Below are 144,179 nucleotides of genomic sequence, written 5' to 3' on the forward strand. Positions count from 1 at the left end.
AGTATTTTTCTCGGCATTTGAGGCACAAATCTACCGCAATGTGAACGTTCTAAACCAGCGCGTTCCACAGGGACCCACTGGAAAGCTGATTTAAATGGGCATTTATTTACAGCAATTAAACACTAAATTCCTTCCATTTGGCCTATAAATTAATGTAAATGAGATTTAAAAATCATGTTTTATTGTGAATTATTTGTGAATATTATTTGGACATTTAGGCTATTTAAAAATGTTAATCATTTATTAAGAAATGGATAGATGTTTAGATCTAGTAATTGAAGTCTGAAATTAGCTACAATTAGGTAACTAACTAATTATATGCTTTAATTTCAGGTCATCCAAGTAAGATTATTTTATATTTGTTTCAGAATGCTTCAATCTATGATAACTGAAAATTTCATTCAGTTCTCTTAATTTTTAAGAAAGTTATGGGCTTTTGACTGTTCACGATCACAGCTTTTTTGTTATGTCCATAGAAAATCAATAGGGAACAAGATGCTCATTTCCCAGTATGAAAATGGCCATAACTTTTTAAATACTTGAGATATGAAAGTGAATTAGGTGTCAAATTAAACTTATTTTTATGCTTTATCTGATGGGATAAATTACAGACTTGATTTTTAAAATCTCAAAATTTTGTAACATTGCTACAATGTGACGAATAAAACCGTATTGTATTGTATTGTATTGTATTGAGTGCTAGGGATGAGGGGAAATGAGCTGAGCCTGTGCAGTTGGAGGCTATGGGTGAGTGGTGGAATAGCACTAATTCTTAACATTAACTTTTAATTTCAAAGACAGTTTAAAAAAAATAAATTTGCTGTCTTCATTGACAGCTTAGATCGTACCCGCTGTGTGTGTGTGGGGGGGGGGGGGGGGGGGGGGGGGGGGGGGGGGGGGGGGGGGGGGGGGGGGGGGGGGGGTCCCTCCTGAATGTCCATAGAGGCTGCCGACCGCTTTCATGCATGAGATTGCGGACGCTTCATTTCACAGAACCATTCTGAGCACGTTGATGCCTGGTTGCATTTCGCATCTCTCTGTCTTCCCCCCAGCCGGCACCGCAAGCCCCATCTCTCCGCGCCCCCCCAGTCCCCAACCCCTTCACCCACCCACCCTACAACCTAAACCACCCTTCCCCTCCCCTCCACCCCTCCCCTACCCCCTTCCCGCCACCCCATCCCTTCCCCACCCTCCCTCCCCCTCCCTCCCCTCCTCTCCCCTTCCCCTCTCTCTCTCCTCCCATCTCTCTCACTCCTCCCCCCCCACCCTTCCCCCTTACCCACCCTCCCTCTCCTCTTCCCCTCCACCCCCTCTCCCTCTGTCTCTTGCCCTTTCTCTCTGTCTCTCCCCATTCTCCCTCTGCCCCCACTCTCTACCCCCCCCCCTCACCTGCGAGTTGGGGGCTATGCGTCAGTGAATAGGGCGGTTATGGGGTAAAAGGAGCACATTAATAATATTAATATATCAAGGGGGGTAGTTAGCGTGTGTGCGGGAGGTAGTTAGTGTGTGACGCCGCATGCCTCTCTCTCTCTCTCTCTCTCTCTCTCTCTCTCTGGGAAGGGATGGGGATAGGTTGGAGGAAGTGAGCGGGAGGGTGTGGAGGGATGGGGCTAGAGGGAAGGAGGTAGGGGAGGGGTAGAGGGGTGGGTGTGGAGGGGAGGGGGTTTAGGGGAGGGGGAAGGGGGTTTAGGGGAGGGAGGGTGGGGGAGGACATGTGATGATTCCAGAAATGGTTCTTTATTTAAAGTTTGTGTTCACACATTTACCAATCTATTTCAGGGCAACTGAATTCTGCTACCACTGTACTATTTTTGTCACTTGCCTTTGGAAAATGCCAAGAGCCAACACTCTTTGGTTTTCTTTATACTGTTTGGAACTCTAAATAAACAATCTCCCAGTATCGTAACAGCTTCCTGTTGCCAAATAGTCTCAGTCTAAAACTATCCGGGTAAATCTTTTCTTTGAAGAATTGTTGGACACCTTCAACCTTTTCTTCTCCATCAGTTCTGAATATTTGATGACCAGGAATCTTAAGAACACATTCTCTGATGTTGCTCTGTTTCTCTGATCTCGTTTCATCTTTCAGTCATAGTCATAGTGTGGAAATAAGCTCTTCGGCCCAGCTTGCCCGCTACACCAGCTACACCTGCCTGCGCTTGTCACACCTGCCTGCATTTGGTCCATATCCCTCCAAACCTGTCCTATCCATGTGGCTGTCTAACAGTTTCTTAAATGTTGGGATAGTCCCAGCCTCAACTACTTCCTCTGGCAGCTTGTTCCATATATCCACTACCCTTTGTGTGAAATAGTTTCCCCTCAGATTCCTAGGTAATCTTTTCCCTTCTATCTTAAACCTATATCCTCTAGCCCTCGATTCAGCTACTCTGGGAAAGGGACTCAGTGCATCTACCCAATCTATTCCTCTCATGATTTTGTACACTACTTCTGACTGGTTAGCACGCAACAAAAAGCTTTTCACTGTACCTCGGTACATGTGACAATAAACTAAACTGAACTCTATAAGATCACCCCTTATCCTCCTGCGTTCCAACAACTATAATCACAGTTTACTCAAGCACTCCCTGTAGCTCAGACCCTCTAGACCTGGCAACATCCTTGTAAATCTCTGTAACCTTTCCAGCTTGACAGCATCTTTCCTATAACATGGTGCCCAGAACAGAACACAATACGCTAAATGCGGTCTCACCAACATTTTATACAACTGCAACATGACCTCCCAACTTCTCTACTCAATAATTTGACTGATGAAGGCCAATGTGACAGAAGCCTTTTTGACCATCTTATCTCCCTGTGACTCAACCTTCAATGCACCTGTACTCCTTGATCCCTCTGCTCTACAACACACCCCAGAGCTCGACCATTCACTGTGTAGGTCCTGCCCATGTTAGACTTCCCAAAATGCAACACCTCTGTATTAAATTCCCACAACCATTCCTCAGCCCACCTGGTCATCGATCAAGATCCTGCTGCAATTTTTCGCAAGCATCTTCACTTATCTGCAAATCCACCCACTTTTGTATCATCAGCAAACTTGCTCATCTTGCCATGTATATTCTCATCCAAATCATTGATATAGATGACAAACAGTAACGGGCCCAGCACCAAACCCAAAACCAAAGCACATCACTTGTCATAGGCCTCCAGTCCGAGAAGTAGCCATCCACCATCACAATCTGCTTCCTTAAATTAAGCCAATTTTCTATCCATTCAGCTATCTCTCCTTGGATCCCATGCGATCTAACTTTTCAGAGCAGCCTACCATGAGGAACTTTGTCGAATGCCTTACTGAAATCCATGTATACTTCATCTGCAGCTGTGCCCTCATCGACCTTTATGGTCACATCTTCAAAAAACGGAATCGGATTTGTGAGACGTGACCTCCCTTGTTCAAAACCAAGCTGACTAACCCTAATCAGCCCTTGCCCATCCAAATGCCCGTATATCCCATCCCTCAGAATACTCTCCAGTAAGTTTCTCACCCTGCCATATCAGTTTAAAAGCTCTTCAACAGCACCATTTCACAGTCTACTGCTGTATATCAGGGATGTTATGAAGTCCACCCATACCAGGAAGAACAACTGCATGAATTTCCTTTTTAGCGTAGGCACACCAAGGTAAGAAAGTATCCTGCTTTTTCTGCATTGTAGGCATCCAAGTTGCCGCACACTGCACTCACATTGCCATATGTGCTCCCCGTTACTATCCTGGCATCTTTTCCTGTAGAAATTAATTCCATTTCCTGCACAAACAGATTGTTTGTAACCTTAGGCATTGCATCATGCAGAGTTGTACCTGGTATTCTGAGATTCTGACATGATTCACTCATCCTGTGCCAGTCATCTGCCTTAGTTCCAATCTGGCTGCTAGATCTAACAAGGCTTTCCTTGATGGCTCTTTACTCCAGCCAAGATCTGAGGCAAAAAAAAGGCATAGAACTGGGCCACGATTACATCAGAAATATAATTGGTATAGGTATTGTTTTTTTTATTATTTATTACTGAGATAATGAGAAAAACGTTTGCATGCTATCCCAGCAGATCATACCATATATGAGTATATTAGGTAGTGCAAGACTATCTACTGACCATCCTGCGGTCCAGGTTTAAGCTCAGGGGCGACCGTGCTTTTCCGGTTGCAGCACCTAGACTGTGGAACAGCATCCCTCTTCTCATCAGAACTGCCCCCTCCATCGACTCCTTTAAGTCTAGACCTATTTCTACTCACAAGCGTTTCTTGAGGTCCTCTGAGGGAGCGCTGTATGTATGTATTTATGTATGTATTGTTAGATCTATGTACCACTGTATGTAGCAAGTTAGTACCTGCACTGGTGTAAAGCACTTTGGCAACGAGAGCTGTTTTTATATGTGTTATAGAAATAAAATTGACTTGACATGACTTCACAAGAGAGAAAACAAAACAGAATTCAGAAAATAATGTTACAACTAAAAAGAAAATGCACATAACAATATGCAAGAGTCACGACACGGTAGCTTGGAAGATCAGGAACAAATTCTGATTACAGCAGGAAAGAAACTGTTCTTGAATCTGGTGGTATGTGCTTTTAAACTATTGCATCTTCTGCCTGATGGGAGAGGGGAGAAGAGAGAATGACCGGAGTGTGAAAGGTCTTTAATTATGTTGACTGCTTTCCTGAGACAGTGTGAGGTATAGAAGGAGTTGATGGGGCCATGCTAATGTATTAGATGGACTGAGCTGAGTTTGCAACTCTCTGCAATTTCTTTGGTGTTGGTTCATACATTCACAAGTCATAGGAGTAGAAGTAGGCTATTCGGCCCATCGAGTCTATTCTGCCATTCCCTCCCAACCCCATTCTCCTGCTTTCTTCCCATAACCCTTGATGTCCTTACTAATCAAGAATCTGTCAGATTTGTAGATTAATTTACTTCTGTAAAATTATAAACTGTCCCTAGTGTGTAGGATAGTGTTGGTGTACAGGGTGATCGTTGGTCGGAGTGGACTCGGTGGATCAAAGGGCCTGTTTCCGTGCTGTATTTCCAAAGTCTAAAGTCTAAAGAAAGTAATTGTTCGAATTCTAAATTGTATGTTCCCCTGGCATTTATATATAGTAAGTAGCTGCAACACTGTGACAATTAATTTATTAATTAAAATTATTGTACATTAATTTGATAATCCCTAGATCTGAATTCCCTTCCCACCAAGGCAACCTGGACATTTAAATCCCATGATATTCTTTGAAAGGACTGGAGAACAATGCTCTCATCCATAATTATCCCCCAAACAGTAATAATAAATCAACATATCTGGCTGGAATGACTTAGCTGTTTTGGGATATTTCTGCACACAAGGTTGGCTGCTTCATTTTCTCCATTAAAACTTTTGAGAATATTTTGTTGTACATAAGGTGGTTTAGAATTTCCTAAGGTCATGTTCGGGTAACTTTCTATTTTATATATAAGGTGTGAACGATAAGGCAGCGACAACTTGAGAAATCCATTTTATAGCTGCAAGCTTACAATGGAATAGAAAGAACTTCTTTAAGCCAACAATGTTTGCTTGTTTATTCAACGAAGAGAGGACTGCAAAGTCTTATTTTCCAGGCTCAAGCAAGATGCTGGAATCTTACACAAAAGGAAAAGTGCTGGGGAGCTCAGTGGGCCAAGCAGCATCTCTGGAGGACATGGATCGGTGACATTTCAGGCCGGGTTTCTTCTTAGCCTATCCATGTCCTCCAGAGATCCTGCCTGACCTGCTGAGTTCATCTGGCACAAGGTGATTTTTGCTCAAGGTGTGTTTTCTATGTGATTTGTGATCCAGGAGACATGTTGGTAAAAGGGATGAGTCTGAATGAAGTTAAGGCAGTCTTTGTCCCAGGCCACTCCATCCTCATAGCCCACACAGTCTGCAGCAACGCATGCCTCTTATGCATGGAGATATTGTACATCCAATTCTCACTGACTAATGCTGTTTCTGAGGAAATCAAACACCAACATTATATTGGTTGGAAGGAGCTGTTTGTTCTCGACTTAATGTCACCAGTGAATTAGTTTTGTTTATTTGAATGATTAATCGTGCAGTAATACCCTTAAGGGATTTTAAATCTGCAGATCTAGTATCAGTGAATATAGAGATATATTATTTGGCACGACTTAAATCAAAACAGGACCATGAAAAATTCAACAGATGAATGTTAAAACAAGATCCGCTATTAAGACTTTGCTAAAAGAAAACTTATTTGAGACTCATTAAAAAAGATACATTTACACTTGTGGCATCAGGATGTGAAAAAAACGAAGCTAATGGGGATGGTACTGTAGTTGGGTCTTCCATTAGATTATAAAACATCGTGCCGTGTTTATAAACTGTGGACTGCGCTGTAGGAGCTTTTTATTCTCGCATTGATGAATAATTCAGGTGTCAAGCATCACCTGTCATGATAAAAGCATACATTTAGAAGGGGTGCAAGATATGCACAAAATGGTGTTCAGTTCAGTTCAGTTCAGTTTAGTTTATTGTCATGTGTACCGAGCTACAGTGAAAAGCTTTTTGTTGCAGCAGAAAGTCAATACATGATTACAATCGATCCATTTACAGTGTGTGAAAGGTCTTTAATTATGTTGACTGCTTTCCTTTGGCAGGTCCATGCTCCCCCTTCAGCCGGTCAACGCTGCAGGGGCTGACATTGAGGTGGTGCAGACATATAAATACCTTGGAGTGCACCTTGACAACAAACTGGACTGGTCTGTCAACTCTGACTCCCTCTACAAAAAAGGCCAGAGCAGACTCTTTTTCCTCAGAAGGCTCAAATCCTTCAATGTGTGTAATGATATGCTGCACATGTTTTACAACACTGTGGTTGCAAGCGTTATTTTCTATGCTGTTGTCTGCTGGGGCAACAGCATTAGTGCAAAAAACAACAAGAAGCTGGTCAAACTGGTTAAACGAGCTAGCTCAGTGCTGGAGGGGAGAGTAGACTCTGGGATGGATGTGCTTGAGAGGCGTATGAGGCACAAGGTGCAGGCCATCCTGAAAAGCCCCGGGCATCTTCTCCATGTAATTCTGGAGAGTCAAAAGAGCACTCGGAACAACAACCGGCTCCTCTCCCTGCCCTGTAGAACGGAGCGGTTCAGGAGATCCTTCACCCCTGCAGCCATTAGATTTTATAATTCGGACCGCTAGGCTGTAGGGGGATGCATTCTGCAATTTTTAATTTTTAACTGTTAATTATTAGTCTTTTTAAGTATTTATTGCTCTCAGTAAGTAAGTAAGTAAGTAAACTTTATTTATATAGCACATTTTAAGTCATCTAGCATTGACCCCAAAGTGCTTCACATAATTTAAATAATAAGTTCCATTGCAAACCATAGAAAAAGGTTTTTAAATTTTTTTAAAAAAGAATAAAAATGGACACACACCATATTACAGAGTTCAACACAAACATCCCCCCACAGCAGAATCAAAACATTTCCACTGTGGGGAAAGGCACCAGAAAGTTAAGTCCTCTTCCTCTGTGAAACACCCGAGGTCAGGGCCCATTTGTGGCCGTGCAGCCAGTCCGATGATTTTCAGGGCCCTCTTGCCGTAAAGATAAAACATCGGCATCGGGTGAAACATTCCTCAGCGGCTTGGAAAAGTTTGGAGCGGCTGTCCCCTCCCCGGAGACCGGAGACCGCGGCACTCGTAGTCCTCCGGCCGCGCCGGATGGAGCTCCGACCCCAGCGAATTCGACGCCCGCAGCCACAGCTCCGCGATGTTGGAAGTCGGCGACCAAAGCGCTCCGGAGCTTACCGCACGGCGACCCGGTAGGCATCGCCCGCTCTGTGTTGGTATCCCTGCGCTGCGCCACCGCCGCCGAAGCTGTAGTCCCAGCCGGTCCCGACAGGAAAATGCCGCTCCACTTTCGGTGGTAGGCCGCGAGGACGGAGCGAAGAAACAGCACGGAGGGATGCTGCCTCTCCGACCAGGAAGGGGACTAAGAATAAAGTTTCCACCTTCCCCACCCCCACCCCCCACATAGAAGACCTCCACTAACATAAACATCTCAGGTAGTGTCCACATTGTATTCTATGTATTTTCTGTCTGCGTTCGTTTTGAATCTGTGGGTTTGTTGGTTGGGGGCTTCTGGACATCTGAATTTCCCTGAGGGGATCAATAAAGTATTTATTATTATTATTATTATTATTATTATTATTATTAGATACATGATAAGGGAATAGCGTTTAGTGCAAGGTAAAGCACAATGAGGTCTGCCACAATGAGATCACTATAGCTTTCATAGAGTCAGTAAGTCAGGGAGTCATACAGCATGGAAACAGGCCTTTTGGCCCAAAAGTAATCCTCTTTTTGAGTTGGGAGGTGAACAGATTTGGCCATGACAACCAAGATGCCCCATTTAAAAGTCCCACCTGCCCACGTTAGGCCCATAACCTTCTAAACCTTTATATTCATGTACCTGTCCAAATGGCTTTTAAACGTCACCTATTCCTTTTCACCAGAAAGGCTGCCTGACCCACTGAGTTATTCCAGTATTTGTATCTATCTTCCATATGTCTTTTAAATATTGTTATAATACCAGCCTCAACAACCTTCTCTAGCAGCTCAATCCATCTGCACACCAACCTCTGAGTGAGAAAATTGTGCCTGAGGTTTCTATTAAATCTTTACCCTCTCATTTTAAACCTATGTCTGGTTCTTGATTCCCCTACTCTGGGTAAAATGCTCTGTGTATTCTCCCTATCTATTCCCCTGGTAATCTTATGCACCTGTATAATATCTACACAACTTTCTGTGCCCCAAAGAATAAAGTTCCAGCCTGTCCAGCCTCTCCCTATGGCTCAGGCTTTCAAGTCCTGGCAGCATCCTCGTAATTCTTCTCTGCACTCTTTCCAGCTTTAGAATACACTTCCTAAAGTAGGATGACCAAAACTGCACACAATACTCTAAGTGCGGCCTCACCGATGCCTTGTACAACTGTAACAGTACATCCCCACTTCTATGCTCAATATCCTGGCTGATGAAGGCAGATGTACCACCCTATCTACATGTGTAGCAATTTTCAGGATATTATGTACCTGCACTCCTAGATCCCTCTGCTCTACAACACTCTCTGGGGCCTTGCCATTTACTGGGAAGGTTCTGCCCTGGTTTGACTTCCTAAAATGCAACTCCTCACATTATCTGTATTAAACTCCATCAACAATTCCTCTGCCCACTTGCCCAGCTGATTAAGATTCTGCTGAATTTTATAATAATCATCTTTGTCGTCTACAATAACACCCACTTTAGTGTAGTCTGGAAACTTACTAATCAACCTCCTTTCACTGAAGGAAGTCCTATTGGGAGTTCCGTGGAATTGGTGGAGTTTTGCCTACCAATGCACAGCGAAACCATCAATGAAGAAGCCAGAAAGTAGCAGGTCAGCTGTTCAATTTCAATACTGGCAAAATGAAACTGGGAAAAAGCTTGAAAATGGTGATAAGAACCTTAGCGAAGTCCTATTGTTTAAGTCCTATAGCGAGGTCCGAGAACACTAACGCAATTATCAAAAAAGTTCATCAGCGCCTCTACTTCCTGAGAAGATTACGAAGAGTCGGATTGTCAAGGAAGACTCTCTCTAACTTCTACAGGTGCACAGTCGAGAGCATGCTGACCGGTTGCATCGTGGCTTGGTTCGGCAATTTGAGCGCCCTGGAGAGGAAAAGACTACAAAAAGTAGTAAACACGGCCCAGTCCATCATCGGCTCTGACCTTCCTTCCATCGAGGGGATTTATCGCAGTCGCTGCCTCAAAAAGGCTGGCAGTATCATCAAAGACCCACACCATCCTGGCCACACACTCATCTCCCTGCTACCTTCAGGTAGAAGGTACAGGAGCCTGAAGACTGCAACAACCAGGTTCAGGAATAGCTACTTCCCCTCAGCCATCAGGCTATTAAACCTGGCTCGGACAAAACTCTGATTATTAGCAACCACTTTCTGTTATTTGCACTACCAGTTTATTTATTCATGTGTGTATATATTTATATCATGGTATATGGACACATTTATCTGTTTTGTAGTAAATGCCTACTATTTTCTGTGTGCTTAAGCAAAGCAAGAATTTCATTGTCCTATACAGGGACACATGACAATAAACTCACTTGAACTTGAACTTGAACTATTGCATACCTTTGATGAATGAGTCTAAACACGATGAAATAAATCATTTGCTTGTACCACTTGGGTTGTTCTTGGAACATTTCAATGGTTTCAGTATTTTATGCAAACATCAAAGGGAGGCAATCCACCCTTGTGAATCGTGCATGTTGGGTGTGATTTATAACACAGCTCAATATTCATTGGCGGGAATAACTGATGGATTTTCCCAGAACATGCATAATTATCCTCAAAATTGCAATTGATGCATTGCGTAAATTTATTGAAATAGTTGATTAAGATACAGCAACAGAAAAAATACAGAATTTGGACTGTGGGCTGAAAGGCCAATTTCATCACTGACTGTGAAAAACAAGGGCAGTGACATGAGCTTTCGGTTGGTGCATCTGAGAGTGTATATTAAAGGGTTAATTTCAAAGCAACATACCAGTCTTCATCGCTCGGGAATGTTTGGAGATAAGCTGGTCTCTTGCACGATTTTCAATGTCATGGTTGAGGGACTTAGTTTTTGTTTTAAATATATAATGTAAAAATATTGTAATTAGAAAATCATATATTTTACAAAGTAATGCACTCCTTGTTTTGTTTGATCTGTAAAATATAATTCGGTCGGGTTTGTGCGATAAAATTTATGAAAGGATTTACGGATCGAGATACAGATACAGTCTTAAGGGAAAACACCACACGCGCCAGTAGATAGAGTGGGAAATAGGATATGGCTGAATGGCTGGGGATCAGGGCCAGGATGACAGCTTGAGAGGATTGATATAAAATGCACCTGGGAAAATAAGAAAGCCAAGTGAAAGTAATTAAAATATACAGCATTAGGAAGACTTATGGCCGGTTCTCACGGTGCGACCTGACGCAAGATGTCACCAGAGTGAAGTGGTCGTGGTCCAGCACGAGTTCCGCACGATATAACGGGGGGTAGATAAAGAGTTCCCACGGTACTCGGCAATTCTGTCATTTGTGCGAGTGACTTGTCCGTCTCCCGATCTTTCCCGTTAATCGTGAATGAACATCGTGGACTGTAGTGTAGTTAATCACGTGGCACAAATGATGTCACTTTTTTTCACACACTATATAAATATCCTCCGTTCGTAGAATTGGCTCATTTGCAGACATGCCTATACAAAGTTGGTTCGAGTACAGGCTGGCTGTTATTTTCATTGACGCGCTGTATGCATTAGCGCAACATGTGCATCGAAAACGCTTGCGTGAAGGCAGAAGGGTGAGATTAATTAAAAAGAGAATTAAGAGGAAGTCTCACTGGGTTAAGCCCATGTTTCAACGGAGACCTCAATTTGGACAATATGAGCAACTGCTTAATGTGCTGTGCGAAGAGGATAAAAGTGCATTCAAAAACTTTGTCAGAATTTCACCCGAGCTCTTTAATGAGTTAAAGAATAATTTGGGACCTCTGCTGAAGAAGACTGACACTGTAATGAGAAAGGCACTGGAACCAGGGTTGCGCATAGCAATCACCCTCCGCTACTTGGCCTCAGGCGATTCTTATAAAAGTCTATCTTACAACTTTCTTGTCGCCACCAACACCATCTGTGGTATTGTCCGAGAAACCTGTGAGGCGATCATCCAATTTTATTCAGCTGAAGTGATGGAATGCCCCAGTACACCAGATGCGTGGAAGAGAGTTGCACTGGGGTTTGAAAACAGGTGGAACTTTGCTCACACATGTGGGACTTTGGATGGCAAGCATGTGGCAATTCGTAAACCACCCGGAGGTGGCTCAAATTATTTCAATTACAAGAAATTCCACTCAATTGTACTCATGGCGGTGGTTGATTATAACTACAACTTCCTGTATGTGGATGTGGGCACACCTGGAAGTGTTGGTGATGGCCGGATTTGGAAAGAAACCTGGCTTGGAAAGAAAATGGAAGGTGGAACAGCAGGCATGCCTGATCCAGAACCTCTGTCAGGAGAAGACAGCCCGGACATCCCATATGCGATGGTTGCTGATGAAGCCTTTGCACTACGGCCCTGGATTATGAAGCCATATCCACAGAGTAGGTATGTTGCAAAGCCTACCTGAAGCGTCGCTGAAAATCTGTCGCTGCGGGTGTGCGCGATTTTGGCGCCGTTTAGAGGGGGGCGGGTTTAAAACGCGATTTTCTCTAGGCTGTTCTAATCGAAGATGTTCAGCCTAGTTATTTATTAACGAAAAATCGCTGAAAGACCCCGTCGCAAAAGCTATTATTAGTTTTAAAGGCCTCGTATAATAGTTATAGTAGTTTAAAAATCAATCTCTAAACCCGCGACCGCCAGCAACCGCAGGGTCTCATAAAGCAAATAACTGAAGGTAGGTTGTATATTTTTACATTAAAAAGGGCTTCTAAAGATCCCTTTATACAAAGTTTAATATTGCGAGGAGCTCATTTTGGCCCCATTATATCCCGCAGTATTTTTCTCGGCATTTGGGGGACAAATCTACCGCAATGTGAACGTTCTAAACCAGCGCGTTCACAGGATCCCACTAGAAAGCTGATTTAAATGGGCATTTATTTACAGCAATTGAACACTAAATTCCTTCCATTTGGTCTATAAATTAATGTAAATGAGATTTAAAAATCATGTTTTATTGTGAATTATTTGTGAATATTATTTGGACATTTAGGCTATTTAAAAATGTTAATCATTTATTAAGAAATGGATAGATGTTTAGATCTAGTAATTGAAGTCTGAAATTAGCTACAATTAGGTAACTAACTAATTATATGCTTTAATTTCAGGTCATCCAAGTAAGATTATTTTATATTTGTTTCAGAATGCTTCAATCTATGATAACTGAAAATTTCATTCAGTTCTCTTAATTTTTAAGAAAGTTATGGGCTTTTGACTGTTCACGATCACAGCTTTTTTGTTATGTCCATAGAAAATCAATAGGGAACAAGATGCTCATTTCCGAGTATGAAAATGGCCATAACTTTTTTAATACTTGAGATATGAAAGTGAATTAGGTGTCAAATTAAACTTATTTTTATGCTTTATCTGATGGGATAAATTGCAGACTTGATTTTTAAAATCTCAAAATTTTGTAACATTGCTACACAGAGGAATCTAACTAGGGAACAGAGGATCTTCAATTACAGGCTGTCAAGGGCCAGGAGGGTAGTAGAAAATTATTTTGGCATCTTGGCAAACAGATTTAGATGCTTGCTCAAGACAATGGAGCAGAGGCCCAAGAATGTGGAGAGTATAGTATATGCAGCATGTGTTCTGCACAACCTGATCCGAATGAGAGGTGCAGCTGCTGGATCAGCAACATCCATCCAGGACGGTGACATAGTGGACAGTGACACAGGGGAAGTAACACTAGGTGCTTGGAGAAGTGGTGCGAACAAGTTGAAAATGGTCTCACTGCAGCGTTTGAAAGGTAACTCGGGCACATACAGTGTGAAAGAGCAAAGAGACCATCTCTGCGCTTACTACAATTCACAATTGGGGAGTGTGCCGTGGCAGGACAGCTATATTGATGGGTAGCCAACCACAGGAACACTACTGCATGTTATAAGCTGACTTCCTAGTGTTGTCCTCTGAAAAGTGCTTCCTATAAGATGTTCGTCCGCAAAACCTGCCGTTTAGAACATTGCATTGTCCCTTTAAATGCCTGAGTTCACGCTTGTAGCGGAGGTTGATGGATATAATGTGTTTTAAATAATCTCGCGTGCCTCATTTGTTGTATTTCGTGTTTGCGAGGCCCTTTTACAGACAAATGTTTTGTGTGATGCATCTCCTCTCAATATGTGACAGAATTCGTCTTCTTATATTGTCAAATAGGAATAAAGACTTTGTATCACATTTACCGTGCTGATTGTCTTATTTCATTTTCTACCAAGAGGTGAAGAACACGTTTAAATAGCTGAACATTTCAGGGTCCTGCACACTCAAAAATGTAAATGAGTGAAAATGTGATTATATCACCTCCATTAAGGTATTTTGTGTTTCAGCATGAGAGGGATTATAACATTAGAGACATTCATCTTGTAGTGATGTATTAATGACGATTTGCAGACATCAAGCTGATAGTAAAAAATAAATTTATTTAGCAGTGAGGTAAACAAGCAATGACAATCAAAATGCTGAGGTAAAAGCTTTATCACACTTCAGGATATAATAAAATGTGGAGCCACCAACAGAGAAAAAAAATGCACAAGAGTAAAGGACACATAAATTAACATACAGACATTTACAAAGGACTATAGATGTCACACCAAATGGTGAATGGCCAAGAAATAAAATAAACTAAATCTCAAACTGTTATTTGAAACACCACAAAAAATATTCTCAGCTTCCGAGGGTTAACTGGGGTAGTTGACGTCAGCGCAACCTTCTGCCCTTTCTTGAAAAGGACTTTGTGCACGGACCTCTCCGTAAACAACAGGCAAAGGTGGATTTCGAGCAGGCTGCAGCTCTGCAAACATCAGAGGCGATGGTGAGTGTCTCTAGAAGGAAATTAAGAAGTACATGTGAAAAATTTCTCACGGACCTTACAATTGCGTGACCTTTCATTAGTTCCCTTTGAAGATCAGAGTTCTTCTCTTGAATCTCATTAACACAACTCATGAATAAGTTGTTGTCCATATGCGGATGCTAATTTTTATTTTTTAATTTATATCGCACTAAACACAATAGTTTACCTGTTCAGCACGGAATGGTGGATGTCCCCCCATTGCACGTGGCAATCCATAGGGCCTGTCTGTGTACTTTAGAATCACAGGGTTATGTATTAGTCAATGTATAAAAAAAACACAGATTATGAATCAAGTTAGGGAAGCGCACATATATTTGTTAATACCTGGTCATAGAAGTGAGGCGGGCGAGGCTGAGGAACCAGTGGACGCTGCGCCTCAGGTGCACGTGCTTCCATTAACTGCACAGACAACACCACACATTAAAACTATGTTGCTTTATGATGTGAGAAATAAAGAGTTTTAACAGAGACGCTGAATGAAGGGAAGAATTTTAAGAATAGATCTGTACCTTGTTATTTCTATAAGTGATCGCCCCATTTATCATGTGCCATGCAAAATCCCATTGACCATCACTTATTTCATCTTCCATCATTGAGTGACAGAAGTCGAATGTCCTGTGCGTGAAGCCCATTGGTGTCACGTGTCCTTCCTCCAACAATCTTTCGCAGTCTCGAATAGTTTTATGGAGCTGAAAATTCAGAGCGTAAATATAAAAATCAGCAAAATGCTGGGTGGGTGCATTGTCCAATAAGCATCAAGTTTATATACTCACACTACTAATGCTGTCTACATCTGTCCCTTCTTCAGCACCTCCGGGTGTGGTGAGGTCGATGCTTGCACTGTGCCTACTGCGGTGCTGTTGGCTGGTGGATGGGCTCGGTGTGGAAGTCCCTTCCAGAGGATCATCCAACGCCTGTTCAATGATGTGTTTTTCCTGTAGGAATTACATGAAGTCATTTACACATAGTGTCCAGAGCCTCAAGACCTCAAAAATTTGTTGTAATAAAAGTACCTTGGGTGCGCTAGTCCTGGTGACTGCACGCACAATATGCCCTGATAGGAAACGCCACCTCTCCTCTATCCACCTATTCCTCTCTGTCTGTCTGTTTCCAGCTGACCCTGATCTGGTCCCAAGTTCGGTGATTTTTCCGTAAATGGTCCTCTGGTTAGCGAACCATTGCAAAAGTTGGTCATCTGCATTAAAGTAGAGTGCTGGAATTAAATAGAACTTCAAACATTGGATCTATTCCGTTAAATTAAAGTTTTGGTCAGTAAAGAGAGGCCTGTTTAAGAGCATGCCCTCCGCATTTAATGTGCTATTTATTGTTCTTCTTGGATAACAGAGCACAAGTTGGTAAATACAGGCGGCCTTTTTGAAGACTAGAATTACAAGTGAAAATTGCCTGCCCTCATGCATAATTTATTTTATGGCTCTTAGAGATATGATTCCTACTTCAAACAAAGAGGGTGTAAAAGCTGTCCGCCACTACTTTAACATTGCAGCTGCAGGGAACAGACAGATTTATAAGATAAATTAAAGGTAACTGCAAAAACAGCACTTCTACATCTGTAGCATTGTATGTTTTTAAATCATGGATAACATTAAATTGTTCTCCTGTACATAAACTAATATATTGTTATAGATAACATGAGCACCCGGGATACTCCACAGCCTTCGTCTCCAGCAGGTTGCACTTTCTCTCCCTATTTCTATAATCCTCTCTGGATTTGTCATAGAGAATCTCATTGCATTAGTACCACTCCACCAGTTCCCCCTCTTGTTCCCTGTTGAAGTTATATGGCCTTACCTTCTGCCATCTTCCCTTTATGTTATCGTCTGCTGAGGCTATTGGGGAGGCAACAGCTACTGGGGAGGCAATCTCAAATCCACCTTGATCATCCTCTCCCTGCTCCAAGGAGCCCACAGGCAATGGTATCTCTGGCATCTCCTCTTGTCTCTCCACCTGTCTCTCTTGCTGAGTCTCCTCCTCATTTACCTGCATGGCTAAAAACTTTCTGACTTTCTTTGACCCCTTTCTTTGCGCTTTTCTGAGAGGCATCTCTGCAAGTCTTACTGTGAAAAAGATTCTCAAACAATGACAATTAGGTGGGACGTCCTCGATGGACACATGGTCCATTGGCGATATTGAGACCACCTTTTTTACTCACCTTATGTCCCCTCTGTCAAGCTTCTGGGTTTATCGTTCGCAGGAGTTCCCACGGTACCCGCAAGAGTCATTACGGATATCGCACGGATATCGCACTGGCATCTGCGTTCATACAATGTTGCAACGCTCACCAAAAAGTGCTCAAGTCACTCTTGGAGAAATTCAAAAATGTTTGAATTTTCTCCCGACCTTACAAAGTTACACGACTACCTGCCGTTAGCGCCACGGAGGTCCTCGGTGGTCCACGAATGCCGTACTGTTATCGCAGGAGGTTCCCACGATGTTAAACTCTTGTTAAGTCTTGCGTCAGGTCGCACCGTGAGAAAGCCCTTTTACTAACATGGTTTCAGAGTTGTTGGAAAAGCAACAGAGAGCATCGGCGGCTTTTAAGGAGGAGATGGTTGACAACTTTTCAACAGACATGGGAAAAAATTAATGATGTGATTCGATGCCCAGTTTCACCAAGGTTAGGGGTGTTAAAATGATACTTGACCAGATGGTCACATCAAAGGGCACCCTTCACTCTCTGCAACACTACGCTTTGCAACAATAATGAAGGACACAAATTACTTAGAAAAACAAAGAGGGTGGCAGGTAATATTTAAAACAGTGAGCAAGAAAATTCTCACTGGTTTTAACTCTTGCTGTATATGATATTGGCTTACGCTTTCTGCTTTAAAGCATGCAGTTCTACAAAGTTTATTTTTGCTGAGGGGACTACTGCCTGCTGTTGTGGAGTTCCACATGGAGTGTGGGCTTCTGTAGATGTTACCATCACTGGATACCTGAGCCTGCACTGCTTAGTCTTGGTGCATTCAATTTACATTTACCTTTACACTTGTTTTGATTTAATTGAATTAATTCAATTGCATTGATTGCATTTTTAGCACTTTTACATGCTTTAGAGTGTTTCTATTCTTACTGTTTTAGTAATGTTTCATTAAAATAAAATCATTTTTGCAAGCCTTTGACTGTGAGTGAATGACTGAGAATGTCAAGCACTCTATTTGTATGGCCAATAAACGTGGTCAGTGAAGAAGTTCACAGCAAGGGATTTGCTGCAGATGTGAGGAAGTTTTGCAAGCAGCGAACCAATAAATTGAAGTGGCTCATCACGCAGTCGAAGATCCAGGCCAGTTTAATTCTTTGTGCATTATTCACTGATCCAGATAAGTGGCTGTGTTATGCTATCATGTAGTAGGCCAAGTTTGAGATACCTCTGCACTTTGAGGGATAATCTCAAGGTTTTCAAGATAAGTGAAATATGCGAATGTACATTTTGTAGGCATTTCAGTGGAATAGATCCCTGGAATCCAGATCCAACGATTTGTGTCACTCTTCTGGTCGCTGGCCGTTGAGAGATATTTTTATCTGGACATCCAATTGAGAAACGATTATGACCATTTCTGTGACATTTCATTTTTCTTAGTGATACAGCGTGGCCACAGGTCCTTCAGCCCACTGAGTCTGGACAAACCAACAATCCCCGCACATTAACAAAACCCTACACACACTAGGGACAATTTTACATTTATATCAAGCCAATTAACCTACAAACCTGTACGTCTTTGGAGATTGGGAGGAAACCGAATATCCCAGAGAAAACCTATGCAGGTTCTCACGGGAAGAACATCTAAACCCCGTACAAACAAGCACCCATGGTCAGGATTGAACTTGGGTCTCTGGCGCTGCAAGGCAATAGCTCTACCGCTGCACCACCACGCCACCCATGCCGTTCCATGCCACAGGAAAAAAATAACAAGGCATTTGTTTTCATCAACCTCTTGAAATCTTGATGTGATTTCCATGTATCCAGGCCCCCGCTCTCACTCCCCATCTCTTGGATTGCTGTGACCTCTACAGTATAATTCAGAACACATGAGAAGCTACAGCCATTTTCCTGTAGAAGTTACATTATCTTCATTGGATGATGTGGCGAGCCTATGTCTCTGATATGAAACATGAGCCCAGTTTCTCGTTCCAGAGATGCTACTTGATCCACTGAGTGTTTCTCTCCCAATGTTTGTTTTTATTTCAGATTTTCAGCATCTGCAGTTTTTTTTTGATTTTCAAGAATTAAGTGAGGTTGGTTATGCTGAGGAAATCTTATAACTGAGCTTCTCAGTCCAAAAATGAGTTAATGTACAAGGCAGACAAAATATAGAATAGTAGAACATTCTCATGGTGACCGAGTGTTCTAATACTCCTGCACAGAAAACACAAGATTTGCTATAAGGTCAGTCAAGGTTAATCTCGATGAGGCTTAGGTTGAGTTTCTCGTAACTACTGTGGTATAAGATCTGTATTTTAATGTTTTATTTCTATCTCCCTGGTGTCTGGTTGTAGCTGTAAATGATAAACTACCAGAGAACCCAGACATTGCGGTGGGGGGAGAGGTCAGTGTTTGATGGTGTTTGATCGAAGCTTGTGAAGTCAGGAACAAAGGATTCCACTTTCCATCTCCCGCATCAGTGCTGTGAAAACATTTAACTTCTCTCCAAAGTTGAATTCACTTTACTTCAGTTGTCAGGAGCTATCACTTGCAAAAATTTGTAAAGCAAGTTAGATCAGAGTCTTCTGAACTGATTATCATCCTTAACACACCTATCCATCTCCTTCGGCTGTCAGTCACGCACTTTCATAAAATTCAGAAGTTTCTAGATTGGAGCTGACCCCTTGGTACACCTGATATTTTTCCAATTTAGCTTACTTCTACACCTAATCTCAGCTATGTCAAATATCCCACAAAATACTTTATACTTGGCTTCCTTTGAGTACCCAAGAGACAGCCTCAAGCTATAGTTACCGAACTTAGCCCACAAGTTCTTAACTGTGCATTACTTTTATTCTTCAGCTGTACCATCGGCTTGGCTCATGTCCCTCACTCTGTGAACATTAGATCCTGTATCATTATATCATTGGGCCAGGGGTGTATGATCAATCCACAACATTCTTTCATCCTTACCTATCATGGGATAATGACATTGGAGACAGCACATATTCTCCAATGAACAAATCCAACTGCACAAGTCACAAAGTGGGAGAAAGCTTTTGGCTGGGTTTGGACATGCTTCAGAAAGTTGCTACATAGCTTCTTCAGGAAGATGCATGTTATAGATTGTGGGACCCATTGAGTCCCTGTTACACGGGAGACCTGGTCCCCCAATGCAACCCGTTCCCCAATACAATATTCCACCACTCACGCCTATCCTCCTCCCATCAAATCCACCACTCCATGTCCCCCTCGCCCTTTACTCCCCCCTCTATCACACCTTGCCCATCACCCCCGACCCCATCTACCCCCCTCCCTACTTCCCTGCACTCCACCACCCCTCTACCCCACTCCCTCCCTCGCTTTCCTCCCTGCCTCTCTCTTCCCCCTCCCTCCCTCATCCCTCTCTTCCCTCTCCCCCCTCCCTCCCTCATCCCTCTCTTCCCTCTCCCCCCTCCCTCCTTATCTCTCCCCTCATCTTTCTCTCCCCTCTCCCTCTCTTCCCTCTCCCCCCTCCCTCCCTCATCCCTCTCTTCCCTCTCCCCCCTCCCTCCCTATCTCTCCCCTCATCTTTTTCTCCCCTCTCCCTCCCTCTCCCCTCTCCCTCCCCCCTCTCTCCCCCCTCCCTCCCTCATCCCTCTCACCCCCCTCCCTCCATCTTCCCTCCCCCCCCCCCGTGCTGTGGGCCGGACTGCGGCGCCCCCTCTCTCCCTGTAATGCTGCGGTGCGTCAGGGCCGTTCCCGGTGCCCGCACCTGCGGGCAGGAGCCGCTAGAGAGCCGCCTGTCCTGGGACCCTCACCAGTGGGTAGACATCAGGGCTCGGGTCTCGGCGCTGCCCCCCCCCCCCAACTCCCTCTACCACCCCATCTCCCTCCTCCCCATTTCCCTCATTCTCCTCCCCTCACCCCCATTCGCAGCCCCAGCACCTACCAAGGCGTAGAGCAGCGCCAGGACCTGGAACACATCCTGGTTCTCGTACTCGACCCGGCCCTGTCTGTGGGCAGCCGAAGCACTCGGGGACCTGGGCCACGATGGAGCCGGGCTCGCTGTGCCGGGGGCGGGGTGAGGGTGGCGGGCCAGAACTGACGGTAGAGCTGATGGTAGAGCAGGAAGTGCTGCAGGATGGCAGCGGCCGGGCGGCCCCCGAGGCGCAGGTGCACCTTGACCAGGCCCCGGCCTTGGGCAGTACTCCAACCCTCAGCTTCAACGCCGCCTGGGCTCCAGTCCAGGCCCCGACTTCATCTCCTGTTACTCGTCCTTGGTCGCCATCCTGGTGCCCCCCCCCTCCCGAGTGACAGGAGAGGAGACCAATCAGCGTGGCGGCGACTGACAGCAATCTGCGCATGCGTGTTTTTTATGATTTTAAACCTCGATAACTTTTACAATTTACCATCAATCGGAACAAACCTTGTTGCACTCGCAGCGCAGGAGAATGATGAGTAAGGGGACAAAATATCGCAGTGCTATCTCGTACCGTTTTTGTGCAAATAGAAAAACCCCACAAACCAGCACAAGATCAGAGAGGGACAGACAGACAGACAGACAGACAGACAGACAGACAGACAGACAGACAGACAGACAGACAGACAGACAGACAGACAGACAGACAGACAGACAGACAGACAGATAGCTAGCTAGTCAGACAGATTATTTATTACAACCATTCTCACCACTTCTTGTAGCTTCCATCACTGCTATTTACCTTTTAGGTTTACTTTTGGCTTTGTGAGAGATTTCAGTGGACAGGCTATAACTCTTGAAATCTAACCTTGGAGATGGAAATTGAGAAGATCGGGTAAAGAGCACTTGGAGTGCTCTTTCCACGCTTCCTATCTGATAATTATCATCAGACAACATTCTTGATATTGAAATTATTATTATATCATTCTTGAATCTCTAGTGAATACATAATTCACCAATCTCTGTGATTTTATAGATTCATGCAACTCCTTGAGTGGATCTGATAAATATGCATTCTTTATTTATATTCGATGTTAAGAATTTATTTTAACTGATTAAGTTTAGGTTTATTATTGTCACATGTATCAAGGTACAGTGAAAAGCTTTGGTTTGCGTGCCATCTAAATCAAATCCGATAATATCCTTACATAAATACAATCAAGCTAAATCAGAGCAAAGAGAGAGAGATACAGAATGCAGAATATAATTCTCAGTATTGTACAATAACAGTTCCATTGTCCTCAACAAGGTAAATTGGAGAATCAGGATTGTACCCTAGCTTATCGACGGACTGTCTGGCTAACAAAGGGGTAAAAGCTGCTCCTGAGTCTGATGGTGCGCACTTTTAAGCCGTATCTTCTGCCCAATGGGAGTGGGGAGAAGGAATGGCCTGGGTGGAAAAAGTCTTTGAGTATGTTGGATGCTATCCCAAGGCCATGAGAAATATAGATGGAGACAGTGGTGAGGAGTCTGGTCTGTGTAATTTGCTTTTCTCCACGGCTATAACAGTTCTGACATATTGCAAGATTAGAAAATGAGAAATCTAAATACAGGTGCACAACCTTTTATCCGAAAGCCTTGGGACCAGATACTTTTCGTAATTCAGAATTTGTCGGTCTTCGGAATGGAAATTTTTTAGCGTAGATTTTAATGGCTGGCTCAGTGGTAGAGTGCTCGGCTCATATCCGCAAGGTCGCGAGTTTGCGCCTTGATCCCGGCAGTAAACTCGGTCGCGAGTTTGAGTCTTCAATGTAGTTTTTTCTTGCAGAATAAATGTTTGTATGAAATGCAGTGTAGGAGAGGTGTACTGACTGTGTGGGCAGAACTTTGGAAGTGATTGCCCACCAGTCTAAAAAGCCGCTGTGTCTCCCTGTCCCTGGGATAGCAGGGGGCGATCAAACAGCACAATACCCCCCTCCCCCTCCAACTCCAGAGGAATCCGCTCCCCAATGGGCCGCTACGGCGACAAGTGGCAGTTTGCCCACAGCCCGAGCTGCGCCCCCTCAAGAACAAGACGTACCTTGCACACCATCAGCTTCTGCCCCTACGTGTTCCTCTGGAGTTGGAGCGGGGCTGGGCTGGAGTTGCTGCTGGCTGTGCGTCTCTGGGATCTCCGTGCTTGCAGTGGGCCTGGGGGTCGGTGTCCCGTTGGTCCTGACGTCTCCGGCCACCCCCCTGGACTGGAAACTGTACCGCCCTTGCCCCCTCCCTCTGCAACTGCAAACAACCCCACTCTCCTGCAAGGGCGGTACAGTTCCCGGAGGATGGCAGGTGGCCGGAGACGTCAAGACCAACAGGAACCCGCTCCCCGATGGGCCCCTACGACGCCCCGAGCTGCGCCCCGTCATCCGCAACCCAGGTTCCTCTGTAGTTGGAGCGGGGCTGGGCTGGGCTGCTGTTGGTTGTGGGTCTCTGGGATCTCCGTGCTTGCAGTGGGCCTGGGGGTCGGTGTCCCGATGAGGGGGCGCAGCTCGGGGAACGGCTTCTGGTGGTCCTGACGTCTCCGGCCAGTTTGCAGTTTTCCTCTGGAGTTGGAGCAGGGCTGGGCTGGGCTGCTGCTGGCTGTGGGTCTCTGGGATCTCCGTGCTTGCGGTGGGCCTGGGGGTCGGTGTCCCGTTGGTCCTGACGTCTCCGGTGACAGTGCAAAGCCCCCGCGCCGGTGCAATGGGCGGGGAGCTGGAGTGGGGAGGGAAGAGGTCACACACATGGCCGGGAAGCAGAGGGGTGTAGGTGGGGTGAAACTGAAGCGTGCGACAATCTGCTGCTGCCTGCCCCGCTGAGTTAAAAAGTTCCCACGCAAGACTCACGAAACACTGTGTATCGTGAGTCTACCGTGGGAACGTTTTAACTCAGCGGGCAGGCAGCAGCATATTGTCAATTATTAACCCTCCCGCGCAATATACCCTCACCTTCTCTTTTATGAATGGGGATTTAGTTCCCCTTTCTTCGAGGACCGACCGGAGGTTCCGCTGTCACCTCTGCGGGCCGCCCTCGGTGAACGTTTTCAAGGACCTTTCTTCAAGGACCGAAAAAATGGCCGCTATTCGGAGGTTTTCGTTATTTGGATCTTCGGATAAAAGGTTGTGCACCTGTACTTGATTTGCAGTTGTACAAGATATTGGTGAGGCCTCACTGTGATTATGGTGTTTTGGTCACCCTATAGGAAAGATGCCATTAAGCTGAAAAGTGTGCAGAGAAGATTTTGAAGCCTGAGTCTTACATAAGGTTGAGCAGACGAGGACTTTATTTTTTGGACTGCAGGAACCCGAGGGGCGATCTAACAGAGGGGTATAAAATCATGAGGTAAATAGATAGGGTTAATTTACAGTGTTTTTCAAAGAGTAGGGTAATCAAGAACTGACGCGTGTGAACACGAGGAAAGCTGTAGGCCCAGATGGTATATCTGGGCGAGTACTAAAGTCTTGTGCTACTCAGCTTGCTCCAGCGTTCACCACAATATTCAACCTCTCCCTGGCCAAGTCCGTGGTCCCTACCTGCTTCAAACAATCCACCATTGTACCAGTGCCAAAAAATGCCTCTCCAGCTTGCTTGAATGACTACCGACCGATGGCCCTCATCTCAGTGGTCATGAAATGCTTCGAGAGGCTGATCAAGAACCACATCTGCGCCTTCCTCCCTCGCAACATGGACCCGCTGCAGTTCGCATACCGTCCGAACAGATCCACGGACGATGAGGTCTCCCAGGTTCTGCACACCGCTCTCTCTCACCTTGACAGCCAGAAGTGGGGCTATGTGAGGATGCTGTTCATTGACTTCAGCTCAGCTTTCAACACCATAGTCACCACCAGACTTACTGAGAAGCTGCTGGAACTGGGGCTGAACACTCCCCTGTGCGCCTGGGTCCTGGACTTTCTCACCGCCAGGCACCAGGTGGTCAAGATGGGGAGACATACCTCCAACCCCCTCACCCTGAACACAGGATCCCCAGGGTTGCGTCCTTCCCCCTACTGTACTCCCTGTACACACATGACTGTGTGGCCAGGTTCAGCTCCAACTCCATCATCAAGTTTGCTAATGACACTGTGGTGGTGGGCCTGATCTCCGATAACGATGAGAAGGCCTACTGGGAGGACGTAGCTGATCTGGCACTCTGGTGTAAGGACAACAGCCTCCTCTTGAATGTCACAAAAACTAAGGAGCTGATTATGGACTTTAGAAGGGCTCAAAATCCGAGGACGTACACACCACTGGAGATAAGTGGGGCTAATGTGGAAAGGGTGAGCAGCTTTCAATACCCGGGAGTCCACATCACAGAGGTTTGACATGGACAACACACGCTGCCGCACTGGCGAGTAAGGCAAGGCAGCGCCTTTACCACCTCAGGCAGCTGAGGAAATTCAGAGTCTCTCTGAGGATCCTTCAGTGCTTCTACTCTGGCTGTAGAAAGCATCTTGTCCGGGAACATCTCTATCTGGTTTGGCTCTGCCCAGGACAGGAAGGCCTACAGAGAGTAGTGCCTTCGGCCGAATGCACTATGGGAACTACACTCACTCCCCTGCAGGACCTATACACCAGGAGGTGCAGATCCAGAGCCAGCAAGATAATGAACGACCCCTACTACCCCAGCAACAGACTGTTCCAGCTGCTACGGTCAGGCAAGCGCCTCCACTGTCACGCTGTGAAAACAGAGAGGATGAGACGGAGTTTCTTCCCACAGGCCATCTGGACTGTAAATTCTTAACTCACCAGGGACTTTTTGTGTTGTGTCTTTTAAAAAAAAAAATTCTAAAATGTAAATGCTCGTTCTGTTCTATTCTGTTCTGCCCTGTTCTGTTGTTTTTGCACAATCCGCAGGCATTGCCACTTTCATTTCACTGCACATCTTGTATGTGTATATGACAAATAAAGTTGACGACTTGACTTGACTTGAGGGCATATGTTTAAGGTGAGGGGGGAAAGATTTAATAGGATCCCTAGGGTCAACTTTTTCAGTGTGGTGGGCATATGGAATGAGCTGCCAGACTAAATACATGAGGCAGGTACAAATAACAGCATGTAAAAGACATTTGGATAGGTACATGGATAGGTTTAGAGGGATATGGGTTAAACACTGGTAAATGGGACAAGCTTAGATGGGGCATCTTGTTCTGCATAAACGGGTTGGGCCAAAGGGTCTATTTCCATGCTGAATTACTATATAACTTATTGTTGTCGTACAAAGTATTGTTGACAATCACCTACAAAACAAGATTTGTGTTAACGTGGATTTGCAGTTCCATTCCAGCAGCTACAGGGCTTCTCTGAGCAGGATTATAATCCAGTGGGACATGTGGACCAAGGAAGTGAGAGACTAGGCTTTGCTACATGGAGAATAGGTGAACACACTGGTAGGTGCCAGCCAGGGGTTGCTGCTTCATCACCAGTAAACATCGGAACCGTTTCTTCCCGAAGGCAAAGGAGCTGCTTTCTGAATGGCAGTATGATTGCCAGAGTATGGTGATTTTTAGCACACAACAACTCCGGGAGAAGTGCAGAGAGCAGCACCAGCCTTAATTCGTGGCCTTCCCTGACCTCACTGATGAGCGGGAAGGTTTGCGGTATTCCCTCCTCAAATTCAACTGTCCACAGGAATTCATCTCTCTTCCACATTTGCTTCAGGTATGCAAACTGTGATACTGACAACTGGTCTACAACACGGAGGATGACAGCTGCGTATTGCATCTAATCTCCTGCAGGAGTGGGGCTAATGCTAACTATGCCCCAGGATCAGGGTTACTCGAGCCTCAGTTGCTGATGATAGTTGCATTTGTGCACACTCAGAGACCCAGCTCCAAGCCACCAACAACACATCACTGAACCATACAGGAGGATGTGCCTTACGTTCAGCTTTTCAAGACAAAGGTCCTCTACCAAACTGTCTCCACCCCATCTCCAGTCCTTGTGTAATACAGGTTCCTGGGAGAGAAGGTAGACACAAAAAGCTGGAGTATCTCTGGAGAAAATGAATAGGTGACATTTCGGGTCGAGACCCTTTTTCAGACTCTCAACCTGAAACGTCACCTATTCCTTTTCTCCAGGGATGCTGCCTGACCCACTAAGTTACTCTAGCTTTTTGTGTCTATCCGGCTTAAACCTGCATCTGTAGTTCCTTCCTACACTTACCTGTGAGAGAGTGGGAACCATGACCCACTTCCAAGAGTCACCACTTGCCAAAGGCAGACAATCACTGTGAAATTCATCATCCTCCAATACATTTTCACAGCCTTTGGTCAGTTGAGAAAAAGGGAGCTAGTCAGTAAAGCATCAGATCTGGCACAAATCCATGTTCCACTGAACAGCAGAGATCCCTGTTCTCTAATAGTTCAGCAAATTGAACTCCCTACAATGGCCATCTGAAGGGATTGGAAAGATTCCATTTCCAATGTCTCTGCAAATTTTACTGTCAATTCCCTGTCCTAAACCACTATCCCCAGTACTAAAGCCCTAGTCATACACAGTAGTCTACACTGAGCGAGGTTTATTGTTTGCATACCTGACACTAGATTCCTCAATTCTGAGCTCTTGCAGGAGGAGATGAACAGATGGACAAAGGAAAAGGTTCAAGGATGTTCTCAACATTTCCCTGAACATATGCAACATCCCTGCAGACTTCTTGGAATCTCTGGCCTGGGACCGCTCAAAGTGATGGAGAAGTAGCATTTGTCTTGAGAACCTCCAGTGCAGAAGCACACAGAAGTCCAGCATGTGCGAAAGGAAAGCACCACCTCAAAAACTCCTCATTGTCTGTCCACCGTCCATTGGTGCAAGAATTTGTGGTTCACTATGGATCTCATTACCCATCATAGAACCCAGAATATGATCAATCCCAAGTGACTGCCAAGAAGATAACCAAACATAATAGGGTCCAATAACAACATAATCCATTGAAATTTAGGATTTTGGTTTTATATTTCACATCGGTTCTATTGCAAGAAGATCAACATATGGGTCTTTGCATTACTGCTTTTGCAACTAATTGCATTGCAATTACTGCTTTTTCTGCTCACACTTCATATTTCAATATTTGTATTTTAGTCTCCAGATGAACCATTAACACATGCACACATTGAAACCTCAGAATATAATTAAAATTAACAGTATTAAAATGCCATCTAACTTTCAGTGAAGTTAATGGGGAGATTATGATGACAGCTACAGACAGTGGTAATAATGTGAATTAATGTGAGCTGCAAGGATTTGAGATGAAGATTTATTTTAGATGCTTGCGGGGTTTTTTGATCACTTCTTTTACAGCTCCTTTATTTTCTCCTTGACATTTTATTAGACTCATTCTACATATGGATAATAAATCTGTTGTACGTTGCATGTGTTTTTTCTCCCGATGACATTATTGTAATAATGGTCATGTTTTGTGAGTAGGTGAAGAATTTTAGAAATATTTGCAGAGTACTGGGTCTTTTGCATTCTTCAGTGCAAGGAAATGTTTTAGCCGCCAGGGCTTGTCTGCTCCCCCTGCTTCACGTATGGTTAGCAATGGGGTGGGAAATAAACATGGTCTGTCAATGCCAGAGACTGCAGGCTCATCCATTATCAGTTTATGAATTGGGTAAGTGCCCAGAATCCCAATATATTCCCCAGAGCGTGAAACTCTGATAAAAGATAAGCACTTGCTTCTTCAGGTGAGACGATGAAAGGTTTGTGTGGTGTGCAGAGGATTTATAGCATTAGAGAGAAAGGCATATTAGTGAAGTAGATGACGACAATATAGACAGAGTGGTTGACGTAGCAATCACATGGGAAAGCTAAGTAGTTTCTGCACATTAATGTACTCAGTGGTTCCCCCAGTCATCGTTGGTTTCTCCTGGGTTCACAAAAATGCTGGAGAAACTCAGCGGGTGCAGCAGCATCTATGGAGCGAAGGAAATAGGCGACGTTTCGGGCCGAAACCCTTCTTCAGACTCCTGCCTTGCTGAGGGTGCCTCAGTACATTGAACCTGCTTCCTATAGACTCCTTTTTTTCTTGCAGGGTATTGTATGCATCAAACGAGGAAAATAAATCTTTAGTCAGAGGGTGGCAAATCTGTGGAATTCTTTGCCACAGAAGGTTGTGGAGGCCAAGTCAGTTCATATTTTTAAGGCAGAGATAGATAGATTCTTGATTAGCACGGGTGTCAGAGGTTATGGGGAGAATGGGGTTGGGAGGGAGAGATAGGTCAACCATGATTGAATGGCGGAGTAGACTTGATGAGCCGAATTACCTAATTCTACTCCTACCACATGACTTATGATCTTAAGCAGCGAGCTACAGTATTATAATCTTTAAAGGTGTACTTGCAGGGCATTGCCATTCTATCCTGAGTCTGCTGTTGTCCAACAGACCAGTGTTATCCCGTACATTTATTTTGAATTATGCCTTTGTCATATCGGTTTAATTGATGTTGGGTGGCATGCACTTGTCATTGCACATGGTTGCAGATGATAGTATGAATTACCCTGTTGTCGGTCAAAATTTGATGGGATCTTGACCACTACATAAGAAGCAATTACCCTTAATGACCATCTGATCTTGATGGTTGTGAGTGTGTTGGGGATCAAGTAAGATTTTTTCCAGTTTCCAGCCATCAATATACAGAATGGTTGCAGTAACAGGAACTGTTGAATTATCCTGTAAAATCTGTTGGGAGGGTAAGGATTCCAGCAAATATGATTGAATGGAGGAAGGTTTAAAAACCCAGCCAGATTCAATGAGGTCACATAGTTAACGAGCTGAGTAGTATATGAAGGACCTGCAGATGCTGGTTTAAACTGAAGGTAGACACAAAATGCTGGAGTAACTCAGCAAGACAGGCAGCATCTCTGGAGAGAAGGAGTGGGTGCTGTTTCAGGTCGAGACCCTTCTTCAGACTGATGTCAGGGGAGAGGGAGATACGTAGATAAGGAAGTGTAAAGTGTGAAACCAGGACAAAGGGGATGCAGTTCAAGGACAATGTAGAATAGATCATTGTTAGCTGGGAGAGGGTAACAGCAAAGTAGAGATAGAATGTTGTCAGAGACAATCAGACTGGTCAGAGAACTGGGAAGGGGCAGGGATGGAGAGAGAGGGAAAGCAAGGGTTACTTGAAGTTAGAAAAATCAATGTTCATACCACTGGGGTGTAAGTTGCCCAAGCGAAATATGAGGTGCTGTAAACAAGCCGTGGAGTTTCAGTTGCACAAGCTGAAAGAGGTGAGCACCCAGGAGTGACGGTGCCTAGAGGGAGTATACAAGAGGAGTGGTCATGTTGGAAGTGGCAGTGTGGCGAGTTCTCACGGTGCGACCTGAAGCAAGATGTCACCCGAGTGAAGTGGTCGTGGTCCAGCACGAGTTCCGCACGATAAAGTGTTCCCACGATAAAGAGTTCCCACGGTACTCGGCAATTCTGTCATTTGTGCGACTGACTTGTCCGTCTCCCGATCTTTCCCGTTAATCGTGAATGAACATCGTGGACTGTAGTGTAGTTAATCACGTGGCACAAATGATGTCACTTTTTTTTCACACGCTATATAAATATCCTCCGTTCGTAGAATTGTCTCATTTGCAGACATGCCTATACAAAGTTGGTTCGAGTACAGGCTGGTTGTTATTTTCATTGACGTGCTGTATGCATTAGCGCAACATGAGCATCGAAAACGCTTGCGTGAAGGCAGAAGGGTGAGATTAATTAAAAAGATAATTAAGAGGAAGTCTCACTGGGTTAAGCCCATGTTTCAACGGAGACCTCAATTAGGACAATATGAGCAACTGCTTAATGTGCTGTGCGAAGAGGATAAAAGTGCATTCAAAAACTTTGTCAGAATTTCACCCGAGCTCTTTAATGAGTTAAAGAATAATTTGGGACCTCTGCTGAAGAAGACTGACACTGTAATGAGAAAGGCACTGGAACCAGGGTTGCGCATAGCAATCACCCTCCGCTACTTGGCCTCAGGCGATTCTTATAAAAGTCTGTCTTACAACTTTCTTGTCGCCACCAACAGCATCTGTGGTATTGTCAGAGAAACCTGTGAGGCGATCATCCAATTTTATTCAGCTGAAGTGATGGAATGCCCCAGTACACCAGATGCGTGGAAGAAAGTTGCACTGGGGTTTGAAAACAGGTGGAACTTTGCTCACACATGTGGGGCTTTGGATGGCAAGCATGTGGCAATTCGTAAACCACCCGGAGGTGGCTCAAATTATTTCAATTACAAGAAATTCCACTCAATTGTACTCATGGCGGTGGTTGATTATAACTACAACTTCCTGTATGTGGATGTGGGCACACCTGGAAGTGTTGGTGATGGCCGGATTTGGAAAGAAACCTGGCTTGGAAATAAAATGGAAGGTGGAACAGCAGGCATGCCTGATCCAGAACCACTGTCAGGAGAAGACAGCCCGGACATCCCATATGCGATGGTTGCTGACGAAGCCTTTGCATTACGGCCCTGGATTATGAAGCCATATCCACAGAGGAATCTAACTAGGGAACAGAGGATCTTCAATTACAGGCTGTCAAGGGCCAGGAGGGTAGTAGAAAATTCTTTTGGCATCTTGGCAAACAGATTTAGATGCTTGCTCAAGACAATGGAGCAGAAGCCCAAGAATGTGGAGAGTATAGTATATGCAGCATGTGTTCTGCACAACCTGATCCGAATGAGAGGTGCAGCTGCTGGATCAGCAACATCCATCCAGGACGGTGACCTAGTGGACAGTGACACAGGGGAAGTAACACTAGGTGCTTGGAGAAGTGGTGCGAACAAGTTGAAAATGGTCTCACTGCAGCGTTTGAAAGGTAACTCGGGCATATCCTGTGTGAAAGAGCAAAGAAACCATCTCTGCGCTTACTACAATTCACAATTGGGGAGTGTGCCGTGGCAGGACAGCATTATTGATGGGTAGCCGACCATGGGAACACTACTGCATGTTATAAGCTGACTTCCTAGTGTTGTCCTCTGAAAAGTGCTTCCTCTAAGATGTCCGTCCGCAAAACCTGCCGTTTAGAACATTGCATTGTCCCTTTAAATGCCTGAGTTGACGCTTGTTGCGGAGGTTGATGGATATAATGTGTTTTAAATAATCTGGCGTGCCTCATTTGTTGTATTTCGTGTTTGCGAGGCCCTTTTACAGACAAATGTTTTGTGTGATGCATCTCCTCTCAATATGTGACAGAAGTCGTCTTCTTATATTTTCAAATAGGAATAAAGACTTTGTATCACATTTACCGTGCTGATTGTCTTATTTTATTTTCTACCAAGAGGTGAAGAACACGTTTAAAAAGCTGGACATTTCAGTGTCCTGCACACTCAGAAATGTTAATGAGTCAAAATGTGAGAATATCACCTCCATTAAGGTCTTTTGTGTTTCAGCATGAGAGGGATTATAACATTAGAGACATTCGGCTTGTAGTGATGTATTAATGACGATTTGCAGACATCAAGCTGATAGTAAAAGATAAGTTTATTTTAAACAAGCAATGGCAATGACAATCAAAATGCAGAGGTAAAAGCTTTATCACACCTCAGGATATAATAAAATGTGTAGCCACCAACAAAAAGAAAATGCACAAGAGTAAAGGGCACATATATTAACATACAGACATTTACAAAGGACTACAGATGTAACACCAAATGGTGAGTGGCCAACAAATTAAATAAACGAAAACTCAAACTGTCATTTGAAACACCACAAAAAAAATCTACACACACAGATTTTTCACAGCTTCCGAGGGTTAACTGGGGTAGTTGACGTCAGCGCAGCCTGCTGCACTTTCTTGAAAAGGACTTTTTGCACGGACCTCTCCGTAAACAACAGGCAAAGGTGTATTTCGAGCAGGCTGCAGCTCTGCAAACATCAGAGGTGATGTTGAGTGTCTCTAGAAGGAAATTAAGAGGTTACATGTCAAAAATTTCTCACGGACCTTACAATTGCGGGACCTTTCATTAAAGTACCCTTTGAAGATCAGAGTTCTTATTTTGAATCTCATTAACACAACTCATGAATAAGTTGTTGTCCATATGCGCATGGTGTAAGTTATTTGGGCAAATCCTCCAAAATTATGGAAGAAATTGAATAAGCACATGGATATCTTAAAAGACAAATTTGCTGGCTGCAACGAAAAAAACCCCCTCCAATACACATCAAGAATCAAACCCGTCTGGCCTGTGGACTTGGACATCACACAACGGTGTGAACAGGGAAGGCTGAGACGGAGATAACGAGATTCTCTTGGATACACAAAGGGAGGAACCAAGCTTCAGCAGACGGTGGTAAACAGGCCAGCACAAGCACAATCACCATCGGGGATGATAACGATCAGGCTGAGGGATCATGACATCAGCAAACCCCTTATCATCGGAAGCCTATTGTTCATGCCAGATCGAAACTGGGAAACATCAAAAGAACCCCTTCTATCCAGAGGACCACCTGGGGGTTTCAAAGGAAGCTCAGGTATAAAAGTCGAAGTCAAGCCAGAACTCTTTCTCTCTTCCTGCTCTTCCTGCTCTGCTGGACAGCTCGTGGGCCTGCATCGACTTCGCTGTGAGTATCCTGGTGACCTGGTGAATTTCCCGAAATAGGAGGTTGAGGGGAGAAAGGTCAAGGGGGAGTATGCTTGCAAGTAACTTGTGTTAAAGTAAGTTTTACGACGTGCCCGATAGTTTTCGTCCATAGTTTTAGTTTAAAGCATAAGTTTAGCCACTGATTATGTAGTGTTGGTGAGATTCGATTTCTCATTGTTTAATAAAGCCTGTAAATTTTAGACTTGCTTTGAGTCCATCTTGGTTTCTGTTTTCTCTCATCGGCACACTCTGGTCAATTCAACCTTTTATCATATCCCACCATAATTCCGAGGTCTAGAACCTAGGGGAATCCTTTTGTGGAGTAAAGGGAAAAACAAAACCCCTACAGAATGGCGACCATGGCAGGACCTCGGTGGTTTGGGATATGTGATTTGTCAGAGGGGGTGAGAGAACGTAGCAAGATGGAGGAGAGAATCTCCTCTTATCTGTTTAAAAAGATCAATCTCACCAAACAATGGGTGATAGCACTGTTGAGAGCTGAGCAGCCCGCAGAAGCTGCAGCTCAATGGACGGAAAGCAAACTGTATAATAAAGGGCAGGAAAAGGCAGTTTGGCTAGCGTGCCTATCACAGCAGGTAGCCAATATGCAGAGACAGATAGATAGACTGGAAGAGCAACAGAGAGAAGCTAGGGCCAGCGCTGAAGAAAGCGCTAGAGAAGGGGAAGGGCTATCTGAGGAATGCAGTAAAGCCAGGCAGTGTATCTTGCAGGCGAGGGAGTCCCACAGAAATGCCCAGGAATTCCTCCAATGCCAGGTGGTAGAGGCAAAGGAGAGGGAAAGGAACGCCCAGGAACTCCTGGCTCAGAGTACACAGAAGTGCAGGGAGCTGGAGGGAAAGTTCCAGGATATACAAGCAGCATACAGGGTGGCCCGTAGCGAGCTAGGCAATAGTGATCACGGGCCTTGCCAGGCGAGGATAGCGCAGCTGGAGGAGACTCTGTCCAAGACTAGGGGACGGGTTCACCTGGTAGGACCAGGGGGGTCCCCCGGGGGCAGAGGGCTTCCCTCAGCAGATGATTCCCCAGTGGCAAAGGGGAATAGACCGCCTCCTGAGGCGCCGGGGATAGGTCCGGGTCGGCAGGTGGGGTTCGGGTTGTCCGGGGAGGGACAGGCCCAAGGAGGGGCGGGAGAGCACCCTCAGTTAACGGCTTCCGCGCCATGTGTAGCACACCACGAGGTGGTGGGGTTACCGATCATGGTGGGAGAGCCAGGGGTAAAGGGGCAACAGCCCAGAGTAGGGCAGATGTGCCCGGCACGGCAAAGGAAATATGGTCCCCCGGTAGGGCAGGCAGATAGGGGGCCCATAGAGAGTGATATCATCATTCCCCATGGGGCACATGTGCTGAGGGGGATGGTGGCTCAGGTTCCCAAGTTAACCAGGGCAGGAGACCCGTCATTGCATTTTATGGAGGTGCAGCAGGCAGCCGAAATAAACGATTGCGATGAGGTAGAACGGGTAAAGCTGCTACTGATGACCCTGGATTCATACCTATGCAAGGCGGTGACCTCCAGGGAAGGGGGAAGACCTGAAACATGGGTAGCGGCACAGACAGCGGTTCTGGAGGCCATGGGGTTGAATCAGGGTAGTCCTTTCACCAGGGTGGGGGAGACGGAGCAGCAGGTAGCTGAGTCCCCGGACATGTTCGCAGACAGGCTGTGGGCAGTGTATGAGGGAGCGTGTGGGATGCCTTTAGATAGGCAGAATTTAGATGGGAGAACAGCTCACTGGCTGAAGACTCTGGTGGCGAATTGCCTCCCGCGAGTTAGGGCAAGGGCCGAGCACTGGTTCGACCCAGCTGACCCAAACCTTAACGAGGCGGAGGTGATCAGGAAGCTCACCCTTGCGTATCGCAATGGGGTGAGAAGTGAGGAGGAGCCCTTTAAGGGCAAGGTGCACGAAATAGTACCGGCACCCCCCAAAAGGAGGCAGTGGAAACAGGAAGGCAGCCAGACCTCTTCCGAGATGAGGCTGGTGTGCTACGGGTGTGGGAAGCCCGGGCACTACAAGAGGGAGTGCAGAAACCTAAGTAGAGCAGTGGGGGGTAGGACCCCGGTAACAGCCGACCCAGCCCCGGAGGTAACAATAGATTTAAGTGATCTATTGACCTATTTGCAGTCAAAGGCGGGAGGGTCTGGACAGGTAGCCATGGCAACTGGCCAGGGTGCGCCCGTATCCGCACCCCCGGCACCTTTATGACTGCCAGCGAAACAGCCCACATTCCTATGCCCGTTAGAGTGTAGCCCATGTGGGAGACCCTGGGTCAAGATGGAGGTCCAGGATGTGGTCGGGAGTTGTCTGCTGGACATTGGTGCTTCCAGTAGCATTGTCCACATGGAAAACCCCCGTACATCCCCTCTATCTAGTAGGGCACCCTATAGTCCACAAGGAAAGGGAAATCAGAGGGCGGATGGCTTGGCCAGGGAAGGAGCCAGGAGTGGGAAAGCATGGGACCCCTATGAGGAAGGACAGGTAGCTGCAGCCAGGGAGCAGCCTCGAGAAAAGGAGAGTGCGGGAGTGGTTTTGGCTCCGGACCTGACCATGGTCCAGGCACAAGACCCCATTTTAAAGGCTGCCTCAGCAGCCATTTGCAGGCAGGAGAAGATAGAGGGACCGTATGGGGGTAAAGATCAAGAACAGACCCGGGTTGATGTGGAAACCGTAGGGGAGCCAGGTGAGTCCACAGGTAGTCAGCCTGAAGTAGCCGGCTGTGTTCCAGGGCGAGGACTGGAAGCAGCGGAGAAGGAGGCTGACTCCAGCCCTCCGCAGGCAGGTACCGTAGACTGCCTAAGAGAGGCAGAACTAGCAGAAGCAGAGGAGATGGAGGTATCACCTCTGGTGTGGGAACCCCCGGTCAGACGTAGGAGTGACAGGGTCCCTAAACCCCCAGTAAGGTGGTCCCCATCCCTAATTAAACCTAGGGCTGGGGCCGGCCACAGGAGGGCCGGGAAGGAGAGTGGCCGAAACAGGGCACTACGGAGTGCGGCTGGAGGGAGCCCAGTCTCCACAGGGAACGTAGGGGTAACTCAAAACCCCGTAGTGCAAAGGGAGGTGAGGGGCAGTCAGGCCCCTCGACAGGAGGAGTTCTGGCCTGCATGGGTGGGCCCACCAGAGGGGTGGCCCCAGCGTGACGGGGACCAGTTATGAGTTGGCCACCCGGAGACGGGTGGCGTTGTATATAGCATTGGTTTGTGTGTAAGTAGATGTAGTGTTTGGTAATTAGATATAAGGTTTTGTATAGCTACAGGGGAGTACAGGGACAGACAGTACGGGATCGAAGGGATGTGCTGTGGAAAAGTAGACCACAACAGACAAAACAAAACCCCAAATGCCATTTTAGGCAGATAGCTTTGTGGAGGCAAGGAGGTGTTTTGCTTTGTTTTCCAGATGGATAACCCCGCCGTATGGATGATGGCAACGATGTGCCTCCGGATGTGCGCGGCGCGTCGCGGGGTCACGGAGGAGTCCATCGGATTTGACTGAAGTGCGGTTACCCGCATGGTGCCCCCGCGAGACGGAATTAAAAGACATGTTCCAGAAATTCCACAACCTGGATTTTGGGGACATAGACATAGAAGAGATGTACCGCGGGGGAGGGGATTTCACTTTGGGGTCCGGTAGGCAAAGACGAGGGGTGGTTAATGACGGGTTTACAGCATTTAACACGGGGACATCTATTATTAATAGCATGGACAACGTAGAACTGGCCTTGCAGATCAATCAGTTGAAGGGCCAGTTAAGAAAGGTTCTGGGGGAGGAAAATGCGGTGGTAGGATCGGGACTGCACGAAGAGGTGGCAATGACTCTACATCAAAAAGAAATCATAGCACAATTGGAGACACATGCAAAAACGATAAACGCTTTGATTAAAGAGGACCGGAATGCGTCCGATCAGGCTGCACAGAATGAGGTGTGTGGGCTGTATGGTGCGTGGTTGTTGGGGGAGGGGAGGAGCAACCTGGAAGACCTGAGGCAAGGTCGGGTCCCCTCCTGGATAAGCAACCAGCACCTAGCAGCGCTACACCCTTATAACAGCACTTTGAGTCCTTGTCAGCTTCGTGTGGCCTCCGAGGCCTACCCGGTACCGGTGGATTGCGGAAAATCCAATCACACCATAATGGGAGTGGTCGTACGAATCCCGGTAATGGGAACCTCGGCACGACCAGCTCCTCTGTACCGAGTGGAGAACGTGGGAGTTGTTCGTGGGGGGGTGCATATTCGCTACGGGAAGGTCCCGCCCTATGTCATAGTGAGGGAGCAAGCTGTGACAGGCATTGACCTTTTGGGTTGTCGGAGCCGGGGAGCACAGGTAATCCTGTGTCCCCAGCACATGGGCGCTGAGGCTAGGCCTCAGTGTGGGTTCAGGACTGTTGGGGCACAGCCTATAAACTGCACCATGGAGGCGATGGCGGCAGACCATGTCCCTCCACAGGTGGCGTATATAGGCAGTGGGACGTACTGTGTCACCACAAGTGCCCAGCGGTATCAGCACGGATCACAGCTGTGGTGCCCGATACCGCACAGCAGCTTCTGCTTTAAACCCAGGGCAGAAGTCCATGTGGCACAGCAGCGAATATTACCCATCCCGGAACCTTCTTCGGTTCACCTCTCGGTACGAGAAAATGTAACTGACTTATTTGACTATGTTGCCCATTTTGGGTATGATATTCCCCCAGTGAATGAAAAATTAAAAGAGTTGCTGGTGGCGGTCGAGTTGTCGCACAAACACTTCTTCTCCCTGGAACAAAAGACTCTGGATATCGCCAGGGAGATCGAAGAGATCAAGTCTCCAAGTTGGTGGGACCAGGAGTCCTGGATCATAGTACCAGCATGGGTCCGCATCGTGTCCCATGTTCTGATCATCTGCCAGATGATAATTGTGGTGTATTTGCTATGCATTAATTGCAAATTTAAAAGGCGGAGGAGGATGGCCAAATTACAACAGCTGGTAAATCGAGCCGCCCGACGTCACCATAACGACACCCCATCACTGTAAAATGTCTGTACTCTAGTGCAATAGTTTTTGTACATAAGTTGTAATCCCTGCATTTTCAGGGAATGGTCGTGAGGGTACTGTATGGTTTGTGGGATTGATGTAAAGTAAAATGTGTATAGTGTAAGTTAATGTGCTTCGAGGGCCTAGTTTAGCGATTAAGGGGGCTTTCGGGGTACATAATTTCACCTTCTCACCAGGAGTGTTTACAGCTCTTGAGGCTGGAGGATTGCCCACTAACTTTGTCAATCGACACGGTCCGTGCGAGCCTGGACGTGTCGTAGGGGCATGTAAGTTATTTGGGCAAATCCTCCAAAATTATGGAAGAAATTGAATAAGCACATGGATATCTTAAAAGACAAATTTGCTGGCTGCAACGAAAAAAACCCCCTCCAATACACATCAAGAATCAAACCCGTCTGGCCTGTGGACTTGGACATCACACAACGGTGTGAACAGGGAAGGCTGAGACGGAGATAACGAGATTCTCTTGGATACACAAAGGGAGGAACCAAGCTTCAGCAGACGGTGGTAAACAGGCCAGCACAAGCACAATCACCATCGGGGATGATAACGATCAGGCTGAGGGATCATGACATCAGCAAACCCCTTATCATCGGAAGCCTATTGTTCATGCCAGATCGAAACTGGGAAACATCAAAAGAACCCCTTCTATCCAGAGGACCACCTGGGGGTTTCAAAGGAAGCTCAGGTATAAAAGTCGAAGTCAAGCCAGAACTCTTTCTCTCTTCCTGCTCTTCCTGCTCTGCTGGACAGCTCGTGGGCCTGCATCGACTTCGCTGTGAGTATCCTGGTGACCTGGTGAATTTCCCGAAATAGGAGGTTGAGGGGAGAAAGGTCAAGGGGGAGTATGCTTGCAAGTAACTTGTGTTAAAGTAAGTTTTACGACGTGCCCGATAGTTTTCGTCCATAGTTTTAGTTTAAAGCATAAGTTTAGCCACTGATTATGTAGTGTTGGTGAGATTCGATTTCTCATTGTTTAATAAAGCCTGTAAATTTTAGACTTGCTTTGAGTCCATCTTGGTTTCTGTTTTCTCTCATCGGCACACTCTGGTCAATTCAACCTTTTATCATATCCCACCATAATTCCGAGGTCTAGAACCTAGGGGAATCCTTTTGTGGAGTAAAGGGAAAAACAAAACCCCTACAATGGTAATGTTTATTTTTAAATTTATATTGCACAAAACACAATAGTTTACCTGTTCAGCACGGAATGGTGGATGTCCCCCCATTGCACGGGGCAGTCCATAGGGCCTGTCTGTGTACTTTAGAATCACAGAGTTATGTATTAGTCAATGTAAAAAAAAAACACACATTATGAATCAAGTTAGGGAAGCGCACATTTCTTTGTTAATACCTGGTCATAGAAGTGAGGCTGGCGAGGTTGAGGAACCAGTGGACGCTGCGCCTCAGGTGCACGTGCTTCCATTAACTGCACAGACAACACCAGACATTCAAACTATGTTGCTTTATGATGTGAGCAGAGACGCTGAATTAAGGGAATAAATTTAGGAATTTATCTATACCTTGTTATTTCTATAAGTCATCGCCCCATTTATCATAAGCCATGCTAAATCCCATTGACCATCACTTATTTCATCTTCGATCATTGAGTGACAGAAGTCGAATGTCCTGTGCATGAAGCCCATTGGTGTCATGCGTCCTTCCTGCAACAATCTCGAGCAGTCTCGAATACTTTTATGGAGCTGGAAATTCAGAGCGCAAATATAATAATCAGCAAAATGCTGGGTGGGTGCATTGTCCAATAAGCATCAAATTTATATACTCACACTACTAATGCTGTCTACACCTGTCCCTTCTTCAGCACCTCTGGGTGTGGTGAGGTCGATGCTAGCACTGTGCCTACTGCGGTGCTGTTGGCTGGTGGATGGGCTCGGTGTGGAAGTCCCTTCCAGAGGATCATCCAACGCCTGTTCAATTATGTGTTTTTCCTGTAGGAATTACATGAAGTCATTTACACATGGTGTCCAGAGCCTCAAGACCTCAAATATCTTTTGTAATAAAATTACCTTGGGTGCGCTAGTCCTGGTCACTGCACGCACAATATGCCCTGATAGGAAACGCCACCTCTCCTCTATCCACCTATTCCTCTCTGTCTGTCTGTTTCCAGCTGACCCTGATCTTGTCCCAAGTGCGGTGATTTTCCCGTACATGGTCCTCTGGGTAGCGAACCATTGCAAAAGTTGGTCATCTGCATTAAAGTAGAGTGCTGGAATTAAATGGAACTTCAAGCATTGGATCTATTCCGTTAAATTAAAGTTTTGGTCAGTAAAGAGAGGCCTGTTTAAGAGCATGCCCTCCGCATTTAATGTGCTATTTATTGTTCTTCTTGGATAACAGAGCACAAGTTGGTCAATACAGATGGCCTTTTTGAAGACAAGAATTACAAGTGAAAATTGCCTGCCCTCATGCATAATTTATTTTATGGCTCTAAAAGAGATATGATTCCCACTTCAAACGAAGAGGGTGTAAAAGCTGTCTGCCACTACTTTTACATTGCAGCTGCAGGGAACAGACAGACTTATAAGATAAATTAAAGGTGACTGCAAAAACAGAACTTTTACATCTGTAGCATTGTATGTTTTAAAATCATGGATAACATTAAATTGTTCTCCTGTACATAAACTAATATATTGTTATAGTTACTCACATGAGCACCGGGGATACTCAGCAGCCTTCGTCTCCAGCAGGTTGCGCTTTCTCTCCCTATTTCTATAATCCTCTCTGGATTTGTCATAGAGAATCTCATTGAATTGGTACCACTCCACCAGTTCACCCTCTTGTTCCCTGTTGAAGTGATATGGCTCTACCTTCTGCCATCTAACCTTTATGTTCTCGTCTGCTGAGACTATTGTGGAGGCAACAGCTACTGGGGAGGCAATCTCAAATACACCCTGATCACCTTCTCCCTGCTCCAAGGAGCCCACAGGCAGTGGTATCTCTGGCATCTCCTCTTGCCTCTCCACCTGTCTCTCTTGCTGAGTTTCCTCCTCATTTACCTGCATGGCTAAAAACTTTCCGACTTTCTTTGACCCCTTTCTTTGCGATTTTCTGAGAGGCATCTCTGCAAGTCTTACTGTGAAAAAGATTCTCAAACAATGACAATTAGGTGGGACGTCCTCGATGGACACATGGTCCATTGGCGATATTGAGACCACCTCTTTTACTCACCTTATGTCCCTTCTGTCAAGCTTCCGGGTTTACCGTTCGCAGGAGTTCCCACGGTATTCGCAAGTGTCATTACGGATATCGCACGGATATCGCACAGGCATCTGCGTCCATACAATGTTGCAACGCTGCTCAAGACACTCTTGGAGAAATTCGAAAAAGTTTGAATTTTCTCCCGACCTTACCAAGTCACACGACTACCTGCCGTGTGCGCCACGGAGGTCCTCGGTGGTCCACGAATGCCGTACTGCTATCGCAGAAGGTTCCCACGATGTTAAATCTTGTTAGGTCTTGCTTCAGGTCGCACAATGAGAAAGCCCTTTAAGCACAAGGCTTTGACTTGAGAGGCTTCAGCATAAAGGTTGACAGCCAATTAAGGTATGGTTTGTTTATTTTCCTTTGTCCAGTGCAGTAAAGATGGCAGGTGGGGCAAATGTGTACCCCTCCTGTGGGATGTGGGAGGTCAAGAAGACTTCTTGTGTCCCTGAGGACTGCAACTGTGGACGGTGCATCCAGCTGCAGCTCCCTACAGACTGCATTGGAGAACTAGCAGCTGGACGACCTCAGGATCATGTTTACTTCAATGCAAGGAGCATTGTCGTTAAAGCAGATGAACCTAGAGCTGGATGAGTGCATGGGACTATGATGATGTAACCATTGTAGAAACACGGTTGCAAGAGGGACATGACTGGTACCATGATTTTGATGTTTCAGATGTGATTGAGAAGGACGCTAAAGAGGTGGGGAAGTTTCGCTACCAACCAGAGGGACTGCCACGGCAGCACTCAGAGGACGTACTGGAGGGTTCGTCCGTTGAGGGGACATGGGTAGAGCTTAGAAATAAGAAGGTGCAAGCACTCAAATGGGATTGTACTATCGGCTCACCAAGCTCTATAAGATCACTTATTAGCCTTCGTCGCCCTAGTGGAAACGGTCTTGGCCTATCCAATCTCCCCTTATCACTCAAGCCCTCCAGTCCAATACCATTCCTATGAATCTTTTCTGCATTCTCTTTAGCTTAATCACATCCTTCACACAGTGTGGTGACCGGAACTACACATGATACTGTAGTGGCCTGAACGAGGTAATGAAAAGGCCAGGCACCAGGCAGGTTCAGAAGTCGTTTAATGAACCATGGCAAGCACACAGAATACCCCCGGAGCTGCTACCGGGAAGCCCCGTGGGCAGACAATCGTCCCTGTCCCTCAATAGCCGAGGGGGGTGACCCAAGGAGTGGCCTAATCCCCAGGGACCACCACAATACTCTAAATAAGAAAGAGACAGAGTGTTGGAGTAACTCATTCGAGCAGGCAGCATTTCTGGAGAATCTGGGTAGGTGATGGAATACTTGACACTCCAAGTACAGCATAATCAATGATTTGTACAATTGTAACATGAGTTTCCATCTATTCTCAGTGCTATGGCCAGTGGAGCCAAGCGTACAATACCCCTTCTTAACCATTCTGTCTACCTGTGTTGCAGGGGGACCCTGTGCTTTGAGGGAACTATATACTTGTAACAAAAGGTTGTGCTGTTAGATAACACTCCCGAGGACCCTGCCATTCACTGTGCATATCCTAGCCTGATTTAACTTCCCAAAATGCAAAACTTCATACGTTCAATTTAAGTTCCATCTGCCATTCCCTTGCCCACTTTCATCTATTCCTACCGTAACCTTAGATCATTTTCTTCACTGTCCACAATGCCACCAATGTTGATGGCATCTGCAAACTCACTAATCATAACAAGTACATTGTCTTCCAAATCATTAACACAAATGATGAACAGTGAAGGTCCTGGTGGCACAGACGGCATCTCTGGATAGAAGGAATGGGTGACGTTTCGGGTTGAGACCCTTCTTCAGACAGATCTTCAATGTAAACCATCAGCTGCAGTTCCTTCCTACACTGACTCCAGACTCCCCAGAGTAGAACACAAAATGATGGACTAATTCCTAGTCAGGCAGCCTCTCTGGAGGGGCATGGGTAGGTGTCATTTTGGGTCAAGGACCCTTCTTCGAGCCTACACTTCTAAAGTCTGAAGAAGGGCTGTGGCCTGAAATATCACCTACCTGCATCCTCCAGAGATGCTGCCTGCCTGAGTTACTTCAGCACTGTGTTCTATGCAAGATTCCAGCATCTGCCATTCCTTGTGTCCAAACTCCATAGCCATACTTACCCGAGCAGGAGTCGCTGGTCAATGTTGATCCTCCACAGCCAAGAGCCAGGGTGTAGGCTGCAGCAAGGCTTTAACATTGAGTAGGCCTCAGACAATGTGATGCTTTGGAACCAGCTCCCCCCAAACAGGAGATGAAGCTTGGAGCCGATCCTTGTCACTCCTCACAGGCTTTTAGATATTGAATATTCAGATTCATTTGGAAACCATTACAATGGTGCAAATGATTTAAAATAAAAAGGCTATTACAATAAGCTTGCATAAAAGATAATATAATTAATTATACACAGAAACAAAACAAAAAGAATAACACAAAGTATAAAGAGATGATAAAAACATTAAAATAGATAAAGCACCTCACTTTTATCCTCCTAACCAAGCCTTGGATTGGAGAGATAGATTATGGAGCAAAATGACCCAAAGTAATGAAGTGTCAGCATCTGTCACTAAGCATAGACTGGAATTGCCTACTACCTATGGGACTATGGTATGGCTGCACTTTTTTACCCATTTTGTTTAAAATATATTGTCAAGCATATGTGGTAGTTTCATTTTTGACAAAATATTTTTAATAAAGCAATGTTTTAAATATAGCTCAGCATGTCATATTTCATTAGCGAGTACAATGTGACATTATTTTCCATCTGCTATAAAATTACAGCTATGACATAGTGTAAAAACACTGATAGCTCTGACACAGGAGCTAGATTTGGTCAAGTCAGAAAATGACATTGAAGCATATAGCAACAGTAACAATAGTTCACAGTTCAGGTCAATATTCTCAAGAATCCATGAATCCACTTGTGATAATCCCACAAAAACTCCAACCACACCGGCGCATGCTTATTCAATTGTTACAATGTAAACAGAGTCCCTAGTGTGTCAGGTTTTGTTGATGATGAAGGAACTTCAGTGAATTTTAAAATCTTCGATCATGTCAGCATATGGTTTGTACAATAGCATTTATTATTTACATCCATTTCATGCAAAGATTCAGAAAAGAGCTTAAAAAAGCGTTAGTGTGATACTTTACATGAGGGTGATTTATCGGGCAATTTTTTAACGTGCACGCAACTGCAAATGTGAAAGTACATGTTCGAAAAAACAGATTTATTTTCACAAAAAAACATTAGAAGATAGCATGACAGAGCAACAAAACAAATGAGAAAAAAAATCTAAAACATCAATTTTCTACAAAGTACAGGTCAATAGACAATAGACAATAAGTCCAACACCAATTCTTTGGCAACCTTGGTTCTTGAGCCTTTCACGAATATACTGTACATATTGCTGGACCAACAGAGGTCACCGCATCCGAGAGGAGCCCAAATGTACCGGATCTACCAGCCTTGGCCTGGCCGGAATGCCAGTGCCTCAGCCGCAGGGGGTAATATTGACCTGCAGCTTGTTCACGGAAGCTATCTATGGGAATCGATCTGCCGGCTTCAGAGCCCTGGGTGCAGGGGACAAATTCGATCTGCTGATCGGCACGCATGTCCTGATGAAGTCGAGTTCCTCATCTGGCCTACATGCCAAATAATGGTGGGGGGGAGGGGAATTCAAGTGCACTATCATAATTTTGTCTAGATGCAAGGAGGTGCTGGACCAGCAGTTGCTGGAAAATCGGTGGTGCATCTGTATCGGATATGCACAAAAATATCGGTTTTGGCTTTCCTGTTATTTAATTACATAATTAGATCTTGGCCAGGGTATGAATGCTGATTGTTTTATTCTTGGGAGCACTTATATTGAAACACAGTGCTAAATATCAACTGTTGCAGGAGATATGTAGTTCAGCAGTCAGAATCTGAGCAATCACCTCAAAACTCTTGTGAATGTGTTTCTTCTGTTTCTGAGTGGGAAAATACAAATTTTCTAACGCCTTAAAATTTTGTTTAGTGTTATTGAATGCCTTTTAAACTGCCAATGATAATTAAACAATTATATTTGCACAACGTTTATATAAAATAATTGCATGGTTGAAAATTAATTTTCTTCTCACTCTACAAAAACTACAGATGATTTTAGGAGAGTTACATCTAATTCATTGCATTACACAATGAAAAGTACATCCTTTGTGCACTGTAGTCATCAGGAGTTGAAACAAGTATAGGGACATAGGAAATTTGTAAATTAGATTTCCAGACATTACACATGATGACTGTGAAATGCAAAAAATAGATTATAATTGCCATTCAGATTACTGCTAAAATCACAAAGAGAACGTGACTTGTCAATCATATTTACTGAGGTGGACAAATAATCAACTTTCTGCATTGTTGTACTTAAGGTATTCAGTTGATTGCACTTAATTTCTATTATGATCATTTATGATCAGCTAAATTCCATCAGTATCCCCTCTGTCTTAACTGTCTTTCTGTGACTTTTGCTTGGTCCAAAATATAGATAAATGGATTGTATATTTTTAGAGATATGAGACGGCAAATGATGGAATCTGGAGCAACACACAGTCTGCTGGAGGAATTCAGGAGGGCAAGCAGCACCTGTGGATGGAGAGGAATGTTCTGATGAAGGATTTTGACCCAAAACATTGACAGTTCCTTTCCTTTCTCACCCCCCCCCCTCCCAGCCCCCCTCTCCAACCCCCCCTCTCCCAGCCCCCCTCTCCACCCCCCCCCCCCCCCCCCCCCCCGCCCCCTGCCCAGTTGCTGCTCGACCCCCAGAACCCCAGAATATCTCCTACAGATTGCTTGTTGGGTTGTTTTCAGTCATTTTGAGCTTTGGTCACAGTGAAAAGCAATCAATATAATCTTGTTCATCGTCTCTTCTCCTCTCACTTTTCTTGATTTTTTTTCATTGATGTCAATTAAAGTAAAAAGATTTATTTGGTGATTGCATCAGTTCTTTAGCATTTGCATTTTTCCTAATCTTGTCACCAAAAACTGCAATTAAAATTAACAATGATCTGCAATGCTATTGCATTAAGGTTTAGTTACGTGAACGTGCGTGTGTGCTTGTGCAAATACACTTAAAGATTTGTTATATCAATGGCACCATGGAACTGCACAAAACAGACGTAAGTTTAATTCAGCTCATGTACAAAATATATAATTTCATTACTCCAGACTTGCCCATTATACTGCACAGCAGTGTTCAACTTGTATCAAGTATACACCATGGAAGTGGACAATCGCAAGTGTTCACCAACATAAATTCCACAGAAACCCTTATAAACTGTGCAAATATGAGGTATACATATTATCTAAAAGGAATATTCCTGGAGTTAGTATATACTTGGGCTGGTGTGTTCATTGGGCAAAAAAAATACTTTGGCAAGATTGTGGGGAAGATTGAGTGACCAGAATTTTTCCTTCATTTATTGAAACATATTGAGCTGAGATTTCAAAACTGCAGTAATAGAATGCCAGTCCCTGCTCAACACCACCAACTATAAGAACCATTCATCATCTCAATAATCTGCAGTAAAATCATGTCTAATAGTACTTTCAACAACAACAAAAATACAGTGAAAGAACACATTTTGCTGTTTTTCAACAAGGTAGAACTTTGAACAGAAATAATCTGAAATTGCAGACCAGTAAATTGATTTTACAAAGAGTTTGCTTTAACCTAATCATTGTTATTTAATACAGGTGATGGTTTAGTCTTCATTGCCTCAGTTCCTCCTCGTGATGTATCTTGAAACAAAAGGCGTGGCGTCGTCAAGGACATTATGATTCTTTTATATTCTTTTCTGAAGTTTTGGTTCATCAGTCCATATATAATTGCATCAAGGCAACTGTTAAAGTAGGCCATGAAATAACTGAGGACAAATAACCACTCTGGAATTTTTGGTGCAATCTTCTGTGGGTTTATAGCCACAGCCAGGCCAATGAAGTTTAGGGGTGCCCAGCAAAATGCAAACAACACAAACACCACAAACATGGTCAGAAAGTTTCTGAAGTCACTCTGCTTTAGCCTTGGTCCCATGTCCATTTTGACACGTCTTCTTACTTGGATAACCAAAATCCAGATTTGCAGGTAACAGAATGACACAACTGTGATAGGAACTAGGAAGTGAACGATCACCACAGCAATGGTATAAGAAGAACTAATCGTCTGAGTAAACGTGCAGGAGTAGACACGGGCATCATACTGTATCGATCCAACAAAGAAATTAGGTATTAATGCAACCACAGTCAATGCCCAAATGAGAAACACAAATATCATTGTGTTTCGACAGCTGTATAGTTTGTCATAAGTCAGACTGTGACAGATGTAGCAATATCTGTTAATTGCAATTGCTGTGATGTTGAAAATGGATCCTATTACACTTAGACCCATCAAAAAGCCACTTAGTTTACAATGAATATCACCGAGGAACCATCCATTGTGAAAAATTGCAAAGAGTATCAGTGGATACGGATACACAGCCACCACAAGATCAGCAAACGCCAAGCTTACAACAAATGCGTTACCTGCAAAAGAAAAGAGAAATATCCATTACGACCATTAATTCAAGCATTTTTTACCCAAATATAAACTGACATATAATCGTGACTTTAAAATGGGAATTATATTGCCAGCTCATTCTATTCTGCATTATACTTAATACACAGTATTACTTGTTCTAATCAGCTGCGATTTACTACCCCGGCAGCAATTAAATGTGAGCATAAATGGTCAAGAATATCAAGAGGCAAGAGAGTCGTCATACAGAATGTACCAACAGCAGAACAACAACATTCTTACCTGCAGCAGCTTAACAGGGCTCTAAATACAATACACCCAGATAATATATAGTAATGAGAACAGATCAATAAATTAATAACTTAACTTGTGTTACTAACTTGTGTGCATACACTGTAAATCTTCCTCTGTACGAGATTTAAAGATAGAGAAAGATTCTGTTCACCACAGGAAAAGTGTTAAAGACTTGTTTAAGATTAGTATCAGTGTAGTAATGATGAAGGAATCCTGAATAAGATGCAGCCCGACACCAGACAAATCAGTGAGTTCAGAATATGGAAAGGGGATTAAGAGATGAAGCCATCTCACTAAAGTCTAATAATAGCTTGCAGATAGACACAAAATGCTGGAGTAACTCAGTGGGACAGGCAGCATTTCTGGATAGAAGGAATGTGTCACGTTTCAGGTCGAGACCCTTCTTCAGTGACCTACTTATACCAAAAATGTCTGGACCTGCTGTTCCAGCATGCCATGAAAATCCAAGGGTCTCTGAACTGAATTTCTATGAAACAAGTTGAGTGCTGAAGGGACTACTGGAGGTGTGATGATTATTTAAATCCTAGGCCCACTCTTATACACCTGGCAGTAGTCCAATCCCAGCCTGTTGTAAAGATCAGTAGACTTAATAGTCAGTATATGATGGCACAGTGGTGCAGCAAATCGAGTTACTGCCTCACAGCTCTGCTGAACTGCATTCAATCCTAACCTCTGGTTCTGTCCATGTGGAGTTTTGTCTATGTATTCTACCTGTGACTGTTCTGGTTTCCCCCCAAATCTCTCAAACATGTGGGTTGGAAAGTTACGGCCATTGTAAATAGCCTCGAGTGTGTAGATGAGTTGGTAGAATCTTGGGGACAAATAGGAATTGATGTGAATATCATCATCATCATCGTTGAAAACATCAACGGGCACCGTGCCTTACAATGCTATGTAAGAATGGCTCACTAGGAGCTCATCCGCCCTTTGCAGGTCTTGCCTATGGGGAGAATAAAATCAGATTAGTATAATGGTATGTTTGGTGATTGGCATAAACTCAGTGGTCTGAAGGGCCTGTTTACGTTCAGTAGAGCATCCACGTAAATTTGGCTTAAATGGAACTGAGTGACGAGGGCCCAGAACATCTCCAACATTAAACGTCACTTTGCTTCAGTGAATCTGGATTGAAGGACAGAAGATAGGGAGAGCACATTAAGAAAATAACATTCTTAATCAGAATATCTGAATTAATTTATCAAAGTAGCAAATTTAGTTTGAAAGGGACATCCAAAGTACAGTTACTTAATGTTGTGGTGGAGAAATGTGTGATTTTGCACTTAGGGAAGAGGAACAAGGAGAGGAAGTGAACTTTAAATGGTAAAACTTAAAAAATGGAAGAGAAACAGGGAACCATGTCAAGTTATATTCTTGGGGTGGCACGGTGGCGCAGTGGTAGAATTGCAGCCTTACAGCGCTTGCAGCGCCGGAGACCCGGTTCAATCCCGATTAAGGGTGCTGTCCGTTCAGAGTTTGTGCGTTCTCAGCGTGATCGCATGGGTTTTCTCCAAGATCTTCTGTTTCCTCCCACAATCCAAAGACGTACAGGTAGGTAGGTTAATTGGCTTGGTGTCTGTGTAAATGGTCCCCAGTGTGTGTTGGATACTGTTAATGTGCGGGGATCGCTCGTCGGCGCAGACACGGTGGGCAGAAGGGACTGTTTCCGCGTTATCCCTCTAAACTAAAACGAAACTAAACTAAATTCCTAAGAAATTGAAGCATAACATGATAAGGTTGTACTTAAAATAATGCTGTAAAATCTCACTTTTAAAAAAGCACCAAGAAAACCATTACCATCCTCTCCCCTTCCCTGGTGTGTCCTTCCTTCGACTATTGAGTATTAACAGACAGATCTGGAATATGCTAGGATTGAAACATAAATCCTAGCATATTTTCAAGTTCACAGTTGCAAGATTGTATGCGGGAGTACAATGCCCAGAATATACAGTTTTTTATTGATTTCAGTACAAACACATAGTAATTCACCACTGCTAAAAAATCAGCTCACATCAGCAGCAATAATGTGATCAATAAATCCTAGAATTAAATGGAACTTCACATAGAGGATAAATCATCTTTTTTTTCAGTTATATCCAATGTGTGAATTAACTTGCATCAATTTGTATGCACCAAAGCTCTGAACCAGAATTAAATCTAATTTTCTTAAAATTTCAACAGCTGAGCAGTTAAGAAATTTAGCTGTCAAATTTCTAAAAAAACTATAAGCATGTATGTAAACTACTGACAATGATCATTTGTAAACGATACCTTCAATTGCTTGGAAATTGTTGCTTCCTTTCTGCGTTCACTTGATTGATCATTGATTTAACCATTTCTGGATCAAATAACAACAATCACAAAACTGTACTGGGCCTCTCCTAATTGGATTCCCATATCTTACATGTCCCCGTAGTTGCGCACGTACATCAAACAACATCCATTGTTGTGCAGTGCAATGTTCCACCATTGTCGTCATAAATTATAACTCAGAGCCTACAAATTAGCTGTCTCTGTAAGTCACAGCAAAGACTCATCTCCAATGCATTCCTATTCAGGCACCATTGAAAACACCACTCAGCAATCAATGGGGGACATCAGAAGCAATTGCCATCACAGGAGATGTCTTGTGCACCCTAAATTGTGCTCACACTTTGATAAATGTGACATCCAGTGTTTTTGGACATGTAATTGTCTTGTTAACCTATTGTGGCATACTACAGTTGTCGGCAGCAGTTTAAGAGTGGGACCTTCAGGCCAAGCACTGCGAGCAATTAAGGCAAAGACAGATGGACAGGAATCTTGGGGGAGGAGACACAGATACGAAAAGATACAAAGACCCCTTCCACTGAGAGCTTTCACTGACAACAGCTTGCCCTGACGTCTCTGACGTGCAACACCTCCACAGGCTGCAGTCATTTACAGCAGTCATTGCAGAGTTGCATGACATTTTGTGAGAGGGTCTCCAACCACCAACATGCCAGAAGAGTTTTCACTGCAAAGATCAGGGTCACAGTTATTGCCAATTTCTTAGTGTCAGGATTATTTCAACTGTCCACTGCCACATATCAGTTTGCAGCTTATTAAAATATTAGATGTCACTCAAGTTCAGTAACAAAGAAGAAGCCATTTCACATGCTTTTATTTCAATGAAGAGGAGGTGCCATAGCAGAGGCACAGATTTGTCAACTTCGCAGTCTTCCCAGGATCCAGGCTGTGCTCATACGAGGTCTGCTGGCAAATCCCAAACTCCTCAAGAAATGAAAAGACATTATGTCGATGAAAGGATAGAAAGCAACCAATATCAAAATCAAAGTAGTTGTCTGAATTCATTCCAAACCAACACTTTAAATTGCATATCTTTATGGTGCTAACAAGGGTAAACCTTTTGTTATGTGGCTGAAACTCTAAAATCATGATGTGATAATGGTAGATGTTGGAGGATCATATGAAGCTGTAGAATAACTCTTTCCTTCACAACATATGTTCAGCACGGTAATTACACAGTAAATTGAAAATATAATCAAATAAATGAAAAGCTGGCATCAACTTATTACGGAATATTTTGCATTTTAACACCTAGATGATGCTCTCTGGTGACTGCATGTAGATTGACATTGATGTTCTGTTGCTATAATGTGGTGCTCCGCTGGGCCTTTCCCTTTGCCTACAAGTCTCTGCGTGTTGGTGATGCATGGTCACAAAGGGTCGGCCCTAGGCTGTCATTCTCAACCTGTTGAAGCTACTGCCTCGGGTGGCTAGCTGTGGACCATATGGGAGCATAAAACCCAAGATTCAGGTATGCGAGGAAAAAGCTAACCTTGCAAAGAGATCACAGCAACGTTTGTCTCCTCCAGAACAATGGCCCTTTCTAGGATCTGGAATGGTCTTCCAATCTGCTGAGCAGCTGTATTTGTCCTCCTGGGATAAATATTCTATCATTATTATTCATTGCAGAGGCAGCTGGTAGACCTTGACTAACAGGTGGGGTGGAAGATTGCAACCTTCACATGGTCCGCCCTGGTTCCCCAAATGCAATAAACTCAGCATGCACAATCAAATAAGATCAAATAGAACAAGTTGTCCTATAACTTTAGGCTGTGCACGCCATACGCAAGAAGAAGAGAAGACTAATAGGTGTCCAATTCCTACTTTCACCACTCTGTTCAGAAACAGTTCTTAGTTCAATCAGAAAATGTGGGAAATACTCAGCAGGTCAGGCTGCATCCGTGGGAGAAGAAATTGTGTTAACATTTCAGCTTGAAGTCCCTTCGTCAGAACTGAGGAAGAGGCAGAATAAACAGATGAAGTTACAGGGAGGGTGGGGAAGGAGAGATGTCTCTGATAGTGTTCAACTGGGGTAACCATGGGAATAAGCTGAGAATTTCTTCCCAGTTCTGACAAAGAGTCTCTGACCTAAAATAATAACAGTTTCTCTTCCCATAGATGTGGCCTGACCTGCAGAGTCTCTGCTTTGTTTAAGAATTCCATAATCTGTAGATTGCTTGAATTTCACTCAGCTCAACCAGGTGGGCTTTGTCAACTTCCAGTAGCCTTGGTCTAAAGCAAGGAGATGAAACATAACTCAATGATAATTTACAGCATTCTAGATTCACAGTCTTGAGATGTGTGAGTGAGCGAGCACGCATATGTCTGTCTTAGTAAGGATATGCGAGTTAGGGGCCACATTGTACTTAATAGTGATCACCTTTACATATCAAGTGAGATTGCGTTTTTTAATTTATCTGCATTGCCCTATTGGAATGTGTAGGAAGGAACTGCGGATGCTGCTTTACACCAAAGATAAACACAAAATGCTGGAGTAACTCAGCAGGACAGGCAGCATCTTCGGAAAGAAGGAATGGGTGACGTTTCAGGTCGAAACCCTTTTTCAGAGATGCTGCCTGTCCTGCTGAGTTACTCCAGCATTTTGTGTCTATCTTGGCTCTATTGCAATGTTGCTCTTGGAGAACAAGACACCCTCCATTCTCGGCAAGCTCCACAAAAGGCTGGTGTAGCAAATCCCCTGGTACAAAGGACATTCTGAAGAAGGATTCCGACCCGAAATGTTGTCAGTCCATTCCCTCCATGGATATTGCCTGACCTGCTGACTTCCTTCTACACTCTGCATTTTGCACAAGCTTCCAGCATCTGCACTTCCTTGTATCTACAAAGGACATTTGTCCTGGCATAAATCTTGCTTCTCTTTGGTATCCTCTCGCTCGCCACTGCAGCTTCACTCTCTCCCATGCCAATCCATACATCTATCGCTGCTCTTCAATTGACATGCGAAATGTGCCTTTAAGGGCTGAAGCTCTGCTGTCACTGCACTGCAAGAAACTGCTTGCAGTTGAATGGAATGAAAATGCATCAATTGCGACATATGCTGGGTGCCAAATGAGATGGGGTTGATGCAAAAAATTAACATTGGGATCCTTTCAGATGGACCCAGTACATGTTTGTCTTGCTGCACAATGCAAATTCAGCAAACTATTTGCTGGACATATAAACATCTATACAATAAGAATTCGTACTTGAAAAAAGTTTGTTTGAACATTTGATAAGAAGTCAATACTTCTTGAGAAACCCAGATCTCCTTATGTTTCTGTTGCTCTTTCATTGTCATATATACCAATCTCTTTATTTTGCTCAAAATGTGCAGGAAGGAACTACCAATGCTGGTTTAAACCGAAGATAGACACAAAAAGCTGGAGAAACTCAGTGGGTCAGACAGCATCTCTGGAGAAAAGGAATAGGTGATGTTTCGGGTAGAGAAGGGACTTCAGAAGAAGGGTCTCGACCCGAAACATCACGTATTCATTTTCTCCAGAGATACTGTCTGACCCGCTGAGTTTCACCAGCTTTTTGTGCCTTTCTTTATTTAGGTCTCATTTTTATTAAGGAGTCATAGAGTCACACAGCATGGAAATAGGCCCTTCAGCCTAACTTGGCCATGCAACAAAGATGCCCCATACATATGGTCCCACCTACCAGTGTTTGGCCCATATCCATCGTATTTGTTCCTATCCATATACATGTCCAAATGTCTTTTAAATGTTGTTATAGAACCTACCTCAAATACCTCCTCTGGTGGATCACACCATCCCCTGTGTGAAAAAAGTTGCCCCTCAGATTCCTATTTTCCCCCTCTCACCTTAAATCTGTCCTCAGGTTCTTGATTCCCCTATTCTGGGTAAAAGACTCTGTGCATTCACCCTATCTATTCCCCTGATGATCTTATACACCTCTATAAAATCAGCTTTCATCCTCCAGAGCTCGAAGGAACATAGTCCTAACCTGCCCCTCCTGTAACAAAGCTCTGCCCCTCCAGTCCTGCCAACTAACATTGTACATTTCACATGGTGATGAGATACTAAACCAAACTATGTCTGAAATAGTCTTCCATAGTTTACATTCTCATGGCAATATTTTCCCCTCAAACAAAACTAGTAATTAGTCTTATTGCTGTTTGTGAGATCTTGCTATACACAATATGAAATCAAAGTACCTCAAAAGTATTTTGTTGGCTGCAAAGTGTTTTGAAATGTCCTGAGATTCTGAAGGTTTCTGTACTTAGGCACATCTTTCTTCTATTAATAGTCTTCTGTTTCTAAGTTGCTGTCAAGGTTCGTTAACCTTATTTCAATTCAATTCAACTATATAATTATAATCTCAATTTGAACAAATATCATTTATGTTTGGTTGCTATGTTATTCTTCCATTCGCTAAGATGAATGGCCTAATTATCAGAATGCCTTTAAGTCAGAAATCCAAATAATTGACTTTTATGTTAATAAATTATTTATTTTTATGGGAAAGAAACAATACACTCGGTCACACAAAGGCTAAGAGGTATCTTCTTGACAGTATTTCCTCTGGTGCAAAAATGCAGTTCTGAAATGTGGCTTTTTACATGTTGAAAGAAGGTAAATTAAATGTGAAGGAGCTTAGTTCAGTTTAGTGAGTGACTAAGTGAAGACCCCGCCAGTACGCATGCGTGCCATATCGTCTATCGCATTGTGTTATGACTGGCAGGGTGGACGTGATTCTCCTGCCAGCAACAGACCTGATGTAAGTTTTTTTAAACTTTTCAGGCTTAAATCTTCTTGCAGGAACCTCTACTTAGAGGTCCTGCTAAAAGTCCGGGGCAAATTCGGGACGGAGGGGAGACCCCAGTCACGAACTTCAGGGAACCTCGGTCACGGGGAATCCCGCCCACGGACCTAGGCGCTCGGAAGACTGCGGAATGCGGGTAGCGAGCGACGGTGAATTCACCTTTGAGCCGCTGGTGGTAGAACCAGCGGCTTCATATTGGTGGAGAACCCGCTTGGGAGACCGTGGAATACGGGGAGCGGATGGCGGTGGATTCGCCTTCGAGCCGCTGGCAGTAAAACCAGCGGCTTCATATTGGTGCCGGGGGCACCTGGACAACCGCTCCGGAGACCGCGGAACACGGGGAGCGGGCGGCGGTGGGTGCGCCTTCGAGCCGCTGGCGGTGGAGCCAGCGGCTTCATATTGGTGCCGGAGGCACCTGGAGAACCCGCTCCGTAGACTGCGGGATGCGAGGAGCGGACCGCGGTAAGTCACCTACTGAGCCGCTGGCAGTAAAACCAGCGGCTTCATATACACCCCCCCCTCCCCCCCGACTTTGTAAATCGCGGCTATCCCTTTTATAGGGACCGCGGGATATCCCGGCTGCAGTTACTGCGGGGATACCCAGATCGGTGGGGAGGAGGGGAGGAGGAGGGGGGTGGGGGGGTGGGGGGGAGCCCTGACTGGAGAACATCACGGAGAAGCCCTGCTATAAGGGACCGCGGAGAAAAAGCTCGGGGGAGAAATAACCCGCAATGGAAGCCTTTCTACAAGGACCACAGAGGGAACCCCAGCTGTAACAAACTACGACCAGGAGACCAGGCTCGGGAGGAGCATTGCCCCGCAGCAGAAGGTTTTAAAAAGGACATGCAGGTAAATTCCTTACTCGAAGGTCGTTTTGTGCTATTTTGTGAGAATATGTTACAGGAATGGACCGCATCCAGACTGACTGCGGAGGACCGCGGAATTGCGGGCAGTCAGGGCAGTCAGCAGCGGTAGACTGCACCTGGATCGCTATTGATCAGCAGTCTCCGACCTGGCACCTGCACAGTCGGAATCGACAACAGACTGGTGGGAAGGCCAAGCAGAAGTCGGACAGGCCGAAGACTCGGACGAGTCAGGCTGTGAAGACTCACCGCTGGCGGGAGCAACTGTGATCGCATATCCCGCATGGAGCGGTTGATGGAGCAGAAGCTCCAATGTGACATGCTCCGGTATATGGAGTCTAGTCACCATGGGGTCCCAGGACGCCCATGGCAGCACCTTATTGAGGGCTGCATAATGCATCTCCCTCGACAGAGGGGAGCATTAGGAGTCACTTCTGGGCTGACTCTGAAGACAGGGGTTTGGCTGAAGATACAACAAGTGTGCAGGGGGTGCAGGAACAACATTACCAGCAGCAGGAGCTCGACGAGTGGCCGTCGGGTTCAGGAAGGCCACATCATCACGCAAGACCTCACATCTTCGACGGCAGCACCCCTACGCACCCACCAGCAAACCACGATGAACTGAAGCTGGTGAAAGCTTGAAGGCCGTACAACCAGGACAAAGATCTTTTTAGGCCACAGCCCAGAACGGCCTTCCTGCAAGATGCGCCAACCCCGTAATCGAGCTCCTCTACCTCCCAGGAGCAGGTGCAAAATCATGCACACATGTTTGAGGCAGCTCCTGGGTCGGGTTGCATAAGTCCTCCCATTCGGATAAAGGTATGGAACCACATCGATGATGTCTCCTGTCACGGATACAAGTTGGTAATATTAAACTGGTTTGAATATTTACACTGGTTTGGGATAACATAAGATTAGTTTATACTGCACACAGGTATGGTTGGAGTTGCCTTTCAAGGCAGGCTCACAAGAATGGGATGTGGACTGATCATTGTCAACAGCCTCAACCCACATGTGCAGTATAGACTTTTCTGAATAACTTCCATGTGATCAATATCCGCTCACAGGGTTGAAGATATTTGAAATTTAACTGGATGAGGCAACGATACACTCAGTGGCGTTGCAAAATGGGCTAACTCCAGTTTCCAGATTATTTACCAAATCACTACTATCAGTGCTTCGACTGCACAGAGCTAACAAATAAGTAGCATGGCCAATCTGGATGATATTGAACATACTGTATTTTACTAAATTAGCCTTATCAGCAACATAGCATTATTTGAGAAATTGGTTCTCACCCGTCCAGTTAAGTTTAAATTAAGTTGATACCAACTGAAACTATTGATTATTGGGATACAATCATCCATTTATTTGTCTGGGATCAGCTCTAAGACAAAAAATTAGACCTCTGCTATTTTTAGCTGAAACTATCAAAGTCACAATGATGGACAGCTTTGCTCCACTAAAACCTCTTATCCGTAAATCTTCAGTCGTTTCCAAACTGATGCTATTGCCCAAAGATGGGTAATTTACTAATACCATCTCTAGTTACGGAGGCAGATGGGATTAGCATGAGTTATCAAGTGTTCAGTCATGGTATCAACTGCCAATGGACACCAGGTGCATTCTGTGCATTAAAGGGTGTGTGAATATGCATAAACTGCATGCACACATCCAAGGTGATACACATGGTGGTTTATGTTAATCACAAAGGTACAATCAAATCAAAGTATCCGGTGATAGTTTTACCAAACCGCATTTAGCACTGGTGTATTATTATGCAAAATCAATGACAACACAGAATGAATGTGTGATCACAAAGTATTTAATGACATCGTGGATCAATGGAACACTAACTATTGAGATGCTTGCATCCAGGCTCAATCAACAGTGAACGAGGCATATAGTGGCGAAGGGTGCATTCTCGCTACACTAGGGAGGAATGTTCTTTTATGTCTTCCTCCATTTGGCCTCAATAGACGGGTCTTGCAAAATTCAGCAAGATTCCCGCTTCCGGGTTTTCATAGTGCCTGCCTGGGTTATATACCTATGGCTCCCGCTGAGGCGAAGAATGAGCATAAAACCTTACATAGTTATTTCCGGATAAAAAAGATGCTGGTTCAGTTGTGATGTTGAAACCATCCTCTGCATGATATAATCAATTCATAGACTTACTGACTCTGAGAGATTGTTCCTGCGGCTCGGGTTGTCAAACCATAAGCGTTAGGAGTGCTCACTACAGATTGCAGGGATAACACCAAATAGCAGCAATCTGCATAGGAGATGGGAAGCATTGTTTATGCTTCCTTACGTTTAACTCGGCACGGATGACTGACACATTAAAATTCAGTTTTATGGGATTATAACATTAAGTTAATATTCCATTACTGTGCCTGAAGTACCTCCTCATCATTTGGCTGCTGAGAACATAAACCACTCTGTCCAGTCTCACCCTCTGACATCTAGAATATGAAGGTATCGTCAACTTAAAACCTCCCAGGCCTAGGGACGCAGAGATATGGGTTGTTAACATTGTACTACGTCACTTCACCGATGGGCACCAGCAACATCCCTGTCCATGGTCATACTCACGTACTAGTGGTTATGCCATGGCGCTGAGTACAGCGCAACGGGTCCAGTCATTGCTACACTGGATAAGATGATCATATCTGCGGGCAATAATAACATGTTTTGTTTATGATTAGTCAAGCAGATTAGACAGGGACACAAGACCAAACTAGATGTTGCAGATCCCATGGACCTTGGGTTGTGTGTGATCACGCATCTACACCAGTATGTCAAGGTTCCCAAGAGCCTTATAGACTGACAGCAATATTGTTAGTTACATAAAATCTTGTTAGAAGGAATCACTACAAACCTTCTCCAGATGATTATATGGGTCTGGCATATACAGGAGTGTACATTGACATTGAGTCTCATTCCACCAGGACCGCTATACCTCAGCAGCAGGGATGGACCACATCCTAGCGGTTGCAGGATGGTCAAACTATTGATCTGTCCAAATATTCAGAATAAACCTATTGCCAGATCAGGGGTATTTGCCAACTCTATGTTAGGTATGGTTCATACTTCCTCCAGGTTGAGGGAGGTTACTATTGCCACTATTATTCATTAATAGCATCAACATGTCTATATCTATGTCATGTCTGAATGCATTCTTAATGTTCACTCATCATTGGCCTACTGATGCAGTGTATGACGCCTGGACTCGTTTCCACGGCATGAAATCACAGAGCTTTAAAATCTTCATGTAGTCACTCACGTGACTCCGAAGTAAAATAGTAAGATTAAAGAGAACTTACCAGTTTGAAGTTTGATCTTTATTTTATGAGGAGTAACGTTGAGGGATTACATGCCCTCCACGCCCACCCTCGATCATAAAGTTCAACTTGTATCCTATTTCTCTAATCTTACTATGTTCAGTTCATTTACTGTTGTCTGTGATTTCACACCGCTGCTTTGAAGATTGACACGCATGCGTACTGGCGGGATCTTCACATAATCCCTCAACGTTACTCCTCATAAAATAAAGATCAAACTTCAAACTGGTAAATTCTCGTTTAATCTTACTATTAAATGTGAAGGAGCTTAGTTCAGTTTAGAGTTTGGCGAGACAGGCAGGTTGAGTAAAACAAATCTTTATTTGTAAACGACAAACAAAAGTAAGTATGCAAAAGGTATGCTGGGTCAGCCAATATATAATAGCTCCTGCTACACGGGAGGAGCTCTGTCAACTGCGGAATAAAAGCCCGTGAAACACACCCGCGATCATGTGATGGCACCAGCCAATAGCGAGGGTTCGCATTCCCCAAGCCACCACTAGGTGCCGCTACAAGAGATAGAGCATAGAAACAGGCCCTTTAGCCTGCTGAGTCCATGCCGACCATCGATCACACATTCTCATTATTTCTGATGTCAATTTTGCAGTCCAATTCACCTACAAACCTGCACATCATTGGGATGTGGGAGCAAACTGAAGCACCTGAAGGAAACCCAAGCATTCACAGGGGGGAACGTGCAAACACTACACAGTCAAGACCCAAGGTCAGGATCAAACCCATTTCATTGGCACTGTGAGGCAGCTGCTCTTCCAGCTGCACCACTGTGCTGCCCTTCAAAAGTGCCCAGAAGTAAGTTGTTTTTGATTATTGGAGATCCTAAAACTCAGATTATCCAAACCCTGAGGCTCCCATTATCACCCCTCCTTACTAACCTGAAGAAGAGTCCTGACCCGAAATGTTATCTGTCCATTTCTCTCCACAGAAGCTGCCTGACCCATTGAGTTCAACCAGCACTTATATCATTGCTCAAGTACTAGCACCCACCCATCACCTTCCAGCAGCCATCTCCACCTTCACCCTCCCCTCACCTATGTCTGTGTGCCTACTGGTGTATTTTCTTCTATATTAGTCCCCTTCTTTTCTCTTCTGTCAGCCTCCATCCATCGTCTACATACTTCTGCCTTCCCACTCTATGCATTTCCTTTCTCTACCTGGCTCTAACACCAGCAACCTTTACCATTCCCCGTTCCACTAATCACCCCTCACTTCTATTTCACCATTCCTCGTCCCATCTTTTCACTGGCTCCCACCCTTCCCCACTCTCAGTCCTGATGCAGGGTCTCTACCCTGCAAAGTCAACCATTGCTTTCCATCTACTGATGTTGTGCAGCAGGCTGTTCATTGTTTCTGTCTATGATTCGTTGATTCATGTTTTAACAAGGAATTAGAAGGCTAAATCAGCTGACAGTCGATATTTGGGTTCTCAAGTAAACCAAGGAGATTTGTTTCCATAATATAAGTTATTGCATGATTTTAGCTCAGCAGACAGGTTGAGGGGATGGTTCATCCAACATGAAATACGACCTATTTCCAGAACGGGGCAAGTGGATCCGCTGGAGTTTTCAGTTTCCTGGCACCAAGTTTATCAACAGGAAATGGATGGACAACCATTGAAGCTCTTTCTCCTTCTCTCTCCGACGAAACCCTCTCGCACTGCTAGGGTTCTCCTATCCTTTGACCATGTTCTCACCCAGACGCAGTACCACAGCCACGTGCCCGTCCCTCCTCTTGTGACACAAACTAAGTCCTTTCCCTTCTTCAGAACAATAACAGCTACTCTGACAATGTTGTATTTTCCTGAGTTAATGTCATTTCGGATGCACTGCAAACTCACTGTGGAATCGCTGCCATACAGAGAGAAACTTCTGTTAACAATATTATCTAATGTTGTACCTTCATTATTTATGGCCCTATTTTCTATTGATGAATAGATTAATAATCATCGTGCATCACATTGAAAGGTGACATATCCTGGACAGACAACATCACAGTGGTCATCACAAAGGCTCAGCAGCGGCTGCACTTCCTGAGGGTCCTCAGGAAGCACAACCTGGACACCAACCTGCTGCTGACCTTCTACCGCTCGTCCATTGAGAGCCTGCTGACATACTGCATTACAGCATGGTACGGCAGCTGCACCATGGCAGACAGGGAGAGGCTTCAGAGGGTAGTTAGGGCAGCACAGAAGATCATTGGCTGCCCTCTCCCCTCCCTGATGGACATTTACACCTCCCGCTGCCTCAGCAGGGCGAAGAACATCATCAAGGACAGCTCCCATCCTGCATTTGGCCTGTTCGACCTGCTGCCCTCAGGGAGGCGCTATAGGTGCATCAGAACAAGGACAAACAGACTCAAGAACAGTTGCTTTCCAAAAGCCATAACCTCCCTGAACCTCCCTGAACCTCCCTGAACTCACACATGTACTGACTTCACAGCTTAACCCCCAGACTTCCATCTATCCACCTACTGTAATTTGTACTGTAACTGTAATTTTTTTAAAATATGTGCAATAACCCATCCTATTTATTCACTCTATTCATCCATTGTCTTTTTATAGATATGTATATAGCACCGCAGAACTGTGCACCTTATCCCCCCCCCCCTTGTTTTGTTTTATTGTTTTTTGCAATAATTACATGTCTGCACTGAGTAGGAGCTGCTTTTAATCTCATTGTACATGTGTATAGTGACAATAAAATGGCATTCTATTCTATTCTATTCTATTCTATATGCTTTAGGACATATTCATAAACTAACATTACATACTCATGAAGTTATTGGCGTATAGAACCCCTGTGGGTAATTCAACTCTTAAACTTAGCCAGAAATTTAGATAAATGACTGAGTCACAAAGAGTAATTTGAATCCAAGCTCTGCTTGAATATTAAAATATCACTATAGTGCATGTAGATTGATGGTGCATGTGAGCCAATCACAAACAAGCCAGCACCACTAACTCCACCCCTCTATAACACTTATACTAACACCCCATTCCCGGCACTTCAGTTCGAGCAGCCAGGATGCATTGATAACCTGTTGTCCTCCACGCTGCTAAGTGCTCATTAAAGATGTGTTTAAATCACACAGACTTTGGTTCATGTTTATAGTTCAAATATAGAGAAACCAGCGGGTGGCACCAGCAACGTCTGCCTCGCTAACAGTCTGTCTGTCCTTTCTTTACTCTGTGTTTAATAATATGTGTTAAATGTATGTTTTTACTGTTCTTTAGCTTGTTTTATTTGGGGGTGGGCGTTGGGGGAGACTTTTTCTCTCTTACCTCGACGGATATGCGATTTGTTTCAGTATTGTATCTCTGTCCGCACTGCAGCCTAACATTGAGGAGTTGGCGGCCTTTGCTGGAGACCGTCTTCGAGAAGCACCACCACGGTGCTTTAAAATCGGTGGGCGGCGCGACTCTCGTCAGCAGCGGCCTCTGCAGTCCGTCTGTGTTTTATTATTTTTTTTGTCTCGTTTTTATGTAGTTTTTGTTCTTTTTTTTGTTGGGGTATGTGTGTGGGGGTGTGGGGGTGGGGGGGGAGGGGGTAACTTTAAAATCTTTCCCCTGCACGGGAGACCCGACCTTTTCTTTGTCGGGTCTCCGTTGTCGTTGGGGCTGCAACGTGGAGCGGCCTCCAACAGGAACAACCTGGGGTTCCAGCTGCGGAGCTGCCGACTACTCACCGTCACGGGGCTGGCCAAGTCCGGAGCGGGTGGAGCTGTGGTGGAGCGCTGCTGCAACCCGACCTCCGGAGTTTCGGAGGCTGCAACTGCGGGTTTGGCGGACGGCGGCACCGGGAGCCCGCGGGTCCCTGCTGGGTGACCGCTTTTCGGGGCTTCCGCAATGGCGACTTCTCCCGCCCGAGTTGCGGGGTTGAAGAGCACCTGAGCGGGCTTGGAATGGCCGCGGGACTCTGCGAGCGCACGCCGGGGGCTCTAACACCAAGACCCGGTGTGCGACCTTGCATCACCCGGCGTGGCTTTAATGGCCGCGGGACAATCGCCATCGCCAGCCGGGGGCTTTGACTTTGACTCTGACTCTGACATCGGGGGGGAGAGTGCAATGGAGAGATAAGTTTTTTTTGCCTTCCATCACACTGATGTGATGGATGTTTGTGTAAACTGTGTTGTGTCTTGGGTCTTTTTGTTTTGTAATGTATGGCTGCAGAAACGACATTTCGTTTGGACCTCAAGGGGTCCAAATGACAATAAATTGAATTGTATTGTATTGATCCCTTTGCCAGGGGTCGACCTCGGAGCCGCGGGAGTTTCGACCCCCCCCCCCCCCGACGCGGGAGTTTCGATCGCCCCGACGCGGGAGTTTCGATCGCCCCAACGCGGGGGTTTCGACTGCCAGCTGCGGGAGCTTTGATCACCCCAATAGATGGCTCCACTGCCCCGACCGCGGGAGAATAAAGAGGAAGAAGTTTGACATTTTTGCCTTCCATCACAGTGAGGAATGTGGGGAGTCCGCTGTGGTGGATGTTTATGTTAACTTTGTGTGTCTTGTTGCTTTTGTTTTCGTATGGCTGCATGGTAATTTGCATATCACTATATCATATTTGGTACATGTGACATTAAAAGACCTTTGAAACCTTTGAACTATAGAGTCAAGCTGAGTCGTGACCTATGGGGCGACTACACGACTACAGAAACTGAAATGTCCTTTCCAATTTTTGTTGTTACTAATCCCCTAAAAATGCTTGCCTTCTGTCCTTGGAATATTTGCACCTTCTTTCTAGTCTTATGTTAATTCCTAGAGTCCTTGAATTGTACCATTTAGACTTTACTTTAGACTTTTGAGATGCAGTGTGGAAACAGGCCCTCTGGCTCATCATGTCTGCTCTGATCAGCGACACTAGCACTATCCTACACACTAGGTACAATTTGCAATTTACAGAAGCCAATTAATCTACAAACTTTGGAGTGTTGGAGGACTCTGGAACACCCAGAGCTAACCCACGCAGCTACACGGAGAATGTACAAACTCCATACAGACAGCACCCATAGTCAGGATCGAACCCAGGTCTCTGGTGCTGTAAGGCAGCACTTCATTGTTGTGCCAGTGAATTTATTTTTCAATCTTTTATTGGTATATCCTGCTTGGATCTTATTCCATCTGGAGAAGCTTAATCATTTTGGATTGAGATGGATTTTGGATACAACAGAATTCTTGGATGGAAGCACAGGAAACTGCAGATGCTGGAATTTTGAGCAAAAAAACAAAGTGCTGGAGGAACTCAAGAGGTCAGGCAGCATTTGTGGAATGGACATACGAGGTTCAAATCAGGACAAAGGCTAGAGGTGAAAAGGAGACATGAGGGTGTCAGACAAGGAAAGGAGAGAGATAAAATGCAAAGCTGGAGGGCAGGTTGCATGTGGAAGTGGACAGAATAATGTGATGGCAATGGACAATTACTTTAGGGTCAGCCACGGCCGTGAGCTGGAACACTGACAATCCATGTGGTTCACTACCCTGCAGCTGGGAGAGTGTTCCCTTCCAGTACAGACCATGAAGATTGGCCAGTTAATGGCAATGCCTTGAGGACAGTTCGTTTTACAGTCAAGGAGGTGCTAGATGTCTTAAGATGTCTGCAGGTCGCCATGTAAATGTCATCGCTGCCTGTGACAGTTACCATGGAAACACCTGTCACAGGTCGCTGTGGAAACGCCCTGGTCATAGTGACAAGTCACCGCAGAAATATTCTCACTGCCCATTACAGGTCACCGTGAAAATGCTTACATTGCCTGTTGCTGGTCACCATGGAAATGCATTCACGGCCCATTACCGGTTGCCGTGAACACACACTCACTCTCTGCTACAGATCGCCGTGGAAACACCATCACTGCACTGTCCTTACAGGTGGCGGCGTTGGCGGATGTAAGGAAAGATTGATTCCAGTGAGCGATCTGGGAACGGGCCTCGAAGGTGCTCTGGGTCAACTGATGGAGGCGGCCCAGAGCACAGAGGCTGAACGATGGCTGTCAGAGGTGAAGGATGATACATTCACGGGCCGACGTCGAGGAAGTGTCGGAATGTTCGGAGGCCCTGGAGCAGCCTGGGGGCTCCAATAGATCGGGCACCGTTCCAAGTGGCCAAGCACATGGAACAGATGTAGCCTGCAGAGGCTCAGGGCAGCAGAGCAGCGGTGGAGGACATCAACACATCCTCTGGCCAGGATAAACCTTGACCCTGTACCGCCACCAGGACGTTAAAAGTCCACATTTTAGAAATAAACTGGATTTAAAGGATACAAGATGGCACGTAAAACATGGTGACTCCTGTGTACTAACTCAGTGTAGTTTACCATCCTACACTCTCATACTTAGTACGATTATGCCTGATGTATGGTAGGATTGTCGCTGAACTGTACGCAAAAAAAGGAATTTCACTGTACTTGGTTACACAAGACAATAAAATACCATGGATCCAATGAACCATGCACAAGCTGGTGCAGAGTTATTGTTGAATTATGTCAATATATTGTGCCATTCAGTGAAAATTTTCAGATTCAAGCCTGCCATTATTAATACATTGAGTCACAGATCAGCGTACATTTCATCAGATGTTTCCAAACGTTAGCGTTATGGTTTACTATAATTTAAAGAGGTTTGGGGAATCTAAAATCTGAATGTTGGGTATTCTTGAACATTATCCATTGGCCTTCACAATCCTGTGGAAATAGGAAAGAGAGAGCATTTAGCCTCGCGCCCATTCAGCTTCCAATGTGATGAGGGGAATCTAGAGTATGGCAGAAAGCTACTCAAAGACCTCTGTAAAGATATTGTATCTGCACACTGCACCAAAACTTCAATTAGTTAACATCAACTCCATTACCATACCTGGTCTGAAGTTACACATTACTGCTCAAACTCAGAGATGAACAGATTCTTGATTAGTAAGGGTGTCAGGGCTTATGGCAAGAAGGCAGGAGAATGGTTGAGAGGGAAATATAAATCAGCCATGATTGAGTGACGGAGTAGTCTTGCTGGACCGAATGGTCTAATTCTGCTCTTAGAACCTACAAACTTATGAACTCATCGCCTTGCTCTACTCTAAACGACAAGATATTGCAGATAGTTGTGTTTATGTCATAAGGTCATAAGGAAAAGAAGTAGAATTTGGTCATTTGGCCCATCAAGACTACTCCGCCATTCAATCATGGCTGATCTATCTTTCCCTCCAAACCCCATTTTTCTGCCTTCTGCCCAAACCTCTGACACCTGTACTAATCAAGAATCATATCTGCCTTAAAAATATCCACTGACTTGGCCTCCGCAGCCTTCTGTGGCAAAGAATTCCGCAGATTCACCATCCTCTGACTAAAGACATTTCTCCTCATCTACTTCCTAAAAGAAAGTATTTTAATTCAGAGGCCAGAGTGGAGAGCCCTAGACTCTCCCACTAGTAGAAACATCCTCTCCACATCCATTGTATCCAAACCTTTCACTATTCTGTATGTTTCAATGTCCCCCATCATTCTTCTAAACTGCAGCGAGTACATGCCCAGTGCCGACAAACGCGGATGGATGCATCCCCGTCCGTCACACAGACCAAGCTGACCACCATTGACTCCAGCCACACTTCATGCTGCCTCTTGAAAATAGAAGATCCCCCCCATCCTAGTCATTCCTTCTTCTCCCTGCTCTCATCAGGCAGAAGATACTGTAGCTTGAAAGCTTGCACCCCAGACTCAAGAATAGTTTCTTTCCCGATGTTATCAGGCTTCAGAAGCTTGGGAACAGTCCCGGTTATACAACCTATCTCATTGCGGACATTGGCCTTTGTTTCTGGAACTGTTATGCTAGAATGCTGAGAACTATATTCTACATTCTGTATCTTTCCCTTCGCTCTACCGATTGTACTTGAATTTGATTGGATTGTATTCATACGATACTTTATTTATCTCGGCAGGGTAATTGATCTGCCAACAGTCATAACACACAACAAAATACATGAAACATGAAATTAAAGTGACGAGTGGAAAGGATTGGGGATGTGCAAGGTTGGGGGGGGGGGGGGGGTTATTCTACCCCACAACAGAAGGGGGAAGTATTGTACAATTTGATAGCCACAGGGAAGATCTCCTGTGGCGTTCTGTACTGCATCTTGGTGGAATCAGTCTGTTGCTGAAGGTGCTCCTCAGGTTGACAGTGTGTCATGGAGGGGGTGAGTTGTATTGTAATATAATATGGTATTATCTGATTATTTTGCAAAACAAAGCTTTTCACTGTACCTCGGTACACATGACAATAATAAGCCAAAACCTAAACCTAACATATCATTGTCTGAAGAAGGCTCTCGACCCGAAACATCACCCATTCCTCTCTCCAGAGATGCTGCCTGATCCGCTGAGTTACTCCAGCATTTTGTGTATACCACTGTCTAACATGTCCCCCAAAACTCCTGACCCTAACCAAATACACACCCTGCTGGCTATATCCAAACATATGGTAAATTTCTCTTTCTCCACCATGTATTAAATCTCTGGTATTCCTTCCTTGACAAGGATCAGATTTCTACTGGTTGTATCCTTCCATGGAACAAATTTATTCCACAAATATCTAAAATATACCAAACCTGGTTATCCACATTAGAATTAGAATTACATTAAATATCTGTTGTTAGCATCCTTTCACGTACTAATTCATTGCTGCCCATATAACAGATAAGATTGCTCTATTTCTCATATCTTAACAGACACCAAATTCTACTGGGGTCAAGGAAAGAGCGTTCACGTCGAGGCCCTGTTTCCACCAATCTTTCCACCAGCCCGCACAAGAAGCGACAAGACAGACACCATTGTATGCAGATGCCGAGAAGTGTGTTCAGCTCTGGCTGAACAACTTCTAATCTTGTGTGTGGACTCAATAAGAAGACCAAATTCTACTAGATCTCGGCAGCTAGTAATTAAAATAAAGTTGACCTCTGCTTCCCACCTGGATCATATTTAACAAATCCCTGCTACTAATCCAAACAGACATCAAATTTTGACTGTGCATTCTCAAACACATACAAATCATTGATGCCATTATCTAAAAATGTGTGAAACTCTTGTGCACAGGTAGTGAAATGCACAAAAGCTATGAAGTGACTATAGCAAAACACATCAAATCTCTGCCAGCAAGCACTAACATGTACTGTCCATATCCTAATATTTATTAAAATGTTACTGGCTTTGTCCTAACACTCACCAAATCTTTGCTACTCATATCCTAAAATGCCCCAAAATTCTCTTGTCTATGCCAAAATACGCACAAGGTCTCTGCTAGAAATATTACAAATATTCACCAAGTCATTGCTGTCTATTTCCTGAAAACTTAGCAAACCTTTGCTGCCCATTATCTAACATGTATGTTTTGAGCTTGGCTGGAGTAAAGTACACGAAATTTCTGCTGCAGGCACCCTAAAACACATATCTCTGCTGCACATATCAAAACAATACTAAATCACTCTCACATCTTAACAGGCACAAAAATCTCTGCATCTTATTTACTAAAACACATCATTGACTTTTTACCTCGGCATCGCTCTTCAGCATTCATCCCGTGTCCTTTGATTCCCTTGATATCTATAAATCTATTGTTTCTGTCATGAATCCACTTTGTTTCATTACACCAAGTCAATGAGAGTGAAATGGCTCCCCTGAAAGGGGCTGAAATGGCTCCCCTGAAAGGGGCTCTCCACTCTAAGTTTCATTTTTAACTCCATTGACCTTCTGCACCTTTTGAGAATTATGCATCAGCTTCTCTGAAACAATGTTAACAGCAATGGGTAAAGGCAAACATATGGTGTAAAAAAGGGGCAAGTGTTAAGAAATATTCTCCAGATTCGGAGATTGGAGTTTATTAATATTAGATAGAGCTGCTAGATACAGAGTTAAATGATTAGCCTACTAAATATGTTCCAGCTTCTTTTATTCTGTGTTAGTTAGTTAGTTAGTTAGTTAGTTATGACTGTGTAGGATAAGTTGTTCAGTCAAATAAGAGAATTATTTTTCCACTGCAATAAGAAATATTGAACAAATTATGCAGTCCAGTTATCATTAAACTGAAGTTAAATTTCATAATCTCCATGAAAAGTAAATGTCTTCACAATTTACAGTAAAATACCAAGTAAACTGCCTTGGCGAAACTAAACACTGTGTATTTTGCTTCCTCTACTAGGTTAGAAACAAATATGTTTTTCACTTTAGAAGTAAACATTTTGATCATTCTGTCTCACCATCCAATGGATTGATTAGCAACTCAAACGAAATACTCATTTTTTATGTCCCACAGGAGTTACCACCACCACCCCCCCCCCCCCCAATTACTCTAGTCCTCCTGGTGAAGATACTTCCGCAGTGTTGCTGGCCTGGGAACTCCAGGTTTCCGACCCAACAATGATGAAGGCAAGGCAATACATTTCCAAATCAGTAAGGTGGGTGTGACTTGTAGGGGAACCTGCATGTGGTGTGCCATGCACCTACTGTTCCTGAGCACAAAATGAACTGCTGAGGTAATTCAACAGGTAATGCACTATCTGCTAAGGGAAGTAGATAGGAGATTGCTCCACGAACCAAGATTCTTATATACAGAATTTTCCTTTGATGTTTTGTTTATTGCAGAAGGCACTTTAGAACTTTTCCTTCTTCAAAATGGTCTTATAACAAATATACATCATTCACCTCAGAGAGACACATCAGACTAAACACAGCCCCAATTCCACAACATTACAGATAAGCAAAAGTCCTGTCACCATTTTGACCTTATTTTGTTTTATGTTTGCCATTTGTCCTTTGACAACAGAGACCAGAATCTGACTAAAGTAGACTGCAGTCAGTTACAAATGCTCAGTTTCCACCTTCTTTAAAGCACAGAATTATGATAATGCATTAGAGCACTTTAAGCATTTTTAAGCACTCTACCCATCCCTGTCCCTTGCTGTCTTCTTGAAGCTTTGCACTTTATCTTTGACAGGGAGAAAGTTGGGTGAGAGAGAGATGAGGGGAAGGGATGTACAGAGTTTGCACATCCTCTGTACATCCTACTAGTGAGCAAATAACAAAGTGGAATATAACATGACATAATTTGCAAATATCAGGCATGAATACAGATATCAGAGGAAATACATATATTTAACATAACCTGTACTTCTGCCTTAAAACAATAACTATGTTAGATCTAGGGATATAAAACAGAGCTCTGTGTGGATCTTTTACAAAGCCCTCACAAACTGCAACTAAACATCAGAAGAATACGTGTTTAAGAAGGAACTGCAGATGCTGGAAAATCGAAGGTACATAAAAATGCTGGAGAAACTCAGCGGGTGCAGCAGCATCTATGGAGCGAAGGAAATAGGCAACGTTTCAGGCCGAAACCCTTCTTCAAGGGTTTGAAGAAGGGTTTTGGCCCGAAACATTGCCTTTTTCCTTCGCTCCATAGATGCTGCTGCACCCGCTGAGTTTCTCCAGCATTTTTGTGTACCATCAGAAGAATAAGATTCCTGCTGAGCTGAAAATCAAGATGCAATGTGTAGAACAGTGAGCTTGCAATAAGTGCTGATTTCATAATTAAAGGAATGATGGCAGGCGTATTTAAACCCTTTTCATAAAGGGCCTGTCCCACCAGCATGTGATTGCATGCGTCTAGCGCGACCAAACGTGGTCGCTTGAGGCGTACGGCCTTGCGAGGCCGGTCCCACTTCCAACTGCGGAGCCGTCTGGAATTGTGTGGGGCTGGTCCCGACATCATACTCACCAATCAGCTGGGCAGGAGACGGCCGAAAAAATTTGGACGTCGCACGGCGTCGGGTGGTTACGTCATCACGCAACGGCACGCCGAGCGGTGACGTCATCGCAAAAATGCCACGCGCTAGGCTTACGCCGACAAGACACTGCGTACGGCGTCAAGACGCTGCGTACGGTGTCGAGACACTGCGTAAGCCCGTCGACAAGCCGTTGTCGCCCGGAATGTTTGGACAGTGTCAGTTTTTCGGAGCCCCGCGCGATGTCGGGACCAGCCCCGCACAACTCCATACGGCTCCGGCGATCGAAGTGGGACTGGCCCCGTGAGGCTGTACGGCTCAAGCGACCATGTTAGGTCGCGCTAGCCGCATGCAGTCGCATGCTGGTGGGACAGGCCCTTAAGTTTAAGAATAGGTGCATTACGTAGCAGTCATTTGAAGTAATCAGAAAGACAACTAATTTAATTTGGTTCATTTATTATATCTGTAATTTCCATGACTAGTTCTTGATCAAGCATTGTTACAAACCGTCATATAATAGTCAATTTATCTACAGATGCTTAAATAAGATGAGAGTTTCCTATGAATAAAATATATCCGTTTAGTTGATTTATTTCTAATATTTTGCAATATTAGATTGTAGTTTATATAATCTAGGCCTCCTATTATCTCAACTTGTAACATTAACTCAATTTTAATCAGCTTACAAATGCGGCTTCACCTGCTCAATATCTCAGTAACTATTTTACTTCAAATTTTCAATATCTGCATTCATATTGTTCTTACCTATATCTTTTTTTCTCTCTTCTCATTCTTTTCCACCGATCATTTTCTCCTCCAGACAGATCAGTTATAATCAACAAGCCATCTCTCCCCTCTCCCAGCTGGCACCAGCACCACTTCTGTCAAAGATAGAAACAAATGCTGGAGTAACTCAGTGGGTCAGATAGCATCTCTGGAGAAAAGGAATAGGTAACGTTTCGAGTTGGAACCCTTCTTCATTGTCATTCAATTCTCCGCATCTCCCCATCCGAAGAAGGGTCTCGACCTGAAACGTTACCCATTCCTTCTCTCCAGAGATGCTGCCTGTCCCGCTGAATTACTCCAGCATTTTGTGTCTATCCCCATCACAGACATTGTTCCCCAATACTGCCACCACCACCCAATCCCTTCTCTGCAACTTTTCTTAATTCAGATTTCTCTGCAGATGCTATTTTATCTGCTCAGTATTTCCAGCATTTTCTGTTATTACCTCCCAACACATTTTCTTTAAATGATATATTTGCTTTTAGATGCCTAGGTAAAACAGCCAATTATAAGCAGTCGTATTTGGCTGGAATCAGGTAGGTAGAGTTTTAGAATCGTATTTTGGGTTCTGTTCATTATTGCTATTCCACTGAAGTTTGTGCATTTGGCAGAGCTACTTATGGATAAATGGACATCCTGCATTGTGTTGGATTATTTTGTTATTTGGATTTTTCATGTTATTTCATTGAACAAATTACATACACACAACATGCACTCGCTTATGCACATGCACATGCAGTTGTAATAATGAAGGATTGGCTCTTTGATCATAATTTTAAATTGGAGTGTTGATGCAGAACTGCATCTATGCTTGGATACCATTTTAATTTTGATCCCAATATTTCATGCAGAGCACCAATAAATCACAAATGAGCATTGGTATATGTAAATGATAACAAAATATCAGACATAACTCAAGCATAACATACTATCTCTTCGATCTCTATTAATGACTTTATTATTATAGTTGTACTGCTCTCTGAATCGTTTTATTAGTGTTTCTATTTTCTTACCAAGTTCCTCCAATTATCTTATTACTTCCCATTTCATTCTTTGCAAAGTGTGCCAATTTATTGTGCACTAGCTGAACAGTCCATGAGAATATTGTCTGAAGATGGGACTCGACCTGAAACGTCACCCATTCTTTATCTCCAGAGATGCTGCCTGTCCCACTGAGTTACTCCAGTATTTTGTGTCTACTATATATTTTATGAGAATAGTGATATATTCAAGTAGGATGAGCTCTTGTTCCCAACATGGCAACACTACATTTTAACCTAGGATTGAAGATACATCCCATAAACATGCGTATTTGAGAGCTAATGAAATGTTAGATGTTGTCAGCTACTGCATCTTGGATCGCAGTGTTTCTTGCTTTATGAGCCATGAGAGGTTCATTCACTGTCTACGGGCAATCCAACTATATGGTTTTGAGAAACAGCACAGGTTTCACCCATGGTTCTTTAGATAGAATGATGCAGACTTTGCACAGTTCATAATTTGATAGTCTGCGCTGAAATCATGAGAGCCACAGAGTCTCTTGCCCAGGGTAGGTGAATCGAGGACCAGAGGACAGGTTTAAAATGAAGGGGAAAAGATTTAATTGGAATCTGAGGGGTAACTTTTTCACACAAATGGTGGTGGGTGTATGGAACAAGCTGCCAGAGGACATAGTTGATGCAGGGACTATCCCAATATTTAAGAAACAGTTAAACAGGGACATGGATAGGACAGGTTTGGAGGGATATGAACGCGGGCAGGTGGGACTAGTGTAACCGGGCCATGTTGGCCTGTGTGGGCAGGTTGGACCGAAGGGCCTGTTTCCACATTGTATCACTCTAAGACAGGCAAGTCATGTAGGAGATTCTCAAAATCAACACATAACTATTTTTATGTTGGATTTTAATGGAAATGCTTTAAAAAAAGAATCGGGTAATATGTATAAAAAAATGGCTAAAACAGTTTCACCCATTTAACAAGCTCCAAATTCCCAAATAAACAATTAAGTAAAGATGTTTAAATTGCAGAAAACATTTTTGTTAGGAGATATATAAAAAGAGAAAACAAATAAGAAGTACAGTTATGTCCACTAGCCAGTTCACATCAAAATGTAGGGCTGTTTTTTGAGAAGCCTCCAAATTATCCACCCAGAACTGACGGCAGCATGAATGTGATATTCAGCTATGGATCCTGCATTTTGTGGCAGAATAGATCCAGTTAGTTCATTGAAGTGCAAATCTGTTATCTGCCGATGTTTCATCACTGCAGTTTTAAAATCTTTTTTGTTTTAAATTTAGTATATCAATTGTTTCTTTGAACCACACGTTCAATCATGTGTACATTCAATCATTGGAGTAGGACAATGCAAGAAATTATGGGGCTTGAGTTTGGAATTGCACTTTGAATCAGGTGGAAGTTGAAATTTGAGGTAACTCTGGGTGGGCATTTCTCACCAGCCCCGTGGATTCCAGTAGAGATTTCAGTGGAACATCAGAAAAACGATTTGCTGTATCGCAATCACAAGGGGGAGGGGGAGGAGCAGCAATGAGATATTCAGAAGAATCTGTCTCCTTTTCAAGACGACTACTTTAAGACTTTTTCAAAACAATGTACAACTCTTCAGTAATATAAATAATGATTTTCCTCTGGGGACTGCTATAAAAGGAAACGTCTTTTAGTCAGACCACCAATTAGTTGATCTTCCTTTAATAATTACAAGGTATTATTCACATAATTGTATAACATGAGAGAAAAATCACCTGTTGCTCAGTAAATTACACAGATTGCAAGCATTTGTCATCGTTTGTTGCTTATTTCTTAGATTTCTGTTGAACAGATGTGAGCTTTCAGTATTATGATTAAGAAAATGTCAAAATAATTATGTTAATATTTATAGAACAGATGTAACATTTAGTTATGCAGTTTATTCTGCCTCTAACACTACTGGATATTTATTAGGCACTTGAAACCTAGAGCTTGTCCAAATTGATTACAGTTTTGCAACTCAATGCAGACTGAGCAAACACTGGACACCCAACTTTGTTGATTAAATGCCATGTGATCAATAGACACATGAGGAGATAAAAATTATCTCGACCAGTTTAACTGTGGTCGTTTATGATTGTTAAAAGCCATCATGTCTAGCCTAACCATCAGCAGCTTCATTTCATCATCAAGTCAGAATTGAAGATATTCGCAAATGACTGTGCGGTGATTAATACAATTCACAGCTCCACAGATAAAGGAGCAGTCCATGCCCATAGAGGCAAGAGCTGGACAATGTTCAGCTTGGAATATTGTGCCAGATGAGAACCAGGCAATAACCATCTCTAATGAACTCCTAACTATCTCCCTTCAACATTCAATGATACTACCATTGCTGAATTCTCTGACATTAACGTGAGTGGGTCCTCATTGGCCTGATGATGAACAGTACCAGTTAGAGAGATTACTTGGCTATAAGAGCAAACCAGAGACTGGGTATTCTATGCAAATATGCAAATAACTCGGGTTTTGTATCCCCAAACCTTTCTCTCACATACTGAACATGCGCAAGGAGTGTGACAGGATATTCTCAAATGGCTTGGGCTTGGGAAGCCCAACATCATCTGGGACGCACACGTCCAGCAGATTGCCATTAGAACATAGAACAGTACAGTAAACCCTAATTTTAAACGGACCGCTTTAGAATGGATTTTGGTTTTACCAGACGGACCTACCGACCTTTACCGCCAAGCTGGACTGCCAATGGCACTGGCGGCCTGTATTTCATCCCCAGCCACATCCAGGCCCGGCTGCCCAGGCCACACTTGACCATTTCCATGCCAGGCTGCCGATGTCACCCCCAGCCCACACCGCCTCTCCGACCGCTTGCAGGCTGGGCTGCCGACCTTCACCACCAACCCACACAGATTCCTCAGCCGCTTCCAGGCTATACCTGTTGCCGTCAATACTATTGCTGACCCATCCATACCTGCACTCCGGCTGCCCGCTCTCCATGACCATCGACTGCACCAATCCTCTCCTATCCCCCGGCCGCTAGCAGGCTGAACAAGCAACTCCCATACATTTCAGGCACAGTTGTGGACTAAGAGTCTGAAGAAGGGTCTCAACCCAAAATGTCATTTATCCATGTTCTCCAGAGATGCAGCCTGACCTGCTGGGTTACTTCAGCACTGTATATTAACCAGCAACTGCAGTTGCTTCTATCACTTATACAATGCTAATCTTTTACTTGGTTATAGCAGACAATCGGCAATAATGGGCACCATTCCCTCTTCCCATGTTCTGTTATATCGAGGTTTACTGTACAGCACATGAACGAGCCCTTCAGCCCACAATGTTTGTGTCAAACAAGATGCCAAGTTAAACGGATCTCATCTGTCTGTACATGATCCATAGCCCTCTATTCCCTGCACTTCCATGAGCCTATCTAAAAGTATCTTAAATGCCAGTATTATATCTGCTCCTTCCATTATTTCTGCATCTCAGCTGCACTGTGCACCATCTGCAGGATGTACAACCATCCAGAAATACACACCGTCCTGTTGAAAATTCATGCCATACCTTCAATATTTCATTGATACAGCATCACGATCCCGGAATTCCCAATTTACCAAGTCAGTGGTGGCAGTTGCGAAAGAGGCTCACAGCCACATTGTAATACAAGGTGGATAATAGATACTGGCTTTCCCAGTAATGTCTTCATCCCACAAATTAAGTAAGAGAGAGCTGTACCTGGTCAGGTATTACATGGCAAGAATGTCAGCCAATTGAATCATTGATGGCGACAAGTGTTGCAATGCCAAGCTAATACTGTTGTTCTGCCAACTTTTCCTTGGTTCAGGCAGAATTCCCATAAAACCTTTGCTCTATTTTGGTTGAAGCATGTGCCTTCACTGCAATTTGAGACATTCAGTCCTTTAAAGATCACGTGGTAATTTAGAAAACAGAAATAAATATACTTGCTTTCCTGTCTGAAAATTCGCCACCGTTTTCCCATACATTAGCAGCATCAAAAAGAAATTAAATCAATAAAAATGATCACCTTCATGTTGTTTAGGGCATCTCATTAATTGTCGTCGAAACATAGCCAAAAATTGAGAAATGTTTTCATATGGCACTAAAGAATTTCTTTTAATATTGTTATTTTAAATAGATGTGTGATTTTTAATGTCCTTACATTTCTGTGGCCAGGTTTTCTTTCAAAAGTGTATCTTCTGGAAAACCTAGGTGAACATATTACAACTGTATTATGTCAATAATTTGAGAATTTCAATTCACTCATGGCAACTTGTTTTAGAAGAAACTAAAGATTAAACATGGAACAGTTTTGAAACAACTTCGTAATTTAACTTTCCGATTTCCATTAAATAATGTTTTTTGACAAAGTGACAATGCCTATGATTCCACATGAGAGTCAGGATACTGAAATCTTAAGCAAAAAAACAGCACTGCAGGAAAACAGGTCAGGCAGCATCTGTGGGGGGAAATGCACAGATGATATTTCAGACCATTCTTCAAGTGATAGGTGGCCTGCCTCTCTTTTCCAGCTTTCTCCCCCCCCTCCCCCCTCCTCTCCATCAGTATTAAGAATCCCAGATGATTGAATCATTCTGACATCAAAAAAATGATTTAGGCAAAAATGAAAATACAACATGAGCAAATGAAGTATTAATGTGCCCCCCCCCCACAAAGTACAGACAGTTGCCATTTTTAAACACTGAATTACTTAATGAGAAAGAATGTGTAACAATTGTGTCCTGTGTTTGAATCTGTTCCCATTTAGTTTTAGAAGCTAATTAAAATGCCTGTGAAAATGCACTATGCAAATTAAATAATTTGGAGACTTAATCAACTCAACATTTAATTCTTAAACAGTGTGTTGATTTTGCCTGGTATGCATAAGAAAGTCGATTGATGTGCTTTTGCATTGAACTTTATTTCATTTTAATCAGTTACCAACTATGCCCCTAATGATTATTAAATAATTTCAGCATTTATCAATTAAATCACCATTTAACAGCATACTTTCTTAATTGGTAATCATAGCATATAGGCGCATCAGGTTGGAAGATACTAAATGTAAGCTGGCAGATCCCACAGAGAACTATTGGTGGCTGAGAGAGCCCCTGGCAGCACCCTCAGGAGTTCTCCAATTATCTGCCGTACATTTCATTAGCTCACATGATGAAAGAATGGATCGATTGGGCTTATATTCACTGGAATTTAGAAAGATGAGAGGGGATCTTATAGAAACATAAAATTCTTAAGGGATTGGACAGGCTAGATACAGGAAAAATGTTCCCGATTTTGGGGTAGTCTAGAACCAGGGGTCACGGTTTAAGAATAAGGGGTAGGCCATTTAGGAGTGAGGTGAGGAAAACCTTTTTCACCTAGAGAGTTGTGAATTGGTGGAATTCTCTGCCACAGAAGGCAGTGGAGACCAATTCACTGGATGTTTTCAAGAGAGAGTTAGATATAGCTCTGAGGGCTAACGGAATCAAAGGATATGGGAAGAAAGCAGGACCGGGGTTCTGATTTTGGATGATCAACCATGATCATATTTAATGGTGGTGCTGGCTCAAAGGGCTGAATGGCCTACTCCTACACCTGTTTTCTATGTTTCCTGGCACTATATGCACAGTAATAGAAATAGCAGTAATGCTATTTTTATATTTTCATAAAACCTATATTTTCTAGATAGAGAAGCTATTTTCCATTTTTCAATACATTCTTTTGTTTAAGTCAGGACAAAAGAACTTCAATAACTACAGACCTTCAAACTGTCGGACAGAATTATTTTATAAATTTATCATTACATTCAAGAAAAAATACATAACCGTGATTTTCAACACAAAGCAGAGCAGAAGAACAGATGATTGATGTAAACGTTGCACTTTCATAGCAGTTCCTTTATTTGAGAAAACAATAAATATAATTTGTCAAAATATCTGAACTAACTAAATGCAAATAAAAACAACTTATTAATTAAAACGTCAAAACTATGTACAATAAATTATGTGTTTCTTGTTGTGTTTGATGTACAGATATCCTTGCTACTTCTATTAAATTAACAGCCCAATACTCCTTTGTATTCTCTCACACACTTAACAATTATTCCAGGCACATTTAACTTTGAAAAGCAAACATACTGTTCCACTCTATTGATTGTCTATTTGTTGTTATATTAATCACAGAGCATTTTCCATTTTGAATAATAACATCCTGCTGGCAATTATATGAAATTATGTCTGTCATTCCAAAACAGTTCTGCAGGAAAGTGCTGTAACAACCTTATGCATAACCACACAAAGTATCAGTAGTATCTAAATATTACTGATATAACCAATCATATTGACCTTGGATATACTTTCTCTGTTGTTGAATATGTATTTAATTTTACTTTGCACCGAGAAAGGCCTGTTAGTCAAAAATAAATATTGATGAAAGATGTTGATAGGATGAGAATGGAATTAGGAAAGTAAATAGCAAAGTGAAATCTTTAAAGAGAAATTCTCTTGACAAATTCAAGAGAAAAATATTTTGTTAAGAAAATTGAGTAACTTATTTTCCCTCAGAAAGTTGGAAAGTCTTTGGAAAACTCTTTCTTAAAGAATAATGGAAACGGAGGATTTGAATATGTTTAAGGCAGATTAGATAGCTACTTGATAAGCAGAGGATTGAATGATTACCAAGGTAAACAGGAATGTAGGGTCAATGATTCATTCTGTTCAACAAAGATCTTTCAATCCTTTGCTTATCAAGTAGCTATCTACATCTACCTTAAACATATTCAAGGAACCCACTTCCACCATTCTTTAAGAAAGAGTTTTCCAAAGACTCACAACATCCTGAGAGAAAATAAGTTTCATTTCATCTTTATCTTAAATGGCTGATCCTTTATTTTCAAACTGCAACCCGCAAGTCTAAATTCACCCATAAGAAAACATCCGCATCACATGAATTATGCCAATCCTCGCAATATCTTTCAATCAAGACCCTCTCATTCTTTGAAAGTCCAATGCTTATAAGCATTGACCATCTGACTTTTCCTCATAGGACAACTTGCATTAGACTTTAGAGATACAGCGTGGAAACAGGCCGCTTGGCCCACCGGGTCCACGCCAACCAGCGATAGCCCCATACACTAACACTATTCTACACATTAGGGACAATTTACAATTAACAGAAGCCAATTAACCTACAAATGTGTACGTCTTTGGAGTGTGGGTGGAAACTGGAGAAAACCAATGTAGTCCCAGGAAGTTGTATAACCTCCATACAGACAGCACCCGTATTCAGGATCAAACCGGGATCTCTGGCACTATAATTCAATTCAATTCAATTTATTATCATTTGGACCCCTTGAGGTCCAAACGAAATGTCGTTTCTGCAGCCATACATTACAAACAAATAGACCCAAGACACAACATAATTTACATAAACATCCATCACATTGCTGTGATGGAAGGCCAAAAAAACTTATCTCTCCACTGCACTCTCCCCCCCGATGTCAGAGTCAAAGCCCCCGGCGAGCGATGGCGAATTGTCCCGCGGCCATTAAAGCCACGCCGGGTGATGCAAGGTCGCGCACCGGGTTCTTGATGTTAGAGCCCCCGGCGTGCGCTCGCAGAATCCCGCGGCCATTCCAAGCCGCGCGGGGCGATGGTGTAAGGCCCCGCTCCAGGAGCTCTTCAACCCCGCAACTCGGGCGGGAGAAGTCGCCGTAGCGGGAGCCCCGAAAAGCGGTCTCCCTCCAGGGACCCGCGGTCTCCCGGTGCCGCCGTCCGCCAAACCCGCAGTTGCAGCCACCGAATAAGCCACCGAATAAGGCAGCAACTCTGCCACTAAGCTGCTTTTACTTATTCCAGGTAAAACAACCCAGTGAATTAATATTCTTCTTTGAATAAGGAGTAATCCATATGCGATCTAACCATATACGATTGGCCCTATACACCTAAGCATGACCTTCCTATGTTTGCATTCAATTCCCACACCAATAAATGGAAACATTTTCTAATTGATTGCCAACAAGTCCTACATAAATCATGCACGAGGCCACTCAAATTCCTTGCATCTTAGAATTCTGCAATCCCTTCGAATTGGCAAACTCACATTTCTAAACCATTGTATTTCATTTTCCAATTCTCTCTTTGTTTGCTTAACCTATCTATATGCCTTTACAGCCTTCTTTTGACCCCTTTTCAACATACTTTCCTGATCCAGACAGCAGCAGCAGCAACCAGCCAGAGTTGACATGGTATATTTATTAACTCCCTTTACACATTACCAATCAGATACACTGGAAAAGGATTTATCACCTAAGAGACAATTAAAAGCCTGGATGTAATTTGTTTCTCCCACTAGTCTTCCATTATGGTGTTACACAAAAGTACTCATGAGTGTTGTAGGTGATCCTTTGTTGGGTAAGTCATCCCTTTCCCAGAACAAAATATTGGCAACCTTAAAATCCTTTGAAGAACTGTTTTTTTGTGTGTCAATCACACTATGGGCTCATCCCATGACAAGTTATTTGCACATTGTCCAAAGATTTTATTCCCAAAAGGACATTAATATGTTTGCACATTGATCCCAGGACAATATGCCAATTAATCCTATAACATAGAAACATAGAAAATAGGTGCAGGAGTAGGCCATTTGGCCCTTCGAGCCTGCACCGCCATTCAATATGATCATGGCTGATCATCCAACTCAGTATCCTGTACCTGCCTTCTCTCCATACCCCCTGATCCCTTTAGCCACAAGGGCCACATCGAACTCCCTCTTAAATATAGCCAATGAACTGTCCTCAACTACCTTCTGTGGCAGAGAATTCCAGAGATTTACCACTCTCTGTGTGAAAAATGTTTTTCTCATCTCGGTCCTAAAAGATTTCCCGCTTATCCTTAAACTGTGACCCCTTGTTCTGGACTTCCCCAACATCGGGAACAATCTTCCTGCATCTAGCCTGTCCAACCTCTTAAGAATTTTGTAAGTTCATAACAATATGCATGGGCATTTTCAATTTTACTTCGGAGTCACGTGAGTGACTACGTGAAGAACCCACCAGGACGCATGCGTGTCATATCGCTTCACGCATTGCGAAACAACAGGCGGGGTGGAGCGTTCCCCCGCAGCGGTAATTTTGAAACCGAGACCGCAGGTAAGTGAATTACTCTGCGGTCATTTTTGTTTCCCGCGCTGTTTTTACAGGGGGAAACTGGACAAAAATGGAGTCCACAAGGGCAGCGTCTAAAGCTGGCTTGGGAGGACCGCGGAGTTGCGGGCAGCCAGCAGCAGCTGAAGGCACCAGCATCACCATGAATGGGATCAGCTGTGCCCGACTTAGCACCCGTGCCGGCCAGATCAACACCACGGCCGGGTGGGAAGGCTGCACAGATCAGAGCCGTTGACTCTGACAAGTTGAAACGGCAAGCGGAGGGAGCGTTCCCCTGCAGCGGCAAGTTTTTAAAACCAAGACCGACAGGTAAGGGAATTACTGCGGTCGTGTTTGTTTCCCGTGTCTGTTTCTTACAGGGGGAAAATATGGACAAGAGTCCACAAGGGCTACACTGGCTGGGGAAACCGTGGAGTTGCGGGCAGCCAGCAGCAGCTAAAGGCACCAGCATCACCGTGAGTGGGATCAGCTGTGCCCGACTTGGCACCCGCACCGGCCAGATCAACACCACGGCCGGGCGGGAAGACTACACAGACAGAGCCGTTGACTCTGACAAGTCAAAACGGCAGGCGGCGCGGGGGGGGGGGGAGAGAGGGGGTAGAGGGAGGGGGGGTAGAGGGGGGAGAGTATTCCCCTGCAGTGGCAAGTTTTTTAAAACCAAGACCGACAGGTAAGGGAATTACTGCGGTCATGCTTTGTTTCCCGTGCTGTTTTTCACAGGGGGAAACTATGGACAGGAATCCACAAGGGCTGCACTGACTGGGAAGAACTACGGAGTTGCGGACAGCCAGCAGCGGCTGACGGCACCAGATCACCGTTAGTGGGATCAGCTGTGCCCGACTTGGCTGACAAGTCGAACTGCAAAGAAATGCCGCGGGGACCAGCGTTACTGGGGCCAAATGGAGCGGCTTATGGAGCACATGCTCCACTGTGACAGACTCTGGGAGATGGAGTCTAGTCACAATGGGTATATAATACACCCATGGCAGCACCTTATCAGGGCTGCACAGTGCATCTCCCTCGACAGAGGGGAGTACTGGGAGCCAATTCTGGGCTGGCTCTGAAGAGGGGTTTTGCTGAAGGAAGAAATCAGTGTGCAGGGGGTGCAAGAACAAGGAAACCTCCTGGAAAAAGGAGTCCAAGTTTGTACATCTAAAAACAACTACAGGAACATGGCTGTAATAGACACTACTGCCAAATATTTGGCACCGGAAAATGGGTATCCCTCAAAAATTTCCCACGGTGAACAGTTACATCTGAAAACACATTGGAACGGGAGTCAGAAGGCAGGATGTTTAGCTAAGACGCTGTGGCATTATTCTGCAATACGGAGTATGAGATTAATAGTCTCAGGAGAACGCCATCCGCCCAGCTTTAAACCCTAAATTTGCAGAGCTGTGCAGACCTGGAGGGATTAAACCACCAATATTACTACCTGGGGGCAACCTGTCAAAACAGGTAAAAGAGCTCAATAAGGAGGCCAATACCCTGGGGCTCATAAAGGCAGCAACAGGCAGGATCTCCTACACACGACAACAGCCCCTCCACGCACCCACCAGCAGGAAGACACACAGAAGCTGGTGAAAGCTCAAAGGCCGGGCTACAGGACAGAGGTCTTTTAGGCCTGGCCCAGACTGGCCTTTGTGCAACCCCAAATCCCAAATCCAAAAACCGACGCCACAACCTCTACGGCGACTGCAAAGAAGAAAACAAACTTTCCACTGTTCACCATGGAGGTAGGGGGGTCTGGTCTCTTCCAAAAAACAGGAGGTGTAAATAACACAAATTGGTGTGTAGATTACATTTTCTTGGGAGGCATGGAGTGCAATAACTACTAACACTTATTTTCTACCTAGTGTTCAGGGATATACAATTGAATTTGTGCACAAAATTTCCCGGTTCAGCATGTACCGAACTGAACGTTCGTGCCTTCACGATAAGAAAAACTGGAAGCGCATGCTGAACTGGAGAGGCTAGATGCTAAGGAATCATGGGGAAATCCCAACACGACTCTTTGGAATTCGTGTCAATATCTTTACGAAAAACAAAAAGATGTGGTTACCAATCATTTAGGTCTGACAAACCTGAATACATTGTGCAGTAAATTCATTCGAAATTGGAAACCTTTGTTACTGCCAAACAATTGATTCCATAGGCTATTTTATGGATTGCATCCATTAAAAGATGCTTACTATACGGTGCCTATGCGGAAGGATTATAGACGTTATTAATTCTAAGCTAACACCTTCCACCACTAAGGACTACTTGGGGTTCACCTTTGACTTAGTCTACATGTGGGTAACTTATCAAAGGAAGGTACAGACTTAACTGAGGCCAACAACCTCATTGACATCAGTAAACCACCTATTCGACTGGTAGCAAGGGTAATTGGCAATACTGTGGCCTTTCCAGCCACACTGTTTGACCTTTATATTACCAATAATTACAAGGACAAAGGTATAAGCACTTAAAATCAATACTGGTCATGTGTAGAGACCAATGAGGCTACCAATCTAAGCAATCACGGAATTACCATGATAGGGGAAATATTGGGCATTGTTCAAACCCTATCATTGTCAGCAACCATTCAGTGGTGCTACAAACTGATGCCAGTGTTCATGGTTGGCGTGTTACTAACCCCATCTCTAGTTGTGGATATAGATGGGATGCACAAGAAGCATCATTGCTTCAGATACATGTCATAATCTACTTGGAAATGTTGGGTGCGTTCGATGGACTAAAATCATACTGTTCAAAAATGCATCACCTGCATGTTAGACTACAGATTGATAACACCACCATGGTGACATATACTAACTACATGGGTGGAATCAAATCGGTATCATGTGATAATCCGGCTAACACAATTTGGCAATGGTGTATTCAGAAAAACATTTGAATATCAGCTAGTTACCTACCAGGTAACCTCAAATTTAGTGGCAGACACCAGGTCACGCAAAGTCATGACAAACATCGAATGGATGTTGGACCGCAAAGTGTTTGCTGATATTGTAGCATGATATGAAACACCAGAGATTGATCTATTGCATCTCGGCTTAATCACCAGTTGCCTATCTGTGTTTCTTGGGAATCAGACTGGGGCATCAGCGATGGATGCCTTCTCGCTGCATTGGGGGTGGGGGGGTGGGGGGTGGGTGGGGGGGGGGGGGGTATTTCTGCCTCATCAGTCGTGTATTACGCAAAATACAACTAAACATGGCTCTCCGTTCCGAAATAACCAGGTTGTTGGTTCATCCCGTAACGGGCGGGAAAATCATCCCTACCATAATAGGACAAATGTGTTAGTCAGCAGAATCTTAAGTAACCATTTCCGGACCTGGGACTAACGAACCGAACAATGAACATATACAGCGGCTCACAGGCAGTCCACGAAGAAACTATATCGGGTCCACATCAGGAAGTGGGAAATATTGTTCTAGGAACAACATCACTACTGTACGACGAACATAACTCTGTTCTGAAATTCCTGGCTAGCCTCCACTATGATGAGGGGCTCAGTTTAATGCCACAAACTGCTCCAGTAGTGCCTTTTCAGTATTCTGGGGCAAGGATCAGAGCGTCATTCTGTCGGGTCTCACCCCCTGGTGACTAAACTCATGAGGGGAATTTTTAATATTATCCCCAAGGACAACTTTTCCTTATATGGTATATGAGTATAGTCCAACATTACTGAGGAATTGGTCACCAGCTCTGTCCCTGCATAGACTTGCACATGACATGGTCATGCTTATGGCATTGGTCTCAGCACACAGAATTCAGTCTTTACATAAATCAAGGCTGGATAGTAACACCTCTTCTACGAGTAAAATAACTTTTTACATCCACGAATGAGTTTAACAGAACAGACCGGGATCGTCAGGCCTCATATAGAGTTCAGTGCATACCTAATAGATGATTGCCTATGCATTATGAGACATTTGTTCTTATACATAGAGAACTCTAAACAGCACAGAGGCAATGAGATGGCTGAAACAGGTTTTACAGCTGCTGGGGTGGATACTAACATATTCAAATCTCAGACCACCAGGGCTGTAGCTACATCAGCAGCAAAGGAATTGGACGTACCTATGGACCAAATCCTGGGGACAGCAGGATGGTCATAAGAGAAAACCAGTGGTTAAACCTGTGACATTGCAGAATCAAAATTAGATCTGTATCATGATTACCCCATAAGACAGGGGCTATAATTGTTAATAGTTCATCATGGAATTTCAATGTCGGATTCATGTTTGAATATGTTAACACTATTTCTTCCCTTAGTCAATTAAGGCAGTTGTGAGGCATGGACTCGTTTCCACGGCATGAAATCACAGAGCTTTGAAATCTTCACGTAATCACTCACGTGAATCCGAAGTAAAATAGTAAGATTAAACGAGAACTTGCCAGTTCGAAGTTTGATCGTTATTTTATGAGGAGTAACGTTGAGGGATTACGTGCCCTCCGCTCCCACCCTCGATCATAAAGTTCAACTGGTATCCTTTTTTCTCTAATCTTACTATGTTCAGGTCATTACTGTTATCTGTGATTTCACACCGCTGCTTTGAAGAATGACACGCAAGCGTCCTGGCGGGTTCTTCACGTAATCCCTCAACGTTACTCCTCATAAAATAACGATCAAACTGTTGTCGTTTAATCTTACTATTTACGTTCCTGATCCAGACAGCAGCAGCAGCCAGCCAGAATTGACATAGTACTTTTATTATCTATCTCTACACATTACCAATCAGATAAATTGGAAAAGGATTTATCACCCGAGAGACAATTGAAAGGATGAGCTTGCACATTATCCAAAGATTTAATCCCAAAGTCGACATCTATGGTTTTGTTTAGTTTTTCAGTGATTTCAATTCATAAAGAAAATGAATGTGAAAGAAATATTTCCTCTGATCCCTCATCACCAATCTTCTCAGGAACACAATTGAAAACCTCCTAAAAGGAATGATCATCCATACATGTTTTAAAGTCATTGCATTCAGTTACTAAAAAATGTTGAATATTTTTGATTGAGTTTCAGATTATTGTTTGATTTTTAAGTGGTTACAATTGGCCCATCACTGAAATAAATGCATGTATTGATAATATCTTTACATCAAAGGTTAATTTCTTTGAAAATTAGATTATTTAGGAAAATTATATCTGCCATATGTAACAGATAATGGGCATAGTGGAATTGAGGAATTCAGTTGAACTGAGGGATCTAGGAATAACTGTGCATAGTTCCCTGAAGGTGGAATCTCATGTAGATAGGGTGGTAAAGAAAGCTTTTGGTGTGCTGGCCTTTATAAATCAGAGCATTGAGTATAGAAGTTGGGATGTAATGTTAAAATTGTACAAGGAATTGGTGAGGCCAATTCTGGAGAATGGTGTACAATTTTGGTCGCCAAATTATAGGAAAGATGTCAACAAAATAGAGAACGTACAGAGGAGATTTACTAGATTTTGCCTGGGTTTCAGCTACTAAGTTACAGAGAAAGGTTGAACAAGTTAGGTCTTTATTCTTTGGAGCGCAGAAGGTTAAGGGGGGACTTGATAGAGTCTTTAAAATGATGAAAGGGATAGACAGAGTTGACGTGGAGAGGATTTTTCCATTGAGAGTAGGGAAGATTCAAACAAGAGGACATGATTTGAGAATTAATGGACAGAAGTTTAGGGGTAACATGAGGGGGAACTTCTTTACTCAGAGAGTGGTAGTTGTGTGGAATGAGCTTCCAGTGAAAGTGGTGGAGGCAGGTTCGATTTTATCATTTAAAAATAAATTGGATAGGTATATGGACGGGAAAGGAATGGAGGGTTATGGTCTGAATGCAGGTAGATGGGACTAGGGGAGAATAAGTGTTCGGCATGGACTAGAAGGCCCAAGATGGCCTGTTTCCGTGCTGTAATTGTTATATGGTTATATGGTTAAATGTCTCCACAGATATGACTGTGGTGTTATTGATGGTGAGTGGGGGGGAGGGGAGGGAGGTCTCTCCTAAAGTCCACAATCAATTCCACTGACTTAAGAGCATTGAGCTCCAGGTTGTTGTGATGGCACAAGGATGCTAGCTGTGTCACTTCCTGTCTGTAGGCAGATTCCTCCCCATCCTGGATCAGTCCAATCAGGGTTGTGTCATCCGCAAACTTGAGAAGCTTGACAGAGGAGTCAGTGGAGTTGACAGTGGAGATTCAGTTGTTGTTGTAGAGAGTGTAAAGGAGAGGGGAGAGCATACAGCCTTGCGGAGCTCCTACGCTGAGGTTTGTGGTTCCAAGATGTGCTTTCCCAGCAACACATGCTGCTTCCTGTCTGTCGGGAAGTTGGTGATCCACTGACAGAGGCATTCAGGCACAGTCAACTGGGAGCATTTGGAGTGTAGTAGCTCTGGCACAATGGTGTTGAATGCAGAGCTAAAATCCACAAACAAAATCCTTGCATACTGCTCGTCCCCTATCCATATCTATAACTATCCATATGTTGTTTAATTGTCATTGAACCTAATTCAACTAGTTCATCCTGGAGGGAATTTGGCTACAACTTAATGCACAATTCTAGTAAAAAATGTAAGTTGAGAAGTTGATGTCAGTCCCTACTCATTCATGGTACATTATTGCAATCTACTGCAAAGCAATCAGCACAAATCAATGGGAACATAATTGTTTTTGGTCCAGATGCAGTACAGTTGCAACTGCTTGTTATGTTCTGTTTCCAAATTCTGGTTGCATTCATCTTAATAAAACTCAATTTCAATAGCTGAATGAATGTTTAGCAACACCGACTGTGCATGAATTATCAGACAATGCTTTTTCTTTCCATCTTGGCGATTATTATAATTATCCAATTTGATTAGTTATAGAGCATAAACAGAATCATACAGCACAGGAACAGGCCATTTGGCCCGCATTCTCCATGCCATTCATGAAGCCAAGTTCAACTAACCTTCTCTGCCAGAATGTGATCCATATTCCTCCATCCCCTATGCATATCCATGTGCCTACCTAAAAGCCTTTTAAATGACACTGTGCTATCTGCGTCTACCACCACCCCTGGAAGTGCATTCCAGGCACGCACCATTCTCTGTGTAAACAACTGCCCTGCATATCTTCTTTAAATATTGCCCTTTCTCACCTTAAAGCTATGCCTTCGTCTTTGACGTTTCCTGGAAAAAGGTACTAAAGGGGCTGTCCCACTGTGGCCACCTAATCTGCGAGTTTAGAAGAGTTTGCCCTCGACTCAAATTCGCAGCATGGTCGACACGAGGTCCTAGGTTGTCCTAGGAGGTCCTATGAGGTCACTGGAACTCTCCTTCATGCTCGAGGGAAGTTTCCGAATGCTCGTGGCCTCAGCTAGGTCGTGGAAACATTTTCAGCAAGTTAAAAAAATTTCCGCAAGTAAAATTTGGTCGGCATGGTTCTTTTCAACTCGTAGTGCAGTGGAGTGGGGTCGCTATTTAGTTACAGGCATTTGAGGGCAGCCGTAGGCAATCTACTTTGCAGACCGGGCATTTGATTGGCTCATTGGAGTTTTCAGGACCAAGGAAAACCTACCGGTAGGTAAAATGGCTGCTAAACTTTATTATACTTCTTAAAAATGTCTCCACCCCTTCTCCTCCCCCCACTTCTCCTCCCCCCCCTTCTTCACCCACCCTTCTCCTTCTCCCCCTCCCCCTTCTCCCCCTCCCCCTTCTCCCCCTCCCCCTCCTCCTTCTCCCCCTCCCCCTTCTGACCCCCCCTCTTCTCCCCCCTTCTCCCCCCCTCCCTTCTCCCCCCCTCCCTTCTCCCCCCCTTCTCTTCTCCCCCCCCTTCTCTTCTCCCCCCCTTCTCTTCTCCCCCCCTTCTCTTCCCCCCCGCTCGCTCTCTAAAGGACTTACCGTACACTGTGCAGCCGTTTACCTTCCTCTTCATCGCGGATGTGAATTTCAGACAGCGCTCCCCCGTTTTCCTGGCCCCCGCTTTTGTGATGTGTTTGTGTGTGTGCGGTCGGTCGATCCAGGTCACGGTTTCAACGTGGACGGTCGATCCAGCTTGAGGTTTTCCAGTCGAGTGCCCTCAAGCTTGAAGCTTGAAGGCACTCTTCTTAACTCGCGGATTAGTTCGCCGCAGTGGGACAGCCCCTTAACTGTCTTTCCTATCAATGTGCTGGTGCAAGGAGCAAGGATTTAGATTTATAGACCATTGGGATCGCTTCTGGGATAGGGGTGACCTGTATAAAACGGACGGGTTACACCTTAACTGGAGCGGGACCGACGTTCTGGCAGGCAGGTTTGCTAGGGCTACACGTGTAGGTTTAAACTAAATAGTGGGGGGGAGGGATTGACAAATTGGGAGTATAAAGATGGAGTTGAAGGGGAAGTGAGTACAGGAAAAGTTACAAATGTTGGAGAAGAGATAAGAGAGTAAGGTCAGGGCCAATTGCGAGCAGTGCGAGAGGGGAGGTGAATACCGAGGTCAAAGTCTTGTATATTAATGCGTGAAGTATAAGAAATAAAGTTGACGAGCTTGAGGCTCAGTTAGAAATTGGCAAGTATGATGTTGTGGGAATTACAGAGACATGGCTACAAAAATAAAATAGAATAAAAATTAAAAGAGAAGATATACAACGTAGCAAAGATGAGCGGGAAGCAAGAGGATTGGGAAATATTTAAAGAGGAACAGAAGATAACTAAAAAGGCAATACAGGGAGAAAAGATGTGGTACGAAGGTAAGCTAGCCACGAATATAAAGGAGGATGGTAAAAACTTCTTTCGGTGAAGAGGAAAACAATTAGTTAAGACCAAAGTTGGACCCTTGAAGACTGAAATTATTATGAGGAGCAAGGAATAGAGAGAGTACAGAGGAGATTTACTAGAATGTTGCCTGGGTTTCAGCTACTAAGTTACAGAGAAAGGTTGGACAAGTCTTTATTCTTTGGAGCGCAGAAGGTTAAGGGGGGACTTGATAGAGGTCTTTAAAATGATGAGAGGGATAGACAGAGTTGATGTGGATAACCTTTTTCCATTGAGAGTAGGGAAGATTCAAACAAGAGGACATGATTTGAGAATTAATGGACAGAAGTTTAGGGGTTACATGAGGGGGAACGTCTTTACTCAGAGAGTGGTAGCTGTGTGGAATGAGCTTCCAGTGGAAGTGGTGGAGGCAGGTTCAATTTTATAATTTAAAAATAAATTGGATAGGTATATGGACGGGAAAGGAATGGAGGGTTATGGTCTGAGTGCAGGTAGATGGGACTAGGGGAGAATAAGTGTTCGGCACGGACTAGAGGATGTAACTAGGAAAATGGACAAGGGAGAGCCAGTGGATGTAGTGTACCTGGACTTTCAGAGAGCATTTGATAAGGTTCCACATAGTAGATTAGTGGGCAAAATTAGGGCACATGGTATTGGGGGTAGAGTGGGGAGAAGGCAGGAGCGGGGTACTGATTGGGGGTGATCAGCCATGTTCACATTAAATGGTGCTGCTGGCTCGAAGGGCTGATGGCCTACCCCTGCACCTAATGTCTATTGTGTCGTAAATTTATATACTTCTTTTATGTCTGCCCACAACCTCCAGCATTTTAGAGAAACAATCCAAGTCTGTCCAGCCTCTTCCTGTAGCTAATACCCCCAATTCCATGCAACATTTGGATAAACCTCCTCTGCACCGTTTCCAAAGCCTCCAGATCCTTCCAGTAACGGGGCAACCAGAACTTCATGTAATAATCCAAATGCAGCCTAAACAAACTTCTATGCAGTTACAATGTGACTTTTTGACTCTTCTACTCAATGCCCCGACCTAGAAAAGCCTGCATATCATCTACCTTCTTTACCACTCTATCCACATATGTTGCCACATTCAAGGAGATGTAGATTTAGACCCCAATATTCCCATGTACATTTATGCTTTTATAGATCTTGCCATTAATAGAAAGATTAAATGAGAACTTACCGTTTGAAGTTTGATCTTTATTTTATGAGGTTGAAGTGAGGGATTACGTGAAGAAGCCCGCCAGCCCGCATGCACGTCAACCTTTAAAGGAGCTGTATGAAACCACAGAATAGTCTGACCTAAGCTATAGGAAGATTAACGAACTAGAACTACCGAATTATCTTTATGAGAATAGGGTTGGGAGTGGAGGGCACGTAACCCCTCACTTCAACGTCTCATAAAATAAAGATCAAACTTCAAACGGTAAGTTCTCGTTTAATCTTTCTATTTATTTCGAAGTCACGTGAGTGACTACATGAAGATTTCAAAGCTCTGTGATTTCATGCAGTGAACCAAAGTCCATGCAAACATACTGCCTCAGTTGACCAGATATGGCTGAAAAAACATTCTGCATTAAAACATGAGCTTGACTTAAAAATGTTTATGCTTTTTAATGGAAATAATAATAATAGTCCTTTACATCAGGGATAAAGAATAGATTAATTAACAGAACTTAAAAGTTTACAATCAAACGAACCAGGCCTGGAAATAGGCTTATTATAAAATGCCTGAAATGTTTGCTCATTCAACCACCCTGCTGTCACTAGGATGCGGTCCAGCGGAACTTCGATGAATCTTGCTGCCGACGTTGCTGCAGCCCTGGTAGAGTGAGATTTAAATACATCAGTGTCCACTCCTGCGAATGCTAATACATGTCTTAACCATCTAGAAATGGTCTGCACCGATACCTTTCAGTGTGTTTTCTGTGACTAATGAACACAGCTAGTTCGGTGCCTCGAAGGTCCTTTGTAACCTTTATATATTGTTTAATATATGTGACAACACATAACCTACGATTTGGTGGATATGCCAAAAAATCCAGCTTAAGTCCTAGCACACCTGGTCTACTTTGCTTAACTAACTCATTTATGTAAAAGGTTACCCTATTGTTAGACATAACTGCCTTATCCAGCCTTAATTTGTGCAATGACTGGACACGTTGCACTGAAACGAGCGCCATGAGCATTATTAATTTATATGTGAGCTGAACCAAAGATAAAGATGCGGCTGGAGCCCAACTGCGAAGCAGCATTAAAACTACGTTAATGTCCCATACCTCCATGTATCTGGGCCTGGGAGGGTTTTTGTTACAGCTATCCCTCATAAATTTGGATACCAATGGGTAAGACCCGACAGAATGGTGTCCTGATCCCAGCAGCAAGTATGACGATAAACCACTTCGAGCAGTGTTAATAGCACTGTAACTTAATTTTTTATAAAAATATAACGTTGAAAGGAATTCCAACACATCGGCTATATCTGCCGAACCGTAAGTTATATCTGAATTAGCACAAAAAACTTCCCAGAGTTTAATGTAAGAAATGTATTGCTTCTTAGTGTCGACCCGCCAAGCTGCTGTGATTACGTCCACCGTTCGGTCGGATAATCCGAGCCCCAAAAAAGGTCTTCTTAGACTGCAAATTAATAGGTTGATTTTGTCATGCAGAGGATGAGATTCCCGAGACACAGGACGAACAAGCAAGTATATATGTTTATGAATAACCATATATGGTTCCGTTAGCATTGTTAACAGCAAAGGGAACCATGGTTGCGTAGGCCAGTCAGGCACTAATATAATACCCGAAGCGGAGTCTTGCTTGATTTTTGCAACGACCGATGAGGCAAAATGGATGGAAGGCATAGAAGAACATTCCTCCCCAGTCTAAAGAGAATGCATCTATAGCTTCCGCCCCTGGGTCTGGCCCCCAAGCTACATATCTTGGCAATTGGTGTTCCATAGTGAGCAATAATGTCGTTAAATACTTTGTGATTTAACATCCATTCCATGTGATCATTAAATTTATGAGATCTGGTATCTGCCACCGTGTTAAATCTACCCGGCAAGTAGGTAGCTGAGATCCAAATCCTCCTGTTTATACACCAACTCCAAATGAGATTAGCTAAATCATCACAGGATATTGATTTGATTCCACCCATATGATTAATATATGCCACTGCTGTAGTGTTATCGATTTGAAGTTGAACATGCACATCATGTAGCTTCCCACAGTAAGACTTTAACCCATAGAATGCCCCCAGCATTTCCAGGTAATTGATACCATATTGATGGATCAATGTTAACTCGTGCATGTCCCATCTGCCGCTGCAACTAGAGATGGTGTTAGTAGCTCCCCATCCCAGTGCACTTGCATCACTCTATAGTACAATTAAAGGTTTACTAATCAAAATGTTGCCGGAGCAATGTTGAATATTGGTCGTCCACCATTGTAACTCCGCTATAGATAAATGTTCGATCAACGTACGACATACTCTCATCCAATTTAAAACATTACATAGACTATATTATTCAAAAACTAAAATAAATAAATTCTTCCCTAATGTCTCACCCATCTGTGATAAATGTCTGTGTCAAGAAGCTACCATAGCGCATTCTTTCGTTTTTTGTACAAAAATACAAAAATTCTGGAATGAAATATTTGACATCTTTACAAAATTAATTAAAATAAAACTGGTACCAAAACCAGAATGGATTATTTTTGGAATATCGGAAGGTAACCCTGAACTAAACGTGTTTCAGAAGAATTTACTCAATTATGGGCTAATAATGGGAAAAAAGCTTATACTTAAATTTTGGAAAAATGCGCCCACACCAACAATAAAAATGTGGATATCAGATATGTTTGAAACACTACATCTGGAAGAGATGAGATTCCTCTTAGCAGGAAAAGCAGACCAATTCCAAAAGACGTGGTGTACGTTTTTGGAACTATTACAAGCATGAAGAGCAATAAGAATTTTTAAAATAAATAAATAAATAAATGGTGCCAGGATCTGGCAACAAAAACAACAACAAAAACAGACTTGGTTGGTAGTTCCCTTTCTGCAGAGTTTAATGTTATAATAGAGCGATTGTTTCTCCTTTCTTTTTCCTTCTTTTCTAGGGTCTACTTTCTTCCTTCTTTTCTAAGGGGCTTTTTTTTCTCAACACTCTCTTGCACCTTAACGACTCTTGCGCACTTTCCTTACTTTCTTTACTTCTATCTTTTTCTTAAAGCTTAAAAAATGAAGCGGTACAAAAAAAAAATGTATTAAGACATATGTGTTGTGTATTATTGTAACTTACCGTACTTCTAATAAAAATATTAAAAAAAATTTTTTTTTTTAAATGACCTAAATGGGACTTAAGTGCCTGCTCCTTTGCACGCTGCAGATTTTGATAATGCAAAGGGCCAAATCGAGCGACTGGAAAGTGAGCCACTATTTTGCCAATTACTCTAGCCACCTGGCGAATAGATGGCTGTTCTGTAATGAGAAGGTTATTACAGGCTATCATTAAATCAAAATGTTTTCCCCTAGGCAGGTTCACAGACATTTCCAGAGAGTTAATAGTAAACCCTAAATAATCAATAACCCTTGTTGGTATCAACCTGGATTTTACTGGATGGATGAGAAATCCCAATTTCTCAAATATGAGCTTTGTAGCTGAAACAGCTAGTTTAGCCAAATGTAGTGTTTGTCCCTATGATCAGGATATCATCCAAATAGCCCATAAGAATATGTTTTTTAGCTCTGAGCAGACCGAGCACTGGCTTCAGCAGTTTAGTAAATAACCGAGGAGCTGAGGTTAAATCATTAGGTAATGCTTTAAACTGCCACTGCTGTCCCATCAAGCTAAATTTCAGATATCTCCGTTGATCCTTGTGAATTGGAACCGAATAACATGCATCCTTGAGATCGATCCATGCCATAAAGCAGCCCTCAGAAATTAGTTGCTTAACAGTAAAGACATTCTCTATTTTAAAATGTCTATACTGCACGTACGAGTTAAATTCCGCCTCGCTCGGGCTGCCGCCCTGCCCGTCTCTCCTCTCTCTCTCCCCCCCTCTCTCCCCTCACTCTCTCCCCCTTGCTCTCTCCCCCACACTCTTCCCCCTCTCCTCTCTCTCCCTCCCCCCCTCTCTCTCACTCTCTCCCCACTCTCTCTCTCTCCCCTCTCTCTCTCCCCTCTCTCACTCCCCTCTCTCTCCCCCCTCTCTCTCTCTCTCCCCTCTATCTCTCTCCTCTCTCTCTCTCCTCCCCCTCCTCTCTCTATCCCCCTCTCTCTCTCTCTCTCTCTCTCTCCCCTCTCTCTCCCTCTCTCTCTCTCCCCCTCTCTCTCCCCCCTCCCTCTCTCTCTCCCTCTCTCTCTCTCCCCTTCCTCTCCCCCAACCTCCTGCCCTCCCCCACCCTCCCTCCCCTAAACTCCCTTCCCCCTCCCCTCCACATCCTCCCCTCCCCTCCACCCCTCCCCTACCCCCTTCCCTCCACCCCCTCCCCTACCCCCATCCCTCCACCCCCTCACCTACTACCTAACCTCCACCTCCTCCCTCCCTTCCCCGACCTCTCCCCTCCCTTCCCTCCCCCCCACTCAGCCCCCCTTTCCCCCTCTTTCTCCTCCCCACTCTCTCCTCCCCTCTCGCTCCCCTCCTCACCCACCCTCCCTCTCCTCCTCCCCTCCACCCCCCTCTCCCTCTGTCTCTTGCCCTTCTGTCTCTCTCCATTCTCTCTCTGCCCTCACTCCCTTACCCTCCCCCCCCCCCCCCCCCCCCCACTCCCTCTCTAGACGCGCCTGCGAGTTGGGGGCTATGCGTCAATGGATAGGGCGGTTATGGGGTAAAAGGAGCAAATTAATAAAATTAATATAATATCAAAGGGGGTAGTTAGTGTGTGTGTGACGCCGCATACGTTGTCAATGCTATAATTTTTTTTTGCACTCGTCGCGATTAAAATAAATAAATCATCCAAACATGCAAAAATGACCCTGCCGATCGTGGCTTCCGCAAAGGGAAGCATACCCACCAGCTGACAGAGCTGGGCCTGGCCGGGCCGGGGGGGGGGGACAGACGATCGGGCCTCCCCGGAGAGGAGGTCATCCCCTGTAACGGGTAGAGAGGAGAGGGGAGAGAGGGAGGAAGGAGAGGTCTTCAGAGCTCAGTGCCCACAACCTTACCACTTGGATACTGTCTCTTATATTGATTTCTAAGCTCCCTTGCAAAATATCAGCAGGTAACCCACCATGAGGCCCATAGTTCAGGTCAGGGTCATTACAATCACGTTGTTTGAATATTTTTAAATTGCAACGATTGCAAAAAAATGTTTTATAGCATTGACGGTCAGAAAAAGAGGGACAACAGAATTAGACATCGATAAAATAGGTGAGCAGACTAGATTTTTATTTCATGATTTTAAGTTCTATTCATTATTAAGTATTTCAATGGAAAGCTTAAACACAAAATATTAATAATTACAGAGAAACAATAAATATTAAAACGGTCACACTGCTTTTAAATCACACATTTCACACATTACCAAAGGGGCACTGCTACTCACGTTTTGCAGTGAAAACTTTAGGCATCAGAAATCAGGTGATAAATTATGAAAATTATAAACATAATCAGAATTTGGCTTACATTAATTTTGCAGTTATTTTAATGCAAAATTAATGTAAACTTTCTGGTATAAATTAGCCGAAGGATTTGATGAAACCCTACTTCAAAAATATCACAAAAAACGGAAAGAAAGGGACAAGGTACACAAAATTGCTGGGGAAACTCAGCGGGTGCAGCAGCATCTATGGAGCGAAGGAAATAGGCGACGTTTCGGGCTGAAACCCTTCTTCAGTCAGACAAGAAAGGGACATATCTGATATTTTTCTTTGTAAAAACAGATTTACTGTATTTATTTTTGCTTCATCTCATTATTTCATAAGGGTTCATAAGGTTCATTTATTGTCATATACACCAATTGGTGTAGTGAAATTTCACTGGCCAGGTCAGTCATACAATTTTAAAAAGCACTAGACTCAAAAAACACATTTTAACATAAACATCCATCACAGTGACTCCTACACATTCCTCGCTGTGATGGAAGGCAAAATACAGTTCAAGTCCTTCCCTTTTTGTTCTTCCTTGAGCTATACACCATGATCTATATGATTTACAAGATACGAAACAATGGGATTATTACATAAAAAACAAGAAAATAACCTAGAAGTTTGGAGACCTTCAGTTTCACTACTGAGTGCTGTATTTATGGAAACACACATACATATAACTTATTAATCAACCCATTTACATTTGTGTCCAATATACATATCACAAACAGTAGAGCTCCTAGCGCAGATCCCTGCAGAGTTCCTCTGGTCAAAGAACTACAGCCAGGATAAACCCCATCTAAAACACCCCTCAGTCTTCTACGACTAAGACAGTTCTGAATCCAAATGAGCAGGTCATTGGATCCCATGCAACTTAATCTTCTGGATCAGCCTACCATGAAGGACTTTATCAAATACCATACTAAGATCTATGTTCTGTCAGTTTGGTGTTATCACTGTTGGTGAATAGCAGAACCCCATCAAGCTAACAAATAATGCTAACTGATGTGTTGGAAAGGGAATTCATGCTTCAGAAATCTTAATTGACTGCATTCTTTGGAGGGTGACGACAAATGTTATTTCTTCATTGCTCACTCCAAAATCTGGGCAGTTTTGGCTGAAATAGCTCAATGCCCCTTCCACCTATATGACATCCCATAAATACAAATCTTTGCATCCTGTTTCTTCATATTGGAGGCTGATCTTCCAGTCAGTATTGATACCCACTGAACTTCAATCTAATGTTTATTTGAGTATTGGATCCTAAACCCTCATATAATCCATCTAACATGCTGCATACATATAATCCATCTAACATGCTGCATTCATATAATCCATCTAACATGCTGCATTCCTGTCACGAGTTGCCATTTTGTTCTAATGCTCTAAGACTTCTTAATCTTTTAATTTATGCAAATTTATCCTTCTATAAGATTAATGTTGACATTATACATTATTTTCACCAGGCAGTGAATGATATTTCTATGGGATTACTTAGAAATCACAATTATGTTCAAACTCGGACGTCCACCAGGGAATCTGGCTAATCAAAAGATTCAGATACTTTAAAAATCCCATTTAATATCTCTGACAAATATCGATCAAATGCATTCTTGAAATAACTGAAAATGTGATCCAGAAATCTGGTGCACCATCCTTGTTTTACAGGCAAAAAAATGACATGAAAGCATCCAGCACGGTGAAGAATACACACACTTTCAAAGTGTAAACCAGCATCTGCAGTTCCTTCCTACATATCTGCCATTTTTGTGTGTAGGAAAGAACTGCAGATGATGGTAAACATCAAACATAGACACAAAATGCTGGAGTAACTCAGCGGGACAGGCAGCATCACTGGATGACTCAAAATGCTGGAGTAACTCAGCATGACAGACAGTATGTCTGGAGGTATGGAGCAACTCAGTGGGACAGGCAGGCATTTTGTGTCTATCTGCCATGTTAGTGCAGGGATGGGATTAAATAGTCATTCAGGGCTCACAACCAAATGTGCTTTGGTCTTTCTGCATATAGGATTAAATAATCTAATTTCTGTTTGATTCCTCTTTTACCAAATTGGTTTTCCCCGAGTCCAGCTGTTAGCAGATTCATATGATTAGAACTCTCTGTGAAACTAAGAGGTACTACAAATTCCATTATTTCCCCCAGATTAAAAGCATGACTCAACAAGATGATTTGTAAATGTGAAGAACAACATTATTCAAAATACATATGAGATTATCATTGAGTGCGCAAAGTATATTTGAAACTGCATGAATAGGGTGGGGAGGAATAGAGGAATAGAGCACATTTTCAGAAGATGCAGAAATCACTGGCGTCTAATAAAGGGATAAAGGCAAATAATGTAATTCTAAAATTTACATGTAGATGCTCAAAACATTCCTGTGGGTTAAACCTGTATTTTATATTTGGTGATGTTGCCCTGAGCAACATCACTAGTTTATCTAGTCTCCGTCAGAATTGTTTGAACTCTTGGACAAGACTGCTGACAACTGGAGTCAAAGGTATGTTGATGCACACCTGATACTTGTGCACTCTATACGGCATTCACTCAGCCAACCAAAGAACATCTGCTTAAAAGCATGTTCAGGAACTGCTTTGTGTATCATGTGTGGGTAATTTGCACTACGCTGTTGCTATTCTTTTCAAGACTGCAGGAACAGGACAACGGCCATGCATCCGCATAGAAATCAAATAGAGGCAGAAGAGAGTAGAAATCAAGGACAGGAAAGCAGACAGAATAATTTTATGACTAGCTGCAACGGTTTCAGTGTTTGTCAGCATTACTGAAGTTCCATAAATCTAAAGTACTTGTTAAAAATGTGAATAAAGGTATTCTAGAGTGAAGTGAAGACTCATAGAAATAAAGCTCAAGGTAAGAAGCACCTGATTTATTTAGAAATAAATAATAAATTTCCAACCCAATCATAATTCCTGTGGTCAAAGATAAACTACTTACTGGGAAAATAAATAAATGCACTTATGTTGAAAATCTTCTGTATGGTTAACTACTGCAGAGGTAAAATATAAAGCATAATTGTTGAAACTGTACAGCTACATATTTGATTAGTGCGGGTGTCAGGCGTTATGGGGAGAAGGCAGGAGAATGGGGTTAGGAGGGAGAGATAGATCAGCTATGATTGAATGGCGGAGTAGATGTGATGGGTCGAATGACCTAATTCTGCTCCTATCACATAAATTTATGAACATGAACTAACTGCAAAATTCCATCATGATCTAGCTAATTAGCATGTTCCAGTCCATTAATTCTGTTTTTCTTTCTCTCTCTCCACACTGTCCATGCCTAACCCGGAGAATATTTATTTTACTTTATGTTTTGACATGCATTTGCAACATTCACTTGTGGAAAATTTTAAAAGGAAACGTAACAATCTCAAAATTGGACCTCGTTATCCCAGTGATGAATTTGTGTTGTTTAGAAGGAGCTTTGTCTGGTATATCAAGATTCCCTCAGGATTTACCACTGCTCTTTCAGATAGCACTAATGGCAACTGGGTGATATCGAGAAAGGAAAGAGAAACACTGGAGAAGAGCTCTGCTCAAAACTGGAACATAGAACACAAAGAAACATAACACAGGGACCGGCCCCTTGGCCCACAATGTCCATGCCGAACATGATGCACTGCTAAACTAACATCATTTGCCTGCACAAAATCCACGCCTCTCCATTCTATGCCTATCCATGGGCCAATCTAAAAACCTTTTAAACATCACTGCCCTATCTGCCTCCACCACCATTAAGGGCAGTGGATTCCAGGCACCTACCACTCTCTGTGTAAAATCTTGCTCTGTATATCTCCTTTAAACGTTGCCATTTTCACCTCAAAGCTATGCCCTGTAGTCTTTGATATTTCCTTTGTGGGGAAAAAGGTTCTAACTGTCTACCCTACCCATGCCTCTCATAATTATATACATTTTTCAGGTCTCCCCTTAACCTGATGTGTTCTAGAGAAAACAATCCAAGTCTATCCAACCTCTCCTTCTAGCTAATATCCTCTAATCCAGACAGCATTCTTGTAAGTGTGTGGATGTGTGGGAACGACCTTCCCTGGAAAGGAGGACTGGCCTATACTGAGAAATTCTGGTCCTGCAGTATTATAAATGTGTCCACAATATATATTACCTGTGTGGTTTCCTGAAAATGCAATTTTAACAAGGGAACTGCCACATCTGGATTATTCTCAGTCATTTTGTTTATTAACAGGGATTCAAATTAGATGAGGCTTGTGGCATAAAATAGAAGAGTAGGGACAAGAGATTGAACAAGATGACAGACAACATGAGAAGTGATGAAAATTAGAGATATGTGATGGCAAGAATCTTAAGGTGAAATCAGGGAATTTCACGAAGAGTGAGAAGGAAGAAAAGGGATGAAAACCCTGGATGGTTCCTGCTTTTGGAGTAAGAGGTATTTAACAGTTATCTAGAATTATTTCAGGAATTATGCTGGAATGACTGATTTATAAATCATTAAATGATTTCAAAATATTATGTAAAAAGTAGCGATGATGATCCTATCTTGAGTGCTCGAAACAAGGTCAAGATTCTGATGTTATTAAGGAGTATTGGGGATTTCAAGAAGAATATAAACTTTACCATATATTTCAAATGATGCATCGGCACAAAGACATCAAACAGTTGTTGTTAAAGACAAAATCTAATTTGGAGAAATTTTAGCTTCAGCAAACTGTGACTTAATTGCTTCTCAAGCAGATTATTAGTCATTCGCTCTGTTCAGAATATAAGCAGCACACATAAATGCCCCATAAAGCATAAAGAGCAAATGCTGAAAATGTGCAGTGAAAACAAAACAATTTACACATTCTCAGCAGATCGAGCAACATCACAATTTCATGGCCTACAGTCAGACCTGGAGAAGATAGAAATTGGACATGTTTTATGTTGCAGAGAAAAGAGAAAGGATAGTGAGAACAAAGTGGATAACTGTGATGGCGTGAAGATCAAGAGAGATTGAATGACACAAGTAGTTGTGTTGACTATAGGGCCTGTCCCACTTAGGTGATTTTTTTCAGCGACTACAGACGACTAGGCTGTCGCCACATGGTCGCGGGGTGACGCCTGTATGTTCGTGAAATGTTCAAAACCTTTCGGCGACTGTGGGCTTGACGTAGCTTGACGTAGCTTGTCTTCTGCTGTCATAGGTGCTGTCGTAGGTTGTTGCCAGGATGAAGCAGGTTGTTGCCAGGTGACATAGGTTGTTGCTGGGTGAATTCCATTGGCGACTACCTACGTCAACCGGCGACAGGTACCACCGACTGAATTGTCTTCAGTTGTCTTCAGTTGTCGCCGACTAGTCGTAGCTTGTCACGGGTGGACGCAGGTTGACTTTGGTTGCTGTAGGTTGTCGCCTGTGTGGTCGTAGGTGTGGTCATAGGTGGACGCCTTAATGGGTCATCGGTAGCTTTCCGTAGCTTGACGTCGACTAGGTGGTAGGTTGTCGTAGACATTGTCGTGGGGGGCCTCCAGTCGCCATTTTTTCGGCGAACTGCTACGACTGTGACCTTCGCCGGCAGTCGCTGAAAATATCACCTAAGTGGGACGGGCTCTTAAGAGTTGGGTGATGAAGGTTTGTTAACTGGAATTGATCTGACTGGAGGTGATGTAAATGGACATGAATGAGAATGGAAGAGAGATAAAAAGCAACGCTATAAGTGTGAAATATCAGCCTTTGCAGTTGCTGGAAATCTGAAATAAAGCTTATGCTGGAGATGTTAATAGGTTTGGGTAGCATCTATAGAGGGAGAATATTGTAATTAATGTTACAGGTGTACGACCTTTTATCAAGAGAGTTTTATTGTCACATGTCCCAGATAGAACAATTAAATTCTTACATGTAGAAAGGAACTGCAGATGTTGGTTTAAATCGAAGAAAGACACAAAATTCTGGAGTAACAGGCAGCATCTCTGGAGAGAAGGAATGGGAGACGTTTCGGGTCGAGACCCTTCTTTAAATTCTTACAATGAAACGTAGATATTAATGGGAAAAGGTAGCCATTTGAAATTGTTGAATTGAATATTCAGTCCTGTGGGTAGCAACGTGGCTGGTCAAAAGAAGAAGTGCTATTCCTCAAGCTCACAGTGTGATGTTTTTCTCTCTGTCTGGTGATTTAAGCATATTCATCATGCTACTGTCCTACTTAGTGGCCTCAACTATCCTCACAATCAGCCTGATTCCATTCACTTCAATTGTATTTTGATATGGAGGATGTGGGAGAACAAATAACTCCTTTTTGCCATATTCATGCTGCTATAGTATTGTTCCAACAACAGCTAAATCCTTTGGAATAAATCATTATACTGTGCACTGACATGGCACAAAAAAACAGAAGTTTCTTTGGTGTAAGCATTTCAGCAACCATATCCAATACTTGTTCAATCAATTGTATTGTTTCAACTCAATTGCATGTAGTGGATATCAGTAGAGGTAACACTAAGTATTGCAATATGATTCTTTGTTTTGTATTCTGTTGCCACTGTACATTGAACCAATACCAGGACCTCATTCACTGTGATTTCTCTCAGGTTAAATATCGCAGCTTGTTTTCTAAGCTTTCATATACCCCATGATAATTATAATACATCCTGTAGCTAGCCCTGACAGATACCCCCTTGGGTACCATCAGTTACTTCTTCAGTACTTATAGCATATTTTCTGTCTATCGAAATATATCTTCTTTCTGATGTGAAATTTATTTTGTTCCTGTTGGTGGTCTTTCAGACAGCAATTATCTGATATTTCTTCTTTCTACTTTCAAAGATTTTAATTTTTGTTAGAAGGTGAATGGAAATGTATTCACATCTGAAGCAGATAAACTAGGTTAATTTATCAGCATCGTTTTCAACCTGCAAAGGGAAGAATTTTATCGTGGAACTGCTGTATTTCAATAAACAGCTGTTTAACTGACAGGCAGAAGTATTGCATAAAAGAATCCTGAACCTTTTAATGCTAAGATTCGATGCATCAGATGTACTAATTTCCTTGTTAACATAACAACACAAGGATCCAGTTGAGATCATGCATCTCTGTATCTCATTTGGTTTTACTTTAGTATGCTGGAGAATTACATAAAACTATCATTGCTTGGTTTAATAACTGTGCTGATTTATTGAGGCGTAAACAAGCGTATGCCTGAAGTACAAGTAACAAATTAACACTTTTAATTATTTTCCTCAGAGCATTATAGATAACCAAAGCCTCCAATCAAAAACGGACCCTTGATAAATATTCTATGTCAGTCCTTGAGCTCTCAGTTTCACATCACTATCAGGTTCTGAGCCCCTGCTGACTGCACAATGGCAGTCTCGCACTTGTGGTACAAATTCCTTTAAAGTTGTTCCATAGGTGTCTGACTAAAGGGTTCTAGTTAAGCCAGGTTTATTACATGCACCCTAATTTCACAATCCAAAGGATCACCAATATAGAGAACCAACGGTGGTGGTAATAAATGGGAGTGAAGATGTAGTAAGGTGCATGGATATAGCTGAAGATACCATTACTAAAAATCTTTGCTAAGCCCAGTCTTTGTTAATCTCCCAAACTATCACACATTCATATTTGAGGTACAATTGGTGAAAAAAATGCATGCTCTGCTAATGGTCATGAAGATTTGAATTACTACTTTAGTTTTACTCAGGTTATCCACTCAACCTCTGATGCATGTCATGACATAAATTCTGCCATAAGCAGTGGAAAACACACAACATTTTAGAGTTTGATCCTCCAAACAACATGTCACTAAATATAGTCCTTGATATACTTAAGGGTGGCAGCTTGATGCAGTTTCTTTAAAATCGGGCTGCAAATGGGTTTATCACACAATAAATAAGCAATTCAATTGGCAGGGGAGTGTTCATTAATTCGTTAACTTCCTGTCCCCAGTATTGGTATGCATTATCTCAAGAAAAAACCTTTCCCAGCACATTTAAATGTCAGCCTATCCTGATGCTATTTTTTCTTAATGTATTTCTGAGCAGCATTTGGTATGCTATGGCTTTCATTAGTGCAACTTTAGTTCTAAAACTTACCTATGTGCTTCTATGGCCACATGCTGTGGTATAACTCCCAGCGTAATACATGGGCTAATAACCGTCCTTAATTTCACTAACTCACAAGCGATGTGAACTGTGTGTGGAAATAGCCCAGTCCTTCTGAAATGATGACTTTGATCACCCTGTCTGCCTTCTGCATATATATTACACCACACTGGAAGGACAATGTGAGAACATTTTGATGTATGGTCTTCCTGAGAGATTTCAATATCATAACTGTCCGTGCTCCTCACGTTTCTCTTGTTCGGCACAGATGCCACATGCTTACAAACTTGTATGCAACAACGCCTGCCCATCCACTTTCCAAGTCAATCAAAGCTGACTTAGAGATCAGTTGTATCTTAGAGCCAAATATATCCGGTGGAGAAGCTTTAGATAAAGGAGGAGGACTGACTGGACTTTGTTGCCTTCCACCACAGTGAAGAATGCTGTGGTGGATGTTCGTGTTAAATTCTATTGTGTATTATGTGGGGTTTTTTTCAACTGTATTGCTGCATGGCAAATTAATTTCACTGTACCTTAGTTGGTGCATGTGATGAATAAATTTGACTTTAACTTTGGATCGAGAGAATGAGTAGAAAATATTTATAGTGCTAGTCAATGACTGAGTAATAGAAAGTGAAATGTATTACTAATTCTAAACAATAGGTAAGCTGTTACCAAGCCATCTTTTGCTACTTTTATGGCTTTCAATGTCTATTATTCAGGGAGTTCTGTTTATGAGGCAATTGATGCAGATTGAAAGTTTCTTCTTCTGTGTGAGTTCACTAGTTCGTGTCATACAGTCTTCTTATACAAAGCCCAACTGTGAAATCATTTGGCAATAATAGATGAAAGAATCTGCAGTGTTTTTAGTTATATTCAAGGATGCCTTCAAAGATGCAGCACTGTTGGAAAGACAACTCCCTATTGTAACACAGTGTGTACAATAGTATGAAAATAAGGAAAATCAACACATAGTTGGCATTGTATGTTGGTGGCATGTAGCATGACTCAATTGAACACATATCAATGTGGGGATGGACACTGATGAAATGTTAGTGCTGCATATTGCACACACAAAACTAAATAGTAAACCTTAAAACAAAATAACTCGTTTTTAATTGATAATGTTACAATAATAGAGATGGTAAACTCTACCAAATCAAAATGCGAACATATTTTGAAGCAGTTATGTGAGTGTTTACAAAGTTTGGGATGACTGCAGAGTGACTCCAGAAAGGATTTGCCATTTTATTACATTTTCCAACCAGCCTTCAAATTCGGTCTATCTACTAGAGTAACTATTCTGCTTTACAAATTTGTTTTTATATGTTAAAGTACTACTTGCATTATTCTACCTTCACAGCACAACTTAGACTATACCCCATTGATATCGGTAAAACTGGTACATAATCACCATCATTGCCAGGGAGGAACACGAGGAAAACAAAGGCATGTTGGATCAGTTCCAATGTAGGGGCAAATAATGAAAACTAAGGAATGATTTTGCCAAATATTCGAAGGTTGTTCCAGAGGATATACGGTATTGGAATGTAAAAAGATGCCAATGGATAAATTACAAAGATTCAAATAAAATCAAGATATGAAGAGAAAAACTGGTTCTTAGATTGTCCTTTAGAAATGTATGAATTTGATAAACCATATAAATGGTAACTTATTATATATATTTTATCTACCACCCTCAACACTCTTATTAGAATAATTTGTTTTCCACCATATTCCGGCCAGCCAACGAACAGGGATGTCGATTCAACAGTGCAGTTGTCTTAGGACGTGTCTACTGAGTTCTCTATAACTGGTCAGCAAAATACTTCCAGTGAGGCAGACGGGAGGCTCATCCAGAGTTCCCACCACGATCGTTACAGCAGCTGAGAAGCTCTGAGGTGATCTGTACACACCTCCGGCTCAAGTATTTGCCGAAACGATGCAACCTTTTACCCTTTCTCGCTGGAACCTTCTGCTTGTTGAAATAGTTTCAGTCATTAGATATTTTAATGTAACGCTTATTTATCCCTTTGTCTAGGATTTGCTTACAGCCCTTCAATCAAAGCCGCTTTTGATGCTGTAATCACGTGGATGATAGTTTAATATAACTATGCACATTTTTATTTCAGCTGAAGCGGCTTTGACCTATAAGAGACACCACCTCCACCTTAGATCTAAACTCGCCATGTCCCTGAGTCCCATCTTTACTTAATGCAAAGTTGAAAAACTAACTGGGAGGCGTTGCATTAATACCGGAGCGCTCTGCTGCCAAAGTGCTATTTCACATCAAGTTCGCAAAGAGAATCGCTTGTAATCTCGCTGCGGTGTGAGGCGCGGTCTAACTTACCGGTATTTCTCAGTTTTTTATTTCGAAAGACGGCCATGATAACGAGGAAGTTGCCCAGGATGTCCACTGCCGTGGTGAAGATCAGCACGCTGGAGAGCGCTGTCACCGCCCAGGCCGGCCGAGGCGTCCCTTCCAACGCAGGAGACGGGGCGAAAGCGGAGTAATTCCTCACCGAGACATTCTCTGGCATGTCTGGAAGTTTGTGCCGCACGTCCGACAGCTTTGGTACGGGTGGTTGGAAAGCGAACGAAAACTTCTAGATATAGCAAAATCTTTTCCGCCTTAGTGCCATTTGGAAGAGGAACTGGCCCCGCTGATGAGGCGATGTTCTTAATGCGCGCAGAGCTGTTCCGCCAGCTAGTTATTGCATCCACTATTGATGAATTCAGAGTGGGCGTGTCAACCTACCTCTTAAATTCCTGAATGTCGGTCTTGTTTCTTTCTCTGCACGGTTCCGGGGCTGTCGCTCTAGCCTGGCCATCAAGGCTCTACCACAGAGACGGGGCAGGGGGCTCTCTCGGTACTAACCCTTGGGTCGCCAGCTCTCTCTCTCTGTCTCTCTCTCACCAGTCTCCACGCCACAGCCTGCAAGCCGACTCAATTAGTTCTGGAAGAACTCACGCGTGGCAATCGTCCACGTCCCCGAAATGCTGGAGTCGAAGCGAGTATCCCCAGGCTCGCCTGAGGAGATAAAGATTAGTGGAGGAATACAGAGTAACGTACATGTCACTCCTCCCCCCAGCACCACTGTCAATGTCACACCGTTAGTGTGGAATGGGTTTACATTTATAACACTCGCCGCAACGCTCACCAAGTTAAATTGCCACCTGCTCATTTCTTTGTCAGATCCAAACAAAATCCCTTTTTAACACAGATGCAAGATGTTTTATAGATGCAATTGTGTGTACAAAACAGCACGTGGTGGTTTAACACACAAGCATCATCTGGGGAGGGGAGGGACATGCCACGTTTCGTGTCGGCGCCCTTCTTCAGAATGGTTGCCCATCCATTCCCTCCACCGATGCTGCCTGACTCGCTGGGTCACTCCAGCACTTTGCGTTTTGCTCAAGATTCCAGCACCTGCAGTTCCTCGATCATCTTGCCCCAGTCCATGTACAACTAGTCTGACTGTACTCACTGACCCTCACCACCCCCCCCCCCCCCCCCCCAACTGCTTTCAAGTTTTTTACGGCTTTGAGAGGTAGGATTGGGACAATGAATAATTGGCCCGAACTCTTGGAAATGGTGTCGGGTGGCTGTAGAATAAACTTTCAAATCGCTATCCCGAGTGTTTCCATTTGAGACACTTCTTAACATTTACTACTTTGATCAACGTTTTGCCCCTTCATGTCTCTGTGACAGATTTTGTATGAAGTTCCTTCGGCGATATTGTCACCCACATGCATCGTATAAGTACAAGGTACAGGATATTGAATACAACAGTGACAACCTGTATTTCGGTGGAGTTAATAACACAGAGAAAAGATCCCTGAGGAGCTTCACTGAGCCGTCATCGACGTATTGCTCTGAGCAAGTTATCTGAGGTCGTTGCAGGTAAACGTTAGATTGAGTTTACTCGCAATTTACCAATTGTAAATATACTATTTGTCTTGTGCTAGATGATGTATTCAAATTCAAATTGGATTGAAATTGATTGAAATTGATCCACACTCCATATGAAATGTCAAAGGATCGGTTTCTATTGTGTACTGAATAAATAGATCAATGCGGTTTTTGATTGCATCTACCTCATAAAGTTGCTGTCTGAATCACAGTGCGCGTCGGACTAGCAGAGATGAAACCCACATTGAACTATGTTTAACAAAGGCAGAGCCAGAGGATGTGAATCTACGACAAGTCACCGTTGCCATACTTCGGGGGGGGCGGGGGGGGGGGATGGAGCAATCCAATTAGATTACCGGAAAGCAAACAGTTATAAAATAATGCGTAGGAAGGAACTGCAGATGCTGCTTTACACCGAAGATAGACACAATATGTTGGAGTAACTCAGCGGGACAGGCAGCATCTATGGAGAGAAGGAATGGGTGACGTTTTAAGTCTGAAGAAGGGTCTCGACCCGAAACGTTACCCATTCCTTCTCTGCACAGATGCTGCCTGTCCCACTGAGTTACTCCAGCATGTTGTGTATATCTTAGTTATAAAATAACTTTCATAGGCAATCCAGCAGTGAGAAAGCTATTGAATAACAAATAAAGTGAGAAATTTGGAAAATAATCTTTGTAAATATAAATAGGTGCTTATTACAATATTAACAAACAAATAGTACATTCCTTCAACTAGTGCTTGAGGTGGGTCCCTTTTCTCAAATCCTAATACTCAACAATAGGTTTTTCTGGACGAAATTGACATATTTTGGCTGACAAGTGTAAGATGCTTGGCATTCCCACATATAACGAAACCAACCGCTGGTGAAACGCTTCTCGCTGCCAGTTCTTACAATTTAATCTGGAGCACGCTCGGTTAAAAGGAATGGCAGTAATAGTGTAGGAAGGAATTACAGATGCTGGTTTATACCGAAGATAGACACAAAATGCTGGAGTAACTCAGCGGGTCAGGGAGCATCTCTGGAGAGAAGGAATATGTGACACTTCGGGTGGGAACCTTTCATCAGACTGAAGAATGATTCCGACCCGAAACAACACATAGTTCTTTTCTCCAGAGATGCTGCCTGACCGTTGAGTTAATCCCGTCCCTAGGAAACATGAACGGTGGAGGCTTTCCAGGTGAGTGACCAAAACCTCTGGCGACTCATGGAAACCTTGGGTGGGGTGCAAGGTCACCAGAGGTTTCTGTTCAGGTTTCCTAAGTGGGACAGGGGCATACTTCAGCATTTAGTGTATATCGAAAGTAACAGTGTGTTGTTTTAGCCAATGACTGTATTGCAATCTTATTTTGAATATTCTTTAACATCCCTGAAACACCAGTTTAAAACAGTATTCCGAATAAGATGCACACCAAAAGCTGGAGTAACTCAGCGGGTCAGCCAGTATCTCTGCAGGAGAGGCATAGATGATGTTTCGGGTCGAGACCCTTCTTCAGACTAAAATGTCATTTACAATTTCCACAAATGATCATGCATGTTTGTGCGGATATTTAATAAAGATCTATTGGGGTGGGCAGAGCTGAGAACATTGGCGTCATAATTTGTGTACCATTTCTTGCTTTAGTAGTTACAATTCTGGTGCAAAATCTGGCATAAGGGTGTATTTCCCAAACAGACAAGGTTTCACACAAGTCAGGGTTTTAAGACAGGATGACATTGTCCATCTTAAACTATATAGTTTTATCTCTTGTACAGGGTTCCCAATTGCAGTGCATTGCAATGTTGCTTGGCAATGGGTATGATGATGTTCATTTGTATCATTCAACCATTAACCCAAACATTTAAAAACTGTTTAACTTAATGTTGGCAACTTGGAGACTAAAGCTCATTATTGAATAGATCAGTCTTTTATTTTCTTCAGAAATGCTTGCTAGTACTTGATGAATAGTTCAGTACATTCTTTCCAACTCACAATTGATGCCGCATCGATACTCCTGGAGAGGTAATTATTTTAACATAGTAACTCAGTTCCTCAAGATAATTGCTGATCTTGTTTTGTCATCTTCCATTTTGCACTAACTAACTGAGGTGGAGGTTTATATTTAGACATTTTTTCCGACATCTTCGTGGATTACTTCAGGGCCTTGTTGAAACTGTGTTCTTGGCACCTTACCCGAGTCATACAATATTCAAGAAGACTTGGGATTTGGGGATAATTGCCTGCTGAGCCTTTAATGTCATCAGGATCTTGCCAATTGAACTTCTCATCGGTTTTTGGGCTTTTGAGAATATATGGTCAATACTTGGGGAATGGGAGGAAGAAATAAAATATTATTGTTTCTCTATAACTGATGACAATTTTTATAATTCACATGGTAAATATTCTATTTTAGTTGTAAGTCCTATCTTTGGTTTGAAATGAGAATTCTTTGGATACAATGCTGTGAAATTAAAAAATAAGCTAACCAGAATATAACAGAATGTATTGAATTATGCTGTAAGTATTCTGATAAAGCACTCTTCAAAAATGAATCACACAACTTAGCAACCTTTGTGAAGAGTTTGAATGTAGAGATCAGTATGAATTCTCTGAAGAAGGATCTCGCCGACACCCATTCCTTCTATCCAGAGATGCTGCCTGCCCCTCTGAGGTAGAGTGCATTCAGAAAGTATTCAGACCCCTTGACTTCTTCTACATTTTGTTACGTTACAGCATTATTTTAAAATGGATAAAATTCATTTTTTATCATCAATCTACACACAATACCCCAAAATGAAGAAGCAAAAACAGGTGTTTTGAAATTTTTGCAAAGTAATTAAAAATAAATAACTGAAATATCACATTTACATAAGTATTCAGACCCTTTGCTATGACACTCAAAATTGAGCTTAGGTTCATCCTGTTTCCATTGATTATCCTTGAGATGTTTCTACAACTTGATTGGAGTCCACCAGTGGTAAATTAAATTGATTGGACATGATTTGGAAAGGCACATACCTGTCTATATAAGGCCCCACAGTTGACAATGCTTGTCAGGGCAAAAACCAAGCCATGAAGATGAAGGAACTGTCCGTAGACCTTCGAGACAGGATTGTGTCGAGACACAGATCTGGGGAAGGGTATAAAACAATTTTGGCAGCATTGCAGGTCCCGAAGAGCACAGTGGCCTCCGTCATTCTTAAATGGAAGAACTTTGGAACCACCAGGACTCTTCATAGAGCTGGCTGCCTGGCCAAACTGAGCAATTGGGGGAGAAGGGCCTTGGTCAGGGAGGTGACCAAGAACCCGATGGTCACTCTGACAGAGCTCCAGAGTTCCTCTGTGGAGATGGGAGAAACTTCTGGAAGGACTACTATATCTGCGCACTCCACCAATCAGGCCTTTATGGTAGAGTGGTCGGACGGAAGCCACTCCTCAGTAAAAGGCACGTGACAGCCCGCTTGGAGTTTGCCAAAAGGGTTGTTTTCTCTGGTGTTCTGATATGATGAAACCAAGATTGATCTCTTTGGCCTGAATGCCAAGCATCACATCTGGATGAAACCAGGCACAGCTCATCACCTGGCCAATGCCATACCTATGGTGAAGCATGGTGGTGGCAGCATCATGCTGTGGGAATGTTTTTCAGTGGCAGCAGCTGGAAGACTAGTCAGGATCGAGGGAAAGATGAACGGAGCAATTACAGAGAGATCCTTGACGAAAACCTGCTCCAGAGCGTACTGGACTTCAGACTGGGGTGAAGGTTCACCTTCCAACAGCACAACGGCCCTGAGCACACAGCCAAGGCAACTCAGGAGTGGCTTCGTGACAAGTCTGTGAATGTCCTTGAGTGACCCAGCCAGAACCCGGAATTGAACCTGATCGAACATCTCTGGAGGGACCTGACAATAGCTGTGCATCGACGCTCCCCATCCAACCTGACAGAGCTTGAGAGGATCTGCAGAGAAGAATGGGAGAAATTACCCAAATACAGGTGTGCCAAACTTGTAGCGTCATACCCAAGAAGACTTGAGGCTGTAATCACTGCCAAAGGTGCCTCAACAAAGTACTGAGTAAAGGGTCTGAATGCTTATGTAAATGTGGTATTTTGGTTATTTCTTTTTAATTACTTTGCAAAAATTTCTAAACACCTATTTTCGCTTTTTTATTATGGGGTATTGTGTGTAGATTGATAATTAAAAAAAAGGAATTAAATCCATTTTAGAATAAGGCTGTAATGTAAACAAAATGTGGAAAAAGTGAAGGGGTCTGAATACTTTCTGAATGCACTGTATGCCAGCATTTTGGGTCTATCTCTGGTTTAAACCAACATTTGCAGTTCCTTCCTACACGGTGTGAATTGTGCAATATTTCCTTGATTCATTTCAACAGACCAAAGCTTGTCTGAGTCTGGATGACCTGAATGCTTGAACTCATAATCACAAATCATTCTGTAATAGAAATTACAACACCAAAGCCTATTCCTACAATTCATTGAAAAGGCAATGTCTCAATTGGATAATGGGTTCCACAACATCAGCAAAAGACCTGAAAGAATGGCTATCAGTCTGAAATGTTGCTTAACCTTACAAACGTTTCTTAATCTGCTGAGTCTTTCTGACACCTAACTTAAGATTTCTGGCATCTGCAATATTTTGCAGGCATGAGAAGGGTGCTTTCATTACAGTGCCAGCGGTTCCAGGACATGGTGGAAGGAACATTTGGATATAGTTCTGGCACATTTTTCATTGAAAGTCTCGGAGGGACTCGGTCTCAGAACATATCCCAATGCTGGTACACTCTAGCACCATGTGGGAATTGTGACCTCTAGAAAGAAGCGAGATATTTGGCAGTGCCAAGTATCTCCAAGAAGGAAATCTGTTGCTGCTGCAAGATACTGAAGACTGGCAACAGTTTAAAGAGGAAGCACATGTTTTGGGGATGGCATCACCAGAGATCCTTAAGCCAAGTGGAATAACAGCTCTTGGGGATAGCATAGCACAAGTGCCGACTCACAAAGTGGTACAGTTGACAGCAGATACACAATATCAGAATTAGAGCAATATGTGCACTTTGATAAATTCACGCTAATACTCAGTTAATGGAGACAATTCCAATATAAAGAGCTTTAGTAAAAAGTTTACATTTGAAATCCAGTTTATACGTACTGTGTTAAAATTGATAAAAATGTGTCATATATCCAAAGACAGATTATTTTTGCCAACTAAGAAAAAGTTACCTAGTCAAGCATTGGCTTTTCACCTAATCATTTTAAAAGCAACCTCAGTTACATATTAATGCAACATCAATACATACAGGAAGAACTGAAATAGTTTCCAAATAAATCCGAGGTCAGTGGCTTTACAGCTGCCATGTATCTTGTTTACACCAGACATTGATCATATTTGTTTAGCTAAAGGTTTAGATTTCAGTCTTGGTCCAATCATTCACTAAAAAGATGAATTCCAGAGGTAAGATGACCATGACTGTCAGTAGGGTCCAGGCAGGACTGCTGACTGGCTTTGATGTACCAGGTAAAAGGAAGATGGTTCTGCAGTAGTAACAACTTAATTTTGGAAGATCATTGTAGGAGCTCTTCAGTGACTTGCTCTATTCCCAAACACTTTCAGTTGTTTGATCATTTACTTTTTCTCCAACAAATTCTTCACATAGTGAAGCATACCATGTCCGCATGCAGTAAGACCTGGACAACATTTCGACATGCATTCATAAATGACAAGTAATGATTGTGCATGAAAACGTCCAACAATACCACCTCTGACAAAAGAGAAATGAACCAGTTTTCCATGACGTATAATCCCAGAAGACCAGCAAGCTGGGAACTGTCATTAATCAGAAGCTGAACTGGAACAACCAATTGAATACTGTGACTATGAAAGCAGGTCAGAAACAGGGATTCAGTGACAAGAGACTTACCTACTGACTCCCACAAACCTTTCTATCATCTACAAGATACAAGCCAAGAATGTGACAAAATGCCTGTCAGTTTACCATGATGAATACAATAACAACCACACCTAAGAAAGTAGACAACATTTAGCAAAGCAGCTGACTGAAGTGGCAACGCATTCACAACTTTAAACATTCACTCAGACCTCTGCCCAGACACTGTGGCTACAGTGCATGCCACCTAAAGGGCCTGTCCCACTGTACGAGGTAATTCAAGAGTTCTCCCGAGTTTCCCCTGATTCGAACTTGGAGAATTACGGTAATAGCCGCTCGTAGGTACTTGGGGCCCTCGTGGACATTTTTCAACATGTTGAAAAATCTTCACGAGCTTACCGCGTTTCCCGAGTACCTGCCGTTAGCGTTACGAGCCGCTAAGAGATGTCCCGAGGTCCGACGTACCCGCTACGTACATTCTACGTGCTTACCACGAGTTTGAATTTTTTTTTTAACTCTGAAGAGCTCTTGAATTACCTCATACAGTGGGACAGGCCCCTTAGAGATGTACTACAAGAACCAGCCAAGGCATCTCTTAATAGAACCTCTCAAATCTCAAAGGCAGGCAGGCGCACGAAATACCATAATTCTCAATTTTTCCCTTCAAATCATGCACATCTTTAATTGGAAGTGCAATACTTTTCCGGTTTAAATTTGCAGAACTCTCTCCTTAGCAACACACAAAGAGGACGTTCACCCGAAAGTCTGCTGTGGGTCATCGCCATTGTCTCAAGGGCAACTCGATATAGAAAACGAGCCTTAAAGCGTAGTGTGAGATGTCATGCAATTAGTGGAATCATGGACAATACAAGGAGAATCTTCATCTTCACACCCATTTCCGAGGAGAAAATAGTAATAAAGGAGTTCATTTTTGCAGTGATATTTTTTTTCTCCAATGACTTCTCTAATATATTTAATCTAAAACAGTTGCTAGGCTCCAAAATATGTTAATTCTGGGGCAAATTATGACATGGGTGTCTTTTTGAGTGTGGCAGTTGCTAGGCTGGTACTCCTATCTCTATGGATTATTGTATTGTCCAACTACCATTCTTTAAGAGGCACTTAGAGCTCTCCATTAAAAAAAATAAGTACATTTTTATGGTGATCTTTTGGGGGAGTCAGGAGTTGGGGGGAAATGAGGGCTTCTCCTGAGGACTCTTCCATTTCTTCTTCACTGAGCTATCTGCAGCTGACAGTTCCAAACCACAGATTATATTTATTCTTCTGCTTCTCCATGGCCCCAGCCCAAAAATGTTACAGGAAGCGAAAATTGAATCCCGGTGCAATTTATTTTACAGTGGACATCAGACTCACTGAGGCTGTCAAGAGACCAGATGGATCACACAGAGTAAAATTCACCCGTCTACCAGGATGTTTGGTACTCTGTGTAATCTGCACTGGTTGATTTCACATCAGTAGTCCCATTAACCGGTTTATGAATAGACATAAAATTAATATTGTAACACATCTGTCAATTGTACGCTGATGCTTTGTTTAATTACATGCAACGTTACTTAACATAATGGATACTGTCTTTTCAATTATATTTCATATTTGGAATTATTTCAGCGAGCACATTGTGTTACTTAAGAAATAACAGTATGCAAGATTGCTACTGAAATTCATTTCTGGAGAAATTATAATGAATTTAATCAGCATTTAAGATTCATATGAACTTCTTTTCATAAAATGTTGCAGCAGTGGTTTTGCATGCTGTATTTAATCAAAGAGAACATCTGATTGCCTTCCTGAGTTCTTTTGACATAAATGAAGTAGCTGATTCAGGAGCCTGGCCTCTATGAACAACTTATTTAATTTCCTGCATTGTCTTATGCCAAATCTTCACCCATTGTCAATTCTTGTGACAAATTCGTGCATTGTATTTGGTGTGTAGTCAGGAAACTATTTGCTTAGTTTACTTTATCTGTCACCTTGATTGCTCTTCGCCAGATTAACAAAAAAAAACTTGAAGGAGATGCTAAATAAAAGGGCAGATATTAGGAGGGGTGATTCCTCAAGAAATGATATTTAAGACAGACAGTAAAGAAAAGCTAGTGGATAAGTGGAAGGATTTATTCAGATTCCAGAGTTGAGGTGAATGCAGAATCCATCTCTTATGATAGGGCACACATATAAGTGACTTAAAGTGATGGAGTAATTCAGCGGGTTAGTTGGCATCTTTGCAGAACATGGATGGGCAACGTTTTGGGTCAGGAACTTTCTTGTGTGTATAGATCAGAGTTGGGAACAGTACATTTTGAGCTCTGTATGAATGGAATGCAGGAACAAATGGGAATGATTGTTTTTTAGTTTCAGGTGTTAATAATTGTTGGTCGGGATTAGCAGAACTTCATAAGTGAAGCAAAGTTTGGGGTGAACTGAAACTTACGCGGGTAAAGGAGAAGAGACCAAACAGAGGGTATTAGGATAATTTAGTCAGGAGGCAAATGGTCAGAGAAGCAGCAAATGGGCTCAGAGTGAGGCAGTATTGGACAATGCCATAGAGATGAAAGCCCATGATCATTACGATGAGAAGAAATGGGGTTGTGATTGCCAGCAAACCTCTCTGGCCTGAGACAATGGCTTCACAATAAGCAAGTTCGGTATTCCGTAAAACACAAGGAATCATGGGATTTGTCAAAGTTCATTCACCGTAAAGAAAAAGCGAACGAAGCACTGACTGTATAAATTCTATCTTTATTCATGATTTATGTGTAAAACTATATTTAATCTGAGGAACGGGAGAGCGGGGTGTAACAACGAGATAGAGGGGGCAGATGCGAGTGGAAGACAGGAAGGGGGGTGAGACTGGACCGGCAGAGAGACATTCTCGGCAGCTGCACGCACACAGACCTGCGCCTCATCCGCAGCCAGGATCGAACCCGGGTCCCCGGCGCCGCAAGTGCTGCCGAACCACCACTCGACCGTCTCCCCCGCCCCCCCTCCGAGTGTCGCATCCCCGCCCGATGGGCAGCCGGAGACGCCCGGGGTGACAGCGGAGCAGTGTTGGCCCATAGCTAGCGTGGAGAAGAAGCGTCAACCCTGCTCAACTCTGCCTGCCCTGCCGGGCCAACCGACAGCCCCGGACCAACAAGACAGCGGCCCGGAGCAGCGATGGCCCACAGGCCAATGGACGGAGCTCGGCTCCCGCCGGCACCGAGGGGGCCAACCGACAGCCCCGGACCGATGAGGCAGCGGACCGGAGCAGCGGCAGCCCACAGGCCGATGACCGGAGCTCGGCCCCCACCGGCACTGGACAAGGTGTGATGCTTGTTCAAGATTCTGGGAGATCTCTGGATGACGAGAGGACAATATGTGTTTTTGATACAGATGGTCCAGTTAAATCAAGATGGATAAAAAAGAGTAGATTTAAACAAATGTGTTCTCTCTGGTTTGTACTGTAAAGGAGAGATATTGCAAATTAATTACGTGGTCAATCATACACAACCTATAAGAATGCTACACTCATGTAATACTGTTAATCTGTAGTGACTTTCTAGCTGACACAATTCTGTAAAGACATTGAAAAAAAAAAACAAATTCCACGTATTGAGAAAGGACATGGCCTCTGAGACAAACTATTCCTGGATTATCTTATTTTTACTAAAAGTTCCGTATGCAGACAAGTTTTTGTTAACTTTAAAGACTGTCAACCTTTCATAGACGACTGAACTCCAAAATTTATCGGAACTATTCTTTGTATAACTTAAGTTCCACAAAATTAGTTGGAAATTTTTAAGGACATTTGAAGACACTGGTATTCCTAAAGCATGTAGCTGCAGCGAACAGTGGACATGAGATAGGCTATGCAGTAGGTTGTGGTTTGATTGGAAGTCTGCATCTGCTTCTCAGTGGAACAATGATTTACCAAAGCAACCTCTGGAACCTACTGGATAGTTCTTATGTTTCACTTGTGGTCAAGTCCAAACTTCTACTGCGTTAAACCAAAAAGCAAAATACTGCAAACACCAACATTCTGAGATAAAATAAGCAAAATAAGCAAATTTGCATAGATAAAACATCTACATAGATAGAAACAGAATTAATGTTTCAGGTTAATAATCTTTCATAATATATTGTAAAATATTGAAATCAGATATGTTTTAGAACATAGAACATTGAACTATACAGCTCATGAACCAGCACATTGGCCTACATGCCTGTGTTGAACCTGATGCTAAACTCAACTCTTATTTGTCTGCACTAAATCCATACCTCTTTGTCTGCACAAATCCATATTCATCCATGTGCTTAGCCAAACATGTCTTAAATACCATTATGAAATACACCTGCCTCCACCACCACTCCTGGCAGTACTATTTGTAAATATATTGCCTCATACACCTATTTTAAACATTGCCCCGTCGGTTCAGGCAGGGCTGTAAATTAATCCGGCGAGACAGGCAGAGTTGAGCTGGATTTAGCACTGTCTCTCCGCGCTGGCCATAAGCCTGGGCTATCGTTCCCGTAATTGCCGTCCACAAGGCCCACGGCTGAAGCCTCCGAAGCCGTGTGTGTGTAGGGTTCCACCCGGTTCCCCCCACCCCCATGTTTTGATAGTGATTTCCATGCCTGATCCGTCGTTCAGTCCTCTTAGTGAAAACAGATACAAAGTACTCGTTTAGTGCCTCACCTACATCCTCCAAGCACAAATTCCCTCCTTTATCCTTCTTTGCCACTTTTTTTTTAAAGTAGCAAAGAAGGAGAAAGGCTGAAGACAATAGACGAAACATCAATGATGGGCTGGAATTGGAGAGTCTCAACAGCTGTCTGAGAGATCAGCTGTGATTTAAAAACCTTCATTACCCCCTCATGGCCAGCACTGGTAGTGCTCTGCATGCAGACTTTTTTTAATCTCTACCCTGTTCCAGACATCGCCTTTGCTCTCCCCACCCATCCCCTTTCTCTGCAACTAAAAACAGGATTGATTTCCAATTTTGTTATGTTAAAAGGTCATCAACCTGAACTCTTAACCCTGTTTCTGCCTTTGCAGATGCTGCCTGATCTGCTATTTTCAATAGTCAGGGGATATGGGAAGAAGGCAGGAATGGGGTACTGATCGTGGATGATCATCCATGATCACATTGTATGGCAGTGCTGGCTCGAAGGGCTGAATGGCCTACTCCTGCACCTATTGTCTATTGTCTATTTCTGTTTTCAATTAATTTATTACAACCTCTCGGTTGAGATGCTTCTGCAAAATTGACTTTTGCATTTGTATCATTGCCAAGGGACGTAAAAGTCCCATTTATCAGTAACCTTAAATTGGGCTGCACAGCAGCAGAGCACATTGTGATGCTTCCTCACAACTTCAATGACCTGGATTTGATCGTAATCTTCAGTATCCTTCTTATGCCCATGGCAGCTTCACCTAAACGCACTGGTCTCCTCCCACATCCTCAATTGTTGGTCATTTAGCTACTGTAAATTATCCCTCGTGGAGGTGAATGGTAGGAATATTAACATTATGATCATGGGAAAGAGAAAAGGTTACGGAGATATAAATGTGTGAGTGAGTTTGATATGATAGCAGGCAGATACTTAATATGATGAGTGACATATGTGACTTTAATATATTTTGGATATGAAAAGTTGCATGTAAAAACATTATTTTACAAATGTTATCAAAATCTTTTAATAAAATGGCTTTTTATTCCCTCTATGCATGAATAGAAACAGAATGGAATGGAATTTAAAATAGTCAGTATATAAACTGCAGGACATCCATTCTCTCTCCTCATCCCTGCCACTGGTTTGAGGCCAAACAGACTCGAGGTGTAGAGTGTAAATCCTCAGCACCACACCTCCGACCAAATTCACAATAACATTATAGTTTGAGCTGATCTCCAGTGTGCGCTACCTGATCAAATGATCAAAGATATGCTGCACTCTGCCACTCTGTGGAGCAGTGAATTATTGCAGTGACATGCTGTGTCACCAGAGAGCAAGTAAATGTATTTGTGGCAAAATCGGAATTGTTCTGGGATGTAAAATAAGGGAGTGCTCTTTTAAAGGCAGTCATTCATTAATAAATTCTCATCTTTCTATTTATCTTTGATATCTATTTGATAAAAGATGCATGTTTTATGCAGAGCAAGATAAATTGTATGCATATTGCCATTAATTATAGAAACAGCCATGGCTAGATTTTTTATTTTTACATATATTCATGTAATAGGAGGAGAATTAGGCCATTCGGCCAATTTAGTCTACTCCACCATTCAATCATGGTTGATTTATCTTTCCCTCTCAACCCCATCCTCCTGCCATCTCCCCGAAATCCCTGACACCCGTACTAATCAAAAATCATCCAATCTCCACCTTAAAAATATCCATTGACTTGGCACGTTTCTGCAATCCAGGTGATAGATATCATTCTGCTAATTTACCACATCATAGACTGAAAGTTTACAAGCTACACTACAGACCTCAGCACAATATGACTGTGTTCTCCATTTATACACTAGAACATAAGAAAAGATGAGCAGGGAGGGCCACACAGTTCCTTCCCCCAAAACCTGCCCCCACCACCTCCCAGCCATTTAATTTGATCAGATCTAATCTGTCAAATGTTTTGCCACCTCTTTTGTGTCAATTCTTCGCGACCCTCAGTTGTCTGATGTTTCCGAAAGTAATCTTATTTATTTTTAAATACCCCCTAATAATCTCGTACCCACAAACCTCCAGAGTGGAGATATCCAGAGATTCACCACACTCCACAAGAAGATTAAAGTTAGTAAAACAAATATTATTAACAATTGAAAATATAGTGCTCCCTAGGTTTTTTTACAGAAATCTAACTTCACACAAATGTTCTCATAGAATTGTAAAGCATTTTCAAGATAATAATAATACTAATACTAATAATAATAATAATAATAATAATAATAATAATAATAATAATAATAATAATAATAATGTATTTTATAGTATTCAGAAATGACTGGATATAGTATATATTCCATTAGTTTAATTACACATAGTGTTAGGGTGAGTATTCAATGAAATGAATGAATTGTAATAAATACATTTAGATATGATGTTGGTTACTATAAAAAATGGTTGTTTCTGACTTCTGGAGAAATTAGATTACTGACAGTTCTCAGGAATGGAATCTTTACACAACTCAAGGAATGGAATATTTACACAATTTATTGCCTGAAGATAATTCTAACTCGAGGGGGACCAATATCCTGGCGGGGAGATTTGCAAAGGCTACTGGGGAGACTTTAAACTAGTATGGTTGGGGGGAGGGACTCAAATTGGGAAAGCTAGCAGTCAGTGTGTGAGGCAGGAGGCAGAGAATGGTAGCACTCTGACCCAAAATGTAGGGGAGAGAGAAGAAAAAGACAATAAACAGAGAATAAGAGAGGGTGGGTTTCTTAAATGTGTATATTTTAATGCTAGGAGCATTGTAAGAAAGGTGGATAAACTCAGAGCCTGGATTGACACCTGGAAGTATGATGTTGTGGCGATCAGTGAAACATGGTTGCAGGAGGGCTGTGATTGGAAACTAAATATTCCAGGATTTCGTTGCTTCAGGTGTGATAGAATTGGAGGGGCAAGAGGTGGAGGTGTTGCATTGCTTATCAGGGAAGATATTACAGCAGTGCTTTGGCAGGATAGATTAGAGGGCTCGTCTAGGGAGGCTATTTGGGTGGAACTGAGAAATGGGAAAGGGGTAGCAACACTTATAGGGGTGTATTATAGACCGCCAAATGGGGAGCGAGAATTGGAAGAGCAAATATGTAAGGAGATTGCAGATATTAGTAGTAAGCATAAGGTAGTGATTGTGGGAGATTTCAATTTTCCACACATAGACTGGGAAACACATTCTGTAAATGGGCTGGATGGGTTGGAGTTTGTAAAATGTGTGCAGGATAGTTTTTTGCAGCAATACATAGAAGTACCTACTAGAGAAGGAGCGGTGCTGGACCTCCTGTTAGGAAATGAGACGGGTCAGGTGGCAGAGGTATGCGTTGGGGAACAGTTCGGGACCAGTGATCACAATACCATTAGTTTCAATATAATTATGGAGAGGGTCAGAACCGGACCTAGGGTTGTGATTTTTGATTGGAGAAAGGCTAACTTTGAGGAGATGCGAAAGGATTTAAAAGGAGTAAATTGGGACATTTTGTTTTATGGGAAAGATGTGGAAGAGAAATGGAGTACATTTAAAGGTGAAATTTTAAGAGTACAGAATCTTTATGTCCCTGTTCGGTTGAAAGGAAATAGTAAAAATCGGAAAGAGCCATGGTTTTCAAGGGAAATTGGACACTTGGTTCGGAAAAAGAGGGAGATCTACAATAATTATAGGCAGCATGGAGTAAATGAGGTGCTTGAGGAGTATAAAGAATGTAAAAAGAATCTTAAGAAAGAAATTAGAAAAGCTAAAAGAAGATATGAGGTTGCTTTGGCAAGTAAGGTGAAAGTAAACCCAAAGGGTTTCTACAGCTATATTAATAGCAAAAGGATAACGAGGGATAAAATTGGTCCATTAGAGAGTCAGAGTGGACAGCTATCTGCAGAGCCAAAAGAGATGGGGGAGATATTGAACAATTTGTTTTCTTCGGTATTCACCAAGGAGAAGGATATTGAATTATGTGAGGTAAGGGAAACAAGTAGAGTAGCTATGGAAACTATGAGATTCAAAGAAGAGGAAGTACTGACACTTTTGAGAAATATAAAAGTGGATAAGTCTCCAGGTCCGAACAGGATATTCCCTAGGACATTGAGGGAAGTTAGTGTAGAAATAGCAGGGGCTATGACAGAAATATTTCAAATGTCATTAGAAACGGGAATAGTGCCGGAGGATTGGCGTACTGCGCATGTTGTTCCATTGTTTAAAAAGGGGTCTAAGAGTAAACCTAGCAATTATAGACCTGTTAGTTTGATGTCAGTGGTGGGCAAATTAATGGAAAGGATACTTAGAGATAATATATATAAGCATCTGGATAAACAGGGCCTGATTAGGAACAGTCAACATGGATTTGTGCCTGGAAGGTCATGTTTGACTAATCTTCTTAAATTTTTTGAAGAGGTTACTCGGGAAATTGATGAGGGTAAAGCAGTGGATGTTGTATATATGGACTTCAGTAAGGCCTTTGACAAGGTTCCTCATGGAAGGTTGGTTAAGAAGGTTCAATGGTTGGGTATTAATGGTGGAGTAGCAAGATGGATTCAACAGTGGCTGAATGGGAGATGCCAGAGAGTAATGGTGGATGGTTGTTTGTCAGTTTGGAGGCCAGTGACTAGTGGGGTGCCACAGGGATCTGTGTTGGGTCCACTGTTGTTTGTCATGTACATCAATGATCTGGATGATGGTGTGGTAAATTGGATTAGTAAGTATGCAGATGATACTAAGATAGGTGGGGTTGTGGATAATGAAGTAGATTTTCAAAGTCTACAGAGAGATTTATGCCAGTTGGAAGAGTGGACTGAAAGATGGCAGATGGAGTTTAATGCTGATAAGTGTGAGGTGCTACATCTTGGCAGGACAAATCAAAATAGGACGTACATGGTAAATGGTAGGGAATTGAAGAATGCAGGTGAACAGAGGGATCTGGGAATAACTGTGCACAGTTCCCTGAAAGTGGAATCTCATGTAGATAGGGTGGTAAAGAAAGCTTTTGGTGTGCTGGCCTTTATAAATCAGAGCATTGAGTATAGAAGTTGGGATGTAATGTTAAAATTGTACAAGGCATTGGTGAGGCCAATTCTGGAGTATGGGGTACAATTTTGGTCGCCTAATTATAGGAAGGATGTCAACAAAATAGAGAGAGTACAGAGGAAATTTACTAGAATGTTGCCTGGGTTTCAGCAACTAAGTTACAGAGAAAGGTTGAACAAGTTAGGGCTTTATTCTTTGGAGCGCAGAAGGTTAAGGGGGGACTTGATAGAGGTCTTTAAAATGATGAGAGGGATAGACAGAGTTGACGTGGATAAGCTTTTCCCACTGAGAGTAGGGAAGATTCAAACAAGGGGTCATGACTTGAGAATTAAGGGACAGAAGTTTAGGGGTAACATGAGGGGGAACTTCTTTACTCAGAGAGTGGTGGCTGTGTGGAATGAGCTTCCAGGGAAGGTGGTGGAGGCAGGTTCGTTTTTATAATTTAAAAATAAATTGGATAGTTATACGGACGGGAAAGGAATGGAGGGTTATGGTCTGAGCGCAGGTATATGGGACTAGGGGAGAATACGTGTTCGGCACGGACTAGAAGGGTCGAGATGGCCTGTTTCCGTGCTGTAATTATTATATGGTTATATGGTTATATGATATACAGAAGTTAATTAAGATTATTGGCTGAGAAGCCTCTGTCATCAAAGACCTAATTAGTTTTAGACAAAACTGAAAACCTCCTGGCTTAGACAACACAATGTAAATTAGAAGGTTTGGGTTAGAGTTTTGGAAAGAGTTTTAGGCATAAAACTTAATTGTGTTTATGAGGGGTAGCGGTTTTAGAAGGAGCAGAAAAAGTACTCAAACATAGGAAACATATATAGTCTTGAAATACTTACACATTAGGGCCACACAGCAGTGCAGCGGTAGATTTGCTGCTTTAGAGCGCCGGAGATCCGGGTTAGATCATGACAACAAGTGCTGTCTGTATGGAGTTTGCACATTCTCCCTGTGACCGCTCCGGTTTCCTCCCACATTCCAAAGATGTGTGGGTTTGCAGGTCATTTGGCTTTTGTAAATTGTCTCCAGTGAATAGGACAGAACTAGTGGACAGGTGATGGCTGGTCAGCGTGTCCATTAGTCCAGCTGTTGGCCATAGGGACGCGGTGGGTCGAAGGGCCTGTTTCCATGCTGTATCTCTAATCTAACCTATCTACAAAGTGCACAGAAGGAATATTGCACTTTGATGCCAATGACTAATTTGGTTATGGGAACTTCATTAAAAGGTGTGGTAACACCCATGTATTATTGGCCATGTGTGTTATGCAAAGGACATTGCACGATCCATTTTTGAGCATGTACTACCCAGTATCATGGACTGAACCGGAGAGATGGACTGTGGGTGGAAGGGAGGGGAAGAGCTGGAGGTTGAAGGCTTTGCATCAGGTTTTGCAGTTTGGGTCACTGGAACACAAGGAAATTGGAAGTCAAGAGTCACTAAATATCATGAGACTCCTGGAACATCATACTGGAGAAGGGTCTCGACCCGAAACGTCACCCATTCCTTCTCTCCAGAGATGCTGCCTGTCCCGCTGAGTTACTCCAGCATTTTGTGTCTATCTTCGGAGTAAACCAGTATCCACAGTTCCTTCCTACACACATTTTAGGAAAAATATTTGGGAGTCTATAACACCAGAGAACTGGCTGTCCTGGAATATTGGGGAAATAGAGTGCCCTGGGGGCATGGAAAATCTGTAATCCTATCTTTCTGTTGGGTCAAAAGCTCTTGAAATTTGCAAGAGCATCAGGAGGAACTGCTCATTAGTCTAGGGGGAAGTGTTGCTCAAATGTTCAAAAACAACAATACCATTTACCATAACTATGGTTCGAATCTGGAGCTATGGCGTTAAAAACTAGAACTACCCAATTATCTAGTTGCATGTAAATAGGCATTTTCACCAATACATCATACATCATACCCTTTCCTGCCTGCAAGATTATTAGCAACTATCTGATGTTGAAATGAGTTCCCAGTCACTTCACAGTTTCATCGCCAAGACCATTAATTTATTTTTCTGTAACTTTGTCCATCTTCACCCATGCCTCACTTCCTAGAAACTGAAACTCACACTTGCCTCTTTTTCATCGAGAGTTCCCAATGCATTACCTGCTGGACATCCATTCCCACGCACACCCCTCCTCCAATCTCATAAACATGAATCTGTTTCATAATTCTACTCCCCATACCTTAACACCATTTCCCATTCACTTAACTGTTGTCCTTTTGCTTTATGAAGTCTCATATTTAACATTCTTATGCTGGATTCCAATACCTCCCTGCGTCACCTCTTCCTATCTGTGTAATCTTCAGTGCCTCTATCTGTGCACATCCAGGTTTGCTTTGTGCATGTTCTGGATTTTATTTGCTCCTGCACGGGCATTGTAGTAGTTTCTTCCACCACTGTTTATTTCTGCAGTACAACTCAAAACTCTCTCAAGAAAATGAAATGATAGAAATGCAAGCACTACAAGTAATATTGCCTTTGATAGCTTAGCAAAGATAATTTATAAAATATAACAAACACTCTAATGGGATTTCTGTATGCTGCACTGAACACACTTTAACCTGTAAATGCAGTTGCTGGCTTTCTCTCTCCTAAAAGGTGATCAATCCTGTTTGCTGTTGCCTTGCAAGATACTTATTTAACTTGAAATATCACTTATTCTTTCATCGAGAGGACTTCAGATAAGACCCGTCATACTGACGGCCCTCGTTGGTTGCTCTGCCTCTGTCTCCTTGCAAGGTGCCCTTTCAACATTTTAATCCTAACCAGGGAGGCCTCTCACTCTACTTTTCGCAGTGCTTTTACAATTCAGAAAACACCCATGGTATTTTGATTGTACCATCTCAAAGTTGAACCATTAACTCAACAAAGTGGCTTGGATGGTAAAACAATTTTTGAATTCATCAGCAGTCTAAAACAAATATTAATTTTTGGTTCACCATTAGTTACACATTCTTGTTGCAAGCATCAGCTGGCTCTGGAACTCAGTCTCTTATGCGTCCTTGATCCTCTTCTTCAGTGTCCTCCTTTAATAGTTCTCCCTTCTGTCCCCCTGTCACATTGTTTGGATGGGCGGTGCAGAGATTGTCCGAAAACAATGGACTGAGCTGCTTTGAAGGGACTCGACCCGAAACATCACCCATTCCTTCCCTCCAAAGATACTGCCTGTCCCACTGAGCTACTCCAGCTTTTTGTGTCTATCCTCTATTTTCCAGTTAGTTAGCTTTGATGTGCAAAATGAGGTGTTTACTGTTCGTTGTCCCAGAATGAAATCCTGCTGATAAAGTTGGTGTGACTTTTAGATAGAACCATTTACAGAAATATAGGAGGCATTATTGATATTTTGCTCTTGAAGTGATCTTCTCAGGAGAATTAAATGATCTCCATTCCTGGTTTACTGGATCTTGTAAAATAGAACAGCATTGCGCTCAGAACTGTTCACCAACTGATAGCAAAAAAACCCATAATAGCATCCAAATGCATGGACAAAATGGTACAGTAAACTTTGCATTTTCTGAACAAGCAGCATTTCTGGGATAAGGAGATGGGAGCCAGGTTTCAATGCAACTCTGTTGAGTATGAGAATGGAGGGTTATGGTTTGAGTGCAGGTAGATGGGACTAGGGGAAAATAATTGTTCGGCACGGACTTGTAGGGCCGAGATGGCCTGTTTCCGTGCTGTAATTGTTATATGGTTATATGTTATATGGTTATATGAGTAACAAAGCACTTAATTCTCAAACTTTTCCAATATCAACTTGAAATAGGCCAGAAGATAGACACAAAAAGCTGGAGTAACAGCGGGACAGGCAGCATCTCTGGAGAGAAGGAATGAGTAACGTTCAGAGTCTCAACCCGAAACGTTACCCATTCCTTCTCTCCAGAGATGCTGCCTGTCCTGCTGAGTTACTCTAGCTTTTTGTATCTATCTTCGGTCTAAACCAGCATCTGCAGTACCTTCCTACACACTTGAAATAGGCTAGATCAGTTTTCAGTTTGTCCATCCTGGCTAGAATCCTTGTGTAACTCACAGCAAATGTCAGAAAATGACAGGACCATTTAGTCACAACTATTGAATAGTGTGGTTAAATGTGAGGGACATAGTTGCTCACCTTAACAAATGAAGATTCAAACATTTTATGCCTTTAATGTGGCAATACATCCCAAGGATGAACTTCACAAGAGCATTGATAAATAGAATTTGATATCAGGCTATACATTCACTCAAGGAGCCAATTATTAAGGAATGAAGATTCCTATGAAGAAAAAAAGGGGTAAGGGTAAGAACAGTCAGCCATGGCTCAGTAAAACTATAAAGGATAGTATTCGGCTGAAGGCAAGGGCATATAAGGTAGCCAGAGATAGTGGGAGGGTAGAGGATTGGGAAGCATTTAAAGGTCAGCAAAAAATAACTAAGAGATTAATTAAGACGGGGAAAATAGACTATGAAAGGAATTTAGCAAACAACATAAAAACTAATAGTAAGAGTTTTTATAGCTATATAAAAAGAAAAAGGGTGGCTAAGGTGAACGTTGGTCCATTGGAGGGTGAGACTGGAGAGTTGTTGGTGGGGAACATGGAAATGGCAAAGGCATTAAACGAGTATTTTGTATCAGTCTTCACCATAGAAGACACAAAAAATATTCCAACGTTGGATAAACAGGGGGCGGTAGGAATGGAGGAGCTAAATACTATTAAGATCACCAAGGAGGTGGTATTAGGGAAATTAATGAGACTGAAGGAGGATAAATCCCCTGGGCCTGATGGATTACATCCAAGGGTCTTGAGGGAGATAGCGGTGGGGATTGTGGATGCATTGGTGATAATTTTCCAAAACTCCCTGGAGGCAGGAACGGTCCCAGTGGATTGGAAAATGGCCAATGTAACACCTATATTTAAAAAAGGAAGTAAACAGAAAGCGGGTAACTATAGACCGGTTAGTCTAACATCGGTGGTGGGTAAAATGTTAGAGACAATTATTAAAGAAACACTAACGGGGCACTTGGATAAACATGACTTCATCGGACAGAACCAGCATGGTTTTGTGAAGGGGAAGTCCTGTTTAACGAATTTGCTCGAATTCTTTGAGGAAGTAACAACCCGGGTGGATAAAGGGGAACCGGTGGATGTGGTATACTTGGACTTCCAAAAGGCTTTTGACAAGGTGCCACATAAGAGACTATTGCTAAAAATAAAAAATTATGGAATTGGGGGTAATATATTAGCATGGGTAGAGGATTGGCTAACAAATAGGAAGCAGAGAGTGGGGATAAATGGTTCATACTCGGGATGGCAACCGGTAACTAGCGGGGTTCCGCAAGGGTCGGTGCTGGGACCCCAGTTGTTCACAATTTATATAAATGATTTGGAGGAGGGAACCAAGTGTAATATATCAAAATTTGCGGACGATACAAAAATGGGAGGAAAAGTAGGGGATGAGGAGGATAGGAAGAGTCTGCAAAAGGATATAGATAAGCTAGGTGAGTGGGCAACAACTTGGCAGATGAAGTTTAATACTAATAAATGTGAAGTCATTCACTTTGGGAAAAAAAATGATAGGGCAAGTTATTTTCTAAATGAGGAGGAGCTGCGTTGTAATGCAACGCAAAGGGATCTAGGGGTATTAGTACATGAATCACTAAAAGTTAGTATGCAGGTGCAGCAAGCAATCAGGAAGGCCAATGGAGTTTTGGCCTTTATTGCTAGGGGGATTGAGTATAAAAACACGGAGGTCTTGCTGCAGCTGTACACAGTATTAGTGAGACCACATTTGGAATACTGTGTACAGTTCTGGGGTCCATACTTAAGAAAGGATGTACTAGCCCTGGAGGCAGTGCAGCGAAGGTTTACAAGATTAATTCCTGCAATGAGGGGATTGACATATGAGGAAAGGTTAAGTAGGCTGGAACTCTACTCTTTGGAGTTTAGAAGAATGAGAGGCGATCTCATTGAAACATATAAGATCGTGAGGGGCCTTGATCGGGTGGATGCACCGAGGATGTTCCCAATGATCGGGGAAACTAGAACTAGGGGACATAGTTGCAGAATAAGGGGGGGCTCTTTTAAAACTGAGATGAGGAAGAACTTCTTCACCCAGAGGGTGGTTAATTTATGGAATTCACTGCCCCAGGGAGCAGTGGAAGCAGAAACTTTAAATATATTTAAGACTAAAATAGATGGTTTTTTAGCTGCCAAGGGGATAAGGGGCTACGGGGAGAGGGCAGGGATATGGACCTAGGTATGGTTAGTATAGTAAGACCTGAGTGATCTCCTGGACAAGTGTCGATCGCCTAGATTGGGGTCGGAGAGGAATTTCCCGGATTTTTTTCCCGAATTGGACCTGGGTTTTTATCCGGTTTTTTTGCCTCCCCCAGGAGATCACGAGGTTTTTGGGGTGGAGAGGGGTGATAGCGGTATAAAGGGGAGGGTAGTGTCTTGTGTTCTGTGTCTTGTGTCTACTGTTTGTGGGTAAGTGTGTCTGTTTAGTGTTCAGCCATGAGCGAGTGGCGGTGCGGGCTCGATGGACCTGGTGGTCTGCTCTCGCGCCTACTTTCTATGTTTCTATGAATGTGTTCAAGGAGAGGGTGAAGGAAGGGGACGTAGAAACATAGGAAGAGAATACTAAAACCGTGGCCCTACTTCCATTAAGGAATAGATGCCTAGGATGGAGTAATTATTTGCTAGAATGTATAATTGCTGATACCTTTGAAGACTTTAGGGGTGCTGAAATCCCCCTGGAGGGATTTGAAAACCAGGATGAAAGCTTTTACTTTCTGGTCGGAAATTAATTTCAGGGTGGCATCATTACAAAAAGCCCATCATAACATCGGAGATAGAGCCAGTAGAGGGATGAGGCTGGGAAAGTGCTCAAGCTAGATGAAAATTCCTTCTTATGTAGGTCCAGATTCTGTTGAAGCCAAGACGCGATTAGAGTGGAGGTGCCAATGGAGATGCCAATGAGTCAGCCTCAAACATTGTCAGCATACTTCCCTTTGGATAATATAGTTGAGAAGCAACATATGTACAAAGATTAGAGAGTGCCAATGGTTCAAGGGGTCAAACCTGGCAGTATGAAAGTAGGGAGCAATGCCAATAAAGGCGATTGCACTCGATTCACTTGCTGCCCAGGATAGCTGAATGGAATCAGATGAGCATAGTTCAACGTATTGTGTTTGTGATGACTGGATAACACGCAGCAAAGACTTTTCACTATACCTCGGTACACGTGACTAGAAACTAAACTGAACTGAACTGAACCTAACTGGATGATGGAGGAACATGGTGTAGTAAAAAAGGATGAAGAAAGTTAGTTCAACATGATTTCACTCAAACAGCATGTCAGTTGCAACCTCAGATAAAATTGTAGTAGGAAATTAAACTAGCTTTTCAAATCATTGACATTCTGTTACTCAATCAGAAGTACAGTAATTAAATTAGCGAATGATGCACCATAAATCCTCACTGGAGATCTGCAGCTCCTTCCTACACAAATCCTCACTGGAGCTATTTTCGCAATGGAACTCAGATTCTTGTTTTGGCAAGTGGTCTCCAGTATTCTCTTCAGCTTTTATGGGAGGTTTCTTGGAGAATTAATTACTTTGAAAGTCTGGTAAGGAGCTTCTGATTAGGAAATACATTTGGATGCCCTGGTTTCTGATCCTAAGTTGTACATGTGCTAATGGGTCTGATAGAAGCAGAAGCTTTCCCTCTGTTTCCATCTGTGTTTTAGTCAGGACATGATGTACACTGTCAACAGATGGCAGAACTAGTCCTGTGGGAGACATAGTCTGGCCCTTACTCTCACTTCAAGTAAGAATGGAAGGATGTAACAAAGTAAAGTGCTTTTATATTTTTTTAAAGAATGACTGTTTTCAAATGTAATCCTCCATCAAATAATTAAGCGTTTGTTTTCTTAGTAGTTAAATTTCAGATCAAAGGAGACTGATTGGTATTGCATTGACAATGATCATGTCATTTTGAAGGTCTTTAGTCTCTTAATCACCAGACTGCTTTATGTGGTGCGTTTAATGGGCAATTAATCTGGAAATCCAACTAATTATTTAAACGAACTTGGTGTGCAAACTAAATTGTGATTAATAAAACACAAGTGCTGGAGTAACTCAGTGGGTAAGGCAGCACCTCTGGAGAACATGGATTGATGACCCGTTTTGGATCAGGACTCTTCTTCAGACTGATGAATTGGAAATCACTCCACAGCAGCCACGAGATTAATATCTCATTGAAAATCTTATAATAGAAAGAATAGAATAGAACAGAATTCATTTTATTATCATTCAAACAGCTTGATTTGAACGAAATTGCATTTCTACAGTCTTAACATTACAAAAAAAACCAAGACCCACACTTAACACAATTTACACAAACATCCATCACAGTGAAACTCCAACACCTCCTCACTGTGATGGAAGGCAAAAGTCTTATCTCTTCCCTTTGTTCTTCTCCCGCGGTCCAGCAGTCCAACTGCAGCGTCGAGGTGACTGGGGCTCCTGATGTTAAAGCCTCCGGCGGGCGATGATAAGTCCCGTGGCCGTTAAGCCTCACCAGGCGATGTTAGGCCCCGCTCCGAGTCATTTAACCCCGCGATTCCGGCGGGAGAAGTTGCCATTGTGGGAGCTCCGAAAAGCGGTCTCCCACCAGGGACCTACGAGCTCCCGATGTTCCTGTCCACCGGGCCTGCGGCCGGAGCATCTGAAGCACCGGTCGAGTCGCAGCCGCGCACCACCACAGCTCTTCCTGTTCCGAAGTCGGCCACCTCCACGTTGGCGAGTCCGCAGGCTCCGCGATGGAGCCCTCAGGTTGGTTCTGGCCGGAGGCCGCTGCCGGCTCCACGATGTTAGGCCCAACGACATCGGAGACCCGACAGGGAAAATGTCGGGTCCCCGTACAGGGAAGAGATTAAACGGTCCCCCCCCCCTCCCCCTAGATTCACCTAGATTTGCACATTAACAATGGTCTATGATGTCAACACACCTTTAGTTTTACTGCAAGTTCTGGCCTAAATTACGTGCAGCATGTTTTCAAGCAGATCTGTCTCCTAAGCAAAGGCAACTGTTCTATCAAGAACTGCATTCACAGCTCATTTCTGACCTGTATATTAAAAGATGGAAGTTTGGAATGACTAACTGAAAGCTGCTGCTTTAATTATTAGTGGGCTTTGTTACCCAAGTACTGAACAATCTAGAGCAGTATCCTGTGGCAGGTAGCTATAGAAATGCCCACAATGACTCCTTAAGATTGCATATAGAGGAAGATGCATCCATGACATAGTCCATTGGATCACATGGAGGTCGGGGGGGATGAGGGGACATGCAAGTACTATTAAATCCTGGTCATTTCTTTCATTGTGCAAACAGTTGCTTCTTGGATTGTAGCCAGGTAAAATAAGGAGGAATATTTACCTACATTCACCCTGGACACTCACTTTCCCCCCCTCTCCCATCAGAGCAATGACATTCTTAGTTGCAGTAACATTAGAGGCCTGCAACACAAAACGCAAAGATAATATATAATAAATAAAAATTCAATAAATTAACAACCCCAACAGTAAAGGGAAAAAAAAAGTTGAAGTCCTTAGGGCAACCAAAGGCAATCCATAGTTCATTGGTTAGTGTTGTGTGGTGTTCAAGAGCCTGATGGGTGTTGAGAAGAAGCTAGTTTTGAACCTGGTGGTCATGATTTTCAAACTCCTGCACCTTCTTGTTTCTATGTTTCTACCCAATGGTAGGGGTGTGATGAAGCGTGGCCAGGGTGGTGTGGGTTTTTGGTGCTGCTGGCTGCCTATTACAAGCAGTGCCTCCTATTGACCCCTTCTATACTCAGGATTATTGAAAGGCCTGGTGGTGTCTCCCACGTTTTGTAATCTTCTTTGTTCCTGGGTGTTTGAGTTGCCAAACCAGGTGGTGATGCAACCAGTCATTGTGCTCTCAGCCAGACACCTGTAGAGGTTCAAGAAAGTATTTGTTGACATATAGAATCTCCTCAATCTTCCAACAAAATAAAATTGGACATGGACTTCCTTTATGATGGCATCAATGTACTAGCCCCAGGAGAGATCTTCAGAGATATGCGCACCCAGGAGCTTAAAGTTGCTGCCTCTGTTCATTGCCAACCCTTTGATGAAAACAGGTTCATGGATCTAAATAAAGGCAGACATGCTAAGTCTAGTCAGAGAAATAGTTAGAATGAACCACATTTAACATAAGATGGGGTGACACGGTGGCGTAGCTGTAGAGATTACAGCGCTGGAGACCTGGGTTCGATCCAGACAACGAGTGTACGGAGTTTTTATGTTCTCCCCGTGACCTGCATTTATTTTCCCTGGGTTCTCCGGTTTCCTTCCACACTCCAAAGACATACAGGTTTGTAGGTTAATTGGCTTACTGAAATTGTAAATTGTCCCTAATGTGTGTAGGATTGTGTTGGTGTGTGGCAATCGCTGGTCGATGCAGACTCGGTGGGGCTGAAGGACCTGTTTCCGCGCTGTGTCTCTGAACTAAACTAAACTAAATTAAACTAAGGTCTCGACCCGAAATGTCTTAGCTAACAATGATCTATTCTACATTTTCCTTGATCTCCATCCCCTCGTTGTCACACCTTGCACTTCTTTATCTCTGTATCTCCCTCTCCCTGGACTCTCAGTCTGAAGAAAGGTCTCAACCCAAAAAGTCACCCATTCCTTCTCTCCAGGGATGCTGCCTGTCCCACTGAGTTACTCCAGCTTTTTGTGTCTATCTTCGGTTTAAATCAGGATCCGCAGTTCCTTCCTGTACATTAAACTAAGATTATACCTCTCAGTCTCTATAATTCCCTAAACCTATGCAGCCTGCTTCTCCCACAGCTGTCTGTGTGCACCCGTTGTTCTGTGGCATTTCTATCTCAGATAGGGCAACTTGGAATTTAAGTTACAGCCATTCTGTCTCATCTCTGCCAGACCTCCTACGTACAGCCTCCTATAATGTTGTTTCATGGCACATCTTCTGCCACTCTGTTCCACAGAACAAGCCATTGAAATCCTGGAAGAGTTTGTAAATAAGCACTGCAGGACCTCCGCCAACTCACCACCTCCATATGCTAATCTGTGCAGGTGCCAGCAATCTAGGATTAGTACCAAAATTGTTCTCTCTACCACATGACATGTGCATATGTGGATAAACTTGTTATCTTTCTGCACTGTGGTGCTAGTCCTGGTGCTATGGCATGACGTCAAGTGACTGTTTAACACCATAGTATTATGACTTGTCCTGAGTACATCGCACCAAGGGCTTAATCAGTTAGAGTATTGAGTATAGAAGTTGGGAAGTCATGTCACAGTTGTATGACATTGGTGGTCACATTTAGAGTATTGTGTTCAGTTTTTGTCACCCTGTTATAGGAAAGATGTTAAGCTGAAAAAGATGCAGAAAAGATTTGCAAGGATGTGGCCAGGACTTGAGGGTTGGAGCTATAGGGTTGAGCAGGCTAGGACTTTATTCCTTGAAGTGCAGGAGGATGAGAGGTGATCTTATAGAGATGTCCAAAAATATGAGAGGTATAGATAGAGTAAATGCACTGAGTCTTTTACCCAGGATAGGCAAGTTGCAAAGCAGAGTGCATGGGTTTGAGATGAGAAGGGAAAGAATTAATAGGAATCTGAGGGGCAACTTTTTTGTGCAAAGGGTGGTAAGTGTATGGAACAAGCTGCCAGAGGAGGTAGTTGAGGCAAGAATTATTGCAACTTTAAAGAAACATATAGATAGGTGCATGCATAGGATATGTTTAGTGGGATATGTGTCAAACGCAGGCAGGTTGGACGTGTGGATGGGGCATTTTTTACGGCATGGACAAGATGGGCATAAAGACCTGTTATCATGTTCGATAATTCTACGCCACATAATGTGTACTTCCTTGCTGAAGACATCTGAAGCATGAAAAGAATATATTGCCTGCGCAGTTACTGTCATGCCAAACATCCTCCACCCACAATTTACAAAGGAAATTATTGGCTGCCATCCAATAATTCATACCTTCCACATGCCTGGCTGTCAACCCTGTCAAAAACTAGAAATGTTTTTGAGTGTCTTGTCGACTGTGAATGTCTTGGGCATGCAAAACTGTTCAAAAACTTACAATCAATGAAATAATTTAAAAAAATAACTATAAAATTGAATCATTGAAATATACAGAAATTCCAAAGCAGGTTCAACTGGCTGATTTACTGTAACATTTTTAACCTGTGTTTTGAGAATTGTAGCATAGGGCTAACTGCCCTTTGTACGTTACCACAACAGCCTTGATCATCTTCAGGAGTCTTTTCACCTATCTAAATGGACCAATGTTGGTTCACTTTAACATAGAAACATAGAAATTAGGTGCAGGAGTAGGCCATTCGGCCCTTCGAGCCTGCACCGCCATTCAACATGATCATGGCTGATCATCCAACTCAGTATCCCGTACCTGCCTTCTCTCCATACCCTCTGATCCCCCTAGCCACAAGGGCCACATCTAAATCCCTCTTAAATATAGCCAGTGAACTGGCCTCAACTACCCTCTGTGGCAGAGAGTTCCAGAGATTCACCACTCTCTGTGTGAAAAAAGCCTTTCTCATCTCGGTTCTAAAGGACTTCCCCCTTATCCTTAAGCTGTGACCCCTTGTCCTGGACTTCTCCAACATTGGGATCAATCTTCCTGCATCTAGCCTGTCCAACCCCCTAAGAATTTTGTAAGTTTCTATGAGATCCCCTCTCAATCTCCTAAATTCTAGAGAGTATAAACCAAGTCTATCCAGTCTTTCTTCATAAGACAGTCCTGACATCCCAGGAATCAGTCTGGTGAACCTTCTCTGCACTCCCTCTATGGCAATAATGTCCTTCCTCAGATTTGGAGACCAAAACTGTACGCAATACTGCAGGTGTGGTCTCACCAAGACCCAACTGCAGTAGAACCTCCCTGCTCCTGTACTCAAATCCTTTTGCTATGAAAGCTAACATACCATTCGCTTTCTTCACTGCCTGCTGCACCTGCATGCCTACTTTCAATGACTGGTGTACCATGACACCCAGGTCTCGCTGCATCTCTCCTTTTCCTAATCGGCCACCATTTAGATAATAGTCTGCTTTCCTGTTTTTGCCACCAAAATGGATAACCTCACATTTATCCACATTATACTGCATCTGCCAAACATTTGCCCACTCACCCAGCCTATCCAAGTCACCTTGCAGTCTCCTAGCATCCTCCTCACAGCTAACACTGCCCCCCAGCTTAGTGTCATCCGCAAACTTGGAGATATTGCCTTCAATTCCCTCATCCAGACCATTAATATATATTGTAAATAGCTGGGGTCCCAGCACTGAGCCTTGCGGTACCCCACTAGTCACTGCCCGCCATTGTGAAAAGGACCCGTTTACTCCTACTCTTTGCTTCCTGTTTGCCAGCCAGTTCTCTATCCACATCAATACTGAACCCCCAATGCCATGTGCTTTAAGTTTGTATACTAATCTCTTATGTGGGACCTTGTCGAAAGCCTTCTGGAAGTCTAGATACACCACATCCACTGGTTCTCCCCTATCCACGCTACTAGTTACATCCTCGAAAAATTCTATAAGATTCGTCAGACATGATTTACCTTTCGTAAATCCATGCTGACTTTGTCCAATGATTTCACCACTTTCCAAATGTGCTGCTATCCCATCTTTAATAACTGACTCTAGCAGTTTCCCCACTACCGATGTTAGACTAACTGGTCTGTAATTCCCCGTTTCCTCTCTCCCTCCCTTCTTAAAAAGTGGGGTTACGTTTGCTACCCGCCAATCCTCAGGAACTACTCCAGAATCTAAAGAGTTTTGAAAGATTATTACTAATGCATCCACTATTTCTGGAGCTACTTCCTTAAGTACTCTGGGATGCAGCCTATCTGGCCCTGGGGATTTATCGGCCTTTAATCCATTCAATTTACCCAACACCACTTCCCGACTAACCTGGATTTCACTCAATTCCTCCAATTCCCCTGCTATTTCCGGCAGATTATTACATCTGAAAGATGGCAAACGCAACTGTGCTTAACTATCTTGTAATAAAAGCTCCATCTGGAGTTTCGTTGCGTTTGTGGCCATTTTACAAAATCTGATATTAAATAATTTAATTCAATTTTGGTAGATTTGTTGTAATCCTGAGCCACTGGAATGGTGTTGAGTCTATGTATTAGTACTAAAGACTGGAAAGTTATGATATGAAAATTATGAATCTTCTTACGCCAAACTATAATTCCCTTGGACATTTGTATTGTTGGGGTCAGGCTTTGAAATGTTGACAAATTCAACCTCCCCCCAAACCGCCCCACCTTCCCCACCACCCTTTTGAAATTAATTGCAGCAGTAATTATTTTGAATTGATCTTCAATTTAGCACTGCAGTCCCTTAAACTAAAAGTTAGCAGGATAAATGGACTGTTGAGCCATTCTGGCGCAATCAGATTATTGATTTTTACATGGTTCATAGTCAGAGAGGGCTAATAAACTTTCAGTGTCACATCTACAATCTAGTAATTGCCTCTTTTCTGCTGCACTGTTTCCTTTTGCCAGTTCTGCCATCCATACCCTAGTAAGAGTCTGAATTATTTCACGATTTCCCATCCTTGTGTACATTCTGGAAGATCAACAGAATATTGTCATATTTCTAGGGGTCATCACCCTATACTTCACCATCATGAACAATGGAGAGAAGGAGCTGAACACAAGGACTTTGTGTGTAGGAAGGAACTGCAGATGCTGGTTTAAACCAAAGATAGACACAAAATACTGGAGTAACTCAGCGGGACAGGCAGCATCTCTGGAGAGAAGGAATGGGTGACGTTTCGGGCCGAGACTCACCTTCAGGTTGGTATGTGCTGCACCATATTTGGAGATTGAATTATTTCCCAGACTGTGGAATTGAATGCGATGCCCTGTGTGCAGAGCAGGAAATTATTTGATCCCTGCGATAACATTTTAACAAAAATAAACAAAAGTTAAACATTAATTTTTGTATTTTAAAATAAACTTGTTTTTTCCTCTTAACTCTGTTCTCTAATGATAGAACATAGTACAGCACAAGAACAGGCCCTTTAGCCCACAATTTCTGTGTTGGACATGATGTCAAGACCATCTCTTATCCACCTGCACATAATCAACTTTTCTCCATTCTAGTTGCTGCCCAACACCTGATGGGCTAAAAGGCTTATTTTAGCATTGTCAAAAGCAACGGTCAAGAGTACCCCCCTGTTTCCCTTAGCAATGACCATAAAACACATGTACAGTGCACCCAGTGAATCCGCAGTCATGAGATTGAACATTCAAGGTCCCTTTACCATCGCTTTTACAATTTTTCTTTTCATGTGTTTTCACTGTATTTACAACAGAAGAATGCGGGTCTTAAAGACAGCATAGACATTTTTCCAAAAGTTCTCAATTCTTTCTTAGATCCACATTAGCAACTGCCCTGAAGAGGCCTAGGTTATTGCTGGAGTTTAAACTGCAGGTGTAACCCATATTCCACGAAACCTATCCTATCCATGCACCTATCTATATGTTTCTTTCAAGTTGTGATAACATCTGTCTCAACTGCCTGCTCTGGCAGCTTGTTTCATACACCTACCACCCTTTTTTACAATAACTGTACCAGATCCAGGAACTTCAATTAAGGGTGTGTATTCTAACTCCAACAGCAAGAAGTGTTTATAATTTGACGGCACGACTTTGTCTCTGATCACATGACTTGTTTGCACAAGATACTGACACACCACGTTATGTCAGAAATACTTTTTACTGTGGGAATAATTACATCCGATATGGAACCCATCCTCATGCAATGTCCATAAAATTGCATTTTCATTGCTAACATTCAATGGGGAAATCATGCTAAATTCTTACTTTTCATAACTTGTTGCTAGAATTGAACACACAATACCTCTTTGGTTAGCCATGGATAAACAATATTATTTCTAATCTTGAGACCAAACTAAGTACCATTGCAAGTAAAGAGGAACTGAACTTAGTTTGTTTTTAGTTTTAGACGTATAGTGCAGAAACAGCCTTTCGGCCCACCAAGTCCGCACCGATCAGCGATCCCCGCACATTAACACTATCCTACACACACTAGGGAAAGGGTTCCAAACCTGGGGTAAATTTACCCTCTCGCCTACCCAGGGGGTAAATTTGTTGATTCTGGATTTGTACATATTCTTTCTCATTGACTGACTGTGTTTGGTTCTGGTATACCGGTATCTGTACATTATTAGTTGTACATAAATAAGTGAAATAACATTGTTAAGTGCTATTAAAGTTGCCAGGGGTAAACGGGATGAAAAAGGTTGGGACAATTTACAATTATACCAAGCCAATTAACCTACAAACCTGTACGTCTTTGGAGTGTGGGAGGAAACCGAAGATCTCAGAGAAAACCCACGCGGTCACGGGGAGAACGTACAAACTCCGCACAGACAGCACACATGGTTGGGATTGATCCTGGGTCTCTGGCGCTGAAAACGTTGTAATGAAGCAACTCTACCGTTGCGCCACCGTGCCATCCAACCTGCATTTGGAGATACAGCAGCAGCGTGAATTTTTGTTGTACCTTTCCCAATTTCCTGACATAATTGTCAAAGATCAAGGAAAACCCCATGGGAAAGGTTCAACATCCCTTGCTGTTTCTCTGTGATCCCTCCCAATGTTTCATCAATTGTGAAAGGACTGCAGGTGAATCCACAGGCACATTCCATTGCAAAGATATTATAGAGAATAATAGCAAAAATAACACCAATCCATTGAAATGAAAGAAAGATTTGCATTTATATGATGCTTTCCATATTGCTTCCAGGATGCCCTAAAGTGATTTGCACCCACTCAAGTACTTATTGAGTTCAATTACTGTCATAACATGAGATGCACAGTAGGTAATGTGTTCACAGCAAGCTTGCACAATGTGGCACAATCTGTTTTCTCATGTTGATTGAGGGATACATACTAACCAGGCACCAAGGGCTGCTCCTTTTTGAAACTTTGAAATGGGATCTTTTACATCTTCCTGAGAGAGCAAGCAGAACTTAGTTTAATGTAAAGATTGCACCTTTGGCAATATTGCACTTCCTCAGTGATGCATTGATGTCAGCCTAGATTTTTGTGTTCAAGTCTCTAGATTGATTCCAAGTGCAGAACTATTAAAAAAAAAACAGGAGCATTTACAAATTAAAACTATGAAATTATAACTGTAATTAAACTCAGCCAATCCCTGCGATACGGCCATTCTAGTTAAAGAAATCTGCCCAAAGGAATTCATAAATCATTACCCAAAAATCTGAAATACAAAATAAAATTCACTCTTGTGGAATATATGTGGGAACATTTTAAATAGGTAAACATAACATGTGAAAGAGACAACAAGCTTTTATCCTTTTTAATTTTCTCCAAGTCTCACTTCTTGACGTGTGTGCAGATAATGTGGCAGTCTTTATAGCTCGCTAGGCTAATTTTGCTGTCTAATAGTTTTTTTCCACCAAGCGTTTTCCAAATCACTTACTCTCAAGATGTCTAAAACAGGGGCAGCAGGTTTAAATTCAAGTTGTAAACCCACTGTTATTTGTTGTGGATTATATCATTAAACTATTTAACTTATACAGGTGCACAACCTTTTATCCGAAGATCCAAATAACGAAAACCTCCGAATAGCGGCCATTTTTTCGGTCCTTGAAGAAAGGTCCTTGAAAACGTTCACCGAGGGCGGCCCGCAGAGGTGACAGCGGAACCTCCGGTCGGTCCTCGAAGAAAGGGGAACTAAATCCCCATTCATAAAAGAGAAGATGAGGGTATATTGCGCGGGAGGGTTAATAATTGACAATATGCTGCTGCCTGCCCACTGAATTAAAAAGTTCCCACGGTAGACTCACGATATACAGTGTTTCGTGAGTCTTGCGTGGGAACTTTTTAACTCAGCGGGGCAGGCAGCAGCAGATTGTCGCTCGCTTCAGTATCACCCCACCTACACCCCTCTGCCTCCCGGCTATGTGTGTGACCCCTTCCCTCCCCTCTCCAGCTCCCCGCCCATTGCACCGGCGCGGGGGCTTTGCACTGTCTTCACGTCGGCGATTTCGCAGGACCGTGTCAGGACCAATTGGACACCGACCCCCAGGCCCACCGCAAGCACGGAGATCCCAGAGACCCACAGCCAACAGCAGCCCAGCCCAGCCCCACTCCAACTACAGAGGAACCTGGGTTGCGGATGACGGGGCGCAGCTCGGGGCGTCGTAGGGGCCCATCGGGGAGCGGCCACTCAAAGCCACGCCGGGAGATGTAGGGCCCTGCCCCGGTCTTGATGTTGGAGCCCCCGGCGGGCGCTAGCAAGTCCGCGGCAATTTACAGCCGCGCTGGGCGTTGTAAGGCCCCCCTCCAGGTCACTCTCAACCTCTATGATGTTTGCTCTCAACCCCGTAATTCGGGCGGGAGAAGTCGCCGCTGCCGGTGCCCCGCAAAGCAGTCTCCCACCGGAGACCCGCGAGCTCCCGGTGTCACCATCCACCGGAGTCGGGTCGCAGCAGCTCGCCCCCGCAACTCTCCACGCTCCGAAGCTGGCTAGCTCCACGGAGGTAGGTCCGTAGGTCCACAGCTCCCACCGCCGCCCACCGACCCCCAGGCCCACTGCAAGCACGGAGATCCCAGAGACCCACAGCCAGCAGCAACTCCAGCCCAGCCCCGCTCCAA

General features: G+C 43.2%; 1 protein-coding gene across 1 annotated transcript; it reads right to left on the reverse strand.

Annotated features, from left to right (window-relative positions):
- Positions 1-46,965: 46,965 nt before the first annotated feature.
- Positions 46,966-108,826, reverse strand: LOC116974209 (melatonin receptor type 1B-like). Its single transcript, XM_033022429.1, has 2 exons — positions 108,268-108,826; positions 46,966-48,138 (listed from the first exon to the last, which is right to left on the reverse strand). Exons 1-2 carry the CDS (start codon positions 108,455-108,457, stop codon positions 47,291-47,293), a joined length of 1,038 nt encoding a protein of 345 aa, XP_032878320.1. The 5' UTR covers positions 108,458-108,826; the 3' UTR covers positions 46,966-47,290.
- Between the last annotated feature and the right edge of the window lie 35,353 nt (positions 108,827-144,179).

The sequence above is a fragment of the Amblyraja radiata genome, chromosome 6 (assembly GCF_010909765.2).
Source record: "Amblyraja radiata isolate CabotCenter1 chromosome 6, sAmbRad1.1.pri, whole genome shotgun sequence".
Lineage (NCBI taxonomy): Eukaryota > Metazoa > Chordata > Chondrichthyes > Rajiformes > Rajidae > Amblyraja > Amblyraja radiata.

Coding starts and splice junctions, on each gene's coding strand:
- LOC116974209 (XM_033022429.1), bottom strand. CDS start 108,457: ATGCCAGAGAATGTCTCGGTGAGGAATTACTCCGCTTTCGCCCCGTCT. Junction 48,139..108,267: donor TAAAAAACTGAGAAATACCG/GTAAGTTAGACC, acceptor TTTCTTTTGCAG/GTAACGCATTTGTTGTAAGC.